This window comes from Astyanax mexicanus, chromosome 7, assembly GCF_023375975.1.
Source record: "Astyanax mexicanus isolate ESR-SI-001 chromosome 7, AstMex3_surface, whole genome shotgun sequence".
Taxonomy (NCBI): Eukaryota; Metazoa; Chordata; class Actinopteri; order Characiformes; family Acestrorhamphidae; genus Astyanax; species Astyanax mexicanus.
In genome coordinates this window covers 11,026,885-11,171,063 of record NC_064414.1, presented here as the reverse complement: position 1 = coordinate 11,171,063, position 144,179 = coordinate 11,026,885, and the positions used below count along the sequence as shown (strand labels likewise).

At 40.9% G+C, this 144,179-nt stretch overlaps 2 protein-coding genes across 3 annotated transcripts; both read right to left on the bottom strand.

Moving 5' to 3' along the window:
- Positions 1-78,702: 78,702 nt before the first annotated feature.
- Positions 78,703-87,332, bottom strand: npas4l (neuronal PAS domain protein 4 like). Its single transcript, XM_022664399.2, has 8 exons — positions 86,011-87,332; positions 84,490-84,635; positions 84,281-84,377; positions 83,272-83,500; positions 82,273-82,382; positions 82,028-82,163; positions 80,018-81,153; positions 78,703-79,348 (listed from the first exon to the last, which is right to left on the bottom strand). Exons 1-8 carry the CDS (start codon positions 86,186-86,188, stop codon positions 79,320-79,322), a joined length of 2,061 nt encoding a protein of 686 aa, XP_022520120.2. The 5' UTR covers positions 86,189-87,332; the 3' UTR covers positions 78,703-79,319.
- Positions 87,333-95,260: 7,928 nt separating this feature from the next.
- Positions 95,261-142,083, bottom strand: klhdc3 (kelch domain containing 3). Of its 2 annotated transcripts, XM_049481695.1 has the most exons (11): positions 141,996-142,083; positions 137,079-137,317; positions 135,305-135,481; positions 135,077-135,192; positions 134,298-134,369; positions 133,073-133,286; positions 131,527-131,613; positions 128,692-128,800; positions 102,636-102,709; positions 100,301-100,379; positions 95,261-96,865 (listed from the first exon to the last, which is right to left on the bottom strand). In XM_049481695.1, the coding sequence occupies exons 2-11, from the start codon at positions 137,230-137,232 to the stop codon at positions 96,799-96,801; spliced, it is 1,149 nt and encodes a 382-aa protein (XP_049337652.1). In that variant the 5' UTR covers positions 137,233-137,317; positions 141,996-142,083; the 3' UTR covers positions 95,261-96,798. The 2 variants fall into 2 exon arrangements, 1 of the variants encoding a protein (XP_049337652.1); XR_007440057.1 differs by lacking the exons at positions 95,261-96,865; positions 100,301-100,379 and adding an exon at positions 127,186-127,249.
- Between the last annotated feature and the right edge of the window lie 2,096 nt (positions 142,084-144,179).

The window sequence follows — 144,179 nt, the reverse complement described above, 5'->3', positions numbered from 1 at the left end:
GTGTTGCTCATAGTCCATGTGAAGTCCTCAATGATATGGATGCCTAGGTATTTAAAGCTGGCTTATGAGGTCTCCTCTCCTTCTTCATGTCCTCTATCAGCTCCTTTGTCTTGTCTGTGTTGAGGGTTACTATTCTCACACAATGACATCTCTGCCACTGATAAGCCCCATCACTTTGGTGTCGTCTGCAAACTTCAAGATGATGTTGTCCTTATGGGAGGAGACACAGTTGTGGGTGAACAGGGTGTAGAGTATGGGGCTAAGAACCCATCCCTGTGGGATGCCTGTGTAGATGGTGTTTGAGGTTCAAATTATGTGGTCAATCCTGACATACTGAGGCCTGCCAGTCAGGAAGTCCAGAAACCAGTTGTGGCTAGGGTGGGGTACAGGCAGAGTAGGGACAGTTTATTAGTGAATTTTGTGGGGAATGACTGTATTAAAAGCAGAACTATGGTCCACAAATAGCATCCAAGGAGTTTTGTAGGAGTCTTTGTTTTCCAGCACCTGATGACGTCAACTAGATTTACTGCAAGTTACTCAATGCCATGGTTTTCACAGCATAAACATACTTTCCCAACACTGCAAGGCACAGCAAACACCTGGGAAAGTGAAATAAATTTGTCTTGCATTGAAACAGAATTTACAGACATCTGTCATGAACGCTGAGGGATGAGAGAGTGGACATAAATGCAGGTAATCAGATTTATGAAACAAACACGATTAAACAAAAAGTAACACAGAAAGCACGAGTAGGATGATGCAAAACCAAAGACAAGACTATAGTTAACAAAACTAGACAGATTTAACATGAATAAAAAAACAAGGAACTCCAGAACAAAGGGGCTCTAAATACACTGGAAGAATGGGAACACCTAGGAAAGACAACAAGGGGGCGGAGTATCAAATGACCACAGGTGAAAACACAAGATATACAAGCAAGGGCTAAGATTTGACAGTGTCGCTTATATAAAGAGGAACTAAAACATATATTTTTTTATTAATAGCTGAAATGTGTTTCCTTTGAACTAATGAAACACATCAGTCCTGCTTAAATTTTTTAAAAAACTTTTATTGCAGTCCTTTCTGCCTCTGCAGCGCCCTCTCAGGTTCCACTGTGTTTTAGGTGAGGATGAGGTGTTTTTGGTCCTTTGGTTACATGGACGCTCACAATATGCAAATCAATCAATCAATAATACCACCCCCAGGTGACATTTAAGCACCCCCAGGTGACATTTGTGCTTCAGCACCAGACACTTTTTTCAGCCCAATCAGCTCTCCTTTCTGCCCCACAACTAAACCCATACATCACTGCAGTGACCCTCCCAAACTACTCATCCTGTATTTTAGCATTAAAAATAGGGTGAGCATTAAAACTACTGTGTGTGTGTGTGTGTGTGTGTGTGTGTGTGTGTGAAAGCAAAAATGAGAGAACAGAGAAGCTTGTTGTCTCGTAAACACAACAGGCAATATCGAGTGCATCAAAAATAGCTGATGGCTTGTAATTTATCGTACGATAAATCAGTAACGTAATTATCGTGACAGGCCTATGTCTGCATGAAGTAAGCTAAGGGAATTATGTACACCACCTGGAACCTGCAACCACCTGGAACACCATAGCAATGATTTGGCAGGTGTTTAAACTGCACAGTCTCTGTAATCCGGTTGTATTAATTATCTGAACTGTAATGATGTGCTTTGAACAGATTAGGAGCAATCCAAGCTGAGCTGTAATTGACTGTGAACGTGGCTGATTGTCTGTATGAACATCTCGTTCGTGAGTGTGTCTGTGAGAGAAAGAGAGAGAGAGAGAAAGAGAGTAAAGCTGTCTCTGTGTCGTTATGGAAATGCTGATGGATGTGGTCGATCTGCTTCCGAAACGCAAAGGTCACATCTCAATGTCCCTCTCACCAGCTCCACGTGGAGCGTTGGGGAATTTAATCAGCGGGCGTTTTTTAATATTCCGACAGAGCTCCGACACTTTAGAGAGAAATGGAGGATTGTTCTCCGGCTTTAACTCAGCAGAGCACTGTTCATATATCCTGCAGGGATGAGCATGTCACAACTAAAGGTTAGAGTTATAAGAAATATCATAACAGCCCAAGACCACTGTGTCAGGAACAACCATCAAATTAGCATTTAGTTTTCTCCTTCTGGCTGTAAAACACTGTTCTTCAACCAGCACTGCAGATACAGCCGTGATTGTATTCATTTGGGGGGCTCTGATTACAGGGCAAGGGGGTCCTAGCAATATTAAAGGGACTGTGGTAACTATGTTATCGTCTTACCGTACGCAATTTTTTTTAACCAGCGGAGACTGTGTGTGTGTGGAGACGTGTTAGCTTGTGAACATATTCGAGGCTGTTTTTACATAAAATTGGATATTTCTAAACAATACTCAACTATTTTGAGTTAGTTGAACTTTTGTGGGCAAATAAACATTCAAACCCGGGCAGACAGAGCAGGTCGCGCCGGAGAGCGGGTTATTTGGTTGTTAGCATAGCCAGTTAGCTAACTCTCCTGCCGTCCTTCTGTCCCCGCCCTCCTCCGGCTCGTGGAGTTAGGCGGTCCATCACGAACCCTGGCGATATCAGCCAATAGCGTTCGCTGAGGGAGGTGACAAACTGTCAAAACCACCCCTTTCAAAACTCGAGCGCAAAACACCAGTGTTGGGAGTAACGGCGTTAAAACTAACGGCGTTACTAACGCCGTTACTTTTTTTCAGTAACGAGTAATCTAACTAATTACTATGACTGTAACTATAACGCCGTTACCATTTCCGACACCCCGTTACTGCACGTTACTTTAGCAGCTCTATGAACTTTTTTTTTTTATTTCGCTTTGCCCTGGTTAACCCCTCCTCTGTCCGGTGAACTTGAGCTTCTGGCCGCTGTGCCTGTGGGTTGGCGTGGTGAAGTGAGGCACAATTGTGACGATTTGCGTGCTCTAATCAATTCAGTGATTGCCGTGGACAACCCAAGTTCCGAATTAAGGACGTTAAGCTCTTTTTAGCTGCTCCGGTTTTTGTGGTGCTGCTGCTTTCTATTTTAGAGCTTAGATTCTCTGCCCGAATCCCACCTGACCTGAGGACCGACCCGAAATCAGGCTCCTATTTTTATTTTATATAAAGCTCTGGTGTGATAATCACAATGTTGCTAAGTAACCAATTATTATTGTTCACTAAAGCGAACGAAATAGCGAAAATTGAAAGTGAAAAACATTTGTGTTAACTGAATCTAATAAAAACGGTAATTAAAAGGAAAAACATAACTATCTCGAACTGTATTTTGTGTTTATAAAACTAACTAAAACGAACTGAAATTACTGATAGAATACCCTCATTTTTGTGTTTAATTTATTTATAAGCGCTGTTGTACAGCGGAGTTATACAGCGGGAGTTGTTGTGCCGAGCGCGCGGCACTCGTGGTCCGTTAGTTCTTGTGTAAAGCGCTCGCGCTAGCAAGCCCACCCTAAAATGAACAGAAAAAATAAAAACAAAATAAAATTAAACTATAATAAAAATGAAAACTGTAATCACGTAGCTCTGGGCGCACGTGAACGCCTCCGCGTTTGACTTGCAGCATTGTGTGTAGCTGTTCTTAAAAATCATTTTAATTAAATAATATTTCTATGCTTCTATGTTACAGTGTTAATTAACATAATTCTGATTATATTTCGCTCATTCAATCAGCCCGAAAACAGACAGTTTATGGGGCGGATCGGGTCAGGCTCATAATGACAGTTTATGGTTCGGGCTTGGGCAGAATGTGCACGGGCTCCGGCTGGGTCGGATTTTTTGGGCACGATCTAAGCTCTATTCTCTTTTGGTGAAGCTGTTATATTAATACCATTTTAACGGGCATTAAATTGTTGTTTTTGTCCATTATTTTGTTTTATATATACATATTTCTTTTGAGTGTGGCTTGGTTTGTTAAATTTCATCCCCAGACGCGTTTTTCCGCTTTTTTCAGTATTACAAGTTTTAGTAATTTTCTTTGGTTGTGTGGAGAATTTCGTTTTATTTTTTTGAAATTCGTTAGATTATATTTTTGTCAACATTTTGGGTTTATTTTCGTTTGTTATTTTTTGTTATTTTTCTAATAATAATAGTAAATGCATAATTGATTTCCTTTTTTTGACGGGCGAATAATAAAAAGTAACGCGATAGTTACTTTTACTGGTAACTAATTACTTTTATAGTGGAGTAACTCCGTTAGTAACTCAGTTACTTTTTTGGAGAAGTAACGAGTAACTATAACTAATTACTTTTTCAAAGTAACGTGCCCAACACTGCAAAACACTCACTCGAGCACAAACTGCTGCTGCAGGTAATTCACAGCACAAGAGGAAAAAAACACCCGAGAGGAGAAAAATGAAGCTCGAGAGCAACATTTTCTTCAGTGCACACGATTCCCTTGTTTTTGCTCGCTAGTTTCACATTTGTACTCATGAGAAGTTCATTTATGCACGCAAAATGTTAAAACATTTTTACAGTGCATGGTTGAATCTGCTTGTCCCTCTCTCTCTCTCTCTCTCTCTCTCTCTCTCTTGTTTCTTTGTTCTGTGTCTCTCTCTCTCTGTCTCTCCTTCTCTCGCAAATTGCAAATTCCATAAATCTATTTTTTTTTTCATAAAATAAAATAGAGCACATATCAGATATTAAAAGTGAAACATTTGTAGAAGTATTAATGTGATACTAATATAAAACACCCAAAGGAGCAATTTGCAACTAGCTCACATGACTAGGTATAAAAAGAGCTATACATTTTAGGATGGTCATCCCAGTTTTTAATTTTGGCCCACCCCTGTTCTACACTATATGCACTATAAACTGTACATTTTATGACTGGGAATAAAAAGAGCATTTTTAGAGAGGCAGAGTCTCTCAGCAGTCTTTTTCTGCAAAAAAAAAAAAAGTGTCTAAAACTGTGTCTAAAAAGCTTCCAAATATGACTGTCTGTGAAAACATTTAACCGTTTTGCAATCCATAAATGCAGGTTAGCAGCTGTATTATGCAGAGAAGAAGCTAAATGTCAACACCATCCAAAAATGCAGCTGTTTTCTCTGGGATAAAGCCAAAGCTTATTATAAAAGAACAAATAATGATGCAAAATGAAAAACTGTTCTGTTAATGTCCTGCACAACCGATTATTCCAAGAGGTTGCTATGATGTTGTTAGCTGGTTGGTAGGGTTCTGCTCACTTGTTGCTAATTGTCTAATAAAGGGATATGGGCTGTCAGAAGAGTTGTGATTCCCGCCTGTCTAAGACTCTGAGAACTGAGAGTGAAGCTAAACACTAATCCTCCAGCTGATCCACCTGCTGATCCTCCCTCTCTCCTCCACATCTCTATTCACCTCCTCACTCTCCTGATTAGGAGGATCACCTCCCTCCCACTCAAACCCAGACTCCTCCTCATTAACCTGCTTGCGGTTCAGAGCTGGTTTAACACACTCTGCACCCATTTGCTCATTTCCTCTTGCAGGGATTCACAGAGGAACTTCAGCTCCTCCATGCCTGGGTTACTGTATGAGCTGCAGGGATGTTGTTCAGAGAGGTGAGCAGCTCAGACGCTCCACTGTGGAGTGGGATGTTCTCCAGACCACAAAGACCTGGAGCCAGAGCAGGATTATAGTCCAAACTATAGGAGCTCACGATCAAACACAAGAAACTGTGAGAGAGAGAGCGAGAGAGAGAGAGAGAGAGAGAGAGAGTATGATTAAACAAAAGAAAAAGATAAAGAACTGTCCGCCCCTCCATCCAGCAGACTGTAGAAGAACATATAGCTCTTTAAAACTTTATAAAACACTGTGTAACAATACCAATCAAAAGTTTAGGCACACCTCTTCTCATTCAGTGTACTTTCTATATTGTACATTTAATTTATTGAAAATATTTAAGCTGTACAGGAGCTCATGCTCAAAGTGTTAAACTTTTAAAAACTTTTAGTTTTATACTTTAGATTACTCTAAGTGGCACATTTATCTTTAAGAACAGATCTGCACACTCTTAGTATTTTAATCTCAGTGTCTTCAAGAGGGAGAGTCACCTGGAATAGCTTTCTCAGCGTCTTAAAGGAAGGAGTTTCTGGAGGTGCTGAACAATAGTTGCTGCTTTTCCTTCACGCTGTGAAGCTCCAGCTCATCCCAAATCACCTCAAATCACCATCTCAGTTCATCAGGTTTAGATCAGGGGATTGTGGAGGACAAACACATTTTTTTACTGTTTACTAAGTAATTCCATTTGTGTCCCTTTAATTGTTTTCATGCCTTTAATATTAGTATACTATATAGAAAATTAATTAAATAAAGACATAAAAGAGTGAGAAGCTGTGTCCAAACTTTTTTACTTGTACTCAATATTTTAAGTTTCTTTGAATGAAAACACACACACACACACACACACACACACACATATATATATATATATATATATATATATATATATATATATATATATATATATATGTATATATGTATATTTATATACATATATATATATATCAGAGGCAATTGCTCCAAGACTGCAAGGGAAGCTCAGCTTCCCCTAAAATGTCAAAAAATAAGTGATCAAATACATAGTGTTGTGTGTACATGTCACAAAGCACTCACAGATGGACACACTTCACACTAGCCCCGCGCCAGTGCAAGCTGCACATAATATCAGATAGTTTTAATGTTGTGGACCAGATTTTGGCAAAGCCTTTGGATAGTCTTCCTTACGAAGAAAAACTTAGAGTTAAACAGCAGGGCAGATCAACTCTTTAGATTAATTTGGTGCAAAAGGTGGAGAAAAGTAACAGGTCTTTTCAGCTGTCCTGACATGAAAAAGTGAGCTGGCTGACTGGAAGTGCTGTAACAAATAAAATGTACTGTTGGCCATGCCATAGAATTTACATATAAATCGCCGTAGAATTTACGTATAAATAAACTGAAACATTTTAAGATGTAGGCCAAAATTGAGCTTCCCCTTCTTGAAAGACCAGCATCCGTCACTGAATCCCCTGTCCATCCCTGTCATCTTGGGATAACCCTGCCTATTTCGATTTTTACAACTGACATTGTCTCAAAGCAGCTTTAGAACATGCCAAGTTGCATGAAAACTGTGATTAAAAACCAGGGTTATTCCACCAAACTGTTAAAACTTTATGAACATAAACTTGTTCTCTTTGCATTATTTGAGGTCTGAAATCTGTGCATCTTTTTTGTTATTTCAGCCATTTCTCATTTTCTGCAAATAAATGCTCTAAATGACACTATTTTTATTTGGAATTTGGAAGAAAAGTTAGTTCATAGAATGAAAAACAATGTTTATTTTACTCAAACATATACCTATAAATAGCAAAATCAAAAACAAACTGATTTAGAAACTTAAGTGGTCTCTTATTTTTTTTTGCAGAGCTGTATGTATGTGATCATGGGTTAAAAAGAGTGAATTGGATTTTAAATAATTAGGGAATTATGAAATAAGTGAAGTTCACTATTGCTATTTGAGAAATCAGCTGCACATCTGATTCCACTGCTTTAATTGGTTGAGACTCCGCATGACTGAAATGATAACCTGCAGCCACACCGGACCAGTGTGGACAGGTCTGACACCCCTGTATTAGCCTATTAGCAGGCTGGCTGCCCTGTACATTTAGGCATTAGAAAACACCCCCACCATCAACAAAAGTGAGAGAAAAAACTCTCCTGAATACTAAACACTCTTCCTCCTGACCTTTAGTATTTGCCTTCAGTTGCTATGGTGACAGCATGCACTAAAACTGGTGATGATCTAAGTAGAGCTTCTTCAGTCTCTTATTTACACAGAAAGCACACGAACCTCACACACGTGCACACACAGCACACCATCAAAACCGCTCAGGTGTGTGTGTGTGTGTGTGTGTGTGTGTATCAGAAGAATGACTGTGAGAGTGACGTCAATCTCCCTGATTTCTCACACAGATCAAACAGCGAGGAGTCGAGCAGAGAATCAGAAATTTACACTCAGTTTCTTATAATACTTTATACTTTACCATTTGTACACATTTATTTAACTGATAATAATGTATCAGTAACACATCAACAACAATTCAGTGTGGTATCAGTAGTGAAGCTTCGTGCAAGGCACGTCATGATGCTCAATCTGATCTTACACCCCGTCAACAGTCTATTTGCATGTTGTAATAGCATCAGAGTTTAAAAATGCATCACTGTAAACCCATACGTTGTTTAAACTCAAATGATTTAAGTCTGTTTTACATAAAATTGGATATTTCTAAACAATACTCAACTATTTTGAGTTAGTTGAACATTTGTGGACACATACATTCAAACTGAGATCTTTGAGTTGAACCAACTTATAATAATAACTGAGTTTAGTCTGTTGCCATTGGCAGCTTCTTTTCCATTGGCTTCTGTCACAATCTATTTGCATACTGGGTGTTTCCAACCGTTTCTGACACTCACCATCAGTGTGTAGTGAAATAAATCAACTTTCCCTTTAGTTGTAATAACTTGATGTTTTAATTAATGCTCAGTGAAATTATCATTCCCCATTACTTGACTTCTTAAGGCAACGGGTTTCCTGATTTTTTTTAAGTAAATTCAACTTATCTGGGCTTACAGTGATAGATAGATAGATAGATAGATAGATAGATAGATAGATAGATAGATAGATAGATAGATAGATAGATAGATAGATAGATAGATAGATAGATAGATAGATAGATAGATAGATAGATAGATAGATAGATAGATAGATAGATATGTAGTGGATTAACCAGAGGATTTCTTCATTGCTTGGACACACACACACACTACCCCCACTTTACGGCCTATAAGGAAACTTCGAACCCAGAACACTCTAAAAAAAACCTTGGAGTAATCTTTTTCAAACAACCTTAAATTTCAAAATGACATTTACTGACTATTTCTTCACTCAGCCTCGTTCAAGACCCCTAAATGCGAGTTTAGGGTAAAATTCTGTTTACATTCCTCCAAGTCGTAAACCTCAGAGTTAATGTTAAACATTTGAAACACCAAATGAACACCATCACTAGGACGGGACTGCGGACTTAAGAGAGTGTCAAAACTTAATTAATGCCTTGGAAATTGTTAATTCACCAAATGTTGTACCAATTTAGGGGTTTGTGCCTAGTTATTTCTGCAATCACTTAGAAATAAGATTAATGAAATTAAGAGAAATGTTCTAAGCTTGGGATTGCATTTTCAACATTGCAGGCTCAAATTCTGTGGGGTGCAGAAAGAACTCCTTCCCCCACCATCGTAAATTCCGACGCCAGCCGCTTATCTAAACACAGCAGAGGGAAGAGGAATTTCTCACTGAGAAGATTTTGCTTAAAATACATATATATTGACTATATAAAAAAGGTGTTTTATAGAATGTTTACTAGATAATGGTATATGTGTCTGGTATATGGTATATGTGTTTGGATGTGTCCTGATTAAATTCTCCTACACATTCAAGTCTGAATCAACAAGGTTTAACTAGCATTTGATAATTTAGCTTTATTTGGTTATCAGTGGTTTAACCATGTATTATCTTTTAAGTGATTTAATTGGGTTTAAATAATAACATGACTCTTGATCTCTTTCTGACAGAGTACCATCCATCATTGTATTCCTAAGATTATCTTGAGTATTACAAAACTGTTTGTGGGCAAAATATATATATATTACATTTATTGTGATTCAATTGTAAGATTGTTTCCTGAATTTATCCTCACAAACTGGTATGCTGAAGAATGTATTTTGATCCACTGTTTAGTTGAGTTTTCTTTTGGTTTGGTCTATTAGAAAAATAGACCACTAGCTGAAGCATGTTGACCATGTGAGGGGGGGGGGGTTTATGGCCCTTTGTGAATAAGATCTTCCCTGCCAAAGTTTGAAATTGCTCCTAGACCAATCAAAACACAGACATTTGGGCCACAGGGCCAATCATAGCTCGAGGGCCAAACAGGCCACAGAGTCTAATAGTTAAACTGGGCAGACACAGTTCAGTTTAGTTCGGAGTTTAGTTCAGAGCAGTTGGAGGAGAAGCAGTTAGAGAAGGAGTTGGAGAAGATGAGTTGAGGAAAACAGTTAGAGGAGAGAGGTTAGGGAGCCCAGAGATGGAGAAAGGATAGACTGTTAGTTTAGTCATCTTAAGTTAGTTTTCTTAGACTAGTGCATTTAATCTTCAAGTATATTAATATTAGCTATCCTAGTTAAAATATCTAAGGTTATTTTACAATCTACGAAGCCAAGCATTATTCCATCTAAGTTTAGCTAAAGTACAGCTGAAAAAGAGATCCGCCAGATCCAACCCAGAAACCTGCGGTCCGGAGGCCACCAGCAAGCCAGCTGAGAGTGGGGATTTACCCTGTGGGTTCTAATGGGGCTCCGTGCTGACACAGGGTGGTCAAACCACCCTGCAGACAGGCTCACGTGATCCTTTTTCGGGGTGAAGCAGCAGACGACCAACACAGACGGACGTCACCGAGGCCCACTTCAACACCTCAGAGTAAGGCAGAGCTGGGTTTTAATCTTTCGGCAGATGGTGTCTGTTGGTCATGGTTTGGATCGGGTCTTTAATTTAGTCTTCTTTAGTATAGATGACTCATTTTGAGTGTCTTGGGTGGAAATAAGAATTGGTTTCGTAGACTCAAAATGCCTTAGACCCTTATTTAGAAATATTCACTTAATAGTTCTATTAATCTTCATTCCTTTCATATCAGCATTATAACGTGTTTGTTGTTGTACTTCTCCTTTATCATTCTACACTATGATTTGATATCTAATGGCTACATTTATGACTTTTTAATGAATTATTTACTCATATCTGTGTGATTTAATAAATACTTTTATTTTACAAAACCTGTCATTTCAGTGTGTTTTTCTGGATAACTTGGTTATGAAAATTTCTGTCACCTGTAGAAACCACACCCTGAGATGTCTTGTGTTATTAATTAATTTGATTAATTAATTTATTAATTAATCTAATTAAATTAATTTAATAACTGGCGCCCAATTAAAAATATTTCAACATCTCAATTAGCACCAGGTATTAAACCACTGAGCCCGCTACAGATAGATAGATTATGTTATAGAATAATAGAAGTATGATGAAACAGGTGATGTCCCTCTACTGATACATCCTGTGTGTGTGTGTGTGTGTGTGTTTGTGTGTGTGTCTGTGTGTGTGTGTACCTGTAGCGCGTGTAGCCACCCCTAAAGCCATTCAGAGGTGGACGCTCTGTTTCTGAAATTATATGTTAGTTTTATACCAGATACACAGAACACACACCTTCTAAAAAGTTCCATTTTTGGTAGGTCAGTCCAAAGAATATTTTCCCAAAGTCATATTGTGTTGCCATTTGAGATCTTTTATTTGCTTTTTGTTGTTATACAGGTTCTAATTAAGTGATTTCTCAGCAAAGGAAAATTACCTATAAATGTGTGTGTGCATGTGTGTGTTGATTGTTGATGAAAAAGTTGGGTTTGTGCACTGTGGTGTGTCTTTGTTAGAGCTTAAATCGGGCCCAAAATAAACATCATTATGGGTCATTATGATTTAAACAGACATTTTCTCAACAAGTACAGCATTAAAACTGAGCTTTTTAAAATATATATTTTGACACTTTCCTGTAATCCTGTAATACAATTTAAAATACTTTCTAAAAAAAAATAACTTTGTTATATTGAGCTTATGGTCTAATTTCGAAAAAACAGTAATATGGCCTGCACTGCACAATCATTAACCCAAATAGACCAACAACAATAACAATACACAATGAATTTCCTTTACTCTAAAATAATTAACAAGGTTTAAGAATTTAAAGCACTTTCTGAACAAACAAACATTTTAATATTTAGCAAATAGCCTCTATCCAAAAACACTAAAAACAAAAATTTAAAAAGCAATAAGGCTATGCACTGCAAGTCAAAAACAAACGGAGGAGCTCACATGTCTCACAGGCCAGAGCTGTGTGATTATAACATTCTAACCTGTCCAACTTTTTTTTTTTAAACAAAGTTTAATTTTTTACTTTGTTATTGTAATTATCACACCATAAATGTATATGAAATAAAAATAGCATTAAAAACAGACGGCAATGTCACAGACCAAAGTAGTGGGAAATCTCGGCCTGACCTGGTCTGAGTGTGAAATTAGTGGGGCTGTACTCACAGCATGCCAGTGTTGCCAAGATAGCAATGAATTTGTCTAGATTGTATTTGGTCAGTGGCGCACCTGTGTTTTCCACGGCCAAGACAGCAATACACCAGAAATGTACCTGTACGCACCTCTGTGTGTATAGTAGCCTTTAAGATTCTGTGTTTCTTTGTCGTGTTTTGTGAGTGTGATATTCATGGTTGTTCTCAGTTTGTTTGTTTTCCGTAACTTTGTTTCTATGTATATATTTTTTTTTTTTGCACCTGTTCATGATTGTCATGTTCAGAGTTTCCTGCTTTGACTTTCCCAACTCTGACAGCTCTAAATGTCTGTTGATCTGTCGTGATGATTCATTCAGCAAAGAGTGTGGGTTGTCTTGAAGCAATCAACAGAACTGATGTTTTCTATATGTGGAATAATGCATAATATCTGGCAACTGTGCACATACTGCACATGCTGGAGTATGCTGCTAGAGTGCTGGATGAAATTGGAGGGCATGGGCTGGAATGATGTTATCTGAGGAGAGTCTGGTGTAGATCAGTTTTAGAAAGGGCACCATTTTTCTGGTGAGCATCTGGTCTAGTTTAAACCCAGTTTATGTGTTCACATTTGGATGCCACATGGCCCACATAGTGTGGTATCAATCTATGCAGCAAATGGGCCTAAATCTGAGATTTACTTTGTTAATATATTTTTCATCCATTCCTTTATTTCAGGCCTGCAACACATACCAGAAAAAGTTGAGTTGAGATGTAAAGCATTCCTTCTCACAACATTTGAAGACATTTTGGCAGAGTGGATACCAGGTGATTAGGTATAATTTTGTCCTATTCGTCCTACAAACACGTCTAAAGATGTGTAACAGTGTGGTTTTGTGGTTGCCTCATTTCTTTTCAGAATTCTTCAAACATTCTCTACTGTGGGCAGGTGAGGACCGCAGGCAGGACAGTCCAGTACCAGGACTCTATTCTTCCACAGCCATGCCTTTGTAATCTGTGCAGGGAGTCTTGTTGAATAATGCATGGACGTCCTTGGAAAAGCTGTGGTCTTGAAGGCAGCTTATGCTTCTCTAAGGTTTCAATGTACACACAGAATTGAATGATATTAAGAAACAAAACTTGGTGAACAGAAATTAAACAATTAATAACACAAACTAATCTGAACACAAATCTTACGTATATTTAAAGTGTTAGAGAAAAGGTAAAGAGAATGGTAAAAGTTTGTGTGCTCACATTTTATATTATATTCTTAATAATTAAAAACTCACTGCACTCACTTTACTTTTCCCCCTGTGTTTGGTTTGCAGTGTTGTGCGTGAACGAGTTCAATAGAACGCACTCATTGAACACGCTCATTTTTTCGTGAACGTTTAACTGAACCCAACACATTTTTTAATAAAGAACTTGAACGTGAATTAGTTCACATTATGTGTCATGAACGGCAGACATCCCTGTAAATGAACGTTGGCTAGAGAGTGCGGAGAGAGAGAGAGAGAGAGAGAGAGAGAGAGAGAGAGAGAGAGAGACAACGAGAGCGGAGCGTGAGGGCGAGAGAGAGAGAGCGAGAGAGACGACGAGAGCGCGGAGCATGAGGGCGAGAGAGAGAGAGAGAGAGAGAGAGAGAGAGACGACGAGAGACCAATGACGGGAGTGAGAGAAAGCGCTGCAATTAAAAAAAAATGGCTAGTGGAAGTGATGGCACAGAGATAGACACCGATTCTCCTTATGAACATTTTCATTACCTGGTAAGAAACCCACAATTGCAGTGTCATGAGCAAATGTCTACAATGAGCAGATTAAAGAACGTATAGTGATTTCTAGCTTGTAGTGTGAAAAAAAGTATTTATTTGAATATCTCACGAAAAAAGTAAAATGAACTGAACTTTGAACTAGTTCAGAATTAAAATTGTGAACTTTAAATGTGAACTGTTCACTTTGAGCATGTATGAACTGAACTTGAACTAGTTCAGAAAAGCTGTGAACTGGCACAACACTGTTGGTTTGTTTTTACACAGGCAAAGTCCTAAACGCACCAAAATATATTTGCAGTGTGAAGCTGCTTTAACACTGAACACGATTTTCAATGGAATGTCCTGGTTTTACACTGTACACTGTACACAAGGTGTGTCACAATTATCATTGCTATCTAACACCCCACAAACAGTCTATTTTCACGCCTGTGCCAATTTTTCTAGATGGTTCGAACTTGAAATCAAAACTAACTGAACCGTATGTAATTTATACCTATGTAACATACACATAAACCTTGGTGTGGTCTCAGTTTAAATCTAAACTGCTATTTGCGTTAATCTTCAAAACAAGATATTTTTATGCCCAATAATGCAATGATTGTTTTCTAAAATATTTTGTGTTTATCATCCTCTGGAAATCTCAAAAATCTCATCAAATAATTACTTCAGCAACAAATAAACACACCAGTGGCAAGCGAACACTCCAGCAGCAAATAATAACTAGAAAAGGCAAAGTTCGTGAACGAACTTTAAGTTGGCTTGGAAAAGTACGCTAATAACATTGAAAAGTTAAAATGGTTGCTAAGTGGTTGCTAGGCAGTTATGATCATTTCTAAAGTGGTTGCTAAGCGTTTGCTAGGCAGTTGTTAACGTTTTCCAGGTGGTTGCTTAGGTGTTGCTAAGCAGTTGCTAGGCAGTTGCTAATGTATTCCACATGGTTGCTAAGTGGTTGCTAGGTGGTTGCTAAGCAGTTGCTAACGTTTTCCAAGTGGTGGCTAAAGTGTAGCTAACTGGTTCCTAGGCAGTTGCTATCATTTCTAAAGTGGTTGCTAAGCAGTTGCTAGGCAGTTGCTAACATATTCCACATGGTTGCTAAGTGGTTGCTAGGCAGTTGCTAACATTTTCCAAGTGGTTGCTAAGATGTTGTTAAGTGGTTGCTAGGCAGTTGCTATGATTTCTAAAGTGCTTGGTAGGCAGCTGCTAACGTTTTCCTAGTGGTTGCTAAGGTGTTGCTAAGTGGTTGCTAGGCAGTTGCTATCATTACTAAAGTGGTTGCTAAGTGGTTGCTAGGCAGTTGCTAATGTTTTCCTAGTGGTTGCTAAGGTGTTGCTAACTGATTGCTAGGCAGTTGCTATCGTCTCTAAAGTGGTTGCTAAGTGGTTGCTAGGCCGTTGCTATCATTTCTAAAGTGGTTGCTAAGCAGTTGCTAGGCAGTTGCTAACATATTCCACATGGTTGCTAAGTGGTTGCTAGGCAGTTGCTATCGTTTCTAAACTGGTTGCTAAGTGGTTGCTAGGCCGTTGCTATCGTTTCTAAAGTGGTTGCTAAGCAGTTGCTAGGCAGTTGCTAACATATTCCACATGGTTGATTAGTGGTTGCTAGGCAGTTGTTAACATTTTCCAGGTGGTTGCTAAGATGTTGTTAAGTGGTTGCTAGGCAGTTGCTATAATTTCTAAAGTGGTTGCTAAGTGGTTGCTAGGCAGTTGCTAATGTTTTCCTAGTGGTTGCTAAGGTGTTGCTAAGTGATTGCTAGGCAGTTGCTATCATCTCTAAAGTGGTTGCTAAGTGGTTGCTAGGCCGTTGCTATCGTTTCTAAAGTGGTTGCTAAGCAGTTGCTAGGCAGTTGCTAACATATTCCACATGGTTGCTAAGTGGTTGCTAGGCAGTTGCTATCGTTTCTAAACTGGTTGCTAAGTGGTTGCTAGGCCGTTGCTATCGTTTCTAAAGTGGTTGCTAAGCAGTTGCTAGGCAGTTGCTAACATATTCCACATGGTTGCTAAGTGGTTGCTAGGCAGTTGCTATCGTTTCTAAACTGGTTGCTAGGTGGTTACTAGGCCGTTGCTATCGTTTCTAAAGTGGTTGCTAAGCAGTTGCTAGGCAGTTGTTAACATATTCCAAATGGTTGCTAAATGGTTGCTAGGCAGTTGTTAACATTTTCCAGGTGGTTGCTAAGATGATGTTAAGTGGTTGCTAGGCAGTTGCTATAATTTCTAAAGTGGTTGCTAGGCAATTGCTAACGTTTTCCTAGTGGTTGCTAAGGTGTTGCTAGGTGGTTGCTAGGTGGTTGCTAAGGTGTTGCTAGGTGGTTGCTAAGGTGTTGCCATTGTATCTGGGGTGGTTGCTAAGGTGTTGCTAGGTGGTTGCTAGGTGGTTGCTAAGTGGTTGCTAGGTGGTTGCTAAGGTATTTCTAGGTGGTTGCTAAGGTGTTGCTATGGTAACCGGGATGGTTGCTAAGGTGTTGCTAGGTGGTTGCTAGGTGGTTGCTAAGGTGTTGCTAGGTGGTTGCTAAGGTGTTGCTATGGTATCTGGGGTGGTTGCTAAGGTGTTGCTAGGTGGTTGCTAGGCAGTTGCTATCATTTCTAAAGTGGTTGCTAAGTGGTTGCTAGGCAGTTGCTAACGTTTTCCTAATGGTTACTAAGGTGTTGGTAAGTGGTTGCTAGGCAGTTGCTATCATTTCTAAAGTGGTTGCTAAGTGGTTGCTAGGCAGTTGCTAACGTTTTCCAGGTGGTTGCTAAGGTGTTGCTAAGTGGTTGCTAGGCAGTTGCTAACGTTTTCCAGGTGGTTGCTAAGGTGTTGCTAAGTGGTTGCTAGGCAGTTGCTATCGTTTCTAAAGTGGTTGCTAAGTGGTTGCTAGGCAGTTGCTAACGTTTTCCATGTGGTTGCTAAGTGGTTGCTAGGCAGTTGCTATCATTTCTAAAGTGGTTGCTAAGTGGTTGCTAGGCAGTTGCTAACGTTTTCCTAGTGGTTGTTAAGGTGTTGCTAAGTGGTTGCTAGGCAGTTGCTATCATTTCTAAAGTGGTTGCTAGGCAGTTGCTAACGTTTTCCATGTGGTTGCTAAGTGGTTGCTAGGCAGTTGCTATCATTTCTAAAGTGGTTGCTAAGTGGTTGCTAGGCAGTTGCTAACATTTTCCAAGTGGTTGCTAGGCAGTTGCTAAGTGGTTGCTAGGCAGTTGCTAACATTTTCCAGGTGGTTGCTAAGTGGTTGCTAGGTAGTTGCTCACATATTCCAGGTGGTTGCTAGGCAGCTGCTAAGTGGTTGCTAGGCAGTTGGTAACGTTTTCCAGGTGGTTGCTAAGTGGTTGCTAGGCAGTTGCTAACGTTTTCCAGGTGGTTGCTAGGCAGTTGCTAAGTGGTTGCTAGGCAGTTGCTAACGTTTTCCAAGTGGTTGCTAGGCAGTTGCTAAGTGGTTGCTAGGCAGTTGCTAACGTTTTCCAGGTGGTTGCTAAGTGGTTGCTAGGCAGTTGCTAACGTTTTCCAGGTGGTTGCTAAGGTGGTTGCTAAGCAGTTAATAGGTGGTTGCTAAGCCTTGGCTGGGGTGCCGGGGTGTCCAAACTTTTGACTGATAGCTGCTCCATACAGCAGCTCCTCCATACACTCACAGTACTAGAGGAGCAGGGGAGAGAAGGGGTTCCGTGCGCAGAGCTGCTCGTGTGCGAGATGGAACTCTGGGCCCCCCATTCATTTCTATGGGAAAACTTCGTACGACAATTGTACGAAAACCGTACGTCGCATCATTTCGTAAAGCATATTTTCGGAAAGAACGCGGTAAGTTTTATAGACCAGCTGAATTACGTCTTCGTATCTCAAAAATTGTGACGTTCACGGCCGTTCAAAATTCTCCCCCATTCATTCCTATGGGAAAAAAAAGCGTACGTTTACGAAGTTTTTACGAAAACCGTACGATATATCGCTTCAAAAAGCACAAGCAACCTAATCGGGCATAGGTCCGACGATCCTGTAAAGTTTCGAGTTTCTACGTTAAAAGCCCTAGGAGGAGATAGTGATTAAATTTTGCGAAGAGAATAATAATAATAATAACTAGAAAAGGTAAAGTTCGTGAACGAACTTTAAGTTGGCTTGGAAAAGAACGCTAATAACGTTAAAAAGTTAAAATGGTTGCTAAGCTTTTTCTGTCTGTAGAGTGTGAAGAGTCATTGATATGCTGTTAACGCTAAATGTTAAAAACGCTGACATCTAAAAACATTTGGTTAAACGCTGAAATCTAAAAACATTTGGTTAAACGCTGAAATCTAAAAATGTTTGATTAAACGCTGAAATCTAAAAACGTTTGGTTAAACGATGAAATCTAAAAACATTTGGTTAAACGCTGAAATCTAAAAACGTTTGATTAAACGCTGACATCTAAAAACGTTTGGTTAAACGCTGAAATCTAAAAACATTTGTTTAAATGCTGAAATCGTAAAACTTTTGGTTAAACTTTTGATTGCTAATGTGTTGCTAGGCGGTTGCTATCATTTCTGAAAAGGTTGCTAAGCTGTTGCTAGGCAATTGCTAATGTTTTCCAGGTGGTTGCTAAGCTGTTGCTAACTGGTTGCTAGGCAATTGCTAACATATAACAGGTGGTTGCTAAGGTGTTGCTAGGTGGTTGCTAGGGTGTTGCTAGGTTGTTGCTATAATTTCTAAAATGGTTGCTAAGTGGTTGCTAGACAGTTGCTATCGTTTTCCTAGTGGTTGTTAAGGTGTTGCTAAGTGGTTGCTAGGCAGTTGCTATCATTTCTAAAGTGGTTGCTAAGTGGTTGCTAGGCAGTTGCTATCGTTTTCCTAGTGGTTGTTAAGGTGTTGCTAAGTGGTTGCTAGGCAGTTGCTATCATTTCTAAAGTGGTTGCTAGGCAGTTGCTAACGTTTTCCCAATGGTTGTTAAGGTGTTGCTAAGTGGTTGCTAGGCAGTTGCTTTCGTTTCTAAAGTGGTTGCTAAGTGGTTGCTAGGCAGTTGCTAACGTTTTCCAGGTGGTTGCTAAGTGGTTGCTAGGCAGTTGCTAACGTTTTCCAGGTGGTTGCTAGGCAGTTGCTAAGTGGTTGCTAGGCAGTTGCTAACGTTTTCCAAGTGGTTGCTAGGCAGTTGCTAAGTGGTTGCTAGGCAGTTGCTAACGTTTTCCAGGTGGTTGCTAAGTGGTTGCTAGGCAGTTGCTAACGTTTTCCAGGTGGTTGCTAGGCAGTTGCTAAGTGGTTGCTAGGCAGTTGCTAACGTTTTCCAAGTGGTTGCTAGGCAGTTGCTAAGTGGTTGCTAGGCAGTTGCTAACGTTTTCCAGGTGGTTGCTAAGTGGTTGCTAGGCAGTTGCTAACGTTTTCCAGGTGGTTGCTAGGCAGTTGCTAAGTGGTTGCTAGGCAGTTGCTAACGTATTCCAGGTGGTTGCTAGGCAGTTGCTAAGTGGTTGCTAGGCAGTTGCTAACGTTTTCCAAGTGGTTGCTAGGCAGTTGCTAAGTGGTTGCTAGGCAGTTGCTAACGTTTTCCAGGTGGTTGCTAAGTGGTTGCTAGGCAGTTGCTAACGTTTTCCAGGTGGTTGCTAGGCAGTTGCTAAGTGGTTGCTAGGCAGTTGCTAACGTTTTCCAAGTGGTTGCTAGGCAGTTGCTAAGTGGTTGCTAGGCAGTTGCTAACGTTTTCCAGGTGGTTGCTAAGTGGTTGCTAGGCAGTTGCTTACATTTTCCAGGTGGTTGCTAGGCAGTTGCTAAGTTGTTGCTAGGCAGTTGCTAACGTTTTCCAGGTGGTTGCTAAGTGGTTGCTAGGCAGTTGCTAACGTATTCCAGGTGGTTGCTAGGCAGTTGCTAAGTGGTTGCTAGGCAGTTGCTAACGTTTTCCAGGTGGTTGCTCAGTGGTTGCTAGGCAGTTGCTAACGTTTTCCAGGTGGTTGCTAAGGTGTTGCTAAGTGGTTGCTAGGCAGTTGCTAACGTTTTCCAGGTGGTTGCTAAGGTGGTTGCTAAGCAGTTATTAGGTGGTTGCTAAGCCCTGACTGGGGTGCCGGGGTGTCCAAACTTTTGACTGATAGCTGCTCCATACAGCAGCTCCTCCATACACTCACAGTACTGGAGGAGCAGGGGAGAGAAGGGGTTCCGTGCGCAGAGCTGCTCGTGTGTGAGATGGAACTCTGGGCCCCCCATTCATTTCTATGGGAAAACTTCGTACGACATTTGTACGAAAACCGTACGACGTATCGTCGAAACGTTAAAATTTTCGTAAAGAACGCGGTAAGTTCTATAGACCGTCCGATTTTTGTCTTTGTATGTCAAAAATTGTTACCTACACAAACGTTCAAAGTTGTCCCCCATTCATTTCCTATGGGAAAAAAAAGCGTACGTTTACGAAGTTTTTACGAAAACCGTACGATGTATCGCTTAAAAAAGCACAAGCAACCTATTCGGGTATAGGTACTACGATACTGCAAAGTTTCGTGGTTCTACGTCAAAAGCCCTAGGAGGAGATAGTGATTAAATTTTGAGCGCGGAATAATAATAATAATAATAATAACTAGAAAAGGTAAAGTTCGTGAACGAACTTTAAGTTGGCTTGGAAAAGAACGCTAATAACGTTAAAAAGTTAAAATGGTTGCTAAGCTTTTTCTGTCTGAAGAGTGTGAAGAGTCATTGATATGCTGTTAACGCTAAATGCTAAAAACGCTGACATCTAAAAACATTTGGTTAAACGCTGAAATCTAAAAACATTTGGTTAAACGCTGAAATCTAAAAATGTTTGATTAAACGCTGAAATCTAAAAACGTTTGGTTAAACGATGAAATCTAAAAACATTTGGTTACACGCTGAAATCTAAAAACGTTTGATTAAACGCTGACATCTAAAAACGTTTGGTTAAACGCTGAAATCTAAAAACGCTTGTTTAAATGCTGAAATCGTAAAACTTTTGGTTAAACTTTTGATTGCTAATGTGTTGCTAGGCGGTTGCTATCATTTCTGAAAAGGTTACTAAGCTGTTGCTAGGCAATTGCTAATGTTTTCCAGGTGGTTGCTAAGCTGTTGCTAACTGGTTGCTAGGCAATTGCTAACATATAACAGGTGGTTGCTAAGGTGTTGCTAGGTGGTTGCTAGGGTGTTGCTAGGTTGTTGCTATCATTTCTAAAGTGGTTGCTAAGTGGTTGCTAGGCAGTTGCTATCATTTTCCTAGTGGTTGTTAAGGTGTTGCTAAGTGGTTGCTAGGCAGTTGCTATCATTTCTAAAGTGGTTGCTAAGTGGTTGCTAGGCAGTTGCTATCGTTTTCCTAGTGGTTGTTAAGGTGTTGCTAAGTGGTTGCTAGGCAGTTGCTATAATTTCTAAAGTGGTTGCTAGGCAGTTGCTAACGTTTTCCCAATGGTTGTTAAGGTGTTGCTAAGTGGTTGCTAGGCAGTTGCTTTCGTTTCTAAAGTGGTTGCTAAGTGGTTGCTAGGCAGTTGCTAACGTTTTCCAGGTGGTTGCTAAGTGGTTGCTAGGCAGTTGCTAACGTTTTCCAGGTGGTTGCTAGGCAGTTGCTAAGTGGTTGCTAGGCAGTTGCTAACGTTTTCCAAGTGGTTGCTAGGCAGTTGCTAAGTGGTTGCTAGGCAGTTGCTAACATTTTCCAGGTGGTTGCTAAGTGGTTGCTAGGTAGTTGCTAACATATTCCAGGTGGTTGCTAGGCAGCTGCTAAGTGGTTGCTAGGCAGTTGCTAACGTTTTCCAGGTGGTTGCTAAGTGGTTGCTAGGCAGTTGCTAACGTTTTCCAGGTGGTTGCTAGGCAGTTGCTAAGTGGTTGCTAGGCAGTTGCTAATGTTTTCCAAGTGGTTGCTAGGCAGTTGCTAAGTGGTTGCTAGGCAGTTGCTAACGTTTTCCAGGTGGTTGCTAAGTGGTTGCTAGGCAGTTGCTAACGTTTTCCAGGTGGTTGCTAGGCAGTTGCTAAGTTGTTGCTAGGCAGTTGCTAACGTTTTCCAGGTGGTTGCTAAGTGGTTGCTAGGCAGTTGCTAACGTTTTCCAGGTGGTTGCTAGGCAGTTGCTAAGTGGTTGCTAGGCAGTTGCTAACGTTTTCCAAGTGGTTGCTAGGCAGTTGCTAAGTGGTTGCTAGGCAGTTGCTAACGTTTTCCAGGTGGTTGCTAAGTGGTTGCTAGGCAGTTGCTAACGTATTCCAGGTGGTTGCTAGGCAGTTGCTAAGTGGTTGCTAGGCAGTTGCTAACGTTTTCCAAGTGGTTGCTAGGCAGTTGCTAAGTGGTTGCTAGGCAGTTGCTAACGTTTTCCAGGTGGTTGCTAAGTGGTTGCTAGGCAGTTGCTAACGTTTTCCAGGTGGTTGCTAGGCAGTTGCTAAGTGGTTGCTAGGCAGTTGCTAACGTTTTCCAAGTGGTTGCTAGGCAGTTGCTAAGTGGTTGCTAGGCAGTTGCTAACGTTTTCCAGGTGGTTGGTAAGTGGTTGCTAGGCAGTTGCTAACATTTTCCAGGTGGTTGCTAGGCAGTTGCTAAGTTGTAGCTAGGCAGTTGCTAACGTTTTCCAGGTGGTTGCTAAGTGGTTGCTAGGCAGTTGCTAACGTATTCTAGGTGGTTGCTAGGCAGTTGCTAAGTGGTTGCTAGGCAGTTGCTAACGTTTTCCAGGTGGTTGCTCAGTGGTTGCTAGGCAGTTGCTAACGTTTTCCAGGTGGTTGCTAAGGTGTTGCTAAGTGGTTGCTAGGCAGTTGCTAACGTTTTCCAGGTGGTTGCTAAGGTGGTTGCTAAGCAGTTATTAGGTGGTTGCTAAGCCCTGGCTGGGGTGCCGGGGTGTCCAAACTTTTGACTGATAGCTGCTCCATACAGCAGCTCCTCCATACACTCACAGTACTGGAGGAGCAGGGGAGAGAAGGGGTTCCGTGCGCAGAGCTGCTCGTGTGTGAGTTAGAACTCTGGGCCCCCCATTCATTTCTATGGGAAAACTTCGTACGACATTTGTACGAAAACCGTACGACGTATCGTCAAAATGTTAAAATTTTCGGAAAGAACGCGGTAAGTTCTATAAACCGTCCGATTTTTGTCTTTGTATGTCAAAAATTGTTACCTACACAAACGTTCAAAGTTGTCCCCCATTCATTTCCTATGGGAAAAAAAAGCGTACGTTTACGAAGTTTTTACGAAAACCGTACGATGTATCGCTTAAAAAAGCACAAGCAACCTATTCGGGTATAGGTACTACGATACTGCAAAGTTTCGTGGTTCTACGTCAAAAGCCCTAGGAGGAGATAGTGATTAAATTTTGAGCGCGGAATAATAATAATAATAATAATAATAATAACTAGAAAAGGTAAAGTTCGTGAACGAACTTTAAGTTGGCTTGGAAAAGAACGCTAATAACGTTAAAAAGTTAAAATGGTTGCTAAGCTTTTTCTGTCTGAAGAGTGTGAAGAGTCATTGATATGCTGTTAACGCTAAATGCTAAAAACGCTGAAATCTAAAAACGTTTGGTTAAACGATGAAATCTACAAACATTTGGTTAAACGCTGAAATCTAAAAACGTTTGATTAAACGCTGACATCTAAAAACGTTTGGTTAAACGCCTAAATCTAAAAACGCTTGTTTAAATGCTGAAATCGTAAAACTTTTGGTTAAACTTTTGATTGCTAATGTGTTGCTAGGCGGTTGCTATCATTTCTGAAAAGGTTGCTAAGCTGTTGCTAGGCAATTGCTAATGTTTTCCAGGTGGTTGCTAAGCTGTTGCTAACTGGTTGCTAGGCAATTGCTAACATATAACAGGTGGTTGCTAAGGTGTTGCTAGGTGGTTGCTAGGGTGTTGCTAGGTTGTTGCTATCATTTCTAAAGTGGTTGCTAAGTGGTTGCTAGGCAGTTGCTATCGTTTTCCTAGTGGTTGTTAAGGTGTTGCTAAGTGGTTGCTAGGCAGTTGCTATCATTTCTAAAGTGGTTGCTAAGTGGTTGCTAGGCAGTTGCTATCGTTTTCCTAGTGGTTGTTAAGGTGTTGCTAAGTGGTTGCTAGGCAGTTGCTATCATTTCTAAAGTGGTTGCTAGGCAGTTGCTAACGTTTTCCCAATGGTTGTTAAGGTGTTGCTAAGTGGTTGCTAGGCAGTTGCTTTCATTTCTAAAGTGGTTGCTAAGTGGTTGCTAGGCAGTTGCTAACGTTTTCCAGGTGGTTGCTAAGTGGTTGCTAGGCAGTTGCTAACGTTTTCCAGGTGGTTGCTAGGCAGTTGCTAAGTGGTTGCTAGGCAGTTGCTAACGTTTTCCAAGTGGTTGCTAGGCAGTTGCTAAGTGGTTGCTAGGCAGTTGCTAACATTTTCCAGGTGGTTGCTAAGTGGTTGCTAGGTAGTTGCTAACATATTCCAGGTGGTTGCTAGGCAGCTGCTAAGTGGTTGCTAGGCAGTTGCTAACGTTTTCCAGGTGGTTGCTAAGTGGTTGCTAGGCAGTTGCTAACGTTTTCCAGGTGGTTGCTAGGCAGTTGCTAAGTGGTTGCTAGGCAGTTGCTAACGTTTTCCAAGTGGTTGCTAGGCAGTTGCTAAGTGGTTGCTAGGCAGTTGCTAACGTTTTCCAGGTGGTTGCTAAGTGGTTGCTAGGCAGTTGCTAACGTTTTCCAGGTGGTTGCTAGGCAGTTGCTAAGTTGTTGCTAGGCAGTTGCTAACGTATTCCAGGTGGTTGCTAGGCAGTTGCTAAGTGGTTGCTAGGCAGTTGCTAACGTTTTCCAGGTGGTTGCTCAGTGGTTGCTAGGCAGTTGCTAACGTTTTCCAGGTGGTTGCTAAGTGGTTGCTAGGCAGTTGCTAACGTATTCCAGGTGGTTGCTAGGCAGTTGCTAAGTGGTTGCTAGGCAGTTGCTAACGTTTTCCAGGTGGTTGCTAAGTGGTTGCTAGGCAGTTGCTAACGTTTTCCAGGTGGTTGCTAGGCAGTTGCTAAGTGGTTGCTAGGCAGTTGCTAACGTTTTCCAGGTGGTTGCTAAGTGGTTGCTAGGCAGTTGCTAACGTTTTCCAGGTGGTTGCTAGGCAGTTGCTAAGTGGTTGCTAGGCAGTTGCTAACGTTTTCCAAGTGGTTGCTAGGCAGTTGCTAACGTATTCCAGGTGGTTGCTAGGCAGTTGCTAACGTTTTCCAGGTGGTTGCTAAGTGGTTGCTAGGCAGTTGCTAACGTATTCCAGGTGGTTGCTAGGCAGTTGCTAAGTGGTTGCTAGGCAGTTGCTAACGTTTTCCAGGTGGTTGCTCAGTGGTTGCTAGGCAGTTGCTAACGTTTTTCTAGTGGTTGCTAAGGTGTTGCTAAGCGGTTGCTAGGCAGTTGCTATCATTTCTAAAGTGGTTGCTAAGTGGTTGCTAGGCAGTTGCTAACGTTTTCCTAGTGGTTGCTAAGGTGTTGCTAAGTGGTTGCTAGGCAGTTGCTAACGTTTTCCAGGTGGTTGCTAAGGTGGTTGCTAAGCAGTTAATAGGTGGTTGCAAAGCCCTGGCTGGGGTGCCGGGGTGTCCAAACTTTTGACTGATAGCTGCTCCATACAGCAGCTCCTCCATACACTCACAGTACTGGAGGAGCAGGGGAGAGAAGGGGTTCCGTGCGCAGAGCTGCTCGTGTGTGAGATGGAACTCTGGGCCCCCCATTCATTTCTATGGGGCAACTTCGTACGACATTTGTACGAAATCCGTACGACGTATCGTTTCGTAAAGCATATTTTCGGAAAGAACTCACTAAGTTCTATAGACCATCCGAATCTCGTCTTCATATCTCAAAAATTGTGACGTTCACAGCCGTTCAAAAATCTTCTAGTTCATTGTCTATGGAAAAAATGACGTACGTTTACGAAGTTTTTACGAAAACCGTACGATATATCGCTCCAAAAAGCACAAGCAACGTAATTCACTATAGGTCCCACGATCCCTGAAAATTTCGTGATTCTACGTTGAAAGCCCTAGGAGGAGATGCGTTTAACAAAAGTGAGGAAGAATAATAATAATAATAATAATAATAATAAGAAGATTACGAAGAACAATAAGTTGGCTTTTCCAAGCCAACTTAATAAGAAGATTACGAAGAACAAGAAGTTGGCTTTTCCAAGCCAACTTAATAATAACTAGAAAAGGTAAAGTTCGTGAACGAACTTTAAGTTGGCTTGGAAAAGAACGCTAATAACGTTAAAAAGTTAAAATGGTTGCTAAGCTTTTTCTGTCTGTAGAGTGTGAAGAGTCATTGATATGCTGTTAACGCTAAATGTTAAAAACGCTGACATCTAAAAACATTTGGTTAAACGCTGAAATCTAAAAACATTTGGTTAAACGCTGAAATCTAAAAATGTTTGATTAAACGCTGAAATCTAAAAACGTTTGGTTAAACGATGAAATCTAAAAACATTTGGTTAAACGCTGAAATCTAAAAACGTTTGATTAAACGCTGACATCTAAAAACGTTTGGTTAAACGCTGAAATCTAAAAACATTTGTTTAAATGCTGAAATCGTAAAACTTTTGGTTAAACTTTTGATTGCTAATGTGTTGCTAGGCGGTTGCTATCATTTCTGAAAAGGTTGCTAAGCTGTTGCTAGGCAATTGCTAATGTTTTCCAGGTGGTTGCTAAGCTGTTGCTAACTGGTTGCTAGGCAATTGCTAACATATAACAGGTGGTTGCTAAGGTGTTGCTAGGTGGTTGCTAGGGTGTTGCTAGGTTGTTGCTATAATTTCTAAAATGGTTGCTAAGTGGTTGCTAGACAGTTGCTATCGTTTTCCTAGTGGTTGTTAAGGTGTTGCTAAGTGGTTGCTAGGCAGTTGCTATCATTTCTAAAGTGGTTGCTAAGTGGTTGCTAGGCAGTTGCTATCGTTTTCCTAGTGGTTGTTAAGGTGTTGCTAAGTGGTTGCTAGGCAGTTGCTATCATTTCTAAAGTGGTTGCTAGGCAGTTGCTAACGTTTTCCCAATGGTTGTTAAGGTGTTGCTAAGTGGTTGCTAGGCAGTTGCTTTCGTTTCTAAAGTGGTTGCTAAGTGGTTGCTAGGCAGTTGCTAACGTTTTCCAGGTGGTTGCTAAGTGGTTGCTAGGCAGTTGCTAACGTTTTCCAGGTGGTTGCTAGGCAGTTGCTAAGTGGTTGCTAGGCAGTTGCTAACGTTTTCCAAGTGGTTGCTAGGCAGTTGCTAAGTGGTTGCTAGGCAGTTGCTAACGTTTTCCAGGTGGTTGCTAAGTGGTTGCTAGGCAGTTGCTAACGTTTTCCAGGTGGTTGCTAGGCAGTTGCTAAGTGGTTGCTAGGCAGTTGCTAACGTTTTCCAAGTGGTTGCTAGGCAGTTGCTAAGTGGTTGCTAGGCAGTTGCTAACGTTTTCCAGGTGGTTGCTAAGTGGTTGCTAGGCAGTTGCTAACGTTTTCCAGGTGGTTGCTAGGCAGTTGCTAAGTTGTTGCTAGGCAGTTGCTAACGTTTTCCAGGTGGTTGCTAAGTGGTTGCTAGGCAGTTGCTAACGTATTCCAGGTGGTTGCTAGGCAGTTGCTAAGTGGTTGCTAGGCAGTTGCTAACGTTTTCCAGGTGGTTGCTCAGTGGTTGCTAGGCAGTTGCTAACGTTTTCCAGGTGGTTGCTAAGTGGTTGCTAGGCAGTTGCTAACGTATTCCAGGTGGTTGCTAGGCAGTTGCTAAGTGGTTGCTAGGCAGTTGCTAACGTTTTCCAAGTGGTTGCTAGGCAGTTGCTAAGTGGTTGCTAGGCAGTTGCTAACGTTTTCCAGGTGGTTGCTAAGTGGTTGCTAGGCAGTTGCTAACGTTTTCCAGGTGGTTGCTAGGCAGTTGCTAAGTGGTTGCTAGGCAGTTGCTAACGTTTTCCAAGTGGTTGCTAGGCAGTTGCTAAGTGGTTGCTAGGCAGTTGCTAACGTTTTCCAGGTGGTTGCTAAGTGGTTGCTAGGCAGTTGCTTACATTTTCCAGGTGGTTGCTAGGCAGTTGCTAAGTTGTTGCTAGGCAGTTGCTAACGTTTTCCAGGTGGTTGCTAAGTGGTTGCTAGGCAGTTGCTAACGTATTCCAGGTGGTTGCTAGGCAGTTGCTAAGTGGTTGCTAGGCAGTTGCTAACGTTTTCCAGGTGGTTGCTCAGTGGTTGCTAGGCAGTTGCTAACGTTTTCCAGGTGGTTGCTAAGGTGTTGCTAAGTGGTTGCTAGGCAGTTGCTAACGTTTTCCAGGTGGTTGCTAAGGTGGTTGCTAAGCAGTTATTAGGTGGTTGCTAAGCCCTGACTGGGGTGCCGGGGTGTCCAAACTTTTGACTGATAGCTGCTCCATACAGCAGCTCCTCCATACACTCACAGTACTGGAGGAGCAGGGGAGAGAAGGGGTTCCGTGCGCAGAGCTGCTCGTGTGTGAGATGGAACTCTGGGCCCCCCATTCATTTCTATGGGAAAACTTCGTACGACATTTGTACGAAAACCGTACGACGTATCGTCGAAACGTTAAAATTTTCGTAAAGAACGCGGTAAGTTCTATAGACCGTCCGATTTTTGTCTTTGTATGTCAAAAATTGTTACCTACACAAACGTTCAAAGTTGTCCCCCATTCATTTCCTATGGGAAAAAAAAGCGTACGTTTACGAAGTTTTTACGAAAACCGTACGATGTATCGCTTAAAAAAGCACAAGCAACCTATTCGGGTATAGGTACTACGATACTGCAAAGTTTCGTGGTTCTACGTCAAAAGCCCTAGGAGGAGATAGTGATTAAATTTTGAGCGCGGAATAATAATAATAATAATAATAATAATAATAAGAAGATTACGAAGAACAAGAAGTTGGCTTTTCCAAGCCAACTTAATAAGAAGATTACGAAGAACAAGAAGTTGGCTTTTCCAAGCCAACTTAATAATAATAACTAGAAAAGGCAAAGTTCGTGAACGAACTTTAAGTTGGCTTGGAAAAGAACACTAATAACGTTAAAAAGTTAAAATGGTTGCTAAGCTGTTTCTGTCTGAAGAGTGTGAAGAGTCGTTGATATGCTGTTAACTTTTGGCTAAACGCTAAATGCCAAAAACACTGAAATCTAAAAACATTTGGTTAAACGCTGAAATCTAAAAACATTTGGTTAAACGCTGAAATCTAAAAACATTTGATTAAACGCTGAAATCTAAAAACGTTTGATTAAACGCTCAAATCTAAGAACGTTTGATTAAACGCTGAAATCTAAAACGTTTGATTAAACGCTGAAATCTAAAAATGTTTGGTTAAACGCTGAAATCAAAAAACATTTGGTTAAACGCTGAAATCTAAAAACGTTTGATTAAATGCTGAAATCTAAAAACGTTTGGTTAAACGCTGAAATCTAAAAATGTTTGATTAAACGCTGAAATGTAAAAACGTTTGATTAAACGCTGAAATCTAAAAACGTTTGGTTAAACGATGAAATCTAAAAACATTTGGTTAAACGCTGAAATCTAAAAACGTTTGATTAAACGCTGACATCTAAAAACGTTTGGTTAAACGCTGAAATCTAAAAACGCTTGTTTAAATGCTGAAATCGTAAAACTTTTGGTTAAACTTTTGATTGCTAATGTGTTGCTAGGCGGTTGCTATCATTTCTGAAAAGGTTGCTAAGCTGTTGCTAGGCAATTGCTAATGTTTTCCAGGTGGTTGCTAAGCTGTTGCTAACTGGTTGCTAGGCAATTGCTAACATATAACAGGTGGTTGCTAAGGTGTTGCTAGGTGGTTGCTAGGGTGTTGCTAGGTTGTTGCTATCATTTCTAAAGTGGTTGCTAAGTGGTTGCTAGGCAGTTGCTATCGTTTTCCTAGTGGTTGTTAAGGTGTTGCTAAGTGGTTGCTAGGCAGTTGCTATCATTTCTAAAGTGGTTGCTAGGCAGTTGCTAACGTTTTCCCAATGGTTGTTAAGGTGTTGCTAAGTGGTTCCTAGGCAGTTGCTTTCGTTTCTAAAGTGGTTGCTAAGTGGTTGCTAGGCAGTTGCTAACGTTTTCCAGGTGGTTGCTAAGTGGTTGCTAGGCAGTTGCTAACGTTTTCCAGGTGGTTGCTAGGCAGTTGCTAAGTGGTTGCTAGGCAGTTGCTAACGTTTTCCAAGTGGTTGCTAGGCAGCTGCTAAGTGGTTGCTAGGCAGTTGCTAACGTTTTCCAGGTGGTTGCTAAGTGGTTGCTAGGCAGTTGCTAACGTTTTCCAGGTGGTTGCTAGGCAATTGCTAAGTGGTTGCTAGGCAGTTGCTAACGTTTTCCAAGTGGTTGCTAGGCAGTTGCTAACGTTTTCCAGGTGGTTGCTAAGTGGTTGCTAGGCAGTTGCTAACGTTTTCCAGGTGGTTGCTAGGCAGTTGCTAAGTTGTTGCTAGGCAGTTGCTAACGTTTTCCAGGTGGTTGCTAAGTGGTTGCTAGGCAGTTGCTAACGTATTCCAGGTGGTTGCTAGGCAGTTGCTAAGTGGTTGCTAGGCAGTTGCTAACGTTTTCCAGGTGGTTGCTCAGTGGTTGCTAGGCAGTTGCTAACGTTTTCCAGGTGGTTGCTAAGTGGTTGCTAGGCAGTTGCTAACGTATTCCAGGTGGTTGCTAGGCAGTTGCTAAGTGGTTGCTAGGCAGTTGCTAACGTTTTCCAAGTGGTTGCTAGGCAGTTGCTAAGTGGTTGCTAGGCAGTTGCTAACGTTTTCCAGGTGGTTGCTAAGTGGTTGCTAGGCAGTTGCTAACGTTTTCCAGGTGGTTGCTAGGCAGTTGCTAAGTGGTTGCTAGGCAGTTGCTAACGTTTTCCAAGTGGTTGCTAGGCAGTTGCTAAGTGGTTGCTAGGCAGTTGCTAACGTTTTCCAGGTGGTTGCTAAGTGGTTGCTAGGCAGTTGCTAACGTTTTCCAGGTGGTTGCTAAGTGGTTGCTAGGCAGTTGCTAACGTTTTCCAGGTGGTTGCTAGGCAGTTGCTAAGTGGTTGCTAGGCAGTTGCTAACGTTTTCCAAGTGGTTGCTAGGCAGTTGCTAAGTGGTTGCTAGGCAGTTGCTAACATTTTCCAGGTGGTTGCTAGGCAGTTGCTAAGTTGTTGCTAGGCAGTTGCTAACGTTTTCCAGGTGGTTGCTAAGTGGTTGCTAGGCAGTTGCTAACGTATTCCAGGTGGTTGCTTGGCAGTTGCTAAGTGGTTGCTAGGCAGTTGCTAACGTTTTCCAGGTGGTTGCTCAGTGGTTGCTAGGCAGTTGCTAACGTTTTCCAGGTGGTTGCTAAGGTGTTGCTAAGTGGTTGCTAGGCAGTTGCTAACGTTTTCCAGGTGGTTGCTAAGGTGGTTGCTAAGCAGTTATTAGGTGGTTGCTAAGCCCTGGCTGGGGTGCCGGGGTGTCCAAACTTTTGACTGATAGCTGCTCCATACAGCAGCTCCTCCATACACTCACAGTACTGGAGGAGCAGGGGAGAGAAGGGGTTCCGTGCGCAGAGCTGCTCGTGTGTGAGATGGAACTCTGGGCCCCCCATTCATTTCTATGGGAAAAATTCGTACGACATTTGTACGAAAACCGTACAACGTATCGTCGAAACGTTAAAATTTTCGGAAAGAACACGGTAAGTTCTATAGACCGTCCGATTTTTGTCTTTGTATGTCAAAAATTGTTACCTACACAGTCGTTCAAAGTTGTCCCCCATTCATTTCCTATGGGAAAAAAAAGCGTACGTTTACGAAGTTTTTACGAAAACCGTACGATGTATCGCTTAAAAAAGCACAAGCAACCTATTCGGGTATAGGTCCTACGATACTGCAAAATTTCGTGGTTCTACGTCAAAAGCCCTAGGAGGAGATAGTGATTAAATTTTGAGCGCGGAATAATAATAATAACTAGAAAAGGTAAAGTTCGTGAACGAACTTTAAGTTGGCTTGGAAAAGAACGCTAATAACGTTAAAAAGTTAAAATGGTTGCTAAACGCTAAATGCCAAAAACACGGATATCTAAAAATGTTTGGTTAAACGTTGAAATCTAAAAATGTTTGGTTAAACACTGAAAACTAAAAATGTTTGGTTAAACCCTGAAATCTAAAAACATTTGGATAAATGCTAAAATCTTGAAAGTGGTTGCTAGGCAGTTGCTAACGTCTTACAGGTGGTTGCTAAGCTGTTGCTAAGCGGTTGCTAGTTATTTGCTAATGTATTACACATGGTTGCTAAGTGGTTGCAAGGCGGTTGCTAAACAGTTGCTTACGTTTTCCAGGTGGTGGCTAAAATGTAGCTAACTGGTTGCTAGGCAGTTGCTAAGTGGTTGCTAGGCAGTTGCTAACGTTTTCCAGGTGGTTGCTAAGTGGTTCCTAGGCAGTTGCTAATGTTTTCCAGGTGGTTGCTAGGCAGTTGCTAACATATTCCAGGTGGTTGCTAGGCAGTTGCTAAGTGGTTGCTAGGCAGTTGCTAACGTTTTCCAAGTGGTTGCTAGGCAGTTGCTTAGTGGTTGCTAGGCAGTTGCTAACGTTTTCCAGGTGGTTGCTAAGTGGTTGCTAGGCAGTTGCTAACATATTCCAGGTGGTTGCTAGGCAGTTGCTAAGTGGTTGCTAGGGAGTTGCTAACGTTTTCCAGGTGGTTGCTAAGTGGTTGCTAGGCAGTTGCTAACGTATTCCAGGTGGTTGCTAGGCAGTTGCTAAGTGGTTGCTAGGCAGTTGCTAACGTTTTCCAGGTGGTTGCTAAGTGGTTGCTAGGCAGTTGCTAACGTTTTCCAGGTGGTTGCTAAGTGGTTGCTAGGCAGTTGCTAACGTTTTCCAGGTGGTTGCTAGGCAGTTGCTAAGTTGTTGCTAGGCAGTTGCTAACGTTTTCCAGGTGGTTGCTAAGTGGTTGCTAGGCAGTTGCTAACGTATTCCAGGTGGTTGCTAGGCAGTTGCTAAGTGGTTGCTAGGCAGTTGCTAACGTTTTCCAAGTGGTTGCTAGGCAGTTGCTAAGTGGTTGCTAGGCAGTTGCTAACGTTTTCCAGGTGGTTGCTAAGTGGTTGCTAGGCAGTTGCTAACGTTTTCCAGGTGGTTGCTAGGCAGTTGCTAAGTGGTTGCTAGGCAGTTGCTAACCTTTTCCAAGTGGTTGCTAGGCAGTTGCTAAGTGGTTGCTAGGCAGTTGCTAACGTTTTCCAGGTGGTTGCTCAGTGGTTGCTAGGCAGTTGCTAACGTTTTCCAGGTGGTTGCTAAGTGGTTGCTAGGCAGTTGCTAACATATTCCAGGTGGTTGCTAGGCAGTTGCTAAGTGGTTGCTAGGCAGTTGCTAACGTTTTCCAGGTGGTTGCTAGGCAGTTGCTAAGTGGTTGCTAGGCAGTTGCTAACGTTTTCCAGGTGGTTGCTCAGTGGTTGCTAGGCAGTTGCTAACGTTTTCCAGGTGGTTGCTAAGTGGTTGCTAGGCAGTTGCTAACATATTCCAGGTGGTTGCTAGGCAGTTGCTAAGTGGTTGCTAGGCAGTTGCTAACGTTTTCCAAGTGGTTGCTAGGCAGTTGCTAAGTGGTTGCTAGGCAGTTGCTAACGTTTTCCAGGTGGTTGCTAAGTGGTTGCTAGGCAGTTGCTAACGTTTTCCAGGTGGTTGCTAGGCAGTTGCTAAGTGGTTGCTAGGCAGTTGCTAACGTTTTCCAAGTGGTTGCTAGGCAGTTGCTAAGTGGTTGCTAGGCAGTTGCTAACGTTTTCCAGGTGGTTGCTAAGTGGTTGCTAGGCAGTTGCTAACATTTTCCAGGTGGTTGCTAGGCAGTTGCTAAGTTGTTGCTAGGCAGTTGCTAACGTTTTCCAGGTGGTTGCTAAGTGGTTGCTAGGCAGTTGGTAACGTATTCCAGGTGGTTGCTAAGGTGGTTGCTAAGCAGTTAATAGGTGGTTGCAAAGCCCTGGCTGGGGTGCCGGGGTGTCCAAACTTTTGACTGATAGCTGCTCCATACAGCAGCTCCTCCATACACTCACAGTACTGGAGGAGCAGGGGAGAGAAGGGGTTCCGTGCGCAGAGCTGCTGGTGTGTGAGTTAGAACTCTGGGCCCCCCATTCATTTCTATGGGGCAACTTCGTACGACATTTGTACGAAATCCGTACGACGTATCGTTTCGTAAAGCATATTTTCGGAAAGAACTCACTAAGTTCTATAGACCATCCGAATTTCGTCTTCATATCTCAAAAATTGTGACGTTCACAGCCGTTCAAAAATCTTCTAGTTCATTGTCTATGGAAAAAATGACGTACGTTTACGAAGTTTTTACGAAAACCGTACGATATATCGCTCCAAAAAGCACAAGCAACGTAATTCACTATAGGTCCCACGATCCCTGAAAGTTTCGTGATTCTACGTTGAAAGCCCTAGGAGGAGATGCGTTTAACAAAAGTGAGGAAGAATAATAATAATAATAATAATAATAATAAGAAGATTACGAAGAACAATAAGTTGGCTTTTCCAAGCCAACTTAACTAGAAAAGGTAAAGTTCGTGAACGAACTTTAAGTTGGCTTGGAAAAGAACGCTAATAACGTTAAAAAGTTAAAATGGTTGCTAAGCTTTTTCTGTCTGTAGAGTGTGAAGAGTCATTGATATGCTGTTAACGCTAAATGTTAAAAACGCTGACATCTAAAAACATTTGGTTAAACGCTGAAATCTAAAAACATTTGGTTAAACGCTGAAATCTAAAAATGTTTGATTAAACGCTGAAATCTAAAAACGTTTGGTTAAACGATGAAATCTAAAAACATTTGGTTAAACGCTGAAATCTAAAAACGTTTGATTAAACGCTGACATCTAAAAACGTTTGGTTAAACGCTGAAATCTAAAAACATTTGTTTAAATGCTGAAATCGTAAAACTTTTGGTTAAACTTTTGATTGCTAATGTGTTGCTAGGCGGTTGCTATCATTTCTGAAAAGGTTGCTAAGCTGTTGCTAGGCAATTGCTAATGTTTTCCAGGTGGTTGCTAAGCTGTTGCTAACTGGTTGCTAGGCAATTGCTAACATATAACAGGTGGTTGCTAAGGTGTTGCTAGGTGGTTGCTAGGGTGTTGCTAGGTTGTTGCTATAATTTCTAAAATGGTTGCTAAGTGGTTGCTAGACAGTTGCTATCGTTTTCCTAGTGGTTGTTAAGGTGTTGCTAAGTGGTTGCTAGGCAGTTGCTATCATTTCTAAAGTGGTTGCTAAGTGGTTGCTAGGCAGTTGCTATCGTTTTCCTAGTGGTTGTTAAGGTGTTGCTAAGTGGTTGCTAGGCAGTTGCTATCATTTCTAAAGTGGTTGCTAGGCAGTTGCTAACGTTTTCCCAATGGTTGTTAAGGTGTTGCTAAGTGGTTGCTAGGCAGTTGCTTTCGTTTCTAAAGTGGTTGCTAAGTGGTTGCTAGGCAGTTGCTAACGTTTTCCAGGTGGTTGCTAAGTGGTTGCTAGGCAGTTGCTAACGTTTTCCAGGTGGTTGCTAGGCAGTTGCTAAGTGGTTGCTAGGCAGTTGCTAACGTTTTCCAAGTGGTTGCTAGGCAGTTGCTAAGTGGTTGCTAGGCAGTTGCTAACGTTTTCCAGGTGGTTGCTAAGTGGTTGCTAGGCAGTTGCTAACGTTTTCCAGGTGGTTGCTAGGCAGTTGCTAAGTGGTTGCTAGGCAGTTGCTAACGTTTTCCAAGTGGTTGCTAGGCAGTTGCTAAGTGGTTGCTAGGCAGTTGCTAACGTTTTCCAGGTGGTTGCTAAGTGGTTGCTAGGCAGTTGCTAACGTTTTCCAGGTGGTTGCTAGGCAGTTGCTAAGTTGTTGCTAGGCAGTTGCTAACGTTTTCCAGGTGGTTGCTAAGTGGTTGCTAGGCAGTTGCTAACGTATTCCAGGTGGTTGCTAGGCAGTTGCTAAGTGGTTGCTAGGCAGTTGCTAACGTTTTCCAGGTGGTTGCTCAGTGGTTGCTAGGCAGTTGCTAACGTTTTCCAGGTGGTTGCTAAGTGGTTGCTAGGCAGTTGCTAACGTATTCCAGGTGGTTGCTAGGCAGTTGCTAAGTGGTTGCTAGGCAGTTGCTAACGTTTTCCAAGTGGTTGCTAGGCAGTTGCTAAGTGGTTGCTAGGCAGTTGCTAACGTTTTCCAGGTGGTTGCTAAGTGGTTGCTAGGCAGTTGCTAACGTTTTCCAGGTGGTTGCTAGGCAGTTGCTAAGTGGTTGCTAGGCAGTTGCTAACGTTTTCCAAGTGGTTGCTAGGCAGTTGCTAAGTGGTTGCTAGGCAGTTGCTAACGTTTTCCAGGTGGTTGCTAAGTGGTTGCTAGGCAGTTGCTTACATTTTCCAGGTGGTTGCTAGGCAGTTGCTAAGTTGTTGCTAGGCAGTTGCTAACGTTTTCCAGGTGGTTGCTAAGTGGTTGCTAGGCAGTTGCTAACGTATTCCAGGTGGTTGCTAGGCAGTTGCTAAGTGGTTGCTAGGCAGTTGCTAACGTTTTCCAGGTGGTTGCTCAGTGGTTGCTAGGCAGTTGCTAACGTTTTCCAGGTGGTTGCTAAGGTGTTGCTAAGTGGTTGCTAGGCAGTTGCTAACGTTTTCCAGGTGGTTGCTAAGGTGGTTGCTAAGCAGTTATTAGGTGGTTGCTAAGCCCTGACTGGGGTGCCGGGGTGTCCAAACTTTTGACTGATAGCTGCTCCATACAGCAGCTCCTCCATACACTCACAGTACTGGAGGAGCAGGGGAGAGAAGGGGTTCCGTGCGCAGAGCTGCTCGTGTGTGAGATGGAACTCTGGGCCCCCCATTCATTTCTATGGGAAAACTTCGTACGACATTTGTACGAAAACCGTACGACGTATCGTCGAAACGTTAAAATTTTCGTAAAGAACGCGGTAAGTTCTATAGACCGTCCGATTTTTGTCTTTGTATGTCAAAAATTGTTACCTACACAAACGTTCAAAGTTGTCCCCCATTCATTTCCTATGGGAAAAAAAAGCGTACGTTTACGAAGTTTTTACGAAAACCGTACGATGTATCGCTTAAAAAAGCACAAGCAACCTATTCGGGTATAGGTACTACGATACTGCAAAGTTTCGTGGTTCTACGTCAAAAGCCCTAGGAGGAGATAGTGATTAAATTTTGAGCGCGGAATAATAATAATAATAATAATAATAATAATAAGAAGATTACGAAGAACAAGAAGTTGGCTTTTCCAAGCCAACTTAATAATAATAATAAGATTACGAAGAACAATAAGTTGGCTTTTCCAAGCCAACTTAATAACTAGAAAAGGTAAAGTTCGTGAACGAACTTTAAGTTGGCTTGGAAAAGAACGCTAATAACGTTAAAAAGTTAAAATGGTTGCTAAGCTTTTTCCGTCTGAAGAGTGTGAAGACTCATTGATTTGCTGTTAACGCTAAATGCTAAAAACGCTGAAATCTAAAAACATTTGGTTAAACGCTGAAATCTAAAAATGTTTGATTAAACGCTGAAATCTAAAAACTTTTGTTTAAACGCTGAAATCTAAAAACATTTGGTTAAACGCTGAAATCTAAAATTGTTTGATTAAACGCTGAAATCTAAAAACGTTTGGTTAAACGCTGAAATCTAAAAACATTTGGTTAAACGCTGAAATCTAAAAACGTTTGATTAAACGCTGAAATCTAAAAACGTTTGGTTAAACGCTGAAATCTAAAAACGCTTGTTTAAATGCTGAAATCGTAAAACTTTTGGTTAAACTTTTGATTGCTAATGTGTTGCTAGGCGGTTGCTATTATTTCTGAAAAAGCTGCTAAGCTGTTGCTAGGCAATTGCTAATGTTTTCCAGGTGGTTGCTAGGCAGTTGCTAAGTGGTTGCTAGGCAGTTGCTAACGTTTTCCAAGTGGTTGCTAGGCAGTTGCTTAGTGGTTGCTAGGCAGTTGCTAACGTTTTCCAGGTGGTTGCTAAGTGGTTGCTAGGCAGTTGCTAACATATTCCAGGTGGTTGCTAGGCAGTTGCTAAGTGGTTGCTAGGCAGTTGCTAACGTTTTCCAGGTGGTTGCTAAGTGGTTGCTAGGCAGTTGCTAACGTATTCCAGGTGGTTGCTAGGCAGTTGCTAAGTGGTTGCTAGGCAGTTGCTAACGTTTTCCAGGTGGTTGCTAAGTGGTTGGTAGGCAGTTGCTAACGTTTTCCAGGTGGTTGCTAAGTGGTTGCTAGGCAGTTGCTAACGTTTTCCAGGTGGTTGCTAGGCAGTTGCTAAGTGGTTGCTAGGCCATTGCTAACGTTTTCCAAGTGGTTGCTAGGCAGTTGCTAAGTGGTTGCTAGGCAGTTGCTAACATTTTCCAGGTGGTTGCTATGTGGTTGCTAGGTAGTTGCTAACATATTCCAGGTGGTTGCTAGGCAGCTGCTAAGTGGTTGCTAGGCAGTTGCTAACGTTTTCCTTGTGGTTGCTAAGTGGTTGCTAGGCAGTTGCTAACGTTTTCCAGGTGGTTGCTAGGCAGTTGCTAAGTGGTTGCTAGGCAGTTGCTAACGTTTTCCAGGTGGTTGCTAAGTGGTTGCTAGGCAGTTGCTAACGTATTCCAGGTGGTTGCTAGGCAGTTGCTAAGTGGTTGCTAGGCAGTTGCTAACATTTTCCAGGTGGTTGCTAAGTGGTTGCTAGGTAGTTGCTAACATATTCCAGGTGGTTGCTAGGCAGCTGCTAAGTGGTTGCTAGGCAGTTGCTAACGTTTTCCAGGTGGTTGCTAAGTGGTTGCTAGGCAGTTGCTAACGTTTTCCAGGTGGTTGCTAAGTGGTTGCTAGGCAGTTGCTAACGTTTTCCAGGTGGTTGCTAGGCAGTTGCTAAGTTGTTGCTAGGCAGTTGCTAACGTTTTCCAGGTGGTTGCTAAGTGGTTGCTAGGCAGTTGCTAACGTATTCCAGGTGGTTGCTAGGCAGTTGCTAAGTGGTTGCTAGGCAGTTGCTAACGTTTTCCAGGTGGTTGCTCAGTGGTTGCTAGGCAGTTGCTAATGTTTTCCAGGTGGTTGCTAAGTGGTTGCTAGGCAGTTGCTAACGTATTCCAGGTGGTTGCTAGGCAGTTGCTAAGTGGTTGCTAGGCAGTTGCTAACGTTTTCCAAGTGGTTGCTAGGCAGTTGCTAAGTGGTTGCTAGGCAGTTGCTAACGTTTTCCAGGTGTTTGCTAAGTGGTTGCTAACTGGTTGCTAGGCAGTTGCTATAATTTCTAAAGTGGTTGCTAAGTTGTTGCTAAGTGGTTGCTAGGCAGTTGCTAATGTTTTCCAGGTGGTTGCTAAGGTGTTGCTAAGTGGTTGCTAAGCAGTTAATAGGTGGTTGCTAAAACCTGGCTGGGGTGCCGGGGTGTCCAAACTTTTGACTGATAGCTGCTCCATACAGCAGCTCCTCCATACACTCACAGTACTGGAGGAGCAGGGGAGAGAAGGGGTTCCGTGCGCAGAGCTGCTCGTGTGTGAGATGGAACTCTGGGCCCCCCATTCATTTCTATGGGAAAACTTCGTACGACAATTGTACGAAAACCGTACGTTGTATCACTTCGCAACCTGCTATTCATTTAAAGATCTCGATAAGATCTATAAGCTCGCCGAATTTGGTGTTCGTATCTCAAAAATTGTGGCGGTTACGGACATTTAAAATTTGGCCCCATTCATTCCTATGGGAAAAAAATGCGTACGTTTACGAAGTTTTTACGAAAACCGTACGATGTATCGCTTAAAAAAGCACAAGCAACCTATTCGGGTATAGGTCCTACGATACTGCAAAGTTTCGTGGTTCTACGTCAAAAGCCCTAGGAGGAGATAGTGATTAAATTTTGCGAATAGAATAATAATAATAAGAACTAGAAAAGGCAAAGTTCGTGAACGAACTTTAAGTTGGCTTGGAAAAGAACGCTAATAACGTTAAAAAGTTAAAATGGTTGCTAAGCTGTTTCTGTCTGAAGAGTGTGAAGAGTCGTGGATATGCTGTTAACTTTTGGCTAAACGCTAAATGCCAAAAACGCCGAAATCTAAAAATGTTTGGTTAAACGCTGAAATCTAAAAACGTTTGGTTAAACGCTGAAATCTAAAAACGCTTGGTTAAACCCTGAAATCTAAAAACGTTTGGTTAAACGCTGAAATCTAAAAACGTTTAGTTAAACGCTGAAATCTAAAAATGTTTGTTTAAATGCTGAAATCGTAAAACTTTTGGTTAATCTTTTGATTGCCAATTTGATGCTAGGCAGTTGCTATCATTTCTCAAGTGGTTGCTAAGCTGTTGCTAGGCAGTTGCTAATGTTTTCCAGGTGGTTGCTAAGCTGTTGCTAACTGGTTGCTAGGCAGTTGCTAACATATTACAGGTGGTTGCTAAGGTGTTGCTAGGTGGTTGCTAGGTTGTTGCTAGGGTGTTGCTATGGTATGCGGGGTGGTTGCTAAGATGTTGCTAGGTGGTTGCTAGGTGGTTGATAACTTGTTGCTAGGTGGTTGCTAAGGTGTTGCTATGGTATCCGGGGTGGTTGCTAAGGTGTTGCTAGGTGGTTGCTAGGCAGTTGCTATCATTTCTAAAGTGGTTGCTAAGTGGTTGCTAGGCAGTTGCTAACGTTTTCCTAGTGGTTGTTAAGGTGTTGCTAAGTGGTTGCTAGGCAGTTGCTAACGTTTTCCAGGTGGTTGCTAAGTGGTTGCTAGGCAGTTGCTAACGTTTTCCAGGTGGTTGCTAGGCAGTTGCTAAGTGGTTGCTAGGCAGTTGCTAACGTTTTCCAAGTGGTTGCTAGGCAGTTGCTAAGTGGTTGCTAGGCAGTTGCTAACGTTTTCCAGGTAGTTGCTAAGTGGTTGCTAGGCAGTTGCTAACGTTTTCCAGGTGGTTGCTAGGCAGTTGCTAAGTTGTTGCTAGGCAGTTGCTAACGTTTTCCAGGTGGTTGCTAAGTGGTTGCTAGGCAGTTGCTAACGTATTCCAGGTGGTTGCTAGGCAGTTGCTAAGTGGTTGCTAGGCAGTTGCTAACGTTTTCCAGGTGGTTGCTCAGTGGTTGCTAGGCAGTTGCTAACGTTTTCCAGGTGGTTGCTAAGTGGTTGCTAGGCAGTTGCTAACGTATTCCAGGTGGTTGCTAGGCAGTTGCTAAGTGGTTGCTAGGCAGTTGCTAACGTTTTCCAAGTGGTTGCTAGGCAGTTGCTAAGTGGTTGCTAGGCAGTTGCTAATGTTTTCCAGGTGGTTGCTAAGTGGTTGCTAGGCAGTTGCTAACGTTTTCCAGGTGGTTGCTAGACAGTTGCTAAGTGGTTGCTAGGCAGTTGCTAACGTTTTCCAAGTGGTTGCTAGGCAGTTGCTAAGTGGTTGCTAGGCAGTTGCTAACGTTTTCCAGGTGGTTGCTAAGTGGTTGCTAGGCAGTTGCTAACATTTTCCAGGTGGCTGCTAGGCAGTTGCTAAGTTGTTGCTAGGCAGTTGCTAACGTATCCAGGTGGTTGCTAAGTGGTTGCTAGGCAGTTGCTAACGTATTCCAGGTGGTTGCTAGGCAGTTGCTAAGTGGTTGCTAGGCAGTTGCTAACGTTTTCCAGGTGGTTGCTAAGTGGTTGCTAGGCAGTTGCTAACGTTTTCCAGGTGGTTGCTAAGGTGTTGGTAAGTGGTTGCTAGGCAGTTGCTATCGTTTCTAAGGTGGTTGCTAAGTGGTTGCTAATGTTTTCCTAGTGGTTGTTAAGGTGTTGCTAAGTGGTTGCTAGGCAGTTGCTAACGTTTTCCAGGTGTTTGCTAAGTGGTTGCTAACTGGTTGCTAGGCAGTTGCTATAATTTCTAAAGTAGTTGCTAAGTTGTTGCTAAGTGGTTGCTAGGCAGTTGCTAACGTTTTCCAGGTGGTTGCTAAGGTGTTGCTAAGTGGTTGCTAGGCAGTTGCTAACGTTTTCCAGGTGGTTGCTAAGCAGTTAATAGGTGGTTGCTAAAACCTGGCTGGGGTGCCGGGGTGTCCAAACTTTTGACTGATAGCTGCTCCATACAGCAGCTCCTCCATACACTCACAGTACTGGAGGAGCAGGGGAGAGAAGGGGTTCCGTGCGCAGAGCTGCTCGTGTGTGAGATGGAACTCTGGGCCCCCATTCATTTCTATGGGAAAACTTCGTACGACAATTGTACGAAAACGGTACGTCGTATCACTTCGCAACCTACTATTAATTTAAAGATCTCGATAAGATCTATAAGCTCGCCGAATTTGGTGTTCGTATCTCAAAAATTGTGGCAGTTACGGACGTTTAAAATTTGGCCCCATTCATTCCTATGGGAAAAAAATGCGTACGTTTACGAAGTTTTTACGAAAACCGTACGATGTATCGCTTAAAAAAGCACAAGCAACCTATTCGGGTATAGGTCCTACGATACTGCAAAATTTCGTGGTTCTACGTCAAAAGCCCTAGGAGGAGATAGTGATTAAATTTTGCGAATAGAATAATAATAATAACTAGAAAAGGTAAAGTTCGTGAACGAACTTTAAGTTGGCTTGGAAAAGAACGCTAATAATGGTAAAAAGTTAAAATGGTTGCTAAGCTTTTTCTGTCTGAAGAGTGTGAAGAGTCATTGATATGCTGTTAACGCTAAATGCTAAAAATGCTGACATCTAAAAACATTTGGTTAAACGCTGAAATCTAAAAACATTTGGTTAAACGCTGAAATCTAAAAATGTTTGATTAAACGCTGAAATCTAAAAACGTTTGGTTAAACGATGAAATCTAAAAACATTTGGTTAAACGCTGAAATCTAAAAACGTTTGATTAAACGCTGACATCTAAAAACGTTTGGTTAAACACTGAAATCTAAAAACGCTTGTTTAAATGCTGAAATCGTAAAACTTTTGGTTAAACTTTTGATTGCTAATGTGTTGCTAGGCGGTTGCTATCATTTCTGAAAAGGTTGCTAAGCTGTTGCTAAGCAATTGCTAATGTTTTCCAGGTGGTTGCTAAGCTGTTGCTAACTGGTTGCTAGGCAATTGCTAACATATAACAGGTGGTTGCTAAGGTGTTGCTAGGTGGTTGCTAGGGTGTTGCTAGGTTGTTGCTATCATTTCTAAAGTGGTTGCTAAGTGGTTGCTAGGCAGTTGCTATCGTTTTCCTAGTGGTTGTTAAGGTGTTGCTAAGTGGTTGCTAGGCAGTTGCTATCATTTCTAAAGTGGTTGCTAAGTGGTTGCTAGGCAGTTGCTATCGTTTTCCTAGTGGTTGTTAAGGTGTTGCTAAGTGGTTGCTAGGCAGTTGCTATCATTTCTAAAGTGGTTGCTACGCAGTTGCTAACGTTTTCCCAATGGTTGTTAAGGTGTTGCTAAGTGGTTGCTAGGCAGTTGCTTTCATTTCTAAAGTGGTTGCTAAGTGGTTGCTAGGCAGTTGCTAACGTTTTCCAGGTGGTTGCTAAGTGGTTGCTAGGCAGTTGCTAACGTTTTCCAGGTGGTTGCTAGGCAGTTGCTAAGTGGTTGCTAGGCAGTTGCTAACGTTTTCCAAGTGGTTGCTAGGCAGTTGCTAAGTGGTTGCTAGGCAGTTGCTAACATTTTCCAGGTGGTTGCTAAGTGGTTGCTAGGTAGTTGCTAACATATTCCAGGTGGTTGATAGGTAGCTGCTAAGTGGTTGCTAGGCAGTTGCTAACGTTTTCCAGGTGGTTGCTAAGTGGTTGCTAGGCAGTTGCTAACGTTTTCCAGGTGGTTGCTAGGCAGTTGCTAAGTGGTTGCTAGGCAGTTGCTAACGTTTTCCAAGTGGTTGCTAGGCAGTTGCTAAGTGGTTGCTAGGCAGTTGCTAACGTTTTCCAGGTGGTTGCTAAGTGGTTGCTAGGCAGTTGCTAACGTTTTCCAGGTGGTTGCTAGGCAGTTGCTAAGTTGTTGCTAGGCAGTTGCTAACGTTTTCCAGGTGGTTGCTAAGTGGTTGCTAGGCAGTTGCTAACGTATTCCAGGTGGTTGCTAGGCAGTTGCTAAGTGGTTGCTAGGCAGTTGATAACGTTTTCCAGGTGGTTGCTAAGTGGTTGCTAGGCAGTTGCTAACGTATTCCAGGTGGTTGCTAGGCAGTTGCTAAGTGGTTGCTAGGCAGTTGCTAACGTTTTCCAAGTGGTTGCTAGGCAGTTGCTAAGTGGTTGCTAGGCAGTTGCTAACGTTTTCCAGGTGGTTGCTAAGTGGTTGCTAGGCAGTTGCTAACGTTTTCCAGGTGGTTGCTAGGCAGTTGCTAAGTGGTTGCTAGGCAGTTGCTAACGTTTTCCAAGTGGTTGCTAGGCAGTTGCTAAGTGGTTGCTAGACAGTTGCTAACGTTTTCCAGGTGGTTGCTAAGTGGTTGCTAGGCAGTTGCTAACATTTTCCAGGTGGTTGCTAGGCAGTTGCTAACGTTTTCCAGGTGTTTGCTAAGTGGTTGCTAGGCAGTTGCTAACGTATTCCAGGTGGTTGCTAGGCAGTTGCTAAGTGGTTGCTAGGCAGTTGCTAACGTTTTCCAGGTGGTTGCTCAGTGGTTGCTAGGCAGTTGCTAACGTTTTCCAGGTGGTTGCTAAGGTGTTGCTAAGTGGTTGCTAGGCAGTTGCTAACATTTTCCAGGTGGTTGCTAGGCAGTTGCTAATGTTTTCCAGGTGGTTGCTAAGTGGTTGCTAGGCAGTTGCTAACGTATTCCAGGTGGTTGCTAGGCAGTTGCTAAGTGGTTGCTAGGCAGTTGCTAACGTTTTCCAGGTGGTTGCTCAGTGGTTGCTAGGCAGTTGCTAACGTTTTCCAGGTGGTTGCTAAGGTGTTGCTAAGTGGTTGCTAGGCAGTTGCTAACGTTTTCCAGGTGGTTGCTAAGGTGGTTGCTAAGCAGTTATTAGGTGGTTGCTAAGCCCTGGCTGAGGTGCCGGGGTGTCCAAACTTTTGACTGATAGCTGCTCCATACAGCAGCTCCTCCATACACTCACAGTACTGGAGGAGCAGGGGAGAGAAGGGGTTCCGTGCGCAGAGCTGCTCGTGTGTGAGATGGAACTCTGGGCCCCCCATTCATTTCTATGGGAAAACTTCGTACGACATTTGTACGAAAACCGTACGACGTATTGTCGAAACGTTAAAATTTTCGGAAAGAACGCGGTAAGTTCTATAGACCGTCCGATTTTTGTCTTTGTATGTCAAAAATTGTTACCTACACAGTCGTTCAAAGTTGTCCCCCATTCATTTCCTATGGGAAAAAAAAGCGTACGTTTACGAAGTTTTTACGAAAACCGTACGATGTATCGCTTAAAAAAGCACAAGCAACCTATTCGGGTATAGGTCCTACGATACTGCAAAATTTCGTGGTTCTACGTCAAAAGCCCTAGGAGGAGATAGTGATTAAATTTTGAGCGCGGAATAATAATAATAATAATAATAATAATAACTAGAAAAGGTAAAGTTCGTGAACGAACTTTAAGTTGGCTTGGAAAAGAACGCTAATAACGTTAAAAAGTTAAAATGGTTGCTAAGCTTTTTCCGTCTGAAGAGTGTGAAGAGTCATTGATTTGCTGTTAACGCTAAATGCTAAAAACGCTGAAATCTAAAAACATTTGGTTAAACGCTGAAATCTAAAAATGTTTGATTAAACGCTGAAATCTAAAAACGTTTGGTTAAACGCTGAAATCTAAAAATATTTGGTTAAACGCTGAAATCTAAAAATGTTTGATTAAACGCTGAAATCTAAAAACGTTTGATTAAACGCTGAAATCTAAAAACATTTGGTTAAACGCTGAAATCTAAAAACATTTAGTTAAACGCTGAAATCCAAAAACGTTTGATTAAACGCTGAAATCTAAAAACGTTTGGTTAAACGCTGAAATCTAAAAACGTTCGATTAAACACTGAAATCTAAAAACGTTTGGTTAAACGCTGAAATCTAAAAACATTTAGTTAAACGCTGAAATCCAAAAACGTTTGGTTAAACGCTGAAATCTAAAAACGTTTGGTTAAACGCTGAAATCTAAAAACGCTTGTTTAAATGCTGAAATCGTAAAACTTTTGGTTAAACTTTTGATTGCTAATGTGTTGCTAGGCGGTTGCTATTATTTCTGAAAAGGTTGCTAAGCTGTTGCTAGGCAATTGCTAATGTTTTACAGGTGGTTGCTAAGCTGTTGCTAACTGGTTGCTAGGCAATTGCTAACATATAACAGGTGGTTGCTAGGCAGTTGCTAAGTGGTTGCTAGGCAGTTGCTAACGTTTTCCAAGTGGTTGCTAGGCAGTTGCTTAGTGGTTGCTAGGCAGTTGCTAACGTTTTCCAGGTGGTTGCTAAGTGGTTGCTAGGCAGTTGCTAACATATTCCAGGTGGTTGCTAGGCAGTTGCTAAGTGGTTGCTAGGCAGTTGCTAACGTTTTCCAGGTGGTTGCTAAGTGGTTGCTAGGCAGTTGCTAACGTATTCCAGGTGGTTGCTAGGCAGTTGCTAAGTGGTTGCTAGGCAGTTGCTAACGTTTTCCAGGTGGTTGCTAAGTGGTTGGTAGGCAGTTGCTAACGTTTTCCAGGTGGTTGCTAAGTGGTTGCTAGGCAGTTGCTAACGTTATCCAGATGGTTGCTAGGCAGTTGCTAAGTGGTTGCTAGGCAGTTGCTAACGTTTTCCAAGTGGTTGCTAGGCAGTTGCTAAGTGGTTGCTAGGCAGTTGCTAACATTTTCCAGGTGGTTGCTAAGTGGTTGCTAGGCAGTTGCTAACATATTCTAGGTGGTTGCTAGGCAGTTGCTAAGTGGTTGCTAGGCAGTTGCTAACGTTTTCCAGGTGGTTGCTAAGTGGTTGCTAGGCAGTTGCTAACGTTTTCCAGGTGGTTGCTAGGCAGTTGCTAAGTGGTTGCTAGGCAGTTGCTAACGTTTTCCAAGTGGTTGCTAGGCAGTTGCTAAGTGGTTGCTAGGCAGTTGCTAACGTTTTCCAGGTGGTTGCTAAGTGGTTGCTAGGCAGTTGCTAACATTTTCCAGGTGGTTGCTAGGCAGTTGCTAAGTTGTTGCTAGGCAGTTACTAACGTTTTCCAGGTGGTTGCTAAGTGGTTGCTAGGCAGTTGCTAACGTATTCCAGGTGGTTGCTAGGCAGTTGCTAAGTGGTTGCTAGGCAGTTGCTAACGTTTTCCAAGTGGTTGCTAGGCAGTTGCTAAGTGGTTGCTAGGCAGTTGCTAACGTATTCCAGGTGGTTGCTAGGCAGTTGCTAAGTGGTTGCTAGGCAGTTGCTAACGTTTTCCAAGTGGTTGCTAGGCAGTTGCTAAGTGGTTGCTAGGCAGTTGCTAACGTTTTCCAGGTGGTTGCTTAGTGGTTGCTAGGCAGTTGCTAACGTTTTCCAGGTGGTTGCTAGGCAGTTGCTAAGTGGTTGCTAGGCAGTTGCTAACGTTTTCCAGGTGGTTGCTTAGTGGTTGCTAGGCAGTTGCTAACGTTTTCCAGGTGGTTGCTAGGCAGTTGCTAAGTGGTTGCTAGGCAGTTGCTACCGTTTTCCAAGTGGTTGCTAGGCAGTTGCTAAGTGGTTGCTAGGCAGTTGCTAACGTTTTCCAGGTGGTTGCTAAGTGGTTGCTAGGCAGTTGCTAACATTTTCCAGGTGGTTGCTAGGCAGTTGCTAAGTTGTTGCTAGGCAGTTGCTAACGTTTTCCAGGTGGTTGCTAAGTGGTTGCTAGGCAGTTGCTAACGTATTCCAGGTGGTTGCTAGGCAGTTGCTAAGTGGTTGCTAGGCAGTTGCTAACGTTTTCCAGGTGGTTGCTGAGTGGTTGCTAGGCAGTTGCTAACGTTTTCCAGGTGGTTGCTAAGGTGTTGCTAAGTGGTTGCTAGGCAGTTGCTAACGTTTTCCAGGTGGTTGCTAAGGTGGTTGCTAAGCAGTTAATAGATGGTTGCTAAACCCTGGCTGGGGTGCAGGGGTGTCCAAACTTTTGACTGATAACTGCTCCATACAGCAGCTCCTCCATACACTCACAGTACTGGAGGAGCAGGGGAGAGAAGGGGTTCCGTGCGCAGAGCTGCTCGTGTGTGAGATGGAACTCTGGGCCCCCCATTCATTTCAATGGGAAAACTTCGTACGACATTTGTACGAAAACCGTACGACGTATCGTCGAAACGTTAAAATTTTCGGAAAGAACGTGGTAAGGTCTATAGACCGTCCGATTTTTGTATTTGTATGTCAAAAATTGTGGCGGTTACGGACGTTTAAAATTTCGCCCCATTCATTCCTATGGGAAAAAAATGCGTACGTTTACGAAGTTTTTACGAAAACCGTACGATGTATCGCTTAAAAAAGCACAAGCAACCTATTCGGGTATAGGTCCTACGATACTGCAAAGTTTCGTGGTTCTACGTCAAAAGCCCTAGGAGGAGATAGTGATTAAATTTTGAGCGCGGAATAATAATAATAATAATAATAACTAGAAAAGGCAAAGTTCGTGAACGAACTTTAAGTTGGCTTGGAAAAGAGCGCTAATAACGTTGAAAAGTTAAAATGGTTGACAGAAACTTAAAAAGCTGTTTCTGTCTGAAGAGTGTGAAGAGTCGTTGCTATGCTGTTAACTTTTGGCTAAAAGCTAAATACCAAAAACGCTGTAATCTAAAAACGTTTGGTTAAACGCTTAAATCTAAAAACATTTGGTTAAACGCTGAAATCTAAAAACCTTTGGTTAATTGCTTACATCTAGAAATGTTTTGTAAGATGCTGAAATCCAAAAACTTTAGGTTAAACACTGAAATCTTAAAACGTTTGTTTAACAGCTGAAATCTAAAAACTTTTGGTTAAACGCTGAAATCTTAAAACGTTTGTTTTCATGTTGAAATCTCGAAACTTTTGGTTAAATGCTGAAATCTAAAAACTTTTGGTTAAATGTTAAAATCTAAAAAATTTTGGTTAAGTGCTGAAATCTAAAACTTTTGGTTACATGCTGAAATCTAAAAACTTTCCAGGTGGTTGCTAAGGTGTTGCTATAGTATCTGGGGTGGTTGCTGAGGTGTTGCTAGGTGGTTGCTAAGGTGTTGCTATGGTATCCAGGGTGGTTGCTAAGGAGTTGCTAGGTGGTTGCTAAGGTGTTGCTATGGTATCCAGGGTGGTTGCTAAGGTGTTGCTATGGTATCCAGGGTGGTTGCTAAGGTGTTGCTAGGCAGTTGCTAAGTGGTTGCTAGGCAGTTGCTAACGTTTTCCAAGTGGTTGCTAGGCAGTTGCTAAGTGGTTGCTAGGCAGTTGCTAACATTTTCCAGGTGGTTGCTAAGTGGTTGCTAGGTAGTTGCTAACATATTCCAGGTGGTTGCTAGGCAGCTGCTAAGTGGTTGCTAGGCAGTTGCTAACGTTTTCCAGGTGGTTGCTAAGTGGTTGCTAGGCAGTTGCTAACGTTTTCCAGGTGGTTGCTAGGCAGTTGCTAAGTGGTTGCTAGGCAGTTGCTAAGTGGTTGCTAGGCAGTTGCTAACGTTTTCCAAGTGGTTGCTAGGCAGTTGCTAAGTGGTTGCTAGGCAGTTGCTAACGTTTTCCAGGTGGTTGCTAAGTGGTTGCTAACTGGTTGCTAGGCAGTTGCTATCATTTCTAAAGTGGTTGCTAAGTGGTTGCTAGGCAGTTGCTAACATTTTCCTAGTGGTTGCTAAGTGGTTGCTAGGTAGTTGCTAACATATTCCAGGTGGTTGCTAGGCAGCTGCTAAGTGGTTGCTAGGCAGTTGCTAACGTTTTCCAGGTGGTTGCTAAGTGGTTGCTTGGCAGTTGCTAACGTTTTCCAGGTGGTTGCTAGGCAGTTGCTAAGTGGTTGCTAGGCAGTTGCTAACGTTTTCCAAGTGGTTGCTAGGCAGTTGCTAAGTGGTTGCTAGGCAGTTGCTAACGTTTTCCAGGTGGTTGCTAAGTGGTTGCTAGGCAGTTGCTAACGTTTTCCAGGTGGTTGTTAGGCAGTTGCTAAGTGGTTGCTAGGCAGTTGCTAACGTTTTCCAGGTGGTTGCTCAGTGGTTGCTAGGCAGTTGCTAACGTTTTCCAGGTGGTTGCTAAGTGGTTGCTAGGCAGTTGCTAACCTATTCCAGGTGGTTGCTAGGCAGTTGCTAAGTGGTTGCTAGGCAGTTGCTAACGTTTTCCAAGTGGTTGCTAGGCAGTTGCTAAGTGGTTGCTAGGCAGTTGCTAACGTTTTCCAGGTGGTTGCTAAGTGGTTGCTAGGCAGTTGCTAACGTTTTCCAGGTGGTTGCTAGGCAGTTGCTAAGTGGTTGCTAGGCAGTTGCTAACGTTTTCCAAGTGGTTGCTAGGCAGTTGCTAAGTGGTTGCTAGGCAGTTGCTAACCTATTCCAGGTGGTTGCTAGGCAGTTGCTAAGTGGTTGCTAGGCAGTTGCTAACGTTTTCCAAGTGGTTGCTAGGCAGTTGCTAAGTGGTTGCTAGGCAGTTGCTAACGTTTTCCAGGTGGTTGCTAAGTGGTTGCTAGGCAGTTGCTAACGTTTTCCAGGTGGTTGCTAGGCAGTTGCTAAGTGGTTGCTAGGCAGTTGCTAACGTTTTCCAAGTGGTTGCTAGGCAGTTGCTAAGTGGTTGCTAGGCAGTTGCTAACGTTTTCCAGGTGGTTGCTAAGTGGTTGCTAGGCAGTTGCTAACATTTTCCAGGTGGTTGCTAGGCAGTTGCTAAGTTGTTGCTAGGCAGTTGCTAACGTTTTCCAGGTGGTTGCTAAGTGGTTGCTAGGCAGTTGCTAACGTATTCCAGGTGGTTGCTAGGCAGTTGCTAAGTGGTTGCTAGGCAGTTGCTAACGTTTTCCAGGTGGTTACTCAGTGGTTGCTAGGCAGTTGCTAACGTTTTCCAGGTGGTTGCTAAGTGGTTGCTAGGCAGTTGCTAACGTATTCCAGGTGGTTGCTAGGCAGTTGCTAACGTTTTCCAAGTGGTTGCTAGGCAGTTGCTAAGTGGTTGCTAGGCAGTTGCTAACGTTTTCCAGGTGGTTGCTAAGGTGTTGCTAAGTGGTTGCTAGGCAGTTGCTAACGTTTTCCAGGTGGTTGCTAAGGTGGTTGCTAAGCAGTTATTAGGTGGTTGCTAAGCCCTGGCTGGGGTGCCGGGGTGTCCAAACTTTTGACTGATAGCTGCTCCATACAGCAGCTCCTCCATACACTCACAGTACTGGAGGAGCAGGGGAGAGAAGGGGTTCCGTGCGCAGAGCTGCTCGTGTGTGAGATGGAACTCTGGGCCCCCCATTCATTTCTATGGGAAAACTTCGTACGACATTTGTACGAAAACCGTACGACGTATCGTCGAAACGTTAAAATTTTCGGAAAGAACGCGGTAAGTTCTATAGACCGTCCGATTTTTGTCTTTGTATGTCAAAAATTGTTACCTACACAAACGTTCAAAGTTGTCCCCCATTCATTTCCTATGGGAAAAAAAAGCGTACGTTTACGAAGTTTTTACGAAAACCGTACGATGTATCGCTTAAAAAAGCACAAGCAACCTAATCGGGTATAGGTCCTACGATACTGCAAAATTTCGTGATTCTACGTCAAAAGCCCTAGGAGGAGATGCGTATAGAAATTTGAGCGCGGAATAATAATAATAATAATAATAATAACTAGAAAAGGTAAAGTTCGTGAACGAACTTTAAGTTGGCTTGGAAAAGAACGCTAATAACGTTAAAAAGTTAAAATGGTTGCTAAGCTTTTTCCGTCTGAAGAGTGTGAAGAGTCATTGATATGCTGTTAACTTTTGGCCAAACGCTAAATGCTAAAAACGCTGAAATCTAAAAACATTTGGTTAAACGCTGAAATCTAAAAACATTTGGTTAAATGCTGAAATCTAAAAACGTTTGATTAAACGCTGAAATCTAAAAACGTTTGGTTAAACGCTGAAATCTAAAAACATTTAGTTAAACGCTGAAATCTAAAAACGTTTGGTTAAACGCTGAAATCTAAAAACGTTTGATTAAACACTGAAATCTAAAAACGCTTGTTTAAATGCTGAAATCGTAAAACTTTTGGTTAAACTTTTGATTGCTAATGTGTTGCTAGGCAGTTGCTATCATTTATGAAAAGGTTGCTAAGCTGTTGCTAGGCAGTTGCTAATGTTTTCCAGGTGGTTGTTAAGCTATTGCTAACTGGTTGCTAGGCAATTGCTAACATATACCAGGTAGTTAATAAGGTGTTGCTAGGTGGTTGCTAGGGTGTTGCTAAGTTGTTGCTAAGGTGTTGCTATGGTATCTGGGGTGGTTGCTAAGGTGTTTCTAGGTGGTTGCTAGGTGGTTGCTAAGGTGTTGCTATGGTATCCGGGGTGGTTGCTAAGATGTTGCTAGGTGGTTGCTAAGGTGTTGCTATGGTATCTGGGGTGGTTGCTACGGTGTTGCTAGGTGGTTGCTAAGGTGTTGCTAGGTGGTTGCTAAGGTGTTGCTAGGTGGTTGCTAGGCAGTTGCTATCATTTCTAAAGTGGTTGCTAAGTGGTTGCTAGGCAGTTGCTAACGTTTTCCAGGTGGTTGCTAAGGTGTTGCTAAGTGGTTGCTAGGCAGTTGCTAATGTTTTCCAGGTGGTTGCTAAGGTGTTGCTAAGTGGTTGCTAGGCAGTTGCTATCGTTTCTAAAGTGGTTGCTAGGCAGTTGCTAACGTTTTCCATGTGGTTGCTAAGTGGTTGCTAGGCAGTTGCTATCATTTCTAAAGTGGTTACTAAGTGGTTGCTAGGCAGTTGCTAACGTTTTCCTAGTGGTTGTTAAGGTGTTGCTAAGTGGTTGCTAGGCAGTTGCTATAATTTCTTAAGCGGTTGCTAGGCAGTTGCTAGTGTTTTCCATGTGGTTGCTAAGTGGTTGCTAGGCAGTTGCTATCATTTCTAAAGTGGTTGCTAAGTGGTTGCTAGGCAGTTGCTAACGTTTTCCAAGTGGTTGCTAGGCAGTTGCTAAGTGGTTGCTAGGCAGTTGCTAACATTTTCCAGGTGGTTGCTAAGTGGTTGCTAGGTAGTTGCTAACATATTCCAGGTGGTTGCTAGGCAGCTGCTAAGTGGTTGCTAGGCAGTTGCTAACGTTTTCCAGGTGGTTGCTAAGTGGTTGCTAGGCAGTTGCTAACGTTTTCCAGGTGGTTGCTAGGCAGTTGCTAAGTGGTTGCTAGGCAGTTGCTAACGTTTTCCAAGTGGTTGCTAGGCAGTTGCTAAGTGGTTGCTAGGCAGTTGCTAACGTTTTCCAGGTGGTTGCTAAGTGGTTGCTAGGCAGTTGCTAACGTTTTCCAGGTGGTTGCTAGGCAGTTGCTAAGTGGTTGCTAGGCAGTTGCTAACGTTTTCCAGGTGGTTGCTCAATGGTTGCTAGGCAGTTGCTAACGTTTTCCAGGTGGTTGCTAAGTGGTTGCTAGGCAGTTGCTAACGTATTCCAGGTGGTTGCTAGGCAGTTGCTAAGTGGTTGCTAGGCAGTTGCTAACGTTTTTCAAGTGGTTGCTAGGCAGTTGCTAAGTGGTTGCTAGGCAGTTGCTAACGTTTTCCAGGTGGTTGCTAATTGGTTGCTAGGCAGTTGCTAACGTTTTCCAGGTGGTTGCTAGGCAGTTGCTAAGTGGTTGCTAGGCAGTTGCTAACGTTTTCCAAGTGGTTGCTAGGCAGTTGCTAAGTGGTTGCTAGGCAGTTGCTAACGTTTTCCAGGTGGTTGCTAAGGTGTTGCTAAGTGGTTGCTAGGCAGTTGCTAACGTTTTCCAGGTGGTTGCTAAGGTGGTTGCTAAGCAGTTATTAGGTGGTTGCTAAGCCCTGGCTGGGGTGCCGGGGTGTCCAAACTTTTGACTGATAGCTGCTCCATACAGCAGCTCCTCCATACACTCACAGTACTGGAGGAGCAGGGGAGAGAAGGGGTTCCGTGCGCAGAGCTGCTCGTGTGTGGGATGGAACTCTGGGCCCCCCATTCATTTCAATGGGAAAACTTCGTACGACATTTGTACGAAAACCGTACGACGTATCGTCGAAACGTTAAAATTTTCGGAAAGAACGCGGTAAGTTCTATAGACCGTCCGATTTTTGTCTTTGTATGTCAAAAATTGTTACCTACACAAACGTTCAAAGTTGTCCCCCATTCATTTCCTATGGGAAAAAAAAGCGTACGTTTACGAAGTTTTTACGAAAACCGTACGATGTATCGCTTAAAAAAGCACAAGCAACCTATTCGGGTATAGGTCCTACGATACTGCAAAGTTTCGTGGTTCTACGTCAAAAGCCCTAGGAGGAGATAGTGATTAAATTTTGAGCGCGGAATAATAATAATAATAATAATAATAACTAGAAAAGGTAAAGTTCGTGAACGAACTTTAAGTTGGCTTGGAAAAGAACGCTAATAACGTTAAAAAGTTAAAATGGTTGCTAAGCTTTTTCTGTCTGAAGAGTGTGAAGAGTCATTGATATGCTGTTAACGCTAAATGCTAAAAACGCTGACATCTAAAAACATTTGGTTAAACGCTGAAATCTAAAATATTTGGTTAAACGCTGAAATCTAAAAATGTTTGATTAAACGCTGAAATCTAAAATCGTTTGGTTAAACGATGAAATCTAAAAACATTTGGTTAAACGCTGAAATCTAAAAACGTTTGATTAAACGCTGACATCTAAAAACGTTTGGTTAAACGCTGAAATCTAAAAACGCTTGTTTAAATGCTGAAATCGTAAAACTTTTGGTTAAACTTTTGATTGCTATTGTGTTGCTAGGCGGTTGCTATCATTTCTGAAAAGGTTGCTAAGCTGTTGCTAGGCAATTGCTAATGTTTTCCAGGTGGTTGCTAAGCTGTTGCTAACTGGTTGCTAGGCAATTGCTAACATATAACAGGTGGTTGCTAAGGTGTTGCCAGGTGGTTGCTAGGGTGTTGCTAGGTTGCTGCTATCATTTCTAAAGTGGTTGCTAAGTGGTTGCTAGGCAGTTGCTATCGTTTTCCTAGTGGTTGTTAAGGTGTTGCTAAGTGGTTGCTAGGCAGTTGCTATCATTTCTAAAGTGGTTGCTAAGTGGTTGCTAGGCAGTTGCTATCGTTTTCCTAGTGGTTGTTAAGGTGTTGCTAAGTGGTTGCTAGGCAGTTGCTATCATTTCTAAAGTGGTTGCTAGGCAGTTGCTAACGTTTTCCCAATGGTTGTTAAGGTGTTGCTAAGTGGTTGCTAGGCAGTTGCTTTCGTTTCTAAAGTGGTTGCTAAGTGGTTGCTAGGCAGTTGCTAACGTTTTCCAGGTGGTTGCTAAGTGGTTTCTAGGCAGTTGCTAACGTTTTCCAGGTGGTTGCTAGGCAGTTGCTAAGTGGTTGCTAGGCAGTTGCTAACGTTTTCCAAGTGGTTGCTAGGCAGTTGCTAAGTGGTTGCTAGGCAGTTGCTAACGTTTTCCAAGTGGTTGCTAGGCAGTTGCTAAGTGGTTGCTAGGCAGTTGCTAACATTTTCCAGGTGGTTGCTAAGTGGTTGCTAGGTAGTTGCTAACATATTCCAGGTGGTTGCTAGGCAGCTGCTAAGTGGTTGCTAGGCAGTTGCTAACGTTTTCCAGGTGGTTGCTAAGTGGTTGCTAGGCAGTTGCTAACGTTTTCCAGTTGGTTGCTAGGCAGTTGCTAAGTGGTTGCTAGGCAGTTGCTAACGTTTTCCAAGTGGTTGCTAGGCAGTTGCTAAGTGGTTGCTAGGCAGTTGCTAATGTTTTCCAGGTGGTTGCTAAGTGGTTGCTAGGCAGTTGCTAACGTTTTCCAGGTGGTTGCTAGGCAGTTGCTAAGTTGTTGCTAGGCAGTTGCTAACGTTTTCCAGGTGGTTGCTAAGTGGTTGCTAGGCAGTTGCTAACGTATTCCAGGTGGTTGCTAGGCAGTTGCTAAGTGGTTGCTAGGCAGTTGCTAACGTTTTCCAGATGGTTGCTCAGTGGTTGCTAGGCAGTTGCTAACGTTTTCCAGGTGGTTGCTAAGTGGTTGCTAGGCAGTTGCTAACGTATTCCAGGTGGTTGCTAGGCAGTTGCTAAGTGGTTGCTAGGCAGTTGCTAACGTTTTCCAAGTGGTTGCTAGGCAGTTGCTAAGTGGTTGCTAGGCAGTTGCTAATGTTTTCCAGGTGGTTGCTAAGTGGTTGCTAGGCAGTTGCTAACGTTTTCCAGGTGGTTGCTAGGCAGTTGCTAAGTGGTTGCTAGGCAGTTGCTAACGTTTTCCAAGTGGTTGCTAGGCAGTTGCTAAGTGGTTGCTAGGCAGTTGCTAACGTTTTCCAGGTGGTTGCTAAGTGGTTGCTAGGCAGTTGCTAACATTTTCCAGGTGGTTGCTAGGCAGTTGCTAAGTTGTTGCTAGGCAGTTGCTAACGTTTTCCAGGTGGTTGCTAAGTGGTTGCTAGGCAGTTGCTAACGTATTCCAGGTGGTTGCTAGGCAGTTGCTAAGTGGTTGCTAGGCAGTTGCTAACGTTTTCCAGGTGGTTGCTCAGTGGTTGCTAGGCAGTTGCTAAGTGGTTGCTAGGCAGTTGCTAACGTTTTCCAGGTGGTTGCTCAGTGGTTGCTAGGCAGTTGCTAACGTTTTCCAGGTGGTTGCTAAGGTGTTGCTAAGTGGTTGCTAGGCAGTTGCTAACGTTTTCCAGGTGGTTGCTAAGGTGGTTGCTAAGCAGTTATTAGGTGGTTGCTAAGCCCTGGCTGGGGTGCCGGGGTGTCCAAACTTTTGACTGATAGCTGCTCCATACAGCAGCTCCTCCATACACTCACAGTACTGGAGGAGCAGGGGAGAGAAGGGGTTCCGTGCGCAGAGCTGCTCGTGTGTGAGATGGAACTCTGGGCCCCCCATTCATTTCTATGGGAAAACTTCGTACGACATTTGTACGAAAACCGTACGACGTATCGTCGAAACGTTAAAATTTTCGTAAAGAACGCGGTAAGTTCTATAGACCGTCCGATTTTTGTCTTTGTATGTCAAAAATTGTTACCTACACAAACGTTCAAAGTTGTCCCCCATTCATTTCCTATGGGAAAAAAAAGCGTACGTTTACGAAGTTTTTACGAAAACCGTACGATGTATCGCTTAAAAAAGCACAAGCAACCTATTCGGGTATAGGTACTACGATACTGCAAAGTTTCGTGGTTCTACGTCAAAAGCCCTAGGAGGAGATAGTGATTAAATTTTGAGCGCGGAATAATAATAATAATAATAATAATAATAATAAGAAGATTACGAAGAACAAGAAGTTGGCTTTTCCAAGCCAACTTAATAATAAGAAGATTACGAAGAACAAGAAGTTGGCTTTTCCAAGCCAACTTAATAAGAAGATTACGAAGAACAGTAAGTTGGCTTTTCCAAGCCAACTTAACTAGAAAAGGTAAAGTTCGTGAACGAACTTTAAGTTGGCTTGGAAAAGAACACTAATAACGTTAAAAAGTTAAAATGGTTGCTAAGCTGTTTCTGTCTGAAGAGTGTGAAGAGTCATTGATATGCTGTTAACTTTTGGCTAAACGCTAAATGCTAAAAACGCTGAAATCTAAAAACATTTGGTTAAACGCTGAAATCTAAAAACATTTGGTTAAACGCTGAAATCTAAAAACATTTGATTAAACGCTGAAATCTAAAAACGTTTGATTAAACCTGAAATCTAAAAACGTTTGATTAAACGCTGAAATCTAAAAACGTTTGATTAAACGCTGAAATCTAAAAACGTTTGGTTAAACGCTGAAATCTAAAAACGCTTGTTTAAATGCTGAAATCGAAAAACTTTTGGTTGTACTTTTGATTGCTAATGTGTTGCTAGGCGGTTGCTATCATTTCTGAAGTGGTTGCTAAGCTGTTGCTAGGCAATTGCTAACATATACCAGGTGGTTGCTAGGTGGTTGCTAGGGTGTTGCTAGGTTGCTGCTAAGGTGTTGCTATGGTATCCGGGGTGGTTGCTAAGATGTTGCTAGGTGGTTGCTAACGTGTTGCTAGGTGGTTGCTAAGGTGTTGCTATGGTATCCGGGGTGGTTGCTAAGGTGTTGCTAGGTGGTTGCTAGGTGGTTGCTAGGGTGTTGCTAGGTGGTTGCTAAGGTGTTGCTATGGTATCTGGGTGGTTGCTAAGGTGTTGCTAGGTGGTTGCTAGGGTGTTGCCAGGTGGTTGCTAAGGTGTTGCTATGCGGTTGCTAAGGTGTTGCTATGGTATCTGGTGTGGTTGCTAAGGTGTTGCTAGGTGGTTGCTAGGTGGTTGCTAAGGTGTTGCTATGCGGTTGCTAAGGTGTTGCTATGGTACCTGGGGTGGTTGCTAAGGTGTTGCTAGGTGGTTGCTAGGGTGTTGCTATGATATACAGGGTGGTTGCTAAGGTGTTGCTAGGTGGTTGCTAAGGTGTTGCTATGTGGTTGCTAAGGTGTTGCTATGGTATCTGGGGTGGTTGCTAAGGTGTTGCTAGGTGGTTGCTATGTGGTTGCTTAGGTGTTGCTATGCGGTTGCTAAGGTGTTTCTAAAGTGGTTGCTAAGTGGTTGCTAGGCAGTTGCTAACGTTTTCCTAGTGGTTGCTAAGGTGTTGCTAAGTGGTTGCTAGGCTGTTGCTATCATTTCTAAAGTGGTTGCTAAGTGGTTGCTAGGCAGTTGCTAACATTTTCCTAGTGGTTGCTAAGGTGTTGCTAAGTGGTTGCTAGGCTGTTGCTATCATTTCTAAAGTGGTTGCTAAGTGGTTGCTAGGCAGTTGCTAACATTTTCCTAGTGGTTGTTAAGGTGTTGCTAAATGGTTGCTAGGCAGTTGCTATCGCTTCGAAGGTGGTTGCTAAGTGGTTGCTAGGCAGTTGCTAACGTTTTCCTAGTGGTTGCTAAGTGGTTGCTAACTGGTTGCTAGGCAGTTGCTTTAATTTCTAAAGTGGTTGCTAAGTGGTTGCTAGGCAGTTGCTAACGTTTTCCTAGTGGTTGCTAAGGTGTTGATAAGTGGTTGCTAAGCTGTTGCTATCATTTCTAAAGTGGTTGCTAGGCAGTTGCTAACATTTTCCTAGTGGTTGTTAAGGTGTTGCTGAGTGGTTGCTAGGCAGTTGCTATCATTTCTAAAGTGGTTGCTAAGTGGTTGCTAGGCATTTGCTAACGTTTTCCAGGTGGTTGTTAAGGTGTTGCTGAGTGGTTGCTAGGCAGTTGCTATCATTTCTAAAGTGGTTGCTAAGTGGTTGCTAGGCATTTGCTAACGTTTTCCAGGTGGTTGCTAAGTGGTTGCTAACTGGTTGCTAGGCAGTTGCTATCATTTCTAAAGTGGTTGCTAAGTGGTTGCTAGGCAGTTGCTAACGTTTTCCTAGTGGTTGCTAAGTGGTTGCTAACTGGTTGCTAGGCAGTTGCTAACGTTTTCCAGGTGGTTGCTAAGGTGTTGCTAAGTGGTTGCTAGGCAGTTGCTAACGTTTTCCAGGTGGTTGCTAAGGTGGTTGCTAAGCAGTTATTAGGTGGTTGCTAAGCCCTGGCTGGGGTGCCGGGGTGTCCAAACTTTTGACTGATAGCTGCTCCATACAGCAGCTCCTCCATACACTCACAGTACTGGAGGAGCAGGGGAGAGAAGGGGTTCTGTGCGCAGAGGTGCTCGTGTGCGAGATGGAACTCTGGGCCCCCCATTCATTTCTATGGGAAAAATTCGTACGACAATTGTACGAAAACCGTACGTCGTATCACTTCACAACCTGCTATTATTTAAAGATCTCGATAAGATCTATAAACTCGCCGAATTTGGTGTTCGTATCTCAAAAATTATGGCGGTTACGGACGTTTGAAATTTCGCCCCATTCATTCCTATGGGAAAAAAATGCGTACGTTTACGAAGTTTTTACGAAAACCGTACGATATATCGCTTCAAAAAGCACAAGCAACCTGAACCGGTATAGGTCTGACGATCCTGCAAAGTTTCAGGTTTCTACGTTAAAAGCCCTAGGAGGAGATAGTGATTAAATTTTGCGAATAGAATAATAAGAATAAGATTACGAAGAACAATAAGTTGGCTTTTCCAAGCCAACTTAATAATAAGAAGATTACGAAGAACAAGAAGTTGGCTTTTCCAAGCCAACTTAATAATAGTAATAATAATAATAATAATAATAATAATAATAATAATAATAATAGCGCCTTTTCGAACCCAAAGACACTTAACAGAAAAAGAACAGAAAACAAACCTTACAGAGAATGGAAATATTCTGAGAAAAGAGAGGTTTTAAGCTGAGTTTGAAGATAGAGAGAGGGGGACGGGCAGATAGCAGGAGGTAATGAGTTCCACAGAGTGGGAGCGGCAACACTAAAAGACCTGCCACCCATAGAGGAAAGCCTGAACCTGCATCCAGCCAGTCGAGCAGTCAGAGGACCTGAGTCTGCATGAAGGAGAATAGGGCATGAGGAGAGAAGACGGATTAAATAGGTCAACGGTAAAATTTTAAAACAGACACATTCTGTGATAGAGAGCCAGTGTGGTGAAGTAGTGAAGTACAGGAGTGATATGAGCTGATTACTTGGCGTGGGCTAAGATTCTGGAAGCAGAGTTCTGGATGTGCTGTAGAGGATGTAGAGTTTTTTTCAAATGTAGACCATAAACAAAGGTGTAAAAAGTCTTTACATTCATTAGTCAGGTAGAAGTATAGATACTAGGGTTTAAAATACTTCTATAGAAGTTAAGGTATCAACTCAAGCTAGTATTAAAGTAAAAGTAATGTCATGGGAAAAATGCCAATGCCAAGGACAAAATCTCAGACCACACCACAAGAGTCCTATAGTGAACTACCCCCCTCCCCAAAACACATTTTTCTAAAAGCCATAATGACTATAATGTTAGATGAAAATTTGCACTAGGCTCCCTGTTTCAGCTGCATTTACACCCAATGTAAATGAATGTATTTTAGTAGAATGTAAATATATTTAAGAAGCTCAGTTGGACTGGAGTTTGTCTGGAGTTTTCCTTTCTCTGCACGGATCATCTTCATACTAGACTACATACGTCTGCTATGTTCTTGCTGGAGTGTGGGCATGACGTGTAAGTGTGATAGATTGCATACAAACCAATAAAATAGGAGTAATAAGGCTATTTTTAAAATGTTAAAATGAGCAAAAATGGCACTGAGAAAATTGGCATGCAGCCAACTTGTTTTTAAAAAACAAGCACCCCCCTCTCAAAAGTGCGTTTCAAATTAAAGTTAGCTAAAGAAATTATCTCCGCTTTTATCAAGATGACGGTGCATGCACACTCCAAGAGGAGGGGTGCTTTTCATGGCGGGGGTGCAGATTTAGGCACTACTATCAAGCCAAATTCAGCACCCCCTCCAGGAAAAGCACCCCCTCTCAGGTGATGTTTCTTTTTTCTTATTTTTTTTACGAGTTATAGTAGCTTAGAAAAGTATTTTGAGCATTTCTATTTTCTAAGTAAAGGTAAAGCCAAGAAGACGTTTGTTCCACCATTGGGGAACTCTGTATGAGAACAGTCTGGATTGCTTTGTGTGAATGTTTGTTTGGTAAAGCGAGGCGACATTCATTGGAGGAGCGCAGCGACTGGGAGGTAGCGTAAGCCTTCAGGAGTAAATGCAGGTAGGAAGGAGCTGTTCTGTGCATCAACTGGTAGCCAATGGAGCTCAATGAGCAGTGGGGTGACATGTGCCCGTTTTGGCTGGTTGAAGATCAGACGTGCTGCTGTGTTCTGGACCATTTGCAGTGGTTTTACTACGCAGGCCGGGAGGCCAGTTAGCAGGGCATTGCAGTAGTCGAGGCGTGAGATGACGACTGCTTGTACCAGGAGTTGGGTGGCCTGTTGCGTCAGAAACGGTAGATTTTTTCTGATGTTATAAAGCGCGAAGCGGCAGGATCGAGCAACTGAGGCCACATGGTGCGTGAAGGAGAGCTGGTCATCAACCGTAACACACAGAGTCCTAGCAACCTTTGTCGGTGAGAGAGAGAGAGAGTCGATACTTATAGAGAAGTTGTGTTGAAAAGATGGTTTTGCTGATATAACCAGCAGTTCAGTCTTTGAGAGATTTAATTGAAGGTGATGCTCCTTCATCCAAGAGGATATGTCAGAGAGACACTGCGATATCTGTGTTGAGTGATCTTCAGGTGAGAATGACAGGTATAGCTGGGTGTCATCAGCAAAGCAATGGTAGGAAAAGCCATGTGAACGGATAACCTGACCTAGAGAGGTGGTGTATATTGAGAAGAGAAGGGGTCCCAGTACCGAACCCTGGGGAACCCCAGTGGATAAGGACAGCTGTCCTTGCCACGACACCTTGAACGAGTGCCCAGTGAGTTATGATCTGAACCATGACAGCACATTGTCTGCGATCCCCATGTTTGAGAGTATAGTTAGGAGGAAGCCATGGTTGACTGTGTCGAATGCGGCCGAGAGGTCCAGCAGAATGAGCACTGAGGACTGACCTGCAGCTCTGGCAGTTTTCAATGCTTCAGTCACAGACAACAGAGCCGTCTCGGTAGAGTGTCCTTTTTTGAAACCAGATTGGCTCTGGTCCAGGAGGCCATTCTGGGAGAGGAAGCCACAGACCTGATATTAGCCAATGTGTCCCCTCCCCCAATGTCAAACCTGCTCCTACACCTTGGGATACAAGACAACAGAGTGGATTTGAGAGTAGTAAAGTAGTATAGCTGAATATTATCAGCAAAACAAGTAAGCAATTAAATGAGGAATAGAATAGAATCCAGAACAGAGCCCTGGGGGGCACCCTGCAAGGCCGGTTTAGTAACTGATTAATTCTTGTCCACAGACACAAACTGCAATATATCTGTTAAATATAAAGTGAACCAAAATAAGATAACACCTTAAAGACCAGGAGAGGAAGGTTGTGAAAGAAGTATACTATGATTAGCTGTATAAAAAGCTGCCATGAGATAAAGGAGAGAAGATAGATCATTAAGGACACGGACAAGAGCAATATCAGTGGCTAGTGAACACTCCAGCAGCAAGTGAACACTCCTGCAGAAAGTGAGCACTCCTGCAGAAAGTGAACACTCCAGCAGCAAGTGAACACTCCAGCAGTAAGTGAACACTCCAGCAGCAAGTGAGCACTCCAGCAGTAAGTGAACACTCCAGCAGCAAGTGAGCACTCCTGCAGAAAGTGAACACTCCAGCAGCAAGTGAACACTCCAGCAGTAAGTGAACACTCCAGCAGCAAGTGAGCACTCCTGCAGAAAGTGAACACTCCAGCAGCAAGTGAACACTCCAGCAGTAAGTGAACACTCCAGCAGCAAGTGAGCACTCCTGCAGAAAGTGAACACTCCAGCAGCAAGTGAACACTCCTGCGGAAAGTGCAAAATTCCAGCGGCAAGTGAACACTCCAGCTATAAGTGAACACTACAGCAGTAAGTGAACACTCCAGCAGCAAGTGAACACTCCAGTGGCAAGTGAACACTCCAGCAGCAAGTGAACACTCCAGCAGTAAGTGAACACTCCTGCAGCAAGTGAACACTCCAGCTACAAGTGAACACTCCAGCAGTAAGTGAACACTCCTGCAGCAAGTGAACACTCCTGCAGCAAGTGAACACTCCAGCAGCAAGTGAACACTCCAGCAGCAAGTGAACACTCCAGCTACAAGTGAACACTCCAGCAGCAAGTGAACACTCCAGCTACAAGTGAACACTCCAGCTACAAGTGAACACTCCAGCAGCAAGTGAACATTCCAGCTACAAGTGAACACTCCAGCTACAAGTGAACACTCCAGCTACAAGTGACACTCCAGCAGCAAGTGAACACTCCAGCAGCAAGTGAACACTCCAGCTACAAGTGAACACTCCAGCTACAAGTGAACACTCCAGCAGTAAGTGAACATTCCAGCTACAAGTGAACACTCCAGCCACAAGTGAACACTCCAGCAAGTGAACACTCCAGCAGCAAGTGAACACTCCAGCTAAAAGTGAACACTCCAGCGGTAAGTGAACACTCCAGCAAGTGAACACTCCAGCTAAAAGTGAACACTCCAGCAGTAAGTGAACACTCCAGCAAGTGAACACTCCAGCTAAAAGTGAACACTCCAGCAGTAAGTGAACACTCCAGCTACAAGTGAATATTACAGCTACAAGTGAACACTCCTGCGGAAAGTGAACACTCCAGCAGTAAATGAACACTCCAGCTGCAAGTGAAAACTATAGCGGTATTTTTTTTATTTGAATAAAAAATGTTACTAAAGTACAACTTAAGTTATCTAGCTAAAGAGCTGATAAGAATTTGTAGGTCAGAGTTTTTACTCTCTGAATCTCCTCTGTGCCTCCAGTCTCTCATCCAGTAGCGGAGGAAGTGTCAGATTAATTAAAGTACAGATATGTGAGGAGTATTAAGCTTCAGTTTGATCAGTAAACAGTGTGAAGCATGGTTGAACATTTACACTCTTACATCAGTGCAGTTTTCATGCTGGTCAGTCACATGGCACCACAGTGGTACTGCACGTGTCAAGCACACAAATACACTTTAGTCATAGTTTTAATGTGTATTGCCAGCAACATTTTAGCAATTTCTGCAGAACACACATGCAGTACTGTTAAAACCCCATATGTTAAAAAAAGTTGAGACTCTGAGGAAACCCAACATATTTAGATTTTAATTTATGAAATACAGTATGAACCCATTGTATTTTATTCCATTTCTTTTTTTTATCAACTTCATTTTATTTTTTAATATACCTCCAGGTCTCCAACACAAAAAATGGACCAATAAACCATTTACCACGGAAAAAATACATTTTGGCACTAAGGATGCCACAGCTTCAACCCCTTTTCCAAATGAGGCATGCTACTACAGGATGGCTAAAACCTCCTGCTGCAGAATGACTACCATATTTTTCGAACTATAAGGCGCACTTAAAATCATTTAATTTCCCAAAATGTATCAGTGCGACTTATAATCCAGTGCGCCTTGCGTATAAATTCCACCAGTCAGGATGTAAGAAGCAGTAAAGCTACTCCACTGAAGTAGTGTTATACAGGAGTTTCAGTTTAGTTTTCCACCACCGAGACTCGAGCAATATAAGCATTAGTCGCTAACCACGCTAAGTGCTAGCTCTTTTGTCATTCAGAGGTGAGTATTATCAGCCTGTAACCTGCTGTAACCATGCTAAGCACTAGCTCTAATGCTAATGCTGCTTAAAACAGCATGAAAAGTGGAAATCTGGAAATCTAAGCTTACTGTAAAAAAAAAACGGAAGCACTTTATTCACTAAAATAAACAGTTTTCAGGAGATAAATCTGTGTAGATTAGCATCCAGCGCTTGTTTGACTAAAATAATTACAAAAAAAAGCTAAGCGAGACCAGAGACTGTAAAAAAGATGGACACCATGTTGCCGTTCCCATTCATTCAATGAAAATCTTCCTCCATGTTGGCGATTCTAAACCCGAGTCTGCGCAGTAGAGACCAGAGGAGGGAGAAAGACTGTGGAGAGACAGCCTACTAATTTAAATAACCCCGCCCCTGAGGGCTGCCTCCACAGAGCTATACACAGTCTATGGTCCCACCCATACAGTCATTGGTCCCACCCCGGCTAGGTGTAGCCCAGCCCTTTTACAATAACCACACCTTTTTGAATAGAGCTGAATAACAAATTAAAAAACGAATTCTGTCGGCAAAATGTATAAAAATGTAACAATATAAGCAGAGGTTACACTAGCTGTTACATTTAAATAATGGAGGTAGAATTACAGTATATTGGAAAAAGAAAACCGTGATTGAAAGTTGTCTGTTTTGCCGTTGAAACCTATGGGGATGGGTGGGGTTACACAGCCTTCTGCAACCGAACAGCAGGGGGCGCCCGACCTGTGGTGGCTTCACTTTTGAGAGAAGATGCTCTGTCCAGCTATACACAGTCTATAGGTGAGACCTGCTGAATTAAAAGGAAAACATGGCGACACACCTGTGCCTTACTAGTGTGGTATAATGTGCCTTATAATTCAATGTGCCAGAAAATAAGTGATTATTGATAATGCGTCTTATAATCCAGTGCGCCTTATAGTCTGATAAATACACTAAAAAACTTGGGTTGGATGGTCAGGAGGGCATCCATCTTTCAGAAAACTGAAACAAGCTGCAGAGGAAGGGAATGGTGAGGCTAGGCTACTGCTGTTAGTACTGATATCCATCCAGGAGTCATCAGTAAAGCTTTCAACACTGAGCTGAACGATATGACGAAGGTAAAGTGTGTAAATTATGAAAAAAAAAGAGGGCTGAGAACAGATCCCAGGGGAACACCCGGAGTAGCAGCAGCAGCAGCGCGGGACGTGTGTATCTGAATGCAGATGAAAGGCGGTCTGTCAGTGAAGCGGGAATACAGCAGCGGAGCAGAGAGACAGTAATATCAGTCATATCAATCTCCCAGAGGCAGACGAGAAACCTGTCAGAGCTACCGGCATCAAATACTCAACCAACGTCAACCAGAAGGAACAGAACATGTGATCTCACAGGAGAGAGGAAAAGGTCGTTAAACACCCAGATGAGCAGCGGGGGGTGATGACTACACACCGGAAAGAGAGACAGAGAAATGTGGGCTGCTCTATTTTACATTAATAAAAGTGTGCAAATCCATCCACAGCCTTTTCTTTGAATAGCATCTCAGTTAGATCAGAACATCCACATAGAACTATCTTCCCAACAGATCAGAAACTGAAAGGAGCTTCTGCTGAATCACAAGACGTCCCACTCCTCTTCTCAGAGTTCACACAGAGCTCACACAGACCACACTTGTCAAAAAGAGAGAGAGCTTTTACTGTGGAGCCAAGAGTGTAGGAGTGGGTTTGACACTGACATCTGCAACTATGAAATAAAGCCCATCCTAAACACAAAAACACAAGCTATAAGCTCAGGACTCCAGACTAACTTTTTTCACAGATGGCCCAGAACCATCCCAGAGCTTTCTGTCAGCCATCCTCGACTAAAAACCGTCCGTCCCAAAATATGTATATACAGTGTATCACAAAAGTGAGTACACCCCTCACATTTCTGCAGATATTTAAGTAAATCTTTTCATGGGACAACACTGACAAAATGACACTTTTGTGAGTGAGTACACCCTTAAGAGACCATACCCCTAAATGTCTAAATTGAGAACTTTTCCTTCAAAATGTCATGTGACTCATCAGTGTTGGATGATCTTTGGCCATGGTGCTGCAGCTCAGTTTTAGGGTGTTGGCAATCTTCTTGTAGTGCAACAATTCGTCTTTTAAGATCCTCAGAGAGTTCTTTGCCATGAGGTGCCAAGTTGGAACTTTCAGTGACCAATGTAAGAGAGTGTGAGAGCTGTACTACAAAATTGAACACACCTGCTCCCTATGCACACCTGAGCCCTAGTAACACGAGTCACATGACATTTTGAAGGAAAAGTTCTCAATTTGGACATTTAGGGGTATGGTCTCTTAGGGGTGTACTCACTCACCAAAGTGTCATTTTGTCAGTGTTGTCCCATGAAAAGATATACTTAAATATCTGCAGAAATGTGAGGGGTGTACTCACTTTTGTGATACATTGTATATTTTGTATGTTACAGTTGTATTTATTTGTGTATTTTCCTACACTTCTTTTTCTTCAAGTGTCTCATCTATGAGATAGACTATAAGATAGATCTATGAGATATACCTTGCCTGGTATTTCAATGTCCATCCAAATCTATTAATCTTAAAAGTGGAGTTCCGCTATTAACCAGAGTGCAGTTTCACACTTTTGAAGCTCCACAGTTGACTGACATGGTGATGTTGAAAGACAGGACTTTATCAGTAATCAAACTCTACTACAGAGTATTAGAAAAAATAACCAGATTCACTGCATGCAAATTCTATGTCCCCAAAACACCCTGAAAGAGCTTTCATTAATAGTAATATAATTTTATAGTAATATTTTTTTTAGGGATAGTGGGACACTGTTAGTTGGGAATTCTGAATCTGATTCCATTGTAGCTAAGGTATCACTAAATCACTGTATGTGTAGTGACTTTAAACCACAGCTGAGGAATTACAGTAAACTGCAAATAAATAAACAAAATGCAACAATTCCTGTACTAAACATGTTACTTTATATTACATGGTACTGATCTCTGTTGTTAGATACATTTGAAATGAAGTTATCAGCGAAATTAAAAGGGAATAAAGCAAAATGTTTGTAAATGTTTACTTATAGTTAGTATAAACATTATCTAACCCAAACCCTCCTAGTATGTTCCCATAACAAGATGTTATACACAAGCCGTTTTTATGTGTTGCTCTGATCATTGACCTCGAGTTAAAAGCTGGCAGAATGTAACCAGGCGCTTAAACAGGGTGAAAGCTGGGGTCAGTGAAGCTGCAGTGACTGCAGGATATTTCTAAACAGGTGTCTCAACACAAACACAGCACAGGAATTGCAAAGATTGTCTGATCTGCTGCCAAAACGTTTTCTGTGCTTCAATCCTATTCTGTGTCTAACTATTGTCCCGACGGACAGTTCTGGTGGAACCAGGAGAGTTGAGGTGCACATTGAATTCTGCCGTGATTTGGGCAGCCGTGGTTTTATGTTTTTTGGATACAATCCGGGTTAGCACCCAAACATCCCTTTCAGACAGCTTCCTCTTGCGTCCACAGTTAATCCTTTTGGATGTGGTTCATCCTTCTTGGTGGTATGCTGACATTACCCTGGATACTGTGGCTCTTGATGCGTCACAAAGACTTGCTGTCTTGGTCACAGATGCGCCAGCAAGACGTGCACCAACAATTTGTCCTCTTTTGAACTCTGGTATGTCACACATAATGTTGTGTGCATTGCAATATTTTGAGTAAAACTGTGCTCTTACCCTGCTAATTGAACCGTCACACGCTCTTACTGGTGCAATGTTCAGTTAATGAAGTGCAGTAGTACAAAACGTGTGCTTACAAGACAATACAGGTACGTACTCAACAGTCCATGGATCTTTGCATCCCCTCAAAAGTCCTTATACAATTCCTTGAGTAAGAAAAGGGAGAAGGAAAAAAATGCAACTTTATTCAAGATTACAAAAAAATACATAACATACAATATGTGTATGTTAACAGAAAAAAATGTAAAAAAAAAAAAAAACTGTGTCTGTTTTTGGGCGCCGAGTGATCCAGCGGTCTAAAGCTATGAGCTATGAGTGGGAGGTCCAGGTTTGAACCCCCGCTCATGCAGCTTTGCCATCAAGCTGCCGGCACTCAGGGGGCGCACAATTGGCCCTGCTCTTATCACTAAAGGGTGATGTCGCAGCACAGGGCGTCTGTGAGCTGATGTATCAGAACTGAGTCACTGCGCTTTCCTCCAAGCGTTGTGATGCTATTCGGTAATGCTGCATCAGCAGCAGCTCGAAAAAGACGATAGGAAGCATGTGTTAGTCTTCACCCTCCTTGTGTGTTGGGGCATCACTAGTGATAGGGGGAGTCCTAATGAGTGGGTTGGGTAATTGGCTGTGTAAATTGGGGAGAAACTGGGAAAAATTAGATTCTACATCCTTAACCCTTTCCTTCTATTGTTGTATTGAGGAGGTGTGTGGCTTTAGCCAGGAGACCGTAATCATTTTCTTAGCGATCAAAAGAAATATTCTTGCAATTAATATTATAATTTCTATCTGTTATTTCTTATGGTATAATTCCTAAAATAAAGCATGATGGTTCTAATAGCAATTCTATATTTAGGCATTTGTTTATTTAATTTTGTATGTTTTTCCAATATGCTAATAATAATGGGCAATTCCAAAATATGTGTGTATGGTCTCCTACCAAACCACAGACCCTCCAACATTTATTAGATGTGTCTCCTGATTTTGATGAAATGAGAGGAGTCCTAAAATTTAACTCTCATTTGAGCCAAGGTCAATAGATGTTGATAATTTTCCAAAACATTTGGGCAATGATTTTGACAAATATGATTTTGAAAATTTCACGAAACTTAAAAGTATCCTCCAGTGCAGTCACAAAGACTATCAATGATGAAGGTTTGATGAAAAGATAAAATAAATAAAAGAAAAAATAAAATATAGAATGAGAAGATGTGCTTCTGACTTTTGACTGGTAGTGTATATGAAATTATATATAGAGAGAGAGAAATGTAAAGTAATTCTTGAACTACTCACTGAGAGAATCTCTACAACAGGTATTTATAAATATGAAGCGAGTCAGTAACTGTGTCTCTTAGCAACATTCATTTGCATTTGACCTGCTGAGTTTTCCCTGGAGGTGCCAACGCTTAACACGGCCGACTTCCCTTCACTGAACAGCCTCCCTCTCTCCCTCTTTCATTCTGATGCAGGAATGTTGGGAGCTTGTTTTCTGGAGTAATATAATTAAAATGTGAGAACTGTCTGACCTCTGAGGTGAGAACCTGAGCCAAACACTCCTCAACCAGCATCAGAGCATCTGATAATAATCTTGACTCACTTGAAGTCCCATAAACCCAAGTAAACCCTGTTAAAGTTCACATATGTGAAGAATATAAGCTTCAGTTTGATCAGTTAACTAGGGTTGTGTTTAAAACACATAGATTCTTCAATTTAAATCGATCTTTATTTGTATGATCTGATATCGATTTATATAAACCCGATTCAATCTTTAGAAATAGCCCATTTTCCCCATTTATCTCGCAAAACCATCCTCGTGAGCACCGCCCTCTGGCTGGGGTGAGCAGGCGCACAGGAGTCGGCACTGCCTGGAGTTTCTGTAAAAATGTAAAAAAAGTCATTTTCTTCTGTATTTCCACACTATGCTGCATGTGTTTATCAAACTAGTACATTTAACACTGTTTTAAGTTGTTTTTCAGTGTTGTTTTCACCTGTACTTTAATTAAAGTAAGACCTGACCAGCTGAATTCACTGTTAGCTTAGCGGGTTAGCTGATTCACTGTGGAAGCTAATTCCCCTTTAGCTGGGTTTAGCAGCGTCAGCCGCTCGTACAGTGTAACAGGTTTAACTGTTAGACGGAAAAACTGTACATTAGTTTGTCCCCAGGGATGAACTTGATTACTGGCCGAGGAAGAGGCTCTTACAACGGTGGAGCTGAACTCTGGTCAGACCGGCTGTTTTTACTGTTGAATTTAATAAAGTCTTCACTCTTTACCTTATTCATTTAGCTTGTTGTGTTTTTATTGTCACTGTACTTATTATAATAATACATCTGAACTCATGGGTCTGGGTAAATTTCACATTTTAATTCGCAAATAAATAAGACATTTATGAAGCATGTTATGTTTTTGTTTTATGTAACTAAAATGTCAGTATATACGTTCATACAGCATTGTTGAAAACGATTTCTGAATGATATATTACCTACATGATGATCCCCAAGACTTTTGGAAAAATATTCTGTGATCTGACAAGACAAAAGTTGAACATTTTGGAGGATGTGTATCTTGTTACACACTTGTGTACTTGTCTGGGGCTGTTTTGCTGCTCGGGACCCAGAAAGTCTTGCTGTAATAAATGGAACCATGTCTACCAACGCTGTCAACTGAAAAGTCCTAAAGGAGAATGTCCGGCCATCTGTTTGTGACCTCAAGCTCAAACGAACTTGGGTTCTGCAGCAGGACAATGATCCAAAACACACCAGCAAGTCCACCTCTGAATGGCTGAAGAAAAACAATATGAAGACTTGTTTGTCTGAAGTGGCCTAGTCAAAGTCCTGAACTGAATCCTCTTGAGATGCTGTGGCATGAACTTAACAGGTGGTTCATGGTGGAAAACCCTCTAATGTTGCTGAATTACAACAATTCTGCAAAGAAGAGTGGGCCAAAATTCCTCCACAGCGCTGTGAAAGACTGACTGCGTGTTACTGCAAATTCTTGATTGCAGTTGTTGTTGCTTAGGGTGGAACAACCAGTTATTAGGTTTAGGGGGCAATCACTTCTTTACACAGAGACATGTAGGTTTGACTAATAAAACTGACTAATATTTACATTAGTTTGATTATCTGAAACATTTAAGAGTGACTAACATGCAAAAAAAAAAAATCATGAAGGGGCAAACACATTTTCACACCACTGTATTTGAGTAGGGTGAGACCTAAATACTTTTTTGATTGAAGATCATGTTATCATGTGCAAACAATATTTTAAATCACTGAAAAAATCTGACAAAAATAGTTTGTGCCATTTTTATCTTTTGGGTTATTAATTCACGAAAATACTAAGGGGGGGGGCCTTTTCCATCAGTACATAATTCATCCTCTGCCTTTGGTGAAGAGCGGTTCTTAGCTGTGAACAGATGCCATGTTGAGTATTGAGAACACTCCAAGTCATACAATATATAGCCATACAATATATAGCCAAACATATTCACTCTGCCCCACTCATATAAACTTGAGTGACATCATTGGGTTTAATATGAAAAACTGTTTAAACTGTTTTAAAACTGTTCCTGCAAAGTTGGGAGCTTGAAATTGTCCAAAATCCCCCCCCACACCATAATCCCCCCTCCACCAAACTTTACAGTTTACACACTGCATTCAGACAAGTACCATTCTCCTGGCAACTGGCAAACCCAGACTCATACATCGGATTGCAAAAGAGAAGCGGGATTCATAACTCCATAGAACACGTCTTCACTAGAGGTGGGCGGATCGATCCAAATATCGATAATATCGATACCAACGCTGGTATTGGTATTGAGCAATACTCGTGTAAAAATATCGATATTCAAGCTTTTTTCTCTGCTGCACGCACTGACTGCTGTGCACGAGGATTCACCACAGTCTACTCTCTGGTCTCTTGTTGTTGCACATGCGTCACATGGCTCAGCAAAGCCAGCCAAACCGCCACGCAGGTAGGCTCAGCCTGGCCCCGCCCACTCAGCGCTCTCCTCGAGTCGACACGCCTCTACCTCAGAAGATTTGTGTTGAGTGATATTTTTTTACACTCTGTTTATTTAAGAAAAACTTGCATTTGAATTGCACTGAAAGGAAGACAATTCCTTATTTTTTATTGTTTTTCCAAATGACAATTCTATTAAAAAAAGAAACAAAGAAACAAAGAACTAGAAAAGATGTCTAGTGAGGGGAGAATTTTTATTTTATTTTTTTATATATTTTTATTTTATATTTAAACTTTGTTTTGTTACTGTTCCATTGTTTCTAAACAAAAAATGTTGATTGTGATACTAAAGTATTTTGTTATCACTTACAATGTTTGGTGAAATTATATCCTAGGTTTTTGGATCATTTGGATCTATAAAGCTTAAATATTAAAAAGTATCGGTATCAGTATCGATATTGGCAATACTGGCCCTGCGTTTACTTGGTATCGGATCGATACCAAAATTCCCGGTATCGCCCACCTCTAGTCTTCACTGCTCTAGTTCAGTAACAGTGTGATTTACACCACTGCATCTGACACTTTGCATTGTGCTTAGTGATGCAGCTGCTCAGGTATAGAAACCATAGAAACCATTGCATGAAGCTCTCTACTGTTCCTGAGCTATTCTGAAGGTCACGTGAAGTTTGAAGGTCTGTGTGATTGACTTTTTAAAAATATGGAGACCTCTCTGCACTATGCGCCTCAGTATCTGCTGACCCATGTTATTTTACGTGGCCTAAGACTATTAAAGGGTGAGAAATTTCACGACTGGAATTTTCTGAGCTCCTGAGAATGACCCATTTATGTAGTAGCAGTCTGCATGTCTAGATATCCATGAAGTGATTGAAACACTTGAGTTGAATAATTTGGTTGAGTGAGTGGATACTTGTGGTGTACTTTTATAGTGTATTTCAAGCAGTGACTCATCTCCTCATTTATTATGCTTATTTTTTTAGCTTATATAAATTTGAACTAAAAAAAGATGGCCAAATAACTGGATTTTAATTCTGAGGTTTGTAATATAAACTTGCTAAAGTGTATTTAGGCAGCACACAAGCATCTGTGACTCGTACACCATCACAGGAAAAGCAGAATCTACTTTCTGAGCTCTGTGAGATCTTTAATAAACTCTGATTTTCACACATTTTCTGATTCATTACTTCAAAGTCTTTCCATCATTAATATTCCTGCTACATACAGTTAAGAGACTGTAAACATTTCTTCCTGAATTATTACAGTAATTACACTCATAAACACTCATTAGCGTAAGTAACATAAATAATAGTCATACTTAAAGCTAATAAGGGGATGATTTATGATAGGGGTTAATCGCTGTTTAATTGTATGAGAGTGATAATGTGATTGATTAGTGGAGCAGCAGCATGAGGTGTTAATTACTTCACACTGGTGTGTGTGTGTGCCTCAACCTGACCAAGAAAACACACACACACACACACACACACACAAACAAACGAAAGAGAAAAAGAGAGAGAGATAGAGAGAATATGTGTGTGTGTGTGTGTGTGTGTGTGTGTGTGTGTGTGTGTGTGAGTAGTTTATTAATGATTAGGTGGCTCCCTCTAGTGGTGTTTCAGTGATCCTCAGTCCTAAAACACTGAAACACAAATCCAAACTGTGGCTGCATCTCAGCTACATTTTTTTTCTTTATCTCCCTGCTCCCTTTCACTTTATCCTTCTCTCAACTGTCTTTCTTTCCCTCCCTGTTTCTGTGTCTATCTTTCTCTTCCCTGTTTCTTCTAGTCTCTCTTTTTTTCTCTTTCTCCATCTCGCTCCCTTCCTCCATCTTTTCTTTTCTTTCGCACTCTTTGGCTTTCATCTCTTTCTTTGCCACTCTCCCTTCTTTCTCTTTGCCTCTTCTTGCCTCCACCTTTCTTTTGCAATTGTTTCTCTTTTTTATTCAGTTTATCTTTTATCTCCTCTTTCTGCCTCTCTCATTTTCTTTTTGCTTTCATTCTCTTTATCCTTCTCTCAATTTCCCCTTCCATCTCTCTCCCTTCCTCCATCTTTAATTTCTCTCTCCACTTTCTGTCTGTTATTTTTCTCTCTCCCTGCTCCCTTCCTCTGTATCCCTCTTAAATTGTCTTTATTTTTTTCTTCTCTTTCTTTTCACTATATTTCTCTTTTCCTCCTTTCTACCTCCCTCTCTCTTACAAGTTCCTTTCTTGGTTTGTCTCTTTTTTTTTCTTGTTTCTTCCAATTTCTTTATTTTTATTTTTCTCACCCCTTCCTCCATCTGCCTTTCTCTAATTCCTTTTGTGTCCCTCCCTCCATCTCTAATTACTATCTCTCTCTTCCTCTTTGTCTCCATTCCCTACTCTCCCTTTACTTTCCCCCCTTGCTTTCTCTCACTTTTCCCCCTTTTCTTTTTGTATCTCTTTATCCCTCTCTCTCTCTCTCTCTCTCTCTCTCTCTCTCTCCACCTTCCATCTTTCTTTTTTCTGAATCTATATCTCTCTACCTCATTTCTGTATTCTTTCTCAGCTTTTTTATTTCTATTTACCTCTTTTTCTCTCATTGCCACACATCCCAACTACACACTACCAGGCAAGTGCAGAGTGGGGGGCGGAGGTGGCTGGAGCACCTGCCCCTTTGGCAAAAAAAAAGAAAAAAAAAAGAGCCCAAAGTAAGTTTTTTTTTATTTGTAAGTGTATGTGTAAAAGTCATACCGTTTCGTACGGTGGCCCTGAAGGGCAAACCACATTTTAAAAAAATGGCAAGAAAATAAAAAAGAGATGCACTTAAATAAAAGGAGCGATTAAAAATAAAAAGAACCACACAAACAAAAAAAAAGCAGAAATAAAAAAAAATGACACACTTTTATAAAAAATGAGCAATAATATAAAAAATAAACACAGTTTAAAAAAAAGATGGGCAATAATATAAAAACAGACACAGTTAAAAAAAAGTTGAGCAATAATATAAAAAAAACTGTGCTTTTTTTTGTTCTTTGTTCTTTTGTTCTGTGTGGTTCTTTTTATTTTTAATCGCTCCTTTTATTTAAGTGCATCTCTTTTTTATTTTCTTGCCATTTTTTTTAATGTGGTTTGCCCTTCAGGGCCACCGTACTTTTTCCCGCCTTTTCACATATTAGTATTTTCCTGTAAATTTTCCGTATTAGATGAAATAAATAAAAAAACAGGTAAAAAAAATAATAATCCCTTAAATAAATAAAAAAATCCCTTAGCCCTCTAAGGAAATCAATTAATCATACCACCACTTACTTTATTAAGTGCTTTTAAAGCCGAGAAAGTTCTAGAATATGCAGAACAGTTGGAATATTCATTAGAATATGTAAGAACAGGGTTGAGAAACACTGCTCTAACGTGACTTCTGTTCATTTGTATTTTACAGTAACACCACAGCAAGACCATAAATTAACCGGTTATATTGTAAGGTATGTTTCTGTATAGTGTTTCAGATTCCTGCTCGATGTGCCCCCTTTTGACTTTAAGCACCTGCCCCTCCAAAGGTCTCTGCACGGCCCTGCACACTACACACTAATACTAATACCAGAAGATATATACTACACACTCATCTCAATAGTGCAGGTTTGGCAGCTTAGCTCACTAAATATTATATTCATATTATAACAGAGTGAGATAAATGTACAGTCTGGCATTAGCAAGCACTATTTTAACATATTAACATATTTACTGGATATAATAAATATAATATATAATAACTCTATTTGATAATATAAGCTAAGGTTTTAATTATAAACTATCATTCTCCTCACAGTTTGGATGACTTTTAATTTTTAATTTCTCAGGTTTCTTGAGTGAGGGTTTTAAAATATAATTAAAAATAGAATCACACTAATAAACAAATAATCATTTTTAACATATTAATATATTGGTGAATATATTATATATATTATATATATATATATTGGTGAAAATGTTCATGTGTGTGTGTGTGGCAGTGTTAGAGAGCAGTGTTATTCTGCAGAGATGCTGTTTGGTGCAGTCAGACACTAGATGACGCCAGAGCTACTTTAAAATAAACATCATGCTCCTACATAGACTACGTTTACATGACCAGGCTGAAGTTACTCAAATCAGATGTTTTGCTCAGTGTGACTCAGATATGATTTTTTTTCATGGCTGTGTGAACGTGCCAAATCCGATTTCAATCAGATTTGAGTCACTTTCGAATATGGTCCTAAATCGTATACGTATCAGATCCTTAGACATGCAACATAAATGTGAACGTTCAAATTCGGATTTCACACATCTTTTTGTTTTTACACATGCACTACGTGTTTCTCTCTCGTACCCTCACATCTCTTGGTGCAGCTGTGCAGCTATAGCTGCAAAAACAGCAAACGCAAACCGCCTGGCTTTTTTTCAGCTCCTCGACCTTGAGACAATAAGTGCTATAAATCTCTGCTCCCCAACTATGTCCAGCCCAGTATAGGCTTTCCACAGAGCATGTGAAAGGACAAGAGGAGAAAAAAACATGGGATTTTACATTAGGGGAAATTTTACTCAATTTTTTTTTCTTTGGCAGGGGATGGTCACCTGAGTATTTTTCTCAAATTAATTATCTCGGGATCTCAGGTGTTTTAGCCAGCCGCATTACCCGCTCTGGCCTTTAGATGGCACTAACACTCCATTCATTATTTTTTTAGTCCCATAGTCAAAGCGCTCTATCAGAGCAGAGTATAGGTCTGTAACATGTTTTAAACGCTGCAGAGGAAGAATTACACTGATGTAAAAGGAGCTACGATTTCCTGGACAACATAAATTAATTCATCTATTTTAAGCGTTTATTACTATTATTGTTCATAATTATTGCTTACAGTCAATGTAAACCCAAAAAACAGTATCTCAGCAAATTCAGCAAATTGTATAACACCAGTTGATACGTTTGGCAGTGTGGGCAGTGTGTCGAGTTCTGCTGAAAAATGAAATCCTCATCTACATAAAAGTTGTCAACAGATGGAAGCATGAAGTGCTGTAAGATTTTGTGGGAAAACAAAACTGCACTGACTTTAGACTTAATAATAAAACACAGTGGATCAACACCAGCAGATGACAGACATGACTCTCCAAACCATCACTGATTGTGGAAACTTCACACTAGACCTCAAGCAGCTTAAACTGTGTGTCTCTCCACTCTTCCTCCAGACTCTGATCCCTTGATTTCTAAATGAAATGTAAATTTTACTGATGATCAGTGATGGTTTGGAGAGTCATGTCATCTGCTGGTGTTGATCCACTGTGTTTTATATATGCTTCCCTCTACTGACAACTTTTATAGAGATTTCATTTCCATTTATGCAGATTTCATTTTCAAACACTGCCCACACTGCCCAAGTACCAGTTAGTCTTATTATAATACTCCAATTTTTGTTTTTTTAATTAGCTGTAAGCCATAATTATCCACAATAAAAGAAATAAACGCTTAAACTAGATCACTCTGTGTGTAAGACATCTATATAAAATATACATCACAGAATCAACTTCCAGCTCCCCTAAACAAAAAGTGTGTTTTAGAATATAATGAATATTTAAGTATTGTATATAATTATCTCAGGATGATCATTCCAAAAAAATAATTTGAGAGTTCAGTCATTTTACAAGCAAGTTTTTTTCACCCATGTCCTTTCAGGGGCTTTGTACTTTTCTTCTTTTTTCTGAAATAGGGGTGTGCCACACATTTTTTAATATTGTGAACAATATTATACCCTGAAATATCGTGCCTTATCACCCACCCCTAATTATCACATCAGGGTACTACTTTTTTTGCTGTTTTTAGCAAAAGAAAAATTCACACTGTTCTCATTACTCATTATACTGTATATCTACTAGAGACAGATTATATCTGTCCAGTATCATTTATTTTACTTTAATCCTGGATATATGGAGATATTTGGAGTGGATTATTAATGTCATGACATTCTGGATCATTGACTTCTGTTACAAATCTGATAATATTAAAATAATATTATTATAATATTATTATTATAATAATAATAATAAAAAATGTTCTCCTCCACCAGTCTTACACACTGCTTTTGGATAACTTTATGCCACTCCAGGTGTAAAAATACAAGCAGTTCAGCTTGGTTTGATGGCTTGTGGTTATCCATCTTCCTCTTGATTATATTCCAGAGGTTTTTAATTTGGTAAAATGAAAAAGAAACTCATCATTTTTAAGTGGTCTCATTTTCCAGAACTTTAATCTTGAAATCATTTTTGTAATTCAGTGTTTTGTCATATTGCCAAAGTATTGATATAGCAAAAAAAAAAACATGAAATATCGTGATATTATTTTAGGACCATATCGCCCATCCCTATTCTGAACTGTTTTCTACTCCTCGTTTTTTAGGAACAGACTCTTTAATGATATGAATCACACAGTTCTCCTAGAGCTATAAAAATATTACATGCAGAGAGATTTAGACAGAGCTGTGTATTTGGTAGCAGAGATTTTTATGTTTACTAAAACTTTATTGGGTTTCTACTAACTATAGCCCAGCTCTGAGTATAATAGAATGCATGACTTTAGGAATCACTGAAAAAATCACAGGAAAAAGAGTATATTTTTATATACCAGACGTGTTGAAGTCATGAAAGCAACTCTTTTAGAATGAAGAAATCAGCACAAGTTCACAAGCACGTTTGTATAGTTTAAACTTTATTAATTGTATAAAAATAAAATGTAGAAATATTTATAATAAGTGTTTCTTCAGTGTTAGAACTCAACTCAACTCACATTGTAATATTTACAAAAGGAGAAATCAGTGTAAACAGGTTATTTAATTACAGTAAGCAAAAAAAAAACATAAATATGACAAAGCAGTCTTTGGGATGATTTCAGTGATACCAGTTTTATAATTACTTTAAAATTCCTGATCCGATCGATCAGCTCTCTTGCCATTAAAGCGAGCATGCTGGTGCAGTTTCAGCTGAACCTCCTGCATCAGCTGCATGTAGTAATGTAGCTTCTGCTCCACAGAGACTTCATTAGTGTTCACAGGCGTACCAAAGTGCTTATGTTTAAAACACAGCTGTAGTGAATGCACTGACAGATCAGCGTACCGTAATCAACACACAGTGAACAGGAGCACAGGGAGCCCCGTCCACCAGGGGGCAGTGCAGAAAACTCGAGACATTAAACCAATAAAAGGGTTTAGATTGTGACTGTGTGAACAGTATGAAAACAACCCTGTTCCGTTTAACACTGCAGAGAAAAAAAAAAGTCCTTCAGAGTCTTGTGAACGTGAATCCAGGGACGAAGCCTCGATAGCTGCCATGACAATATGCCATACTGGGGGAGTACTGGAAGTCTGGGACTTCATTCAGTACATGGATTCATCAGCAAACCCATCTGTAATGATCAAAAAGAGAAAAACGAGGTTATTCATCAGAACTGCTGCTGAAAAGTTTCTAAATATGAGCTGGGCTGTATATAACTAAGTAAGGCTGGGTCAGGATTAGGGGTGGGACAAAATATTGATATTGCGACATATAATTTCATTTTTATTTTATCCTTTATGGTATTTAGCTGATGCTCTTGTTCAAAGCGACTTATAAGGTAATTCCAATTACAAAAGTAGGAAAGTGTTAGAAGTCTTGCTCAAGAACTTTTATTGGTGTAGCACATCATATTTACCCAGACCAGGAATTGAACCCCATTCTCCCACATGGTAGCTCACTGGCAGGTGGTGGTGTTATCCACTGCACCACACCATTATCGCTACGTGGAACCAAATATGGGTTTTTATAATAAAACATAGGTGTTCTAAACTCCTGGACACTTGGCTCAAATTTGACTTTCTAAAGTTACTGCTTTATTTCTCCACATGGTCAAATAAATAGGGTAAACCTATATGGGTAAAGTATATTGGTTGTGAAATTCTATAAAACTCAGTATTGTAGAGAATTTTGTACCATGATAAAATTGTATCGTGAGATTACAGTCAAAACGCAGCTTCTTATTCCAATTAAAATGCAGTAATTTTTTAAAGAGGTGGAGCTGGGAGGTGGAGCTTCTTACCTTGCTGGAAGTTGCTTGGTAGGTAAAGGCCGAGTTGATGCAACTCAATATCGTCTTCATGGCAGTCCTGCCTAAAAACACAGGGCCAGGGATGGGGGTCTTCTGCGGGAAGTTCTGAGGGGATGAAGTCCACCAGAGCATCCAGAGAGAGGCCCTGCACTGCGGATCCCTGCATCGCAGATCCCTGCTCCATGGTGGTCCTGGGAAGTTGCCCCCACCCGCTGCCAGATTCTTTCCTCAGCGTTGGCCCATCCCAGTCCTTCAGGATGCAGTCGATGACGTCTTCATCCAGAAGCGGCTCAGCGGTCTGGGTGCTGGTAGAGGGCCAGCAGGGGGCGCTGCTTTTTGTACGGTACAGGTCGAAGCTGCTGGCCAGTGTGGAAATCTGGTGGGCCAGGACGCTGATCTCAGCCTGTTCCTGAGGGGACAGGGTGGAGCTGTTGGAGATTGGCGAGGGGTCGATGGTTAAAAGCTCAGCCGGGGAGATGGACCCGGAATCCTCAGGGGTTTGGAAAACCTCACCCTCACTTGAATTTAGCTCTGAGAGGAGGCCAAAGTCCTCAAAGTGGAGAACGCTGTCCGTAGAGCCTCCACAGTCCTCCACAGGCTGGTAGTTTGGGGACAAACTAGCTGGAGCTTGGGCATCTGGGTAAGAGTAAGGGGGTGGAGTAAGAGGGCAAGGCTCCACCCTGAAAGAGCTTTGCAGAAATGGCTGCAGTTGAAAGGAAAGCGTAGAAGAGGAGGAGGTGGAAGGAGAATAGGAGGATGAAGGAGACGCTGTGGTCTTGGTGAGACTGTACATCATGTCCTGTGATGCGTCCAAGCTGCAGTCGTCCGACAGGGAGGAGGCGGGGCTGTAGGGCGGGGTGGAAAACAAGGCCTGGTCCGCAGACACGTCTCTGCTGTGGCCATTAGTACTGGTACTGGTCGTCACACAGTAAGATGACACTGGGCTCTCCGAAAGCCGTCTGGTCTTCTTCCTCGGCGCCGCCCTCTGTTCACTGTTCTCCGCTTGCCGTTTTGGTGAGGTGTAGGGGCCGGGACCCCAGGGCATCTGGGAAATGGGGGTAGACAGAGGCAGCGGAGAGGATGATCGGCTGCACAGCTTCTGCCTGATGTACTCCGCCTCTGGTTTGCTGCAAAGTCAATAAGAAAAGTGAGTTATTATCAAAACATTTGCTAATTTCAGAGCAATATCACTTAATTTCTTCTGTGATAAGAATTTTTGTCTTACTAAGCACTTAGTAAGTGGAAGATTTTTTTTATTATTTCAGGGATGACATAATGATCTTAACCAGTCTTACTTACTAAGAATTTTCACTTTATTTTGTAAGCAATTTAAACTAAAAATAAGCATAAAAAGGTCACTTGCCAAGGTATTTTAAATGTTGTGTTTAAAGTTAAGCCAGAAATAAGTGATTTTCCCTTGATAAAAGTCTTACTATACTTATATTGAGATTTTAACATTTTTTTTTAAATCTTGCTAAGAAAAATTAGCTTATCTTATTGGTAGATTTTGTTGCTTAATATAAGCAAATATGTCTCAACTTAAATATGTTTTGTCTAGATTTTTTGGCAGTGTTATATAATAAAATATGTAACCTAGGCCTGGGCGATATTGAAAATAATGAACATTGTGAATACAATTACAATCCCCCAACTTCCTCCGCTATGATAAATGACATAATATCACATAATAACATTTTGCATGTCATGCAATAACTACTGTATCATCTTTAACTATGGTGTTACTTAGTGACCACAACCTCATTGTTTTCATCATTATTAATAATACATTGAATTTTAACTCTCTACGTAAATCAGTGTGTGTGTTTCCAAGTAATCAGATTTTAGGTTATTATCTAATTACTCCAGCGTTCTTCTAGAAAGTACTGTCATTTCATAGCTTGGATTAAGGCTGTGCTATTATGCTGGATGTTTTTAGGACTATGGATCTGTATTCACTGAACTAAAAGTGGTTCTGACTGTGTTTTTTAAGTGATCATTTACCTGATGATGTAGTTTGTGCAGGTGATCTCCTGTTTCTGCAGGGATTTCGAGGCGCAGGTGTAAAGCCAGACCCACGAATGACCTTTAGTCTGAACCCTAAACACCAACTCTACCTCTGCATCTCCGCTCTGCTGTACTGTAACACACACACACACACACACATGTCACACTTACAGTTTCATCACATTTATTCTGTCTACAGATCATTAAAGCTGTGTGCAATTTAGAGTTCAGGTGTTACTTACTCAGATGTGTGTGAGCGCTGGCACTCAGCGAAAGGTCATCTGGGTGGAGCATGCTGTACCAGGATCGGCCAATCAGCTCCTCCGCTTCGTAACCCAGAAATAGGGCGACACTAAAACACAAAAGACAGGAGATTAAACACTGTTTCAGCTCACAGACTGACATTGACCAGCACAGACCAAAACTGACCAGCACAGGCCAACATTGACAAGCACAGACCAATTTTGACCAGCACTGACCAACACAGACCACAACTGAACAGCACAGACTAACATTGACCAGCACAGACCAACATTGACCAGCACAGGCCAACATTGACAAGCACAGGCCAACATTAACCACCACAGACCAATATTGACCAGCACTGACCAACACTGTCCAGCACTTCCCAACACTGACAAGCACAAAACAATATTGACCAGCACAGGCCAACATTGACCAGCACAGGCAAATATTGACCAGCACAGGCCAACATTGACCAGCACAGACCAACATTGACAAGCACTGACAGATATTGACCAGCACAGGCCAACATTGACTAGCACAGACCAACATTGACCAGCACAGGCCAACATTGACAAGCACTGACAGATATTGACAAGCACAGACCAACATTGACCAACACAGACCAATATTGACCAGCACTGACCAACATTGAACAGCACAGGCCAACATTGACAAGCACTGACAGATATTGACAAGCACAGACCAACATTGACCAACATTGACCAGCACTGACCAATATTGACCAGCACAGACCAATATTGACCAGCACAGACCAACATTAAACATTACAGACCAACGTTGACCAGCACAGACCAACACTGATCAGCACAGACCAACGTTGACCAGCACAGACCAACACTGATCAGCACAGACCAACATTGACCAGCACAGACTAACATTGACCAGCACAGACAAAAACTGACCAGCACAGACCATGATAAAAAAATGTTTTTTCAGTGTAAAGTAAGTAAAGCAGAGCAGAAGGTGGCTGATACCTGTGGTCAGTGTGAGTGTAGCTCATGTCGGCTCTGTGGACGCTCTGAAAGTGAGCTCTGAAGCTCAGCCGCTCGCTGTCCGTCAGTCTGTCCACCGTGGGCGAGCACAGTGCCACAAACAGGCAGTGCTGAGGGTCCTGGAACCAACCCTGCACCAGTAGGGGGCAGCTTCCCCCATACTGCAGCCTGAAGGCCTTAGAGGTGTTCATCCTGCACACGAAGCTCCGCTCTGAGGGAGAGAAGAGAAAGAGGTTTAGCTACAACTGTGACTAAAGGATATTTAACACATGTGTTTGTCACTGGTGGGCTAAGAGGGTGGCTGGGGGGGCAAATGCTTCCCCTTATGCCCCAATATTTGAAAGAAATGTCACTTAAATGTCCACTAAAGTGTCAAAAACAAGACAAAGAGCACTATTAACTGTCCTTCACATGGGTAAAAAGACCTCTAGTGCCCTCTAGGTTGCCTTTTCTTGTAATAGATTACGATAAATGTGCCCTCTAGTGTAAGACAAATTGATTGAAAATTTGTGTATAAAAGTGTACACTTCTTAAGGGTGGGATTATAAATGACACTATGGTGCTTAGGTATCAGTAAGATGATTAACAATGTTTATTTTAGATGGAAAAATGTGACAAGCATTCATATTTATTATAAAATTTCAATTAAAGAAAAAAGGCCAGTGGTAATGCTGTATGACATACTCTTTTATAGGCCTGTCACAATAATTAGATCATATTATTATATTACCTCAATATTGTTCTTTATGTTTTTTGTTTATGTTTATTGGACAATAATATTGTTTATCACAATAATTTCTCAGAAAATATATCATCCAAGCAAATATAGTTACCAAGACAGACCTACTCCTTTATAATTAATGGTGGCAAAGAAAACCCCAATGAACTGCCAATTAAAAAGAGCTCTTAACCTTTATCAAGGATGATAATATAGCATATCATATATTTTTTTATTTATTTGTGTGTGTTTGTTGTTGTGGGCATTGCTCACCTGCAGCCCCGCTCTCTTCCTCCAAACTGTACTTCACAGAGTCGACATCATCTGCATCCATCAACTCATACAGAGAGTCGCTCTGCAGGACGTCCACCTGAGGAAGAGACACACAGACACTCACACTCTGCACTCTGATGACACTCTGATGACACTCTAAAGCAGAATAATGGTCTCCTGGATTAGAGTAAAGAGGAGGATCTGCTCACCATGGAGAAGCCCAGATACTGGGACACGTTTTCAGACACGTAGACAAGCTTCCCTTCTTTATCCACGGCCATGATGAAGCCCGGCAGAGCCTGCAGCCAATCTTCATACAGCGGCAGGGGGGCTTCATCACCTCTCCCTCCATCACCTGTATATACAGGAACATATACATACACACATTAATAAAGAACACACACTCCATCTAGTCAAATATTAAACGTTTCATATATTTTACAATCTACAGTATTCAAACAACAGACGTCCACAATGAAAGACAGCCTTTACAGTACAGGCAGTTTGCAAACACCACCAAAAAACAGTGTTTACAATGCTTCATGTTGGAACATTGCTTTTAGAAGCATTTGATTGCACTCAGCCTCAACTCAAGTGAGTGAGAGCATCACTGAAGTGAGGTATGGATGTTGGATACTTAGTTCTGACACTACAACCCACTGTCTAGGAAATGCTTACTACTAGATTTTGGAGCATTGCTGTGAGGATTTGATCGCATTCAGTGAAAAGAGCTGGTAAAGACAAGATGTTGGATGATCACCACCCCAACTCATCTCCAACTCCTCAACTCATCACCAACTCATCCCCAACTCACTAACTAATTCCCAACTTATCCACAATTCATGCCCAACAGATCTCTTACTGATTTTCAACGTATCTCCAACTCATCAAATCATCCCCAACTCTCTAACTTATATCCATATCATTGCTAACTAATCTCTAAGTTTCCAACCCATTCCCAACTCCTCAACTCATCCCAGATTTAACTAATCCACAATTTATCCCCAATTCATTCCCAACTCATCCCAGACTCCCTAACTAGTCTCCAACTATCCACAATTCATGCCCAACTCATCTCCTAGTGATTTCCATCTCATCTCCAACTCATCCCCAACTTGTCTCCAAGTTTCCAACTTATTCCTAACTCTAATTCATGCCCAACTCGTCTCTAACTGATTCCCATCTTATCTCCAACTCCCTAAATGATATACCTGTCATTCTTAACTCATCTCCATATTTCCCAAACTCCCTAACTAATCCCCAATTCATGCCCAACTCATCTTGATTCTGATCCTTTTCCCAACTTATTCCCAACTCCTCAGCTCATCCCCAACTCATTCCCAACTCATCCCAGACTCCCTAACTAGTCCACAACTTATCCCCAATTCATGCCCAACTCATCTCCAACTCCCCATCTAATCTTCAACTCATCAAATCATCCTCAACTTAGATCCATGTCACCTCCAACTAATCACCAACTCATCTTCAATAGATCCCCAACATCCCTACATATCCCAACTCCCTAACTTAACCCAAAGGTAGAGGATGGATCTCCAATGCTCCACAGTTTAGTGCTGAGTGCTCTAGTCTATGCTCAACACTGAGATCAAAGACCTCCAAACCATCCTGTTCTACTGCAGATTACACTACCCACTCAGCAAAAGAGTGTCCAGATACTTCTGAACAGACAGTGTATCTCTATACAGTGATGAGTAAGAATAAACCCTGACCTGAGAGGAGGATGGTCTTCCTGATGAAGGTGCAGATGATGGACATGGTGTGGAGGTAGGACAGGCGCTCCTGCTCCTCGGCCGGGATGGGCAGCAGCTCCCGCATCTTCCGGATCTCTGCGTTGATGTGGTCTCGCCGGGCTTTGGACGCCCCTTTAGTGGACCTGCAGGACACCATGAGCACTGAATCGGCGTGTGTGTCCTCAACACACACACACACACTCACACACACACTGTCCTGAGTGAAAGCTAGCAGAGAGGTCAGCAGCACTGTGAGCTGAGGGTCTGTCTGAGCCTCCAGAGAGAGGGACACCCTCTTTATACTGCCTGAGGGAGTGGGCGGGCAAGAGAGAGAGAGAGAGAGAGAGAGAGAGTTGAGTGGGAGAGAGGGAGGGAGGGGGAGAGAGAGAAAGATAGAGAGACAGGAGGGGGGGTTGGAGGGAAGTAAGTGAAAGAATGAGTGTGTGTGAGTATGAACTGTTACTCTCTCTCCTTAAAGAGCAGAAATCCCTGATATGTGATGAACAACAAGAATTTAACCCCTAATCCAACATCCCATCTGCTCTATTTTACTTATTAATGATAAGTATCTTCTGATTGTCTGTGCTGAGTTTTATTTGATTGGGTTGTGCTGCTTCTTCTTCTCTAGGATCATTTTTCTACATTCTACACCATATTATCCAAAAAATAGAGGCCAACACATCCAGCTCCTGCTTGTCCTCTTATTTCCGCAGCTGTGGGTTTTACAGTCCACCTTAACAGATGCATTGGTTACATTTGTCTGTCAGTCTAAATACACACCATTCTTCCTTAAACCAGTAGCTCAATATGGCCTTAAAACTCGGTGTTCTAGATGTCCCTCATTACTTTTGTGGTCAATTTACTTCTGTGAGTCAATTTAGACCATTCTGCATTTTTTAGCATAGGAACTGGACAGCTTGTTATTTTGTAAATATTCAATCCACCTTAAATAGCAGCATAGACAGATTTATTTTAAGGTGGTGTGATAGAGGAGACATTTGTCGAGAATTATCTGGAGTGTAGAGATTAAATCTTGGTTTTAATATGTGAGAGTGTGTTTAGCAGTAACTCTGCAGCTGACCACCGGGGGGCACACAACACTTGTCTGCAACATCCTAGCAGCTGTCCTGAAACAGACACACACACACACACACGCACACATACGCACACACACTTAATACAAAAAAACTATCAAATAACAGGGTTAAAATAACTGGCTTGAAGGACGATCCTTCAACAGAGTAAGGCCCTATTAACCTGTCAAATTCAGTCTTTCATTATATGTTCTTTCTTTTTATGATTTTTTTTACATTATAAATTTAATATTGAAGACTATAATAAAGCTATACAGGAACACATGCAGAATTATTTTGTAAAGATGAAAAAGTGTTAAACAAATCAGAATATGTTTTATACATATATATATATATATATATATATATATATATATATATATATATATATATTCTTCTAAGTAGCACATTTATCTTTGAGGACAGATCTGCAGGCTCTTGGTATTTTAATCTCAGCGTCTTCATGAGGGAGAGTCACCTGGAATAGTTTTCTCAGCATCTTGAAGGAGTTCCTGGAGGTGCTGAACAATAGTTGCTGCTTTTCCTTCATGCTGTGAAGCTCCAGCTCATCCCAATTAAATCACCTCAAATCACCATCTCAGTTCATCAGGTTTAGATCAGGGGATTAATGTGGAGGGCAAACATTTTTTTCACTGTTTACTGTGTAATTCAATATGTGTCCCTTAATTGTTTTCTAATTGTTTTCTAATCTACAGCGTAGAAAATGAGAAGGTGACTGAGAAGGTGTGGAAACTTTTGATACTGTAAATATTTTGTTAAAATAAAGGAACATATGGTTACATTAGCAGAAACGAATTGGAATTAATTACTATTTCTGTCTGATGCTCTGTGAGGACATGCAAATATGTTCTGCTGTCGACTACTAGTCAACACATTATTAAGACAGATAGATCTATTAAATGAGGGCCTTAAAATAGATTTTATGGTTTCCGTATATATTGAAAAGCTTTAAAGTAGAGCTGGCCACCCTATTCAGAGAATCACCCAAATACACAAACAGATATTAACACTAACATTATGGCTTTACTAACATTAAGATTGCTATAACTCAAGTATGTTTGCAGGGTGAGGGGTGTCTATTCTGAATTAAACATTAAACCAGAATGAGAGCCCACACTGTACAGCACAATACAACTATTTAAAATCAAGCATGGGGTCTAAAAGTGTGTGTGTGTGTGTGTGTGTGTGTGTTGGTGTGTGTGTGTGTGGTTAACAGTGTGATACGAGAAGGGTGAACTGTATCAGAGATGTGTGGACATCACTGATCACTGATAAGCTACTGTAAACACAAACACACTTACAGGGGCTTCTCTGCTAACTCCACACCACACAACCTACCCAACCCCACCCCACCCCAACCCACCAGAGAGTCACACACTTGCAGCATTTTAGAGAGTGAGAGAGAAAGGGGGAGAGAGAGAAAATACACACGCAGTGGCAGGCTCAAGGGGGAGTGTGTGCCATGCCACGTTCCAAAAACAAGCAGATTAGGTAAATTGGATACTCTAGATCAGGGGTTGGCAATTAAGTTTAACTAATTAAATTTAAATAAATAAATCTGTTTTGGAAAATGAATGAAGTGATACAGACTAGTAGCTCTCCAGCCCAGAGGGTTGTTGAACCCAATTGCAGAAGAGTTGATCTCAAAGCAGGTAAACCCTAGAAGAAAGAAAAAAAATAATAAATAAAGACACCAGTCCTCACACAGAATCGACAGGGTCGTCAGGGTTGCCATCCAATACACAGAGACAGGGGAAGGATATAAACAAACGCTGGCCAGAGAAGCATTTTATTCTGTTTTTTTTTTCCACTAAGGTTCATTATATTTCAAACAACCCCACGGGCCGCCTATTGCTGACCCCTGCTCTAAATTGTCCTGGTGTATATCTGTGAATGTGTGTATGAATGTATACCCATATATGGATTGACATACAGTCCCCTTCAAAAGTATTGGAATGTCAAGGTCAATCCTTTCATTTTTACTGTAGACTAAAACCATTTGGGTTTGACATTAAAAGATGAATATGAGTCAAAAGATCAACATTCCAGCTTTTATTTCCAGATATTTGCATCTGGATCTGATACACAGCTCAGAAGATTTAGTACCTTCTGTCTGAACCCACCCATTTTTCATGTGAGTAAAAGTTCTGCCCAGGTGTGTCCTGATACATTAATTATTCAAACAATAAACAGCGCTGAATGCCTACGCTCAGTTTCAGATTTGGGTTTTATCTGTGCAGACTGTGCATTTATACTGAGAGGAGTAACCAACAGGAAATTCAGAGAGCTGTCTATGGGTAAAAAAACAAACAACCCTAAAGGTGAGAGAAGATGCAAAATCGATCAGAGCCATTGCTCAAATATTGTCCATAGTCAGAACAACTGTTTGGAATATGCTGAAGAAGAAAGTCGTCGCTGGTGTACTAAATAACAATGTCGAACAGCTAGACCAAGGGAAACCACAGCAGTTAATGGCAGAAATGTTGTGAGTTCTGTAAAGAAAGGACCCAAAAACAACAAGTGAAGGTATCAATCTACTTTTTGCAGAACACTTCATGAACAAAAGTACAGAGGCTTCCAAAGAAGATGTAAACCACTAGTTAGCAATAAGAATAGGAAGACCACTGTGGAATTTTCCAATAAGTATAAAGAAAAGCCTGTGGACTGATTATGGACTGAAGAGACAAAGATAAATGCTTACATAAATGTGATGGAAAGGCTAGAAGTTGGAGAAAGAAAGGATCTGCTCTTGGTAGTGGAGGTAGTGTCATGGCTTAAACTTGCATGGCTTCTTCTGGGATGGGGCTGTTAATCTTAATTGATGTTTAATGAACTTAGAAGTCTACAGAAACATTTTGTCTATCAATTAAAGAAAGATTTAATACAGTCTTCCAGGTGGACGGTTGTTTCCGGTTGAGAGTACGCTGTGAGCAATTGTCTGCTGCTTCTTGCCAGCATGTGATGGTCGAGTGCTGGGATGTGACTTGGGTTGTGGTGCCTTCTAGGTGCACATTACAATGGGATGAACTGCATTTGATCGTTCATTCTTGCCTGCCTTCATTTATGTTTTCCTTTTTAGCCACACCCCCTCCTGTATTCTCCCTTCTACAGTCTGTATGGGGTGTGAAGAGCTCTGAATCCTCCTCCCCTGCTCTGGGATTAGTTTCAATCTAGACCTTAAAGGAGAAATCCAGTGTGAACTGAACTAAAGTGATATACATGATACATGATAATGAGTACAAACTTTTGTTGAATAACCCACCTCCATTCAGAAATCACAAAATTTACCTCATTAACAAGCTTAAAGTAGCTCCATACTTCATTTGTAGATTTCTGAGGGCCCTGAGATTTAAATCGAGACACTAAGAACTTTTAAAAAAGCTTTATTAAAAACACTGTTTTTACACGCAGTCGTCAGTCGACTTATTGTGACTTAATTTCACGATAGTGGTGCCCAGAGAAATACCTGAAGGTACTGTGCGTATAAACTGTTTTTGATAAGCTACCTGTGCACTTTCAAAGTTCTTGTGCCTCGTTTTAAACGTCAGGACCCTCAGAATTCTACCAATGAAGTGTGGAGCTATTTAGAGCTTGTTAATGGTGTAAAAATAGTCATTTCTTTGCATTGGCAAATGCAAAGAAATGCCCCTATTACTAGCTTTGAAAGCCAGTTGGGAGCATCGGCTAAAAGGGCTGCACTTCAGAATGCTGGGGATAAATGTAGTGGGCTATTTGACAAAAGCTTGTACTCACTACAACCCAAGTCCATTTCACACTGGAGTTCTCCATTAATGGTATACAGGTCGGCAGTTTCCCAATCAAGGACTAAGCCTAGTCTGGTAAACTGCCCCATCAAGGTTTAAGGTTTATGGAACAGATTTAGGAGGTTTAGGGATGTACAGGTTTTAGTCTTGGTTTAGGACCAGTCCGTTCTGAGCTGTGGGGGCTGAGGGGCTTCCTGCGGACCCCCGGGAGGATGCAGTGTCTCTTCAGGGTCCCGTCTGCAGGCAGCACTTAACTCAGCAGATAACACACACTCACACCGAGCTTTATGGCAGTGCAGCTATGTCAGACAGACAGACAGAGAGAGAGAGAGAGAGAGAGAGAGAGAGAGAGAGAGAGAAAGAAAGAGTAAGAGAAGGAGGAGAAGAGAGAGAATAAATATGATGGATTGCTGGAGATGCAGACGGCAGAAAGGCGAGGGGACGGCTGAGGGTCCAGCCGCGGACCCTCATCAGCAGCGGCCCACCGGGACCCTACAGGACGACACTAATCTCACTAAAGCTCCTCTCTGAACAGCCAGGCTGAGAGTCCAGCGCCGTCCCCCCGGAAAACCCTTCTCAGCTAATGAGGACAAAATAAACAGCCAGGTGCTAACTGACCAGCGTCAGCTCCGACTCTGCAGCCCGGCCGTTCACTCACTCACTGCTCACCAGTGTTCAACACTCGATTACATACAGGAATGAAGCCTAGTGCTGAACCACACAGAGCAGTGTGTGCAGAAGAACATTTCTCTGAAGCCTTTATGCATGTTATTATAAATACAGTTATAACTCATTACAATTAGGCAATAATGTTTGGTATATCTAATTATAAACCTCTATAATACCTTATAATGCTCTTATAATTCATTAATGAACGTGTTCTAACACAAGCATTCTAATTACTTAGCATTTTAATACATTTTACACAAGTACAGCATATTTAAAGTTTCTATTAGACAAAGAGATACTGTGTGTATATTAATAAAGGAAATCCCCAGACACCTAGCATTTCTTTATATTTTAATTTCCCATACTGTCTTAATTTTTTTTTGATTAATAAACACCAAAAAATACAGATGATGTTCCCATTGAGCACGAGAAAGCATTAATTGTAATCTTGCTTAGGTCCTAAACCTGCCATCTGATTACCAAATTACTAATAAGCTGGTAGGTTTAGGATCTAAGAATAGAAATAGAAACTGTGTCACCAATCAATTAGTTAGTGGTTGGGTTCATGAGTTTAGAGTAGGTTTAGAGGTTCAGTGGATAGTGGTGTGTTTAAGGGTTTAGAGTTTTAGTTTATGATTGGGTTGGTTTAGGGGTTTAGTATAAAGTGGTGTGATTTAGGGATTAATGAAGGACTTTTAATTATGTAGTTTAGGAGTTTGGTTCTAGATTTATTGGACAGTGGTTGGGATAGTGGTGTAATTTAGAGTTTAGTTGTTTTGGGGGTTTGGTTTAAGGGTTTAGTGGTGTGGGTTAGGGGATGATTTAGATTTAAAAGGTCTGTTTTAAGATTGATTGGTTTGTGATTGGGTTAGTGGATAGTGGTGTGTTTCAGGGTTTAGAGTTTTGTTTTAAGATTGATTAGTTAGTGGTTGGGTTAGTTAAGAATGCAGGTTTAGTGGATAGTAGTGTGTTTAAGGGTTTAGAACTTTGGTTTAAGATTGATTAGTTAGTGGTTGGATTTAGTCATTTGTGGAGGTTTAGTTTAAGAGGCTAGGAATTAGTAGTGTGGTGCAGGAGTTCCTTTGAGGTTTAGAGGTTTGGTTTAAGATTTAGTAATAGTTGTTTGGATAGTGGTGTAATTAAGAATTTAGTTGTTTTGGGGGTATGGTTTAAGGGTTAAGTGGTGTGGTTTAGCGGTTGATTAAAGGTTTAGCGTTTGGTTTAAGATTAGTTGGTTAGTGGTTGGGTTAAGATGGTATAGGTTTAGAGGTTTAGTGGATTGTGGTGTGTTTAAAGGTTTAGAGCTTGGACTGATTAGTAAGTGAATGGGTTAGTTTAGATGGCAGGTTTAGTGGATAGTGGTGTGTTTAAGGATTTAGTAATTTGTAGAGGTATATTTTAAGGGGCTGGTTCAAAAGTTGCTTAGAGGTTTAGAAATTTGGTTTAAGATTAAAATGGTTGGGTTAGTGGTGGGATTCAGGTTTTACTAATTTAAGGGTTTGGTTTAAGGGGCTAGGGATAAGTTGTGCGGTTCAAGAGTTGCTTAGAGGTTTAGAGGTTTGGTTTAAGATTAAAGTGGTTGGGTTAGTGGTGTGTTTCAGAACTTAGGGATAAGTGGCATGGTTTGAGAGTTGCTTAGAGGTTTAGGGGGTTGGTTTAAGTTTAAAGTGATTGGGGTAGTGTGATTCAGAGTTTACTGATTTGGGGGTTTGGTTTAAGGGTCTCTGGATACGTTGTGTGGTTCAGGAGTTGCTTAGAGGTTTAGGAGTAATTGATAAGTGGTTGGGTTTAGGGGATAGTTTGAGGTTTAGGTGTAAGGGTTTAGTGATTTTGGAAGTAAAAGTGAGAAACATTCTCTGATTGCACCTCCCAGTCTGTCCCACTGAGTCACTAAATCATTTAATCCTAAAAGCACAAATTCACACAATTCCACACCGCACTGATGTCAGAGGTTACGCATGTTAATCTGCAGGTGATAAATCACCATCTTTCAGTTCGCTGCTCTGTTCCCAGCGTTCCTGACTGCGGGGAGTGGCGCTGAGGGACCGGTGGGTCATAACAATCCCTTACTTCGGCCAAAACCCAGCACGGCTAAGAGCCCCTCCCTGGAGACTCCACTGATCGCCCTCACTCTCTCCTGACACACCGCCAGAGTGACTGGAGACCCCTGGAGCCTGGAGCTGAGGGAGCTGCATTACGGCTGAGAGAAGATGAGGAGTGAGAGGAGAGGGAGCAGGTGGAGTGTGTCACAGCTTTCACCTCCAAACAGCTCAGAATATCGACCCCACACTTCATCACCTCCGCCACTCACAGGCCATCCACCCTAAATAACCAACCCTCTCACGCTGAAACATTCTAATGAACACCGAATCCACTGGTGAGGAGAGCCAATCACTGTGTTTCTGTCCATTAAACTGGGAAAAAATTAAATAATGAATGTGTTCTAACCTTTTACACAGTTACAGCATTAAGGTTGATATTAGACAGAGCCATATTATGTGTATATCACCTGCAGTCAGACTTAAAACCCTCAGTACTGGATTTAGGGACTTGATTTGACAACTTAGTTTAAGGGTTTGGTTTAGATATTTAGGAATTAGCGATGTAGTTTAGGAGTTGGTTAAAACGTATGGTTTAAGATTAATTGGTTGTATTTTGGTTTAAGGTTAATTGGTTAGTAATTGGGTTAGTTTAGAGGGCAGGTTTAGTGGATAATGGTGTGTTTCAGGGTTTAGAGTTTTGGTTTTGGTTCAGCAGTATCTGAACATTATATAAAAGCAAAATACACTATAGGACCAAAAGTATTCACTCACCCATCCAAATCACTGAACTCAGGTTTCAATCTCTTCCATCGCCACAGGTGTATAAAATCAAGCACCTAGTGTTTCTACTAACATTCACAGCCACAGTTGCTAAAGTCCTCCAAAATTCATGTGGCCTACAGTTTAGCTAAAGAACTGTAGAGCATAGAGAACTCCATGGAATGGGTTTCCATGGTCAAGCAAGTGGCATCCAAGTCTTACATCATGGTGCAAAGCACACCGCCACTGGACTCTAGAGTAGCGAAGATGTGTTCTCTGTAGTGACTTATCACGCTTCTCCATCTGGAAATCCAATGGACAAGTCTGGTTTTGGCAGTTGCCAGGAGAAAGGTTCTTGTTTGGCTGCACTGTGCCAAGAACAAAGTTTGGTGCAGGGGGGATTATTATAGTGTGGGGTTGTTTTTCAGGAGTTGGGCTCAACCCCTTGGTTTCAGTGAAAGGAACTCTTCACAGATTTTGAACAATTCCATCTTCCCAACTTCGCCAGAGCAGTTTGGGGTTGACCCCTTCCTATTCCAACATGACTGCAACCAGTGCACAAAGCAAGGCAGTTTGGTGTGGAGGAACTTGACCGCAACCCGACAAAGCACCTTTAAGGTTAAGAATTGGAGTGCAAGCTTTTTGTCCATCATCAGTGTTGGACCTCACAAATGCACTTGTGGAAGAGTGGTCACACATTCCCATAAACACACTCCTAAACCTTGTGGAAAGCCTTTCCTGAAGAGTTAAAGCTGTTATAGCTGTAAAAGGTGAGGATCATTATCATTACTAGAAATTAATTATAACTGATAAAAGTGTTCAATTATACATTTTAAAGTGTATAATGGTATATTGTGTGTGTGTGTGTGTGTGTGTTATAAAGCATCAGCCAGGCAGAGGGTTACAGTGATTAGGCACGTTGTGTGACTTTAATGAATCACACAGCAGAAGAGAGATCAGCATTCACCTGACCTTCATACAGATTATCATCATCCTCATCATCATCATCATCATCATCATCATCCTCATCATCATCAAAACCCTCGATCAGCAGCATCTCCATCCTTTATTATTATTATTATTATTATTAAACATCACCATTATCAGTACTTGCATATATAAAATAATCAATTGTGATGAATACAAAGGCCCCACACACATACACACGCATACACACACTCACGTATACATACACACACACACCTATTGATTTTCTTCATGATGAAAGTTTTATCAGGTCCCTGCCATTAACGAACGCAATCTCAGTTCAATCTCAGAACTGCAGCAGAACTCTGGAGCACTAGTGCTGACACGGAACCTGCCCGCACCACAGAACTCAGGTGGGGGTTCAGGTTTGGGTGGTTGAGGACCCAGGAGGTCAGGGTTCTGCAGGTCAGTAACAGTAAAAAGGGGGTAACTGCAGAACCGCAGATGCTCTGTAAGAGTTTGGTGGGTACTGAGTGCTATCAAAGGGTAGTAGTGCACAATGCACTCCTGAGGGAGTTCTAAAGTGTGTTACATATTCTCTCTCTTTCTCTCTCTCACACACACACACACACACACACACACACGCACAAACACACACACACACACACACCCTGTGCTTTGAGTAATGGCTAAATTGATCTGTGCTGCATCACACACCCTTTGCCTGTACTCACTGTACACACTCCTGAGAAACACACACACACATACATAACGTAGCCTGTATTTGGCACCATCAGAACCAATGTGATCTTTGTCAGATGTTTGAGGAGGAGAGCTGCAGGAGATAGAAATTGAGACACTATTTGTCTGAAAATTAAAAAACAGATCCCTAAAGCTGAGAACACAAACCTGAACCAGGGAGAACACACTCGTGCACACACTCACACACACTCACACACACACTCACACCTGCTGCACTCTGGTCAGTTCAGTTCATATCCGCCCTCTGCTAGGGAACAGTGTTTAATGACACTGATCTCTGAAGGGTCACCTGCTGAAACGGATCCATTTTTAATGACGTTCTACTCCAAGGAACCAGGAGGAGCTCACATCAGGAGATTCTGCTCAAAACGGAAAAAATAGTCTGTAAAGGATTGAGAAAAGTTCAGAAACGTGAAAAACCTCTCCACTCTGCAAAACTGTAAAAGAACCACAGTCACCCGGGACACCACAGAACACCAAAACGATGATTTCAAAGTCTGCAGAAGCCTGTTCTTCACCGAGAGAACTGCTGCGGCTTGTCCTTAAAAAAGGTAAAGTTGGTGTGGATCACTGGAGATCAGGAGAAACCAGGAGGAACCAGGAGGGGCTTGGCTTACGGACAAAAAGAGACCCAGGAGAAAACGGAGATCCAGAAAGAAACGAGTCTGAAAGTTAATTGCAGTCCTCAGAGAATCGGGTTCAGGCTGAAGGACCGCAGGGTCCGGAACTGTTCGACTGGTGTGTTCTTCCTTAACCATGAGAGGAGAAGATGGGGCGACTGATGTTGCTGTTTGTCGTCATGGCAGCCAGTTCCCACCTAAACAGGAAGAGATATTAGAGTTATTAGACAGAGGAGATGCTCATCACTCAGTGGACTTTTAAGCTTATCTACATAACTGAAGATATAACTGAGCTCTTTGTGTTCTAATATTAAAATATTCTTGCAAAAGATTATCCTCAGATTCCTTTTATTTCTGTTTATGAATAAGGGTTAATGGTAACACTCCCTATGAACCCTGTATTCATATTCCCTGCATTCTGTATTGTAAATGCATTTATAATGTGTTATATGACATGTATAATACCTTACAATGACTGTAATAAGCCTGTATAATAACTCATAAGAAATTACAGCGTCATTCATAACACATTATAAACTACAAGTATAAGAGTTTATAAAGAAAGGGCTTTTAATGCCTTATAATATCTGTTCATAAGAACATTGTACAATGTAATGTTGTAATGCACTATAACACAGATTTGGTATATTTTGGTATAATGCATTAGAATATGCAGCTATGATTTCTCAAATTAAGCTTTTATATAAGTGCGTAACACATTATAAAGCCTTATATACAGTCATTACGGTCAAGACATTAAAGTGAAACATAATAAAATTTACTTCATGCTTAAAAAGCATATGAAAATTCATTTCACTTAAAGCCAGTAATGACTGTATATAATGCTTTATAATGTGTAACGCACTTACATAAAAGCTTAACTTGAGAAATCATAGCTGCATATTTTAATGCATTATACCAAAATATACCAAATCTGTGTTATAGTGCATTACAACACTACATTGTACAATGTTCTTATAACCAGATACTATAGGGCATTATAAGCCCTTTCTTTATACACCCTTTTACTTGTAGTTTATAATGTGTTAAGTATGACGCTGTAAGTACTTATGAACTATTATACAGGCTTATTACAGACATTATAAAGTATTATGCATGTCATATAATGCACTATGAATGCATTCAAAAGGCATTATGAATACAGGGTTCATAGGAAGTGTTACAGGGTTGATCTACTGTTATAGTGAATAAATAAATTCTCAGTCTAATCGTTTGTGTCCATACTGCTGTTCGATGCATCTGTACACTGATGGGGTGTCGGATTTCAGCACAACACCAATTCTTTTTCCCTTAACGTCCTGCAATTGGTCTGAAAGCTCACACTGCTGACGAACCAGTTAAAATGGACTCTTTTATAAATGGACTTGTTTGTTTATACTCTAAATGCGGTTCGATTGAGCAGGTGTGAAAACAGTAATTACACTCAGATGCGGATTGTTGATTGAGTAGGTTTTTAACGCCATGCCGACACACTAGGGTAATTTTTACGGCGGTACTTGAGTCAATTCTTCAAACTGTGTCATTTATATATATATATATATATATATATATATATATATATATATATATATATATATATATATATATATATACAAAAACAATTATAAAAGATGTTTTATATTTAAAAAAGTCAAAAAAATTATAATTTTTCCAGGTGCTGCAGTTTTAAGCACATTTGGCATCTCACTTTCATTAAAAAACCTCAGTCTATCAGAGTGCAGTGGTTTGCAGTCCATTAAAATGTGTTTTACAGTAAGTCTGTCTTTCTCAGATGCGGATCAAAACAACCACTAGTGAAGCTGATCTCGGTTCGGTCCCAAACAAACTTAGGAGCGGTTCACATGTGGTGAGAACGTGATCTGGTCTCGATTCGACCCAGCTATCAAATATACTCCTTTTATTTCAGCTAAACTGTTGATAAGCAAAGTTTAATCTGATATATCAGCCAGATAACGCTAATTACCACAGCTATGAACAAACGCTGTCTCTGCTGCTACATGCTTTTTACACCTGAGCCATGTGTGCTACGTTCACTACTCGCAGCCACGCGACTCCGTTCAACACATCTACATCAGCACTGCATGTACTATTAAGAACAATATGTTTGAAAGCGCAGCGGCAAATTTTTAAACTGCACAGATAGACACAATGGAGGACAGGACCTTCTCAATATATTTACTTTCTTGCTCCTGTGCCAGACAGCTCTGACCAATCAAAGAAGACAATGTGCTTGTGTGGTTTACTGGTGCATATTTTGGTACGTTTAGGTTTAAGCCTGTGTGAATCCAAACCAAACAGACGGTAAAAACGCTTCAACTAAACGAACTCATCAACTGATCTGGATCACAGAAACCAACTACAGGTGTGAAAATGCCTTTAGTTGGAGTAACTGTCTCTACTGTCCAAGCAAAGCTTTCCACTAGATTTTAGAGCACTGCTGTAGGGTTTTTCAACTCAACTCACTCCAAACTCTCCAACCCATTTAAAATTTATTGGAAGGAACCCAATCATTCCAGAGAACACAGTTCATTCTATTATTAACATTATTTAATAACACAGCAACAGTGTATGTAAAGTAAATATACACTTGGCTGTGATTCTCAAACACTTCAATGCAGCAGCAGAGTCAAAAAAAAAAGGACATTTGAAAAGGCTGTAACTGCCGCTGGATTTAAGGTGAAATGGAAAAGTAAAAATATGTAAATTTACAAATAAATTAGACACATCTTGTTTAACTAACAGACTCTAGGAACATTGTGTGAGAAAAAAAATAGAACTCATCACTAACTTTACTCAGACCAAAACTACGGCTTGTGTTGGAACTGCTGCTCGAGCTGCCACATTTAAGGTGGAATTTAAGGGGGAAGTGAAAAATCAGGGGGAAAATGTTAATGCTAACTTGTGGCTATAATAAATGTGTACCCAAGTAGTCGATTATTAAATCAGAGGCCTAATATTTGAATAATCAATTTTAATCAATTTAATCGATTAGTTGTTGAAGTCCTAGAACTGACTGTGGATCTCTGCTAAAATATCTCTGCTATTAAACTGTTATAAATTAATTGAGAGGTCAGGATCAATAAAATGTGTTACTGAGCAGGATAATCAATCAGGATCACCAATGAATACATACGAAGGATTAAAGCTATCAATTAGCATAATGGTGTTTGAGTAATGATCATCTCAGTGACTTTCACTTTCATTTGATATTAGCATGATTAGCATGACTGACCGAACCATTCCTTTAACAGAGAGTTAGCGTGAATGGTCAGCGCGGTCGTGCTCTCTGTCGTTTTTCTCCATCAGGGTCTCTCCCCCTCCATACACACAGTGTAAGTGTGTGTGTGAGTGTGTGTAATCTGACCACTGGGAGCAAGCAGCCGCTGACAAGAGGCTGAATCTGACCTGATGAGAGGTGAAGGGTTGAGGTTCAGATTGTTATCTCTGGCTCTGATTACACACACTCGCAGACCGCTTAGTGTATGAATGAAGGAGAGAGAGAGGACAATACAACATTTTTGAGGGACATAGGCCGCCAATCAGAGATCGCACATCCATAAGAGTGCTAGTGTGTGTGTGTGTGTGTGTGTGTGTGTGAGAGAGAGACTGACCTGATGTCGTGAGGAAGTCCCGATTGATCCAGACTGAACTGAATCACAGCCAGTTTACACAGAGTCTTCAGATTCGGACCTGCAGTGCACACACACAATATTTATATATTTAAAATGTATTAAACATATATTAACATATATTAAGAAACATATATAGCTCTGGAAAAGAAAATAAGAGAGTTTCTGAGTTTGTTTCTCTGATTTGGCTATTTATTGGTATATGTTTGAGTAAAATGAACCTTGTTATTTTATTCTATAAACTACATACAACATGTCTCCTCAATAAAAAGAAAATCTTAATTCAGAGCATTTATTTGCATAAAATGAGAAATGGCTAAAATAAAAAAAGATACAGAGCTTTCAGCTTGCATTGTTTTTTTTAAATAATGCAAAAAACAAGTTCAAAAATCAATATTTGGTGGAATAACCCTGGTTTTTAATCACAGTTTTCATGCATCTTGGCATGTTCTCCTCCACCAGTCTTAAACACTGCTTTTGGATAACTTCATGCCTTTACTCCTGGTGCAATAATTTAAGCAGTTCAGCTTGATTGGATGGCTTGTGATCTTTCAGGTTTTCAATTTGGTAAAATCAAAGAAACTAATCATTCTGAGTGGTTTCTTGTTTTTTTTCCAGAGCTGTATAACATATACATATATCACAACGTATTTCTATTTTTCCCCATTTTTTCCCCAATTTAGGTAGGCCAATTGTATCCCCCATCACTAGTGACGCCACAACACATGGAGGGTGAAGACTAACACACGCTTCTTTCGATACATGTGAAGTCAGATTCCACTTCTTTTCGAGCTGCTGCTGATGCTGAGTAGAATCACAGCGCACTCTGAGGAAAGTGCAGCGACTCGGTTCCGATACATCAGCTCACAGACGCCTTGTGCTGATCGACATCACCCTAGGAATGATGAGGGGAAAGAGCCCCATCTACCCCCCCTAGAGAGAGCATGGCCAATTGTGCTCCTCAGGGCTCCGGCAGCTGATGGCAAGCTGCATGACCAGGATTGGCAGCGTGTAGCCTCCTGGACCACTCGGAGCCCCATTCATCACAAAAATAAGTAGATAAGACCCCTCACATTTTTAAAATATTCTTTGCGAAGAGCTATCCATGGAACAGCACTAAAGATACGACACTTAAATACAATGTAGAGAAGTGAGTACACCCATAAATAAAAGTGGCCAAATTGGGGCAAATGTGTCATAATATTGTGTGGCCACCATTATTTTCCAGCACTGTCTTAACTCTCTTGGATATGGAGTTCACTAGAGCTTCACAGGTAGCCACTGGAATTCTCTTCCACTCCTCCATGATGACATCATCACAGAGCTGGTGGATGTTAAAGACCTTGCACTCCTCCACCTTCTATTTGAGGATGCCCCACAGACATTTAATAGGGTTTAGGTGTGTTTGGGATTATTATGTGACTTTTTTAAACACTGCAAGACTGAGAATCATTCAGCAACAGTGTACTGTGGGCAGCATCCTGTGACCAATAGATGGACACAGTGTTTAAAAACCCCAGCAGTACTGCTGTGTCTGAGCTGTTATGATTGAGTCCAGTGAGAATGAGTCAGACTAAAAAGCAGAGGACCTCCCAAATACACACATACAGCTCACAAACACACACACACACACACAGCATTGCAGTCCAAACAGTAAACAGTAGGATAAACAGTCAGGTCTGACTGTTACTGTTTGAACTGCGACCCCACAAATACATGAGCTGATTAAAACGCTCAGGTTACAGAACAGTTACAGATGCTTTATTACAATAAACAAAGCAGCATCAGTTTAATTACTTTGATGCATGTAAACACATCTTTATTTCCAATCAATGACTGATTAAAAAATATGAGCACATGATCAGCCAAACACACACAGAGACACGCACATGGTGCATCATTTCTGTACTGAATATGACTGGGTTTGGGTCAGCATCTCCTGACGTCACCGATAAGGACCACTCTGTCCGGGACGGCCCGTCCAGCCCCTCCCAGCGCCAACACACACATATGCCCCCAAAATAGCCGCATACGCCACTTCCTCTGAGCCATAATCCACGCCTCCATATGGAGACTCACGTGTGTCTCAGTTGCTGTGTAAAACCCTCCTGAAGCCCCAGTCCCCCCTGCCAACCGGGAACTGGCTTTATTTGGTTCTGAGATCCTGGGAGCCGGATATGAAGCACTGCACCCCCAACAGGACAGTACGGGGGAAGCAATGACATCACTTAGACAGTAAAAATGAGAGAGAGAGAGACAGACAGAGATAGAGAGAGAGGGGTAAAGTGTAGGTAACAGGTAGGTGTTTTATACTCACTGAAGTCGAGTATGTAGAGGTCCGAGTGGTCCATCAGGTTAAACTCATCCCCCATCCCCTGCTCTGGACATGGACTGAAACACACACACAAACACACACAGAGCAAGGGAGATTAGCCATGGCACTGACCATCATTACACACACAGACTGTGTATTTAAAGCTGCAGTTCAAACTAATATCCAAAACTACCACCACGCACTGTAGTGCACCGCTGATTTCGGGCCAAAAAACTTCCCCTACCAAGCCATGCCACCCCAAAAACTCTCTTTATGAACTAGGGCTGCAACGATTAGTGTATATAATCGACAATGTCGATTATTTAAATTTGTCGACTACAAATTTCATCGTAGACTAATCGTTAATTTGTAACAGTACCACATTAAACAAAGTGCTGGAGACAGAAGCGCAATGGGAGATGGGTAAACAGCTGATTCACACAGTTTACACTCAACTTATTTTGTGTTTCCAAAAGTGCCCAAACACAACAGATTACATTTTAAGGCCCTGTCCCACTGCGATTGCGTCTAAATATCCACTAAAGTACGTCCAAATTTCAGTGGACGCAGTTTAGTGGATATTTAGTGGATATTTAGACGCAATATGGACGTAGTTTAGTGGATATTTGGACGGCACCGTCCAAGTGGACGTAGTTTAGATGTTGCCGTCCACTTTAGACGCAAAAGTGGTTTTGGTACCTCCCAAAATTTTCGGAATAGACGGCGACTAATATGGACGTAATTTAGTGGATATTTAGACGCAGTACGGACGTATTTTAGTGGATATTTGGACGGCACGTACAGGTGGACGTTGACGTCCATAAAAATATTTTTTGCCGCCTCCTCCTCCTCCCGGTCTGGTCCAGCACATGGAGGAGTATGTTCTGCTGCTGCACCATCACTGCAAGGAATCTGTGGTCCATGGTTGTGTAGAACAGAATAGATGTGCTCTCTCTTGTAGCTCAAGAAGAAATGATGATTCACTAGAAAAAACAACCATATACAGTTGGAAGTCAACGTCCAAAGAGTGGAAGTCGACGTACAAATTTGGAAGTCGGCGTCCAACTTCAATTTAGACGAATATGGACGTAATTTGGACGCACTGCGTATATATTTTGGACGCAGCGCATTCACTCAGTGGACGCAGTGTTTTCTGATAAATTTGGACGTACTTTAGTGGATATTCAGACGCAATCGCAGTGGGACAGGGCCTTTAAATCATTAAATATCAGTACTTCCCATGTTTAAACAACATTCAGATATTTAAATGCCATTTAAAACTCATGTTCTGTTGTTTCTATCGTTTTAGAGATGGGAGAAATAACCATTGACTAATCGAAAAAGTAATAGTCAGATTAGTTGACTACCAAAATAATCATTATTTGCAGCCCAATTATGAACCTGAACCCAATTTAAACTCCACATTGTTTTATTAAGTTAATTGTTATTTTGTGATAATTGTGAATTGCTGGTGCCTGTACTTCCTGATTTCTGTCCCCAAAAGTTTCCATTGACTTGCCTAGCTGACGCATCCACATTCCCACATAGTTAGAAAAATTCTGAGGAGCTGTGATTGAGCAACTTAAAGAGCTTATAATCGTAGCTGTGCGGAACACTGTGGACTGTGCATGGGCTGGGCAGGCCAGTGCTGCATGATCATATCATTCTAACTTTTTTACAATCAGTGTGATTTGTTATTTTGCTATATTGTGATTTTCTGAAGACAAAAAAATCTGAGCTTGCTGGGCCTGGACTCCTCTCTCTGCATCTGGGTTCTGGACTTTCTGACTGACAACACCTCCAGCACCACCAAACTGAGCACTGGTGCCCCTCAGGGTTGTGTGCTCAGTCCACAGGATTCATGACTGAACTCACCCATCACTCTACACACACTCTCTCAGCACACAAGGAATAGAACAGTCTCCCTATCAGCAATATTTGCTGCAGATTCTGTATATTCTCTACCTCAGTAACTGCTGTGATCATGAATGTTTTATATATTACAGTATGCTACATAACTCTGCACCTTTATCTTACTAGAACTAGAATTGTACTGTATCAGTACTGCATTGCCCTGACTGTTAAATTGTCTCTTGTCTGCTATATTTATTGTAGTGTTATATTTCTATGTTGCTCTGTCGTTACACTTTTGCACTTTTTATTTTTCTATAGTATTGTTGTTCCATGTTGCACCATGGGTCTGAAGGAACATCATTTTGTTGCACTTTGTACCTGTACTCAGATGTAATGACAATAAAAACCTCTTGACCTGACTTGATTATTACAATATATATATGTTACATATAATATTCTTGAGTTTGACCTGAAAGGACCCAAAGAAATTGGTGGGCAACCTTGGCACGATCCCGCTCGATTTAGCGCTGAGCATCAGGTTGGGCTCGGGCTTGGCCAGAGAATCTAAATTTAGCACTCCCCACCACACACTCCTCTAACAAAGTCTAGTCACACAGCTAATGCATATAATGCATATATATATATATATATATATATATATATATATATATATATATATATATATATATATATATATATGTGTGTGTATATATATACACACACATATATATATATATATATATATATATATATATATATATATATATATATATATATATATATATATACACACACATATATATACATATATATACACGTATATATATATATATATATATATATATATATATATATATATATATATATATATATACACGTGTATATATATATATATATATACGTATATATATATATATATATACGTATATATATATATATATATATATATATATATATATACGTATATATATATATATATACGTATACAGGTGCTGGTCAACGAATTAGAATAATTTGAAATAGTGCAATCATGAAATTCTTTGAATGCATTTTTTGTGCAGAAAGCAAATCAGGTGTTCACCGCACCTGTCCTACTCGTTAGACTAATCACAGAACTCGTTACCTGGAAAAAAATTTGCTCAGCTGAGCTTTCCAAAAGGCCCATTTAGGCCATTTAACTGTGACACTGTTGTTTTATTGAATTAGAATAATGGAGAAACCGTTTCATTGAATTAGAATAAATGCTCGAATTTTTGTTTTCTGTGAAGAGTGTTCACTGTGCAGTATAAAGTCAGGGTTGAGTAGAATTTCTAAGTTGTAAAATCAATCATGGGTAAGCAGCGCAACCTCTCAACCGGAATAGTGGCTCAAATTCAAGCCCTTTGCCAACAAGGCTTGACCCAAACTAAAATTGCTGAGCAGCTCGGCATCAGCCAGTCTTCCGTCTGCAAAGCTCTCAAGAAAAACTGCAGCAAGCGCACCAACTGTTCCGGCGTCCGAAAAACTTCTGCTCGCGACAACAAGCAGCTGAGAAAGATCGCAGTCAGCAACCGGTTCAAGTCCACTTCCGAGCTCACCGACTTGTGGAACAAGCAGACCGGCGCTGACGTCTCCAGATCAACCACTTACCGTCGTCTGCGCGAACTCGGCTTCAAATCTCACGTTCCAGCAGTAAAACCGATGCTGAACAAGAAACAAATGGAGAAACGGCTGAAGTGGGCCAAAGAACACGGCGAGTGGACTGCTGAAGCCTGGCAGAAAGTGGTCTTCAGTGACGAATCACGCTTCTGCATCTCCTTCGGTGACCAAGGTCCTCGTGTCTGGCGTTGTGGTGGTGAAACCTACAACCACGAGTGCGTGAAAAGATCCGTCAAGTTTCTCCAGAGCGTTATGGTCTGGGGATGCCTGTCCGCTCGAGGTGTAGGGAAACTCTGCTTCCTCAAGAAGACTGTCAGTGCTGCCGTATATCAAGATGTTCTGGAAACGTTCCTGATTCCGACTGTTGAGGAACAGTTCGGCGAAGAAGACTTCATATTTCAACAGGATCTTGCACCGGCTCATGCGGCAAAGTCGACCAAAGATTAGTTCACTAAAAAACAGCTTGAAGTTTTGGCATGGCCGGCCAACTCGCCTGACCTCAATGTCATTGAAAACCTTTGGGCCATTGTCAAGCGGAAAATTCGCGACAGAAAGCCTACTACGCTGGACCAACTGAAGCAGAACATCGCCACTGCCTGGGAAGCTGTGAGTGCGGAAACTTGCGACAAGCTGGTCAAATCGATGCCGCGGAGACTTCAGGCAGTCATACAAGCCAAGGGGGCAGCCACAAAATACTGAGAAAGTGATGACTGTAATTATAATAAAAATTATTCTAATTCAATGAAACGGTTTCTACATTATTCTAATTCAATAAAACAACAGTGTCACAGTTAAATGGCCTAAATGGGCCTTTTGGAAAGCTCAGCTGAGCAATTTTTTTTCCAGGTAACGAGTTCTGTGATTAGTCTAACGAGTAGGACAGGTGTGGTGAACACCTGATTTGCTTTCTGCACAAAAAATGCATTCAAAGAATTTCATGATTGCACTATTTCAAATTATTCTAATTCGTTGACCAGCACCTGTATATACATATATATATATATATATATATATATATATATATATATATATATATATATATATATATATATATGTATATATACGTATATATATATATATATATATATATATATATATATATATATATATTGCCTGTTTGTCTGTAGCTCAAGTGCATCTGTTCACTAGAGTTCACTAGGGATGTATAATATGGGCAGAAGGTGAGATGTGAGATAAGGCTGCAGGATACCCTGATGTTGATGTGAATGTGATAAATTCGTATCCTAAATTAAGTGTTCTCTTGTCAGTGAGTCTGAACAATGGCCATGGCACAGTGCTCATGGCAAGGTGTGCAGGGCCTATTATTGGGTGCCAGATGGATGGAACATTCCATTTCTGAAGTTTTGTGGGTGCAGTACCGGCCAAACGTTTGGACACACCTTCTCATTTAATTTTCTTCTTTATTTCTTTTATTAATTAATTTCCTACACTAAAGTATAAAACATATTCAGGTTTAACACTTTTTGTTTATAGAATAATTCATTATGTGTTCCTGTATAGCTTAAATATTACTTTCCTAATACACACTGAGTGAGTAAATAAGAATTAATTTTTATTTAGACATTAGTTTAAAATTGTAATAATTATTAATTTCTTAACTGATGTCAACTAATAATTATTTGAGACATTTTGTCGTAAGTACCTTTTCTTTTATTAACATTACTTAATTATTTAACCAAGTTTATTACTGTCATATATATATATATATATTTTTTTTTATTTTTTTTGCTCAGTTCATTCGATATTTCAGTTCTAGACTGAAGAACCGAACCAAAACCAAGCTCCTGAGGTTCAACCTGCAGCACTGCTCTCTCTCTCTCTCTCTCTCTCTCTCTCTCTCTCGGCATGCGGGACGTTGTAAGGCTTTTACGCTCCTAATCTTCCCTAAACAAACAGGCTGGTGCTTTAAAGAGGCTGGGAGAGGCCGGAGCACGAGCTGAGGGGTCCCGGGGGTCCAGGAGGGGGGCAGCTGGGGAACTCATTACTGCCCTGTGCCCGGCGGGGGGTCCTCCACCCCGGATTACTGCAGGACCCTCAGCACTTCCACAGGCTGTTACATTAGCGTACACGCGCTGCTGTTTATTTACCTTCGCCCGCTGCCGCACTGCTCACGCTTAATGAATCGTGCCCTATGAACCTGCCTGATAGCCTCAGGAACGCTGCGGTATCTCACACACACGCGCGCACACACAGGGGCTTTTAACCCTACACCCTCACTCTCAGGGAGGACAGCAGAGAAAAGGACATTTTGTGTTCATGCTCTGAGCCGGGGGAGATAAATAAACACTGCAGAGTTAAACTTTAAACAGCGTCTAAGAAACTGAACCCCTCAAACAAAGAGCTCACACACAACAAACAAACAAACCTGCAGCACACACACACACACAGACACACACCAGCACAAGAAGAAAATTAGGGTCATATTAATATCAACAGCTATCTATTTATTAGCTCTCTAATATAAGCTATAAACTGAAATTCTGCCAAAACCTGTGTCTTTTATCATGTTATGTTTTACTTTATTATGTACTTTACTATACTATGAAGTTCATGTTTTATGAATATAAAAAATTATGTATGATGTCTTTCCGTCTCATCTCCTATAGGTGGAAAAATATTGTACTTTTAATTGTAATTTTTGGACATGACCTTGATTTTTTGCAGCCCTTAATGCGCGTCTCCATACACAGAGCAGACTGTCACGGAATACTGTTTTACTGCTGCTGTAGTCTTTCACGCCTTGTGTTCTCCGTTTATTTAAAGACAGAAATTTGTCTGTTTTTCTACAAATGTGTAAAAACCTGTTTCTTTTGTAATATCATATTCTACTTAACATCACCAAAGGAAATTAATGCCAAGTTTTTTTTTTTGGTTATGAATATTAAAAGTGATATGATGTGTTTCCATCTCCAATTTGGTATAGCTGGAAAAATGGGCCTCATGGTTAAGCCTGTCACAATAAACGTGCTATCAGCTTATCATACAATATTTGGACAGGACCACAATCATTTTTGCTGTCCTTACTGTGTGTTTCCACACATACAAAACTAACTGACCAACATGGAACCAGCACCGGTTCTGGTTCATGAACCTAATTTTGAACCGTTTGCCATGTTTCCACCAACAAAAGTGGGATCCGGAACCAGAAAAGTTATTTTGCAGCGAGAACTGAAGAATACTAGGTTCTTCAGCACAAACTGTGACAACTTCTGTTCACCACCATGAAGCACCCTTTGTTGATGTATGATGTGACGTTTTGACGGTTCCACTAAGACTGCTGGAAATGCGGGCAAGTCCACTGAAAAGCACCACGGTTCTTAAAAGCCCGAACAGAACTGGTTCAAGAACCAGAATTCTTTTGGTGTAACAGCGCTACGAGACATGTACAGATCAGAATGCTGCAACAATGATATCTAGATCCACTGTTTGACACCAATCTTTACATGTAAATTAGCAATTTAATAAATAGCCTAGAAAATTATAATAATCCCACAATGATTACCATGCATGACAAACAGAATAATATATATATATATATATATATATATATATATATATATATATATATATATATATATATATATATATATATATATATATATATTTATTCCTTTAATTGAATTAATTTTTTAATATTTTTTATTCCCAAATATTCATTCAGTGTACAGGCCTAAATCCACCTCTACTAAAAAAAAAGCTAGATCTGGCTGCAAATAATGCATAAATGTTGATCAATGCATTCAGCACTGAGAATAATGTAATTTTAAATGTATCTTCACAAGTATAACAGATGCACGACTGGTACTTAAAGAAAGATAAAAAAGAAAAAAGAAGCAGTTTCAAATTAATAGAAAATGTAAGCAACAAAAAAACCCTTAAGATAAAGCGGAGGCTTTACAGACACACACACACACACGTGCACACACACACACGTGCACACACACACACGTGCACACACACACACGTGCACACACACACAGACTAGGAAATGGGACATTGGAAATGGGACAGTGCTATCCAGGGCTATATTGCTGTTTTAATAAGAAAATAAGTAAATTTCAAGCAATACATTATTTAATTCAATTCATAATAGGACTGCTTGTGGGAGTGGCAGAATTGTATATGTAGCGGGCAGGCATGGGATTAAACAAGCGTTTTTTGGCGGGAGCGGGTGTTAATGTGACTAAAACAAGCGGGAATGGGGAGCAGATTTTTAAAAAGCAGTCCCGCACAGACCTCCAATGTAAACTAATAAATAATTATCAATACTGTGTTTTTCAAAAATCCTGGGAGTAGATGGAGGGAGTCAAATAGAAACCACACACTACAGGATCACCTGGGAAGATCATTGTTTCAGATCATCCTGAAATTGATAGACTCTTTGAGGCCAGAGATCACACTCTGGTCTATCCCCAGCATTCTTACTTAAACCCAGAGTGAAACTCATATGTTTATTAGCTCATTTTAAAGGTTATATAGTACTGCCTTAGACATAATTAAAAACACAGGGTGCCCACTAGCGTAGAGTGAGGTCAGAATAAGTGAACACCTACGTGCACATGCACGCTCGCACATAAACACACCCACACACACACACACACATGCACGCACCAACCCTAACCATATGTGGTGTGTACTGGTGTGTAAATGTGGATTAGAGCTTTATCAGAGGGTCCAGATTCCAGTAGCTGGACCTTTCTGACCGATCACACAGCGGCACAGAGCAGCGCAGCATTTCCCGCGGCCTCGTAAACATCGCCGTTAGAGGTGAAATTGGGCTCAACGTCGCGGCCGACCGAGCCTCACTACAGAGAGAGAGATGGAGAGAGGGGGAGAGCGAGAGGATGCTGGGAGTCGGTGGGGGAAGTGGAGGAGTGTGAGTTTACGGCATGTCATGGTGTTTGATGGGTCGTTTCTGTTACACGATCAGCAGAGTATCACTGAGACACACAGGGGAGCCCTCCTCTCCCCTCCAACCTCCCCCCCCCCCCCAACACACACACACACACACAGAGTAGAGTTTATATTGCTTTAAAATAGTTCCGATGCACTTTAAAGCAATTGTTTACTGACAAGCCCCTCCATAATGCAGCTAACAAGCAATTATAATTAACCCTCTCTTGCTTCTTTTAATAAAGTTACATTTTATTTTAATCTTGTATCCCAACTTAGACAAAAAAACATTTCATCAAAAATCACCAGGTCCACCTTAAATGGAGCAGATGTTAAATTCTAGTGCATCAGACCATTTTATTTGTTGTCCAGTCCCACCAATTCCTTCTTAAGTGCGGCAACGGTTACATTCTGTCACCTCAGACCACTTCATTTGCAAACCAAACACCATCATTTCCACCTTAAATGGTGCAGAAGTTACATTCTGTCGCTTCAGGTCATTTTATTTACTAGCCTGAGCCACAAGATCCACCTTTAAGAGTGCAGCAGTTACATTCTGGCACCTCAAGCCGTTCTATTTACAATCCAAACACCACCATTTCCACATTATATGATGCAGCAGTTACATTCCAGCGCCTCAGGTCATTTTATTTACTACCCAAAACCATTAGCTCCACCTTAAATGAAAGTTCAATTCGTTGTCTATGTCTACAGACAGGAATTTAAAGAAAAAGAGTTTTCTAAAATTCTCCAAACAGTTAAACTGCTCAGATTAGGGGTGGGAATTATAGGGAACCTCACGATACAATATTATCACAATATGTTGCCCAGGTTTTTAATGATATTGCGATACTGTGATTCTGCTTTACTCAACATGCGTGAAAGACAATTCTCTACAATACTTCACAGCATCTGTGATAATGAAGAGTATCCGTAATGTACATAAAGTCAAGCTGAGAGAAAGAGCCTAATATAAAGTTAACTGAGGACGACTGGATAAACATATACAGGACACTGTCTAATCCTTCTAACTCAAGTCTTAGAAGGGAATTTACATGGAAAAACATTTTAAGATTCTTCATAACCCCGAATATAAAAAAAGTTACAAAGTAATAAATCAATATAATGAATCAAATCAGATCTCAAATACTCAATTCTGAACATGATTTAAATTTTAGTGTCATTTACCAGAGAAATGTGCCAGCTGAATTGAGAAAACTGGAGAGATATTTGTTACAAATACTACTTAACTAAGAAGTGGTTGAGTAAAGAATCTGCCTTTTCTGTTGTTTGGTTTCTTTGGGTTTTTTTGTTAAAACTCAATAGAAATAATGTATCTTAATCAATATTTTTTCCCAACCCTACATCAGATATTAATAAACTCCTTCAGAAACTTTTTTTCATACACGGTTTGACCAACAAATGTCCATGATTTTTTAAGGCTTTTTCATGCCTTTAAGGAAATTAAAGGCAAAACATCAGTGCAATGAAACCAAAAATCAACTAAAACTATAATTAAAATTGATCATAGCAGTTCAAAAATTAATTAGATAAAAAGTTGACACAGAAACTTTAATAATACAATGTGTGTCGGATCCTAAGAGTTCCATTGTGTAGATTTAAAATGACTGAATTAACTCTAAGCTGATGTATTTATTAGCCCAAATTAGATTTGCTAATTTGGGCTGAAACACAAAGATTTGTAGATCAAATTTCTATGACTTTTCCAAAACTTTCTGGGTCTTTTTATTTTCCAAAACCTTCCCAACCCTGGAAATTTTCAAAAATTCCATGACTTTTCCAGGTTTTTCATGACTGTACAAACTCTGTCTATTCTAAGGAAACTTCATCAGACAGAATTATTCACCACCACTGTAAAGAAACCTATTTTACACCAAACTCTCAATGTGTTCATCCAGACCCAATAAACACACAGAGAAATTGAGTGAAAACAGGTCAAAACATCCATTCAAATCTCAAAGAAAAGAGTGTCAGACTGCCCTCATCCTCATTCTTCAGGGGATTTCATGTGCGAGACTCTTCCTCTCCTCCAGACTGCTTCAGCTCACAGGAACTCATCATGCAATATGACTTCCTGAGGAAGAGCTTATCTGCTGAGTCCAGATGTACGAGAGGCTTATAGGAATGAGAATGTTTGTTTTAGAACCTTATTAACCCAGTGAAACATCTGCAAGACTCAGGTAGACACAGAACTGCAGGTCTCAGTGGCGCAGATAGGTTAGTTAAAGGAACAGTTTAGTGAGAACTCAGAGTATTTTGATTGACCTGTGAGCTGAGATCCCATCAGTCAATCAATCAAGATATGTTTAATAAGTGAATTGTGTGATTCTTTAGTTTACAGAGGGGATGCTAGGCTAATGTTGCTAACAAGCACTTAACTAAAAAGGGGCACTAAACCACCCTCAGTTCAAATTTTAAAAAGACAAAAAAATGGGAGGGGTATTTTGGAAGGGGCACTAAGTGATGTTTGGCAGGGGTCAACAATTAAGTCTGGCCACGGGCCAGATATTTTGTTTTTGAAAATTAAGTGTAATGGGATGGAGTGCTACAGACTAGTAGCTCTCCAGCTCAGAGGGTTGTTGAACCCAATTGCAGAACAGTTGATCTCAAAGCAGGTAAACCCAAGAAAATAAGAATGAATGAATAAATAAATAAATAAATAAACACACAGCTCCTCAAGCGGGATCGAACCCATGTCATCAGGGTCGCGCTCCAAAACACTACCGCTGCCCAGGGTAGTGAATTGGGACACAGCCAGGAAAAAAACGCCCTTATAAGGAGATCGGGCCCCAAGAACAGCCGGAAAAATGAAAACGGACGGAAACTAAAGTCACGCTGAGCGCGACAGAGAGACAGAGGAGGGATATGAACAGTTGCAGAGGCAGAAATGACCACAATGAAAGTGTTACTTAAAGGTTAACAGCTAGCGGTTAGCCGCTAGTGCTAATGTTACAGCCTTAGTGCTGGAGGAATTCAGGAATCTAAACTTACTGTTAATAAATTTACTCACCCAAATAAACAGTTTTCAGGAGATAAATCTGTGTAGATTAACATCCAGCACACATTTGACTTTAAAAGAAAGGGTTTTTTATTACAGTTTTGTTTACTTAACTTATAAATCTACCCCCCACCCCCACCACCACCACCACCACCACCAACCTGCTGAATTATAAGCTCCTTATAGTGTCTCTTAAATTGTGCCTTATAGTCCAGTGTGCCTTATGTATGAAAGTAAACCATAAAATAGACATTCGTTAACAAAAAAATACGGTAAGCCTCTCTCACTGGGTTTCTGTCCGCAGCACTTTATGCAGTGTGGTACTGTTACATCAACAATGAGTATATTGTTGATTATATCAACTAATCGTTGAAGAATAATTTATAATGGGCAGCAACTTAATCTAAAAGGTTATTGTCAACAGCCAATTGAACCAAAGCATAAAAGTAGACGAAGTAACAGTTTTCCTTAATCTACCTGCCAACTTGTTTATTTTTTATGCTTAAATGTGTTCAAACTTTTTCATTACAAAAAAAAATAAAAAATAGGTGACTTCACATTTTAGTGTCGACTGAACAAGAAACGCAGTGGGAGAGTGGTGATGGGCTCACTCACACAGTTCACACTCAATGTTGGTCCGTGTCTCCAAAAGTGTCAAAACACAACAGATTCCATATTCACTTATTAAAAATCAGCATCTTTTTTCCCACATTTAAACATGCTTAAACTCTGTGAATTTAAATCTCATTTCCAGCTGTTATCATTTTTAAGTGATGTAGGCCATTGAAAATACAATTAGTGACTTTTCAAAAAACAGCAAAAGAAATTATCAACAGATTATCGTCAACAACCAAAATAATCATTAGTAAGTGAAGTCCATAGGTTTTCCCTGAACTGCTCCTTTAAAATGGTCTAAAAGGTCTGAGGTACTTCACTGTGCTGCTCATTCATCCCCACTCAGAAAAACAACCTCCACCAGTATAGCTACTTCTGAGATAATTCATCTAATCAATTGATATCTCCATCGGATTTGGGACTTATCCTCACATTCCTCAAAATCCAGACGTCCTCCACCTTAATCTTAGAGACTCAGACCCTCCAGGTTACCTATCAGAGCCCCTCGGGACCGCAGGCTGGATTAGGCTGCAGGGCTTGAGGGGGGGTTAAGCCTCAGGTTCAGCGGGACAAGCAGAAAAATCTGAGAAGCAGAAATCAGACTGAAAGCAGAGCAGCCGTTCAGACAGAGGTGCTGAAACGCTGCCATAGCTCAGACCTGCTGGGGTTAATTTAGGAAACACTCACAGTTGTTATTGAAGCGATACATAGCGTCCCCTCGTGTGAAAACATGAGCTGCGCTAATTATCAGGAGGTGTTATCATGTTAGACAGCAGGAGTGGTGGAATAGTGCGAGTGTACGTGTGGTCCTGCTGCACTGAGATCATTAAGAGCAGCAGGAGAACAGAGCAGAACACTGTAGAGAAACAGTTCAGCTCTGGCTGATCAATAAACTCACTAAAGCAGATCTCAATTCCGCCAGCAGGTCTGGACCTCCAGTGCCCTCCTGTAACTCAACATTACTCCACAGTCAGTTCTAATCAACAGAGCAAAACCAGCAATTCCTCTGTTCTGATCTCTGAAAGCATCAGTTCACCACATTCACCTGGAACACATTCACTCTGCAACAACCAACAGCCCTCACACAGTAACAGCACAGTTAAAAATGAGGGTAATGCATTAAGGGGTCGAAGGTTTAGTCCCAGTGCTGCCACAGCTATTCCTCACTGTCCAGAAGTCTCAGAGAGCTTAACTGTCCCCTCTCTCTCTTTCTCTCTCTAGCACATACAGCTCTGGGAAAAAAATAGAGACCACTTAAAAATTAGTTTCTTTGATAACGCTCTTTTAATGTTTTAATTGCTATTAGCATTGCCAAAATTTATATCACTTTTTCGAAGCAAGGCACAGTGACACTCCTACATAAAGACAGAAGTAAGCTCAGGTGTGAAATGAATAAACATAAGTGAAAACACTAAAGGATTTTATATCATTTTCTATCTGAAATCCATTTTTATGTCTCAAGTCCACAATTCCATTCATGTTCTCTGTATTGGCAGGAGAAGCCCCAAATTTAGGCAGCTCTGACTTTAGAAGAACATTTTTGGGCCAAATTCATGTTAATTAAAGATCACCAGTGACCCCCAGTGACCTCGTCTTCTACAGAAAAAGTGTTCAACTCTTCATCTCTACGTTCTGCTTCCTCTGTGCTCTACAGGTGTGTTTCTCTTCTGTGTGGTGTTTTTTTTAGTTCTTATCAGAGAGTGTGTTTCCCTGTATCCTGCCTCCAGCACGGAAACGCCTGCTCACTCCCCTCTGACCTGGAGTGTGTGCAACAAAAACAAAAAGTGAAGGAGGTCAGAGAAGAAAAGGAGGTGCTGAGAGCCCAGAGCTGGAGGAGAGAAAAGAACTACACAACTACAAAGAGTTAAACTCCTCCTCCATCATCAAGAGCCTTTACTTTCTCACTAAAGCAAACCTGACCCCATCACCGTCCCATCTTCCACACAGACACTCACTCCCCAGCAACACAGGTCAGCGCCAAACAACACTGTTACACTGTGGCATCTTGATTTTCCAATCTGCCTTAAATGCTGATGTGTTACAATCTCGGGGGCATGCACCATTTAAGGTGGAATGGAGATTAAGTATTAGCTCCAGTGACGATGAACACGATGAATTCTACGATTCTGCAGGCTACGAGTCTGCATTGTGAGAGAACATGCTGGTGAGTGTGCATAAGTGTGTGTTCACCTTCAGTAAATGTCAGATACATCGTCATACACTCTTCTGTACCCACGCTCAGCACTCTGATTGCAACTAAAAACGTGTGTGTTACTCATATTTTTATTATGTGATGTCTGTCTGTCTGTCTGTCTGTCTGTCTGTCTCACATACACTTACAAAAGTATTTGAACAGTGAGGCCAATCCAATTATTTCTGCTATACACTAAAATCGTTGGATTTGTCATTAAAAAGATACAAATATGAGACAAAAGATCAATATTTCAGTTTTTATTTCCAGATATTTACATCTGGATCTGATACACATTTCAGAAGATAGCACATTCTGTCTGAACCCACTCATTTTTCTTATAAGCAAAAGTATTGGAACAGATAAACTTAAAATAAATTAAAGTGAATAAGACTTAATATTTAGTTGCCTGTAGTAACTGCATCAGGTCTGTGACCCACTGACATCAGTAAACTGTTGCAGTACTTTTCCTGGGTTCAACATCTGTTACTTAGTATACCAGTGATGACTTTCTTCTTCAGGACATTCCAGGACATCTCAGATCTACAAGTGTATAGATAAAACCCAAATGAATAATCAATGTATCAGGACACACCTGCTCCAGTACTTGTGCTCACAAAAAAATGGGTGGGCTCAGACAGAAGGTGTTATCTTCTAAACTGTGCATCAGATCCATTAAAATATGGCTATGGATAATATTTGTGCATTCTAAACATGGTTCTAAACAATTTTCCATCATGTCTCCGATTCACAACTGTTTGTTTTTACCCATAGATAGCTCTCTGGTTTTCTTGTTTCTCCAACTATAAATGCACAAGCAAAACCCAAATCTGGAACTGAGCGTAGACATTCAGCAGTATGTATTGTCTAAATAATCAATGTATCAGGAAACATCTGTTCCAGTAAAAATGGGTGGGTTCAGACAAAAGTTGCTATCTTCTAGACTAGTGCTGTGCGATATTACAATAAATATCGTTTTTTTTACAGTAATTTCATCAATTATTCATGCAAATATATAAAGTAGGCTACGATGAAATGTATTGGCGTGGTCACTTGGCATAAACTCGGTTTATATAAGTGATAATAAAGTAATCTTCGCAAAAAAAGCTTAAAAATGTGATTTTGCGACATGACGCTGCTTTGCGTTATTTGACGGACACGCGCCGACACGCCGGTTTGCGACATGCTTTACATTATTAAACTCATGAGAGCTGAACAATGGAGACGCATTGTTCTTTTGAAAAAATTAGCTACTGCATCTGCCTCATCTGTTTTCATTTGATACATATATATTGCTGCTCTAAAAGGTAGTAATTCTCATTTGTGAAAGTTGGGTTTAATGCCACTTTGAAATAAAGTTGGAAAAAAGTAAGCAATTATATTATTTTGTCATATTTTTTGAAGAACATCTGAAAACATACTTAAATGTGGTATATCACGATATATATCGTTATCGTGATATAACAAATTCAATATCGTGATATATGATTTTTCCCATATCGCCCAGCACTATTCTAAACTGTGTATCAGATACATGGAAATAAAAGCTGAAATGTTCATCTTGTAGCACAGATTCATATTTTAATGTCAAACCCAAATGTTTTCGGTCTACAGCAGAAATAAAGAAACTGGCCTCACTGTTCCACCACTTTTGGAGAGCACTCTATATCGAATTATTACACACGTCACCCCACAGTGTCTCGTTTCTGGTCATGTGTATGAACGTGTTCCACCAACCCAAACACTAAGCCAACTTAAACACACACCTGCACCTGTTGGGACCCCCAGGTGTGCTGGTAATCCTAACAGAGCTCTGAGCCAAAACTACAAATAAATAATGAAATATATTACAAGGATTAAAGGGGGGATTCGTCAGAGCAAGCGAGCAACAGCCGGCCGGTGTCCTGCGCTTTCCCAGCATGCCAATCTGCCACGCTCCTGTTTACATCCTGTCCTCCACCTCAGCGTCCAGAGACACGGAGCAGAGACCCCCACACACACACGCCGTCTAACATCACCAGTGACATCAACACACACCTCACCGTCACCCCGGACTGAGTCACACACCGGAACTGTGGGGTCAGGAGTGTGTACCACTCACTCGGTGGCTGCAACCGGCACTACTGGGAAAGAACAATGTGCGCGCACACACACACACACACATACACACAGTACCATTCACACACACTTTCATTTCCGCTCTTGTAACATTTACTGTGTTAAACAGAAAAATTATGTTTTCAGGCCCTTTAATGCAGAATCCCCTCCAAGCTGACTAGTGTAATGCAGAGGACACGTCCACCCCAAACTAATCTATACAGCTTAATGCTGAAGATCAGCCAGTATTGATCTGATCAAAGAACATTAAATGTAGAACATCCACAATACTCATCCAAATTAAGTTTCTTAATGTGAAGTACTGGTCCACACCAATCCGATCCGAGATTAATATATGCTAACAACAAAGTGAACTGAATGAGCCAGTTCAAAACGGATAAACAGGCTTAAACAGACTCAACAGACCAAGACAGGCTGAAACAGAATGACCCAACAGAATATATTCAACTGACTTAGAAAAAAATCAGACTAACGAAACGGAATCCGACTGATTCTGACTGACCCAAACTAAATCAGATGGACCCGAACCAAATTAGATAAGGGTCGACAAAATCAGAGTGACCAGACTCATCCAAAATGAAGGAGATGAACAGACTGAATTAAACCGACTACATTGATCCAGAACTAACAGACTGCATTAAACCGACTAGAGTGATCCAGAATTAACATAGAGTTTTCCCAACCAGACTGATCCAGAACAATGCTGACCAGAACAATTCAGAACGAACAGCCTAAATTAGACTAATCCAGAATGAACAGACTGAATTAAACTGATCAGACTGATCCAGAATGAAAAGCCTAAATTAGACTGATCCAGAATCCAGACTGAATTAGACAGATCAGAAGGAACAGAAGGAATTAGACAGATCCGAATGATACAGAATGAACAGACTGAATTAGACAGATCAGAATGAACAGACTGATCAGAATGATCCAGAATGAACAGACTGAATTAGACAGATCAGAATGAACAGACTGAATAAGACTGATCCAGAATGAACAGACTGAATTAGACAGATCAGAATGATACAGAATGAACAGACTGAATTAGACAGATCAGAATGATCAGACTGAATTAGACAGATCAGAATGAACAGACTGAATTAGACAGATCGGAATGAACAGACTGAATTAGACAGATCAGAATGAACAGACTGAATAAGACTGATCCAGAATGAACAGACTGAATAAGACTGATCCAGAATGAACAGACCGAATAAGACTGATCCAGAATGAACAGACTGAATTAGACAGATCCAGAATGAAAAGACTGAATTAGACAGATCAGAATGAACAGACTGAATTAGACAGATCCAGAATGAACAGACTGAATTAGACAGATCCAGAATGAACAGACTGAATTAGACAGATCCAGAATGAACAGACTGAATTAGACAGATCAGAATCAACAGACTGAATTAAACTGATCCAGAATGATCAGACTGAATTAGACAGATCCAGAAAGAACAGACTGAATTAGACAGATCAGAATGAATTTATCCAAAATGAACAGACTGAAATAGAAAGATCAGAATGATCCAGAATGAAAAGCCTAAATTAAACTGATCCAGAATCCAGACTGAATTAGACAGATCAGAAGGAACAGAAGGAATTAGACAGATCCGAATGATACAGAATGAACAGACTGAATTAGACAGATCAGAATGAACAGACTGATCAGAATGATCCAGAATGAACAGACTGAATTAGACAGATCAGAATGAACAGACTGAATAAGACTGATCCAGAATGAACAGACTGAATTAGACAGATCAGAATGATACAGAATGAACAGACTGAATTAGACAGATCAGAATGAACAGACTGAATTAGACAGATCAGAATGAACAGACTGAATTAGACAGATCCAGAATGAACAGACTGAATTAGACAGATCAGAATGATACAGAATGAACAGACTGAATTAGACAGATCAGAATGATCAGACTGAATTAGACAGATCAGAATGAACAGACTGAATTAGACAGATCAGAATGAACAGACTGAATTAGACAGATCAGAATGAACAGACTGAATAAGACTGATCAGAATGAACAGACTGAATAAGACTGATCCAGAATGAACAGACTGAATTAGACAGATCCAGAATGAAAAGACTGAATTAGACAGATCCAGAATGAACAGACTGAATTAGACAGATCCAGAATGAACAGACTGAATTAGACAGATCAGAATCAACAGACTGAATTAAACTGATCCAGAATGATCAGACTGAATTAGACAGATCCAGAAAGAACAGACTGAATTAGACAGATCAGAATGAATTTATCCAAAATGAACAGACTGAAATAGAAAGATCAGAATGATCCAGAATGAGAAGCCTAAATTAGACTGATCCAGAATCCAGACTGAATTAGACAGATCAGAAGGAACAGAAGGAATTAGACAGATCCGAATGATACAGAATGAACAGACTGAATTAGACAGATCAGAATGAACAGACTGATCAGAATGATCCAGAATGAACAGACTGAATTAGACAGATCAGAATGAACAGACTGAATAAGACTGATCCAGAATGAACAGACTGAATTAGACAGATCAGAATGATACAGAATGAACAGACTGAATTAGACAGATCAGAATGAACAGACTGAATAAGACTGATCCAGAATGAACAGACTGAATAAGACTGATCCAGAATGAACAGACTGAATTAGACAGATCCAGAATGAACAGACTGAATTAGACAGATCAGAATGATACAGAATGAACAGACTGAATTAGACAGATCAGAATGATCAGACTGAATTAGACAGATCAGAATGAACAGACTGAATTAGACAGATCAGAATGAACAGACTGAATAAGACTGATCCAGAATGAACAGACTGAATAAGACTGATCCAGAATGAACAGACTGAATTAGACAGATCAGAATGAACAGACTGAATTAGACAGATCCAGAATGAACAGACTGAATTAGACAGATCCAGAATGAACAGACTGAATTAGACAGATCCAGAATGAACAGACTGAATTAGACAGATCCAGAATGAACAGACTGAATTAGACAGATCAGAATCAACAGACTGAATTAAACTGATCCAGAATGATCAGACTGAATTAGACAGATCCAGAATGAACAGACTGAATTAGACAGATCCAGAAAGAACAGACTGAATTAGACAGATCAGAATGAATTTATCCAAAATGAACAGACTGAAATAGAAAGATCAGAATGATCCAGAATGAAAAGCCTAAATTAGACTGATCCAGAATCCAGACTGAATTAGACAGATCAGAAGGAACAGAAGGAATTAGACAGATCCGAATGATACAGAATGAACAGACTGAATTAGACAGATCAGAATGAACAGACTGATCAGAATGATCCAGAATGAACAGACTGAATTAGACAGATCAGAATGAACAGACTGAATAAGACTGATCCAGAATGAACAGACTGAATTAGACAGATCAGAATGATACAGAATGAACAGACTGAATTAGACAGATCAGAATGAACAGACTGAATTAGACAGATCAGAATGAACAGACTGAATTAGACAGATCAGAATGAACAGACTGAATTAGACAGATCCAGAATGAACAGACTGAATTAGACAGATCCAGAATGAACAGACTGAATTAGACAGATCCAGAATGAACAGACTGAATTAGACAGATCCAGAATGAACAGACTGAATTAGACAGATCAGAATCAACAGACTGAATTAAACTGATCCAGAATGATCAGACTGAATTAGACAGATCCAGAAAGAACAGACTGAATTAGACAGATTAGAAAAAAACCAATGTGAATCTGATTGATACAAACTGAATATGATAAACCTAGACACGATCAGGTCAAATATCACTGACCAGATGGAACCAGAATAATCCAGACTAGCCAGACAAAAGCTGACTAAATCAGACTAAAACTGGCTGAAACAGACCCAGACAAAGGTAGAGGGTCCTGTACTATATCTATCTCAACCACTATAAACAGACTGAATCAGACAGAACTAGAACAATAATTTATCTGACCGAGCCAAACTATATCAGACATACTTAAACCAAATCAATTTTATTGAAATTGACCAGATGAAGCCAGGACAAATTAAACAGACCAGATTGAATCAGAATTCAAACCTTATTGGACCGAGTCCCTCAGATTTGTCTGGATCTGTCTAATTCAGAAAGACCAGACTGAGTGAATCAGTCAAAACCAGGCCGAATCAGACTGACCCAAAAGAACCAGAATAAATCAGATTGAAATGTTTGGTAATTGTGTTTTAATCACTTATAAAACACTTTTAAACAAACAAGGTGCGAACACTCACAAACACAGGCTCTGAGTGTGTGTGTCTTGGCACAGTGTCAGGTTTCTGTGAGTGTGATGGGGGCAGAATTTCACGCCTCTCACACACACAGCAGGCTTATTTACACTCAGTAAGTGCTGGTGAATGGCCCAAACACAAACACACACACACACACACACACACACACACACACACACACACACACACACACACACACAAACATACATACACAAACACACACACACACACACACACACACACACACAGATCTAAATTACAGACAGCACACACTCCTCTCTTCTCTTTTAAAAGCTCCTTGATTGATCACTAATGATCAGTAACATTACACAACACACACTCAAACACACACAACAGAGCAGAACACTAAAGTCTTTTGTACATCTTTAATTACCTTATTTCTATTTAATAAGACTCTAAACATTACCTTACAGATTAATCCTAAAATGCTATAGATTGGAAAAGGAGAATAAATAAAGTTGAATTATAAAACGAGAGTAAATTAAAGCATGAACTAGAGTAAACTCATTTAAAGTGTGAATCAAAGAGTCAATTTGCAAAATGAACCCTATTATTCCAGGTACTAGAATCATTAACTTCAATCTTGACAAGAATAAGATTCAAGTTGCTTACTAAAAACACTAAAACACTGCAGTACTGTCACCCGCTCTCAATGTAACATTTCTGCTGTCAAGAGATTTATGATACTGCAAACAAACACAACTCTGTCCATAAGGATTAAGTTCTCTAGCTTCTTCCTGGAATTTTCCAGTCCTTTCCATTCCACCTTAAATGTGCAGAAGTTACAGATGCTGAAACATAACTGCGGCACTGGTTTACGGAGGAACTGCAGCTCTATGCTGTTATGATTATATATTAACAGGGGTGGTTTAAACTGAACAGTTAAGGTATAAATTAATTAGTGTGTAGACTGGGCTTTCCTGACCTCCACATCTGTACAGCTCATCACCCTCAGTCTCCCTGTTTCCTCTCTGACCTGCAGAACACTAAAGGTGTGAAACACTGATCAGAAATAAACACTCACACAAACACACACAGAAGAGGAGATATCTGTTTAGGCTCAGGGCGCAGAGACAGGCTCTCAGGGTCTGCAAGTTATAAATCTAACACTCGTTTACACACACACACACACACACACACACACACACACACCTGATTCACGATTACCAGTGCTCACGTTCATCACCATCAGCCGGACACACAGTAATAACTCTCACAGCGTTCCCGTTACTTTCGCTGCTAATAAAGAGTAAATAAACAGCGTCAGTGTTAAACTAAACAGCTCAGACGCTCTGACAGCCTGACACTTCAGCACCCCGACACTCCGACACACAAATCTCCCTAACGACCCTCAGCTCAGAGAGAAAACACACACACACACACACCAGTTAATCAATAACAATAATAACAACAACAATACCAACAACCACACCATTCAGCACACACTCAGCACAGGACCACAGAAACGCTGACCAGTCTAAGCACTGCTCACAAAAATCACTGGTCTGTCTGAGTGCTGGTCACTATCAGCACGATCAGCCTCAAAACTGGACAATTTCAACACTGTTCAGCCTTAACACTGGTCAGCCTGAACACTGGTCAGCCTGAACACTGGTCAGCCTGAACACTGGTCAGCCTCAGCACTGGTCAGCCTCAGCACTGGTCAGCCTCAGCACTGGTCAGCCTCAGCACTGGTAAGCCAATTTCAACACTAATTAGCCTCAACACTGGTCAGCGTCAACAATGGTCAACCTCAGCACTGGTCAACCAATTTCAACACTGATTAGCCTCAACACAGGTCGGCCTCAGTACTGGTCAGCCTCAGCACTGGTCAGACAATTTCAACACTGGTCAGCCTCAGTACTGGTCAGCCTCAGTACTGGTCAGCCTCAGCACTGGTCAGACAATTTCAACACTGGTCAGCCTCAGTACTGGTCAGCCAATTTCAACACTGATCAGCCTCAGCACTGGTCAGCCTCAGCACTGGTCAGACAATTTCAACACTGGTCAGCCTCAGTACTGGTCAGACAATTTCAACACTGGTCAGCCTCAGCACTGGTCAGCCAATGTCAACACTGATTAGCCTCAACACAGGTCAGCCTCAGCACTAATCAACCTCAGCACTGATCAACCTCAACACTGATCAACCTCAACACTGATCAGCCTCAACACTGATCAGCCTCAACACTGATCAGCCTCAACACTTGCCAATTTTAACACTGATCAGCCTCAACACAGATCAGCCTCAACACTTGCCAATTTTAACACTGATCAGCCTCAACACATATCATCACCAAAACAGATCAGCCTCAACACAGATCAGCCTCAACACTGGTCAGTCTGAGAGCTGGAGAGCCCTACCACTGATCAGCCTCAGCACTGGTTAGACTGAACACTGGTCAGCCTCAAATCAGTCTTGAGTGCTGGTCACCATCAACACCGATCAGCCTCAACACTGGCCAATTGGAACACAGGTTATACTCAGCACTGGATAGTTATTCGATCCTAGGATTATTGATCATTATCAATAAACCTAGACTTGAGTGCTGATCACCACCAACACTTCTCAGTCTGAGCACTACTCACCTTCAATACTTCTTGGCCCAAACACTGATTACCAACACTTCTCAGTCTGAGCACTGAGCACCGTTTAATTCTCAGCCTGTGCATTGATCATCATCAACACTTCTCGGCCCAAGCACTGATCACCATCAACACTTCTCAGTCTGCGCACTGATCAATAATTTTCAGTCCAACCACTCATCACCCTTAATACTTCTCAGTCCAAGCATTAAATCATCTCTGATACTTCTCATCCCCGGCTTTGATCACCATTAATTCTTTTCAGCCTGGGCACTGATAACATTCAACACTTCTCAATCTGAGCACTGATCACAGTCAATAATTCTCAGCCCAAGCACTGATCACCATCAAAAATATCTCAGCCCGAGCACAGACCACATTCATATTTCTCAGTCTAAGCACTGATCATAAATTCTTGGCCCATTAACTGACCACCATCAATGCTGATCAGTCTGAGCACCATCAATGCTGATCAGTCTGAGCACCATCAATTCTGATCAGTCTGAGCACCATCAATGCTGATCAGTCTGAGCACCATCAATACTGGTCAGCCTTAAAGTTCACATTTAATGTTGTTTAGTCAGGCCAATAATCACCATTACTACTGGACAGTCTGAGCACTGGTCAGCATCAATGCTGGTTACTCTCAGTGCGGGTCACTCCCTCCTCGGAGCCGGGCTCCCACTCTCTCTCTCTGCTGCCCAACAGGAAGTCATGACTCCGGCAGGATTTCCTGCCGTACGGCCATCCACCTCTACAACCATCAACCCACGTCCATCTAACGACCCACACACACACACAGACACACACTGAGGGGAGAGTGATTACTGGTCAGAACAGAGTGAAGAAAATAGGCTGTGTGTGTTTGTTTGTATATGTATGTGTCAGAAAGCGTATGGAGGGGCAGCAGTGCTCAATGTAACCCTATATTCTACACACTGCATTAAAAGCTGCTGAGTGTGTATTTGGGTGTTTGGGTGTGTGTGTGTGTGTGTGTGTGAGAGAGTCAGTGTCTGCACTCTCGGCCAGTGGTCAGTCTGCGGGGCTCCGCAGGGGTCCGGTGATAAGTCCGGCTGATAAAGCAGGCCGCTCCTGTATCTCTGCGTTAGCTCGCTAATTACCCACAGCGATTACCCGGCCAGAGAGAGCACCCGTCTACAGCCACAGACCCCCAGACTCCCCCCGAACAGGACACCAGCGCCGACACATGCATTTGTGCGTTAGCTTTAATCCAGACATTAAATAAAAATGATGACTAACAAAACAAAACACTTCACTATTTCAATATATGCTCACCTTCCTGATCAGAGCTAGATCAGAGCCTGATCAGAACGTGCCAAAAGTCTCACAGCACAATCATCTGTGTTAAACAGACGAGCAGGCACGAAATTAATCACTCCCTCTGCACTACTTAAGATGATGATCTTAACATTATGAAGATTTTACTAAGCTGGGTTCTTGTGCGATCAGTTTTGAATAATCATTTGTCACGCTCAATCAGAGCAGTAAAGTGACTTTAAAAAAGCAGCGTCAAAACTGCTGGAAATGATACATTCGTTTCTGTCATTTACACATGTGATATAATATTTTTATGTTACTAATACACTACCTGTCCAAAAAAAAAAAAAAAAAAAAAAAGTGTCCTCCTGTATTTAAGTAAGTAAATGATGTGGGGTTGATGCTGCAGTTGGTCTGCAGGTCTAGGTTCAGCAACAGTATGTGCTGAAAGAATGAGGTCAGCTGACTACATGAATATACTGAATATAGACCAGGTTATTACATCAATATATATTTTTTTCTTCACTGATGACACAAGCATATTCCAAGATAACAATATCAGGATTCACAGGGCTGGAATTGTGAAAGAGTGATTCAGGGAGCATGAGATCATCATTTTCACACATGGATTGTTCACCAGAGTGCAGATCTTAACCTCATTGAGAATCTTTGGGATGTGCTGGATGAAGAAGGCTTTGTGCAGAGGTCAGACTCTACCATCATCAATGCTGCTGCAAGATCTTGGTGAAAAATTAATGCAACACTGGATTGATATAAATCTTGACATTGCAGAAGCTTATTGAAAAATGCCACAGTGAATGCGTGCTGCAATCAAAGCTAAAGACGGTTCAACGAAATATTAGCACGTGTGACCTTTTTTGTCCAGGCAGTGTAATCTTAAAATCAGTAGTTACTGTAGTTATATCCATATATTGCACAATATATATGATATACCAGACATAATTATCATGACAGGACTTAAGCCCTGCTGTATGTCACAAGGTCTAAATGCTGCAGTATGTAGGCATGTGATGATAATTAGGCTTCCTTCAATATTACCCCACTTTGTTTTTTTACTTTTTCTTTTTCATTTTAAACTTCATGTTAATTTAGTATCAAATTATTACATTACACACAATTATTTTAAAATGACGATAATATTGTATATCCCTAATTCTTCTAAACGTTGTATTATCCAATAAAAAAATATTATTGTGACAGGCCTCTACAATAAACATAATTAATCATGGTCTTTGGCAGGAGCTGCAGAAAAAGGTCGCAGTATTTTTTCACACACTGCTTATGCTTGAAGTTAGCTTGCACCAATTTTGAGTGCGTATCGCTGCTATGGTGAGTTTGTGGGAGTGGAGGAAAAGAAGAGGGTTCTTTTGATTTCTTAGTCAGATCCACCTGACTGGTTCTAAACTTAAAACCTCTTTAAATCAACCCGATTCACATGAACGCTTCAATCGGTGTTTAAAAGGATAATCTGAAACAGTGTGGGTCTGTGTGCAGAATCAGTACCTGGTTCCTCCAAACAGAACGATGCGATCTCCAACCATGCAGCAGCACTGCCTCCTCCGGGGACAAGGACCCTTCCCCTTCGGCTCCACCTTCTTCCAGGAGAAAACCTCTATAACACAAAACACACACACACACACACACACACAGTTAGTTAGAATAATCTACAGGTGCATCTAAAAATATTTAAAAATCACTGAAAAGTTACTTTATTTCAGTAAACCCAAAAATCAGTATCTAAAATTTACATAAGTATTACATAAGACCATTTAGTACTTTTGGCAGTGTGGGCAGTGTGCCAAGTCCTGCTGAAAAATGACATCTGCATCTCCATAAAAGTTGTCAGTAGCAGAGGGAAGCATGAAGTGCTGTAAGATTTTCTGGGAAAACACTGCACTGACTTTAGACTTAATAATAAAACACAGTGGATCAACACCAGCAGATGACATGTCTCTCCAAACCATCACTGATCATAGAAACTTCACACTAGACCTCAAGCCCTCAAGCAGTTTGGACTGTGTGTTTCTTCACTCTTCCTCCAGACTCTAGTCTCTTGATTTATTAATTGCATTACATTACATTTGGCAGACGCTTTTGTCCAAAGTGACTTACAATAGTGAAGTACAAAAGTAACAGAAGTTAAAGGTAAAAACATCTTCAGATAGGGCCTAAAGAAGGTCAAAGGGAAATAATGGGATAAAGGAGGTTAGAAGTAGTTAGTGTGTTAGAGGTGTTAAGAGAGTAAGTGCTCTTTGAAGAGCTCTGTCTTCAGGAGCTTATTAAAGATAGTGAGAGATTCTCCTGATCTGGTAGTGGAAGGTAGTTTGTTCCACCATTGGGGAACTCTGTATGAGAACAGTCTGGATTGCTTTGTGTGATGAAATGACACAAATGAAACGTAAAATTTACTGATGATTAGTGCTGGTTTGGAGAGCCATGTCATCAGCTGGTGTTGGTCCACTGTGTTTTGTTTTGTTCCTGTATATTTTAAAATATTTATTCAATATTAAATGTACAATGTGAAATAGCATGAAATGAAAGAAAACACATTGAATAACAGGAGGTGTGTGCAAACCTTTTGACTGTAAATAAAACATAATCAACCTCCTCAACAGTAGCAGCATGTACATCAGTACAGAGTGATTAGTTTGTGAATCACGGGGAAGATGGGGCTAAACTTGGCCAATAGAAAACATGACTGTAAGGGTGAAGCAAAAAACTGCACTACACTAAAAAATAAATTAAATTAAATGTTTAGTTTCTTTGGTTCTGTGGTTTTATTGTGCTTGCATGTTTTTGACACCCACAAACATAAGGGTTAAAGAAACAATGGTGCTGTTTATGGCAATTAATTTCAAATAATAAAAACTGAAAAAATACATTATATCTAGTTGTAAGGTAATAAATACATAAATCACAATCAATGATTTATTTGAATAATATCAGGATTTCTTTTGTTTTCAGAACTACAGAAAATGTAGGTGAGCAGTACTTTGCTTACTTGTTAAAAAGTTGTGACTGCAACAAGTACTACACTTAAAAACATCCACCTCTAGATCCTACCTCCCACCTGCCTCTCTCCCTCTTCATCTAAACACAGGACACACACTAACCAACATCTTTCAGAACATACTGTAAAAACACAGCCTCACAGAACCTCCTCACTGACCACCTTCAACCACCAAGCATTCAGACTGACCAGTCTCTACAGCATGGAAGTGCTGCCCTCTAGTGAACACTTCAGAAACTACAGCTCTTCAGCTTTACCCAAATTACTGAATGAGCTTGGTATTACTAGGAATAACATATTTAATCAGTAACAGTCAAAAGTTTGGATACCCTTTCTCATTCAATATATATATTAATGTTTTTGTATATTGTAAATGAGTACTGAAGTCATCCGGACTATGAAGGAACACATAAGGAATTATGTAGCACCTTAAGTGCTTTGTTAAACAAACCAAAATACTCTAATTTAGGGTGCTCTAAACTTGCAGTGTCTAAAGCTGGTAACTTATCCTGCACTTATCATTTGTGACAGAGTTAACTCTTTGTCTTCCTTCTGGGGCAGTCCTAAAAAGAGACAGTTTTTTTATAATGTTTCTGAAGGTCTTTGACAGCGGATACTTTCAAACTTGAATTAGGTAAATTGACTGACCTTCATTTCTTAAGGTATTTTTTTCTCTACTTAGCTGAGTAGTTCTTGCCATAATACAACATTAGAACATTACTCAAATAGGTCTATTCACTGTATACCAACTCTAACTCTTCACAACTTTACAACTGATGCTCTCAAACACTTTAAGAGGCCAGAAATTCAAGTAATTAACTCTTATTAAGTTCAGCACAGCTGTTAATTAAAAGCCATTCCAGGTGACTCTACTACATAAAGCTGACTGAGAAAATCCAGCCAAGATGGGCAAAGCTGTCATCTAAGCAAGAGGCGCTACTTTAAATAATGTAAAATATAAAATATATTCTGGTTTGTTTAACACTTTTTTCTTTTTAAGTAAATTATTTTTTTTTATTATTTTTTTTTTTTACAGTTTGTATGACTTTTTTTTTTTTTTTAATATTTTTAAAATAATGAAAAACCACTGACTGTAAGGTGTGTCCAAACTTTTGAGAATTTTTTAAATAAAAATCCCAACTATGTTCAGTTTAATTGCACGCATAAGTGTGTTAACGTTGACAGCACTAACAATTACTATTTAATAATTACTATTTATCATAGTATAGTATATGTATATGTTTCCATATTGTTAATTTTCCTTTATCTTTAAATGTTAAGAAACAAAAAGATCTCGTAGATCTGACAAGAACAGCAACAGCTCTCACCTGGATTAAACTTCCAGAGGTCATTAAAGTGCCGATCTAGGCGAGCGTTGTAGCCCCCAAATATGTAGAGCTCTCCGTTGTAGGAAACTGAGAAGAGAACAGGAGGTAAAAGTGAACCTGAAGCTTCCAGACATATTCATTTTACATTCGTCTTTGATTTTTTTTTATAAAATCTGAATTTTTAATTATATCAATAACAATATGATTTTGTTTATAGTATGATAACCGTCTCAGTAAATATCACGGTTATTAAAATATTACCCTAACACATTAACAGAATGATAATACGCTGAATTATAAGTATAAAAAGACATGTTATTTTGAATGTTGCCACCAGAGGGAGGTGATCACAAACTTCACATGAGCAAAAGTAATAATACCACACTCCACATGCAAAAAAATGTTCAGTACATTTATGCAAGCATCACCATGAAAAAGTATCTTATGTACTTAAAGAATCAAGAATTTAAGCAATGCATGAAAAGAAATCATATTTATATTATAATATATGATAAAATGAATATTATTACATCGTAAAAGCAGGATATAAGTGTTGGGCTTTTTTTTAACAAATGAAAGATCAATTAAAATGAAATTTAAATGGTGAAGTGAGCATTACATTCAACATTCACTCTTTTATTTATGTTGATTTTAATACTGCACATATTGGCCCTTTAAAAGTGCGATTACTTTCCTTTAAGCATTCATTTTACTGTTAACTAGGAAATAACAAGGTCAGATTTTTTTTTTGACGTGAAACTTTTAACAGCGCTGTCTCTTTTACATGGTTGTGTGCTTCCAGCTGGTCATGTGTGCAAGAATTCTAGTAATGATTCGTTCACATGTTCACATGAGGTTTTAGTTTTAGGTCAGTTCACTTAAAGTCAACCATGCTGTGAACTTGTATATCTTTGTGCCAGGAGCTTTAGTATAGGGTTTTGTGGTATACACTTTTGTTTAACCAGACCATCAAAACATTTTGTTTTTAAAAAGCCCAGTTTCAATGCTCCATGTACAAAAAAAAATGGGTTTAAATCAGGCTTGGGCTTATCATGACAGTTTATGGGGCAGGGCGGGTTCAGACAGGTTTTTTTTTTGGGGGCTCGATCTAAGCTCTGCCCAGAGATGACATTTGGCATGCCAGACACACCATATTAATGAAATACTATCCTCTTTCACAAAAACCATTAAAATCTTGTAAAGGGCTCATTTCATAGTTTTTTCATTATTCTTGTGGGGTCTCTAGTTTGAATGAATGCCCTTTGAAAATTTTTGGGCTCCTGTTGGGCGGGGCAAAAAGTCAAGATTTTGGTTGATACATGTCATAAATAATCATGTAGCTCACCAACAGCCTGTCTCTGATTTGCTAACAGCACTATAATGGTGGCTCTGCACCTTTAATTCTACCATATACACTATTACCTTTGTTCCACCCAAACCTACCATAGTACAATGAAACTGGTTATGGCTGCAGCCCTAGTGTGTGTGTGTGTGTGTGTGTGTGTGTGTGTGTGTGTGTGTGTGTGTGTGTGTGTAAGAGACTCACAGGCAGAGTGGCTGCGTCTACCCTCGGGCAGCAGCGGTGTGGAGGGGGTGTTCAGCCAGCTGTTGGTCTCGGTGTCAAACACTTTGATCTTGTTGCAGTAGATCTCGTTGTTAGAGTGGAACGGGCCAAACCGATCCGCCCGACCGCCGAACACAAACATCTTCGTCCCGATGATGGTGGCAGAATGGAAATCCCTCCAGCGTGCCGGAGTTCCCTGCAGCAGAACACACACTTCACACTTTACAAATTTGCTTAAAAACCATCCTTTTCCTCCCCAAAAAAACCTGCTTCAACAAAAAGTGAAATTTATCACAGACTGGAGGAACAGAAAACTGTCACATTACATTTTTTTAAACTAAGTCTGGGATTATTGGGTGTTGTATGCATATATATAAAAAATATAACCTGTAACACTGTATTAATTTTACTGTTCAAATAGTGGATTATAACATTAACTGCAGAGCTAAACTGCAGAGCTCCTCTACTATACACATAATAAAACAATAAACACAGATTAAACTCCCAGAACAGAAGATAAACAGTTTATTACAAGCAGAAACTGATATAAACAATTTAACATTATTATAACATTATTAAATCATTTTATTTCTATTTCTTCACATTTTTTCCCCAATTTACACAGCCAATTACCCAACCCACTCATTAGGACTCCCCCATCACTAGTGATGCCCCAACACACAACACACCAGGAGGGTGAAGACTAACACATGCCTCCTCCGATACATGTAAACTGAGCCACCGCTTTTTTTCGAGCTGCTGCTGATGCAGCATTTCCGAGTAGTATCACAGCGCACTTGGAGGAATGCGCAGCGACTCGGTTCCGATACATCAGCTCACAGACGCCTTGTGCTGCGGACATCACCCTAGGAGTGATGTGGGAAGAGAGCGCCATCTACCCACCCAGAGGGTGCATTGCAGCTGATGGCAAAGCTGCATAAGTTATGACATTATTTACAATGATGCAAAAGGGCATTATAAACTAAAGAATGCATTATCCTACTGCATGTGGAAGATGCAACAAATAAATACAATTATTGTACTAAGAAATATTGTAAAAATTATAATTATATAAAATATTTTGGAATTGAATGGCTGTCATACATGTAGAGAGATACAGATTTTTTGTTGTTGTTATTTGTTTTTACTTCACAGTGGTCTCTTAATTTTTTTCATAATTTTTTATATATAAATGCAGAAGACTTACTGTAGCGTTGATTAAAGACCAGGACATTGTGGTGGTGTCCAGCTTGTGTATATCATTAGAGAAACAGTCAGCCTGAAAGTACAGTGCGAGATCAGAGTAAGCACAAAAGAGGATCATCCCAAGCACTTTTTTTTTTTTACAGAGAAAGCACCTTCACAGTGCATAAACACTAAACCTGAAACAAAAGCTGAGTAATCTGAATTTCTGCATTAACAGCTTTTAAAACATTTTTGGATCCTTAAATGATATGAGAACAATAAAGCGTCTCTCATATACACAACTAACATGTTTTAACTGCAATAGTTTATCAAGCATTTATCAAACACATGTTTCAAATTAGGAAAACTGGAAGGTTGAGAAGTGTGCATAGAAAAAAAACTGGTTACAAACAGGTCAGGTGGGGTTAACCTGCACTGCAGTTACACCCACAACAACACCCAAGAATTTAGAACAGAAGATATTTCTTCAGAAAAAAACAAACTAGCCAAATCAATTCAGAATAGAGGGGAGAATTTCTATAGTAGTCAGTTCTGTATGGGGGAACAAGCTGAATTTACCAGTTTAAAATGTATATAAGAATGAACCAAATCAGTTTAGAAAAGAGGAACAAAATTAACTACTTCTATACAGATAATAAACCAAATAAATTCTATATAAAGGAAAAACCCAATCCATTTTGTTCTGCAGGAACTGAATCTAAAACACACAAAAATATTTCTCAATGAGTTCAGTAAAATTCTAAACAAAGGTGTTAAAGTGGTACTTTAACGAAGACTCACAAGTTGTTCATATCCCCCAAAAATGTACATGGATTTGCCCAAAACACAGGCAGAGTGACCATCTCTCGCCCCAGGAACTGTCCCTGAAATTTTGGGCGTGTACCAGCGGTGATTATCTGCAGAGAAGGGCAGAAGAAGTGTTTGAGAGAACAAGCCTTCAACGTCTTCACATCTCCTCATGCCTCTGCACAATCTCGCTGACAGACTCGCTGATTAACAGATACTTACTGACGTCGAAGGCATACAGCACGTTGCAGGCCCCCTCAGTGTCGTTCCGGCCCCCCCAGATGTAAATGGTATCGTCCACTAATACGGCAGTGTGGCCATAGCGCATGTAGGGCACTTCCCGCACATGTTCTCTCCCTCCGGTTCTCACTGGAGGCAGTTTCATCCACCGCAAAGACACTGACAGACAGACAGAACTTTTGTTTTAAAATGCAGCCCATCACCACAAACTGTCGATCACAATCAGTAAAACATCAGTAACATCAGCAACAGCCTGAACCACAAACCTGAACCATCAGTCATTAGCCGCACATTAGCCACACCCAATATAATGTTTTCCTTACAGAATCGCAATGAAACTCAACATATTTAATAATAACAATGTATCACCCATTTTTGGGCTCAAATTAACAATTAAACAAATGTTAAACAAATGTTATTGGTTGCTACCATACACAACCTAGACCTGTACCTGTTGCATTAAAGGCATAGGCCATAAAAAAATCTAAATCTGTCAATCTAAAAAATCTTAAATTCATATTTTACAAAAAACAAATTTATAACAGAATTATAATTTCAAGGTTATACTTTAATGTGTAGATACACTGCATGGATATTATATCTGTAAATGGAGAAATTGGCTGTGTCACTAAAAGCACGTGCCTGTGTAGAACTCTCATCCAACAGCACCAAACAGTAGACTATTTAGGAGAACAGCGGGGCACAGAGAACGATTTAGGATGGGTTTGTAAATACTGATCTGAGTACAAAGAGTGAGCAGCAGCACTAAAAAAACTGCACTGAAGAAGTAAATGTAACAAGAGTGATACTGCTAGACGTCATCAATGTGTTGAGGGCTCGTTAAATATATTCACCCCTCACGCCCCCAAACTATTGTTTTTACACCATTTTGAAGGGAGCTTTAGGGCCTTTTTTTGTTTTTTCTTAAAGGTTCTTCCCTTTTTTTTCCATTTTTTTTCTGGCCAATTATCTCACCTGTTCAGCTGCTAGCCAGCAATATATTTTCCCCATCACTAGTGATGCCTCAACACAAGGAGGGTGAAGACTAGCACATGCCTCCTCTGACACATGTGTAGTCAGACTAGCATGGCCGAGTAGCATCACAGTGCGTTTGGGGGAAAGCGCAGCGACTAAGATCCGATACATCAGCTAACAGAAGCCTTGTGATGATTGACATTATCCTTCGGAGTGATGAGGAAAAAGAGCGCCATCTACTGTACCCAACCAGAAAGAGCAAGGCCAATTGTGCTCTCTCAGGGCTCCAGCAGCTGATGACAAGCTGCACGACCAGGATTCGAACCAGCTATCTGGCCTCATATCTTAGCTGGGGGGTAAATCGCACCCTGCCACAAACAATTTGCCATTAGTATGGACAATAATAGCCAGCCACTGCCGGTCACCATTATAATGCATTCTCTGATGTTTTTCAAATACAGCTGTACATATGAATACTGTGGATGGAGGAATGTTAAATGTTCATAATGGCATAATTTTGAAAATGGAACATACCATCCAATGTGGCCATTATCACACACTATCGGGACTCACTTCAACTCTTATAGCTATATTACATTGCTTTGACATGAGCTCGCTAACCAATACTCAACCTCACAAAATACCACCTCATAACTTACACAGCTGTGGGCGTTCTCAAGCCATGCCCTGATCTAACACTTCATGATCAATTTTCATACTGCTACTCCATGATTTTTGGCATGTCAGTGTAAATTACACTATATGCGTGTCTGTATCTCACCTGTGTTAAAGACATGAACGTCGATCTGCCGTAAGGTTTCATAGTCCTCACCAGAGCAGTACCCACCGAACGAGTAGACCTTATGGCTCACGGCGACGGCGGCATGGTTCACCCGTCGCGGGCCACCCTCCAGATGCACCGTCCAGCGCAACATCCCCCACCGCACACACCGGTCACCTTACAGCATCACCGCCGCACCACAACCAGCTCCATCAGGCCTCACTGTCTGCCATGCTGTCCTGAACACACACACATACAGACACACATGCACAGCTAGTAAGTTACAGTCAACAACAAACACTTAGGAATACTAATTCTCACAGATAATGTGTTTTTTAGTTTTAAGAGACAAAAAAAACAACATAGTGCGCATACTTGTGCTAGGAAGAGACTCCACCTTTAACACATCTGTGCAAAAAACACTAGGGGTATATCATATCATATTTTGTGCGTAATAATAACACAACACATTTAGAAACAATAAAAAAAAATGAACTCTATAAAAAAAACATTGTTTTGCAGTTTACATGCATGCACAAAATGTGCAGTACTTTTTTCTGTTGTTACATTACTTTATTTTTGTTTAAATTTTAATTTTATACAACATTAGGGAAAGGAAAAGTTACTGTTTACAAAATACATAGACTATACTAAAGAAAACTTTTGCATTCATTTTGTTGAAGAAGTTCATTCTTCAAAATAATTATTTAAAAAATCAAAAATATCAAGACCATCATTATCACAATACACTAAAATATTGGGATTTTGTTGTTGATCCATATTAGATTAGATTCTCTGTGCAAATCCAAAAAATAATGTAGGCCTATGATTTTTAAAGCTATGGCAAAAAATAAAAATCACACTCTGAAGAATGCACTGGCATTCTAAGCACATGCCTGCGCACACATCAGTTCTTCCACCTGTCTGCATTCCACTTGACCTGCAGGCTACACACATAATTTTTGTAGTCTATTTCGCTGATGTTTCATCCTGTGGATCTTTGCTCGCATTGTTGGTGTTTTAATAATTCCATAGTTCCATTCTTAATAGGCCTATGCTTCTTCCGTGCTGCACTGTTCATAAACATCCTTCTGAACAGATTTCAGTCACTCAAACAACTCAAAATTATAGTTAAAAGTTTTAATGACAATTTTTTTTTCAGGCTGGATCAGGCTGTCGGGTTGGATTTTTTTTGGAACCGATCTCTACTCCATATCGACCACCGCTAGTAAACACACACCCACACCAGTGAACACAAACACTCAGTGACCTACAGCACACATGTCCGGGTCAGTGTGTAGCCATAGCTGCATCTCCCAGGGAGCAAATGGTGTTAAGGTCAGCGCTCAAGAGCCCAACAGTGTAAGCTTGTTGAGCCTGGGTATAGAACCCACAACCATCAGTACCCCTGTGCTCTAATCTTGGCGCCTCCACTGTTTTAAAATCTGCAGACTAATTAAAAAAGTGCCTTCGTTATTTAAAAAAAAAGAGAGGGGGACTTTTGCAAGCCACTGTATTTGTACACTTTCATTTTGTATTACATGTGATAACAATTTGTCTTATCTTAAAAAAATATATAGTTGATGGCAAACAAGGATTGTGGCTGTTCACAAACAAGGATTTTGGCTGTTCATACAAGAAAAAAAGACTGAAAGAACATAGCCTACAAGCCACATTGCTTGCTCCAGTGGTTGCTCGTTTACCAACCTGCAGTGTTCAGTCTTTCAGAAAGCCAAAGCTAGTGTGGAACACTGTAGATATCGTATCTCAATATAAAAATAGCCAGTGCATAGTTATTCCATACAAAAGGTGTCTATTTAAGGCACAGCTAAACACACCCGGGACTGCACACATAATGCTCTCTGACATTTCACAACCAGTGCTGGAGAACTTTAACAGACCTGGGGTGGGTTTCCCAAAAGGTCCTTAGCACTAAGATGTTTCTTTGCTATATGGTTGAGCTAGCTTTACAATGATCTCTCTCTCTCTCTCTCTTTTCTCTTTTCTCTCTCCATGTTAAAACATAAGATAAAACATGCTTCTTATCATAGGCAAAATATTTTCAAATATTTAAAAAATTAATTTCTCATAATGTAAATGATACAACAAACTTGTATTTTAACAATTTTGCTTTAGAATCTGTCAAAATTAGTTTTGTAGAATGTAAAACATTTAGTTAAAGCATTTGAATTACTAAAATGGATGGAACCTAATAGAACAGAGCTGCAGAAGCAAAGATTATGGTCACGTGACCACACATTTACACACTGTTCTGTAGTAATGCTCTCGTGATGTCCAGTATATGTCACTTAAAGGGATAGTTCGGTATTTTTGACATGAGTCTGTATGGCATCATCATAACCAGTGTCGTGCATCCACACTGACTTACCCCCCACAGCGTCCTGTGAGCCGAGTTCTTGTCCAGTTTAGGTCAAAGCGAAAGTAGTCCGGCATGTTTGCTGGGGTCAGGAAAATAACTCCTTTTTCTTCCCAAAGCAGTACGTGTTCAAAAGAGTGATTTATTTACATCACAAAAAACTAACCCTGCAAAAGTCACGCCTCGTAAATCACTTGGGTCCTACTTTCTCTCGTTCCATATCAATGCGCGCAGCGCTGCAACCTGACAGCTAGCCTACGTGTTTGGGTCGCTTTGTTTACTTCTCGCCTCGAGAACATGTCTGACTACGAGAGTGACGAGGAAAACATTGATCACCGCTCAGAGCCACGGGGATATCTTTATGAACCCGAGTATACAGATGTTGAACTTCGCCAAATGGAATTAGATCGGGCAGAAAGAGAGAGGGTGGACAGAGAAGTGGTGGAAGATGAAACTGGAGCCACTGCTGGAGCTGCGATACCCAGGGTGGCCGACAAATCCTGGTGCACTTGTTTCAAGTGCGAAATAATGCAGACCGAAGTGGAATGCTACTGTTGCCACGAGTGGGACTTAGTTATGCCCGAGATGCAAGACCTATCCATTGATGAGGATGTCAGCGGGGCAGCTGCTTGCATCACAAACAAGTTGACGCGTGCGCAGCTCGCTGTCAGAATGACGCGCACTGATACGAAATGAGAGAAAGTAGGACCCAAGTGATTTACGAGGCGTGACTTTTGCATGGTTAGTTTTTTGTGATATAAATAAATCACTCTTTTGAACACGTACTGCTTTGGGAAGAAAAAGGAGTTATTTTCCTGACCCCAGCAAACATGCCGGACTACTTTCGCTTTGACCTAAACTGGACAAGAACTCGGCTCACAGGACGCTGTGGGGGGTAAGTCAGTGTGGATGCACGACACTGGTTATGATGATGCCATAAAGACTCATGTCAAAAATACCGAACTATCCCTTTAAGGACTGTATGAGTTAAAGTAAAAAATGTACACAGCTTTTAAAGGGTCTGCGACACAAACACACACACACACACGTCACTATGGGTTGATTTAGATTAAGATGTTCTTATTGATAAGATGCTTTTGGGAAACTGGGCCCTGGTCATGCATGTATTGCAGGGTGAAGAACCTCAGCCCTGGAGATTCTAATCTGTGAAATTTGGTGATTCTCAATTACTCCTGCTTAAACAGACCTGATTTAACAAATCAGCTGATAGTGACCAGGTTTAGATGTTGTGTTTGAGGCAGAGATGTATAGTAACAAAGAATAAAAACTACTTCACAACTTTACTTAAGTACTAAAATGCTGTATTATAATAGCTCCTCATTATTGAGTGAATCAAGCGATCAAGCTGATCTTATAAGAAGACCACGAAGGTCCTGTTCTGCCTTTTACTCTGAGAACTTTCCACTGCTTTCTGTAATAACTACACTAATAACACAGTACTGTACTTTTATATGCAGTATTTCAGTACTACATTTGACAATAAACTACTTGCAATACTTAAAAAATGTTGAATACTTTAGTACTTTCACTTAAATGTAGAGCTTAAAGAACATTTCAACTTCTACTCAAGTTTTTTTTTTCTTCAACTTTTTTGATACAGCACTTGTACATTCACTCAAGGTAAAATGGGTCTCTAGTACTTTAGATTATACATGTCTGGTTTGAATAGGAAAATCACAAACTCTGCTGGACTCTATTGGAGCATTCAGCTCCTCACCTTATCAGCTCAGAGAACCAGCTCACACTTAGAACCTTCAGTTCCACCTTAAATGGTGAAGGAAAAGATTTCATGTGGACTTGCATATTAATTCAGTTAGTCTTCTGTTAGACAGAAGGTTCATATGCCATTTCAGCTTAAATTCTGCACCATCTGAGGTAGAGGCGAATGAATTTGCTGATGTTAAAGCTGAACTCTGCCCTCTGATTTTGTCTGATTTAGCCATGCTAACCAAGCTAGGCGTTAGCTTAAACAGACCTGAAGTAAGCTAACGTTAACTAGATGTTCTCAGAGCTTCAAACTGAGTCAGTTACTGACTTTAACTAGCCTATCTCCTCGCCAGCGCGAGAAATTCCTCAGTTTTCTCCAGACCAGCAAAACATCAGTGAAACAAACGCCTCCAAACGCATAGCTATAAACCAACATTAGCCATGGTTAGCTAGTTAGCTACGTTAGCATCAACAGGCTAAATAGTAAACAACCCCAAATACTCCTGCTCAAACCCCCCCACAGCCCAGCCCACTGCCTGAACACACACTCCCAGTGTCTGTGATTAATATTCTTATCAATATCAGCTTCTCTAGTGAATTATCTGAGATTTAACTCAGTTTAAAGAGAAGTATTCCTGCCTGTCTGACACTCCAGCTCCTGCCTTAGCATAGCTTAGCCTATATTTCTCGGCCAGATTCCTGATCTCACAGCGAATAAAACCCGAATTAGCCGCTTTCCCGAGGACTTCCCGCTGTAACGATGTAAACTACAGCTTAATCTTCCTCGATAAAAAGGTGACATTTACATTTACCTTCATTATGTGCTTCTACCCGAGCAGAAAACCGGAGCAGAGTCCAGCAGCAGCTGCGCTAAAGCGCCCCCCAGCGGGTCAGGGGTCATACAGGGACTAGGGACACTAGAAAATAGCAGCTAGGGTGTAGGGATTAGGGAATAGGGCATAGGGAATATGAAGGACAACAAGTGCATCTTCAAAAAAACGTAGAAAAATCACAAAAGTTCATTTATTTCGTACAATCAGTATAAAAGTGAAACTCTATATATTAAAGGTCTCATTCCATCGTTTTTTCAATAATTAAATTATAAATAATTAAAATGTCTAGTTGTGGTTTCGGTACCACTTTAAAATAAGACTACCTTTATAAAGGGTTTATAAATGGTTTACAGTTAGTTTATTAATGGTTACTAATTAGGTTGTAAATGCTTTAAAAATCATTAATAATCAGTTATAACACATAATTAGAAAGGGCAACAATGACCTGTTGTTTGTCAAATAGTGAACCCACAGCCATCTATATCGTTGTCCTTTCTAATTTTGTGTTGATCATGAACTGATCATGTGAACTGATCATTAATGATTTTTAAGGCATTTAAAACCTAATAAGTAACCATTAATAAACTAATTGTAAACCATTTATAAACCCTTTATAAAGGTAGTCTTATTTTAAAGTGGTACCTAATATGAATGAATGCCATGTGAGCCGTTTGTTGTGAAAAAAGTGCTCCAGTGTTTCTGTATCGCCCTGCTTTATTTCACTGAATTATTGGTCTCTAAAGTCAGACAGAATTTTGGATATTGCTCATAAATATTCATACATGCAAACACATATCGCCTCTGATTGGCTAATAGATCTGCAGCAGAGATACTAGGTGTTCACTCTCATCTCTTCAGACCCACCAAGGCCATGAACTCTTGAGTTGATGTAGACACATTGCTTTACATGATCGACTCGTTTATCTAAACATTTTCTTTTACTAGCTACTGCAGACAGAAGAATACTGCAGTTGAAGAATAGTTTCATATGCAGCATGCATATACAACTCATAGAGACCTATATTTTACAAAGAACAAGAAAAAGTGGATTTTAGCAGAAGAAGAACTTTAAATAGATTATTACATACAGAGTGATTTATTTTGTGTGGCTTTTATTTTAGTATTGATGATTACAGCCTACAGCTAATGAAAACCCAAAAGTCAGCATCTTAGAAAATAGTGTCAATTCTAGACCATTTTAAATGGGGTGGGGGGTTAGTCCAGGGCCAGTGATTATGTTAGAAGGGCCGATTTCTTTCTAGCCTATAGTGCTTTGAAGGCATAACGAAGAAAAAGAATGTATCCAATATCGTTCAACATTTTATTTATACAGTTTTCAGTTTCCATATTTTCACAGTTTTAGGGCCTTTGCTGTCCTTAACTGAAAAGTACATTCAGAGTACTTAGTCTTAGTCTGTCATAGAGGACCCAAGCTTTAGTGCAAAAACTGCAGCACTACCCGGGAGTGAAACAGGTAATTTGCATTTTCATATTCAAGTTTTCATATTCAAAAGAATCAATTGAAACACTGTGTGCTGCACAAGGGAAACCCGGTAAAGTTTCTAAAGACTGGTTTATACTTATACTGTGGTGAGTCAACACATTGCATAAGTCGTAGCCTGCACTAGCACACTATGCAACCCACATTTATATTTCTGTGTTCATGTGTCCATGACTCTGCGTCGCTCCTCAGTATAAAACGCACAGACGGGAAGGTGTGGGCTTCTGCTGGGTTGTTTAATATGTATTTACATTTCTGGGGAGGTGAGCACCAGGCTATGGCATAGGGTACACATAGGCTTTGGTGTAGGTTTGATGCAGAAGTATAAATTGGCTAAAGAGTAAGATTGGAAAATTAGTATTTACATTAGTGTGCTGCTTTGTTGTGGCGTGTTTGCAGAAATGAGGAGATTTACACCTAATTTAGGGGGGCAATAGGGTGGGTCCAAGTGTGTTGTTGGAGGGGCACTGGCCCCCGTTGGCCGCCCTTAACCTGCGACTGCATAAACCTTGTCAGCAGAGGGAAGCTTGAACTGCTGTAAAATATCCAGGTTAATAAAAAAAACCTGTCCTGGGAAGAATCACAACATGCTGTCAAGGACTTGACTGAGAGAGCTCTTTAAAGCCTTATATAATATTCTAATTGTCTGAGATACTGTAAGC

Excerpts from the sequence above, each read along its gene's own strand:
- klhdc3 (XM_049481695.1), bottom strand. The coding sequence starts at position 137,232 with ATGTTGCGCTGGACGGTGCATCTGGAGGGTGGCCCGCGACGGGTGAAC. Across the intron at positions 134,370-135,076 it reads TTGGGGGATATGAACAACTT|GCTGACTGTTTCTCTAATGA; the intron begins GTGAGTCTTCGT and ends CTGTACTTTCAG. Across the intron at positions 102,710-128,691 it reads GTTCTGTTTGGAGGAACCAG|TCCATGTCCAGAGCAGGGGA; the intron begins GTACTGATTCTG and ends TGTGTGTTTCAG.
- npas4l (XM_022664399.2), bottom strand. The coding sequence starts at position 86,188 with ATGGTGTCCTGCAGGTCCACTAAAGGGGCGTCCAAAGCCCGGCGAGAC. Across the intron at positions 84,378-84,489 it reads AGTATCTGGGCTTCTCCATG|GTGGACGTCCTGCAGAGCGA; the intron begins GTGAGCAGATCC and ends TCTCTTCCTCAG. Across the intron at positions 82,164-82,272 it reads CAGCGCTCACACACATCTGA|TACAGCAGAGCGGAGATGCA; the intron begins GTAAGTAACACC and ends TGTGTGTTACAG.